Source organism: Anoplopoma fimbria, chromosome 24 (assembly GCF_027596085.1).
Source record: "Anoplopoma fimbria isolate UVic2021 breed Golden Eagle Sablefish chromosome 24, Afim_UVic_2022, whole genome shotgun sequence".
In the NCBI taxonomy this organism is placed as follows: Eukaryota; Metazoa; Chordata; class Actinopteri; order Perciformes; family Anoplopomatidae; genus Anoplopoma; species Anoplopoma fimbria.
In genome coordinates this window covers 15,379,484-15,502,250 of record NC_072472.1, presented here as the reverse complement: position 1 = coordinate 15,502,250, position 122,767 = coordinate 15,379,484, and the positions used below count along the sequence as shown (strand labels likewise).

General features: G+C 41.4%; 11 protein-coding genes and 1 non-coding gene across 20 annotated transcripts; 3 read left to right on the top strand and 9 right to left on the bottom strand.

The window, feature by feature from the left end:
- Positions 1 to 3,365: 3,365 nt before the first annotated feature.
- On the bottom strand, positions 3,366 to 11,137 carry rbm14a (RNA binding motif protein 14a). The gene is given in 9 exon segments (XM_054626397.1): positions 3,366 to 7,144; positions 7,405 to 7,631; positions 7,723 to 8,004; positions 8,490 to 8,599; positions 8,698 to 8,886; positions 9,212 to 9,396; positions 10,200 to 10,379; positions 11,009 to 11,044; positions 11,046 to 11,137. Coding segments are annotated over 9 exon segments (1,788 nt in total). The 3' UTR covers positions 3,366 to 6,657.
- A 417-nt stretch (positions 11,138 to 11,554) lies between these two features.
- Positions 11,555 to 16,464, top strand: LOC129113695 (ras and Rab interactor 2-like). The gene is made up of 7 exons (XM_054626134.1): positions 11,555 to 11,588; positions 11,704 to 11,881; positions 12,574 to 12,774; positions 12,905 to 13,025; positions 13,148 to 13,220; positions 13,395 to 13,486; positions 13,821 to 16,464. The coding sequence occupies exons 3-7, from the start codon at positions 12,574 to 12,576 to the stop codon at positions 15,176 to 15,178; spliced, it is 1,845 nt and encodes a 614-aa protein (XP_054482109.1). The 5' UTR covers positions 11,555 to 11,588; positions 11,704 to 11,881; the 3' UTR covers positions 15,179 to 16,464.
- dpp3 (dipeptidyl-peptidase 3) lies at positions 16,311 to 26,457 on the bottom strand. Its single transcript, XM_054626133.1, has 19 exons — positions 26,382 to 26,457; positions 24,750 to 24,908; positions 24,469 to 24,613; positions 24,238 to 24,327; positions 23,938 to 24,075; positions 23,511 to 23,585; positions 23,168 to 23,258; positions 22,771 to 22,901; positions 22,282 to 22,412; positions 21,944 to 22,002; positions 20,963 to 21,157; positions 20,752 to 20,864; positions 20,547 to 20,639; positions 20,361 to 20,423; positions 20,136 to 20,260; positions 18,634 to 18,754; positions 18,144 to 18,323; positions 17,690 to 17,852; positions 16,311 to 17,153 (listed from the first exon to the last, which is right to left on the bottom strand). The coding sequence occupies exons 2-19, from the start codon at positions 24,872 to 24,874 to the stop codon at positions 17,011 to 17,013; spliced, it is 2,181 nt and encodes a 726-aa protein (XP_054482108.1). The 5' UTR covers positions 24,875 to 24,908; positions 26,382 to 26,457; the 3' UTR covers positions 16,311 to 17,010.
- Positions 26,458 to 26,689: 232 nt separating this feature from the next.
- trnas-gcu (transfer RNA serine (anticodon GCU)) lies at positions 26,690 to 26,771 on the top strand. Its single transcript has one exon. It is a non-coding gene; the product is annotated as a tRNA-Ser (tRNA).
- A 365-nt stretch (positions 26,772 to 27,136) lies between these two features.
- LOC129113761 (endosialin-like) lies at positions 27,137 to 31,286 on the bottom strand. Its single transcript, XM_054626229.1, has 2 exons — positions 30,284 to 31,286; positions 27,137 to 29,045 (listed from the first exon to the last, which is right to left on the bottom strand). The coding sequence occupies exons 1-2, from the start codon at positions 30,699 to 30,701 to the stop codon at positions 27,304 to 27,306; spliced, it is 2,160 nt and encodes a 719-aa protein (XP_054482204.1). The 5' UTR covers positions 30,702 to 31,286; the 3' UTR covers positions 27,137 to 27,303.
- A 6,781-nt stretch (positions 31,287 to 38,067) lies between these two features.
- On the bottom strand, positions 38,068 to 41,158 carry LOC129113912 (CAAX prenyl protease 2-like). Its single transcript, XM_054626396.1, has 6 exons — positions 41,133 to 41,158; positions 40,205 to 40,307; positions 39,279 to 39,362; positions 38,631 to 38,709; positions 38,376 to 38,543; positions 38,068 to 38,247 (listed from the first exon to the last, which is right to left on the bottom strand). Exons 1-6 carry the CDS (start codon positions 41,156 to 41,158, stop codon positions 38,171 to 38,173), a joined length of 537 nt encoding a protein of 178 aa, XP_054482371.1. The 3' UTR covers positions 38,068 to 38,170.
- Positions 41,159 to 41,474: 316 nt separating this feature from the next.
- Positions 41,475 to 69,119, bottom strand: ehbp1l1b (EH domain binding protein 1-like 1b). 8 transcript variants are annotated; one of them, XM_054625871.1, is made up of 26 exons: positions 68,573 to 69,119; positions 63,548 to 63,605; positions 62,875 to 62,970; positions 62,044 to 62,097; positions 61,764 to 61,942; positions 61,387 to 61,505; positions 57,988 to 58,053; positions 57,735 to 57,869; positions 57,084 to 57,258; positions 55,468 to 55,815; positions 54,725 to 55,328; positions 53,721 to 54,691; positions 52,218 to 52,733; positions 47,294 to 48,127; positions 46,059 to 46,287; positions 45,807 to 45,955; positions 45,350 to 45,398; positions 44,901 to 45,225; positions 44,526 to 44,596; positions 44,299 to 44,335; positions 44,115 to 44,167; positions 43,650 to 43,770; positions 43,424 to 43,523; positions 43,253 to 43,326; positions 42,789 to 42,903; positions 41,475 to 42,523 (listed from the first exon to the last, which is right to left on the bottom strand). In XM_054625871.1, exons 1-26 carry the CDS (start codon positions 68,674 to 68,676, stop codon positions 42,436 to 42,438), a joined length of 5,670 nt encoding a protein of 1,889 aa, XP_054481846.1. In that variant the 5' UTR covers positions 68,677 to 69,119; the 3' UTR covers positions 41,475 to 42,435. The 8 variants fall into 8 exon arrangements, with proteins under 8 accessions (XP_054481846.1, XP_054481843.1, XP_054481844.1 ...); XM_054625868.1 differs by having other exon boundaries at positions 53,721 to 55,328; XM_054625869.1 differs by having other exon boundaries at positions 43,650 to 43,761; positions 53,721 to 55,328.
- Positions 69,120 to 70,726: 1,607 nt separating this feature from the next.
- fam89b (family with sequence similarity 89 member B) lies at positions 70,727 to 72,734 on the bottom strand. Its single transcript, XM_054626252.1, has 2 exons — positions 72,092 to 72,734; positions 70,727 to 71,794 (listed from the first exon to the last, which is right to left on the bottom strand). The coding sequence occupies exons 1-2, from the start codon at positions 72,344 to 72,346 to the stop codon at positions 71,528 to 71,530; spliced, it is 522 nt and encodes a 173-aa protein (XP_054482227.1). The 5' UTR covers positions 72,347 to 72,734; the 3' UTR covers positions 70,727 to 71,527.
- Positions 72,735 to 72,962: 228 nt separating this feature from the next.
- znrd2 (zinc ribbon domain containing 2) lies at positions 72,963 to 75,602 on the bottom strand. The gene is made up of 4 exons (XM_054626201.1): positions 75,494 to 75,602; positions 74,876 to 75,027; positions 74,679 to 74,763; positions 72,963 to 74,527 (listed from the first exon to the last, which is right to left on the bottom strand). The coding sequence occupies exons 1-4, from the start codon at positions 75,507 to 75,509 to the stop codon at positions 74,088 to 74,090; spliced, it is 693 nt and encodes a 230-aa protein (XP_054482176.1). The 5' UTR covers positions 75,510 to 75,602; the 3' UTR covers positions 72,963 to 74,087.
- Positions 75,603 to 77,619: 2,017 nt separating this feature from the next.
- On the bottom strand, positions 77,620 to 81,695 carry arr3a (arrestin 3a, retinal (X-arrestin)). The gene is made up of 15 exons (XM_054626395.1): positions 81,691 to 81,695; positions 81,335 to 81,365; positions 81,154 to 81,214; positions 80,879 to 80,923; positions 80,574 to 80,764; positions 80,068 to 80,127; positions 79,879 to 79,955; positions 79,621 to 79,756; positions 79,385 to 79,469; positions 79,215 to 79,287; positions 78,971 to 79,108; positions 78,722 to 78,805; positions 78,598 to 78,621; positions 78,455 to 78,504; positions 77,620 to 77,684 (listed from the first exon to the last, which is right to left on the bottom strand). Exons 1-15 carry the CDS (start codon positions 81,693 to 81,695, stop codon positions 77,620 to 77,622), a joined length of 1,125 nt encoding a protein of 374 aa, XP_054482370.1.
- An 8,797-nt stretch (positions 81,696 to 90,492) lies between these two features.
- On the top strand, positions 90,493 to 107,432 carry LOC129113166 (proto-oncogene DBL). The gene is made up of 26 exons (XM_054625345.1): positions 90,493 to 90,543; positions 92,197 to 92,331; positions 92,579 to 92,695; positions 93,053 to 93,202; positions 93,303 to 93,427; positions 93,541 to 93,655; positions 93,761 to 93,880; positions 94,778 to 94,969; positions 95,388 to 95,579; positions 95,655 to 95,835; positions 96,102 to 96,190; positions 96,562 to 96,662; positions 96,938 to 97,004; positions 97,129 to 97,244; positions 97,347 to 97,416; positions 97,523 to 97,615; positions 97,823 to 97,915; positions 98,626 to 98,751; positions 99,410 to 99,625; positions 99,833 to 99,925; positions 100,048 to 100,126; positions 100,259 to 100,304; positions 102,738 to 102,910; positions 103,499 to 103,614; positions 104,131 to 104,243; positions 104,395 to 107,432. Exons 1-26 carry the CDS (start codon positions 90,493 to 90,495, stop codon positions 104,474 to 104,476), a joined length of 3,051 nt encoding a protein of 1,016 aa, XP_054481320.1. The 3' UTR covers positions 104,477 to 107,432.
- Positions 107,433 to 107,528: 96 nt separating this feature from the next.
- On the bottom strand, positions 107,529 to 113,320 carry f9b (coagulation factor IXb). 2 transcript variants are annotated; one of them, XM_054625346.1, is made up of 8 exons: positions 113,191 to 113,320; positions 111,983 to 112,152; positions 111,848 to 111,872; positions 111,635 to 111,748; positions 111,235 to 111,366; positions 109,533 to 109,942; positions 108,652 to 108,796; positions 107,529 to 108,209 (listed from the first exon to the last, which is right to left on the bottom strand). In XM_054625346.1, exons 1-8 carry the CDS (start codon positions 113,276 to 113,278, stop codon positions 107,650 to 107,652), a joined length of 1,644 nt encoding a protein of 547 aa, XP_054481321.1. In that variant the 5' UTR covers positions 113,279 to 113,320; the 3' UTR covers positions 107,529 to 107,649. The 2 variants fall into 2 exon arrangements, with proteins under 2 accessions (XP_054481321.1, XP_054481322.1); XM_054625347.1 differs by having other exon boundaries at positions 113,140 to 113,200.
- Positions 113,321 to 122,767: the final 9,447 nt, after the last annotated feature.

Sequence of the window (122,767 nt, the reverse complement as noted above, 5' to 3'; positions counted from 1 at the left end):
AAGAGTAATTACTGCAGCAGACATCTCACCTCCGCTTGGAGGAATCAAAGACACTGCAACCACAGAGAGGGCTTTGCTAATGTAGTGTTAACATCTATGGACAGGACAGCTAAAGGTCAGTCAGAGGAGTCAAACGAGGACCAGACCGTCGTAAAGCGACTGAGGGTAATGTCTGTCGATCACGACCCTAGTAACGCAGTGACGAGATGCAGATTAATTCAGACAGCCAGAGACGGGAGGCTTTAATGAGACGTTAAATGTTAATGTGGCTTTTCTGGCAGACCCAAGGTCAAGTTAGCCCCACAGACAGTCGATATATACATATATAAATATATATATATAGCACAAACCTTCGATGAGGGGACAACGCTCTGCTGCACAAAAACCTAAAATCATTGCTGGGATGTACAGTTGAAAGGGGCAATAATCGATCTGGGATGAAGTCGTTTTCTATTGATTGTGTCTGTTCTGTGTACATGTACTGTATTGTGTGTTTGTGTGCACACGCCCTCCCTATAGAGATACACAGGGTTAAGTTCCTCGGTTAGAGATTAAAGGTCTCTACTGAGCTGGTAGTGTGTACAACATAGCAGTGAGTGTCATAGTGGCCATATGTCTCAGTCTGTACAACCCAACATCTAATTAATGTGGTTCCAGGGATCAGTCATCTGAGGAAAACAACGCAAAAAAAGCCCTGAAGTCATCGGCCCTGCAATCTCAAAGTGAATCAGTGAGCTGTAGCTCCAAACAAAATCATCAGAGAATTACAACTGTATGGTGGCGTATGGTTATGATTCAACCTTGAACTATAACTGCTGGCTACGCAAAAAACAATCTCCCTGCAGCTACGACTCTACGACCAGCAGAGACTTCAGTTAGAAATCGCCACCAAGCAGGCAGATATTCTCTGAGATTTCTCAACAAGAGGCCAGCTGACATTTGGAAAAAATTGTCGTTTCACTCTCTACCATTACTCCTCATCCCGGTTATTTGTCTTTCTCCGTCAGCTGAATGCTCTTTTTCATCTTGCACTTCACTCCCACAACGCAGCTACATCCATCCTGGGCCCAACCTCTGACTGTTACTGTGTCCTCTGTATATAGAAAATGCCGTTCATGTGTTTTTAGACGTGCTCTCTCTGTAAAGTGATCGAAGCCCCGTTGGATGACGTACTGTACGTGGGACAATTTATTGCTGTATCTGTGTTTGAATGGTTGTATTTTGAAGGTGTCATCATCCAGGGATGTGTGGGAGGGCGGGTTTGATGTTTGTGATGTTTGTGTCCATCTCGAGGAGGAAGTGGGTGGGGCCGAGGGGGGAGGTGGGAGGGTATGGGGGGGGTGGTCAAGGGTAAACTATCACAACTGGTCTATACCAAGAGTGTCTTCATCGAGGAAGTGGACAGGACAGGGTCTGTCCTCTTCGAAACAGGAACATTTTTTTGCACCAAAGTCATCATCAAAGCGCAGCTTCTTCTTATTCAAGGTCACTACGGATGGATGATATCAGAACTCAAAAGATTTTTTGTGTTCTTTTATTTTTAGAGACAAAGAAATTGTCTTTTTTTGCATGATTAAGTGTCGTCTTTTTATTGGCTTGTGTGCCCGGTAAAAGCATGACCATTGTGTGAACTCTCACTTACCGGTGTGTTTGGAAAACGTTAAGGAAATTTCTCCAGGAGATTTTTTACTTACCTCTTGAAATGAACGTTCATTGACATTCATAATCAACTGTTTTACAATGTAGGGTCCGTAACTGTTTGAAGGCTGCCTCGCATGCAGAAATGCAACTTGCAAGTAACCCATCGAACTTCAAACCCAGTTACCATAACTGCATCTTTGTAAAACACCATGGATGTCAATGCCAGTTATCACCTAGCTAGCTAGACATTACAGTCTTGTAAAATCGCTCTTTATTAAAGCGTTGCTATTTTCAATACGTGTTTGAATGCTCGCTCCTTTTTCATACTATGCCAGCAGCATCATTGGAGGTTGTGATTGAAAAGTCAGAGTACTGTAATATGTGTTTGGTCTGGTCTACATTGTGTTGTGTTTTTTAACGTGTTTGCCCAGTCTTGTCCTGTCTGTTGCCATCAACTGGACTTATTCTTTTCCAGTCATCCTCTTAAAGCATGGGCTGGTTTCCTAAAACCAGGCTTGGATTCACCGAAAGCTTCAACTTTATTTTTGAGACAAGTTCGTCAAACCAAGCCAAGAAAGTGTACAGATTTGGACAGGGGTTTAGAGATCTATAGCATCATTTTTTTTAACCTAACTGCAGATTTGTAAAAACTTCAGAAAAAATGAGTTTCCCCGTTTGTCAGCCATGTCTCTGTACACTTTATTTATTTTTTTACCACAGTTTAATTATCAATCATTTTAACCTACTAAAGTCAATGTAAAAGGACACAGCATAACATCTATAAAGCAAAACTTTTAGATTTAGTTTTGAAATCTGGGGTTGGATTTCCTAAAAACATTCTCTGACCCATTTCTCAGATTTTGAAAAAAACTGCTTCAACAGTTGAGTCTGTTCAGGAAATTATTTTTTCTCTTACATTGAAGTCTAATAAAAAGGACGTAAATTGTCAATGCACACAATATTTCTACCTGCACCCTAACCTTACAAAAAGGACATCGAAGGTGAGCTTCAATGGGTTGCTTCTAGTACTATCCATATTGGAAGACTCCCAAGACCATTATCTACCGTCGGTCTACAAAAACAGACCTTTGTTTTCATCACTGAAGCTACTTCACGGACTAATCTGGCGGCTGGAAACCAGACTTGCGTGTTTGAGTAGAAACTGCATTACCATGTAGTTTTTGCCAGCAAAAGGCGCATGATGTCTATGCAGTTTCACACTCAATCCCTCGTCCATTTAGGTGCATAGGCCTACTTACCACATTACCTCAGTATACCCTCAGTATTGTGTATACTGCATTCACTACACTCATCCCGTGCTCTAGTGTCCATCTGTAAACTGTTCATTGTTGTTGAGGGCATGAAACTCAGCAGTGTCCATGAAAACGTCTTGTAAGCAGGGAATGAGGTTCCATACCTTCAATTTCTTCTCATTTTATTTTTTTGTATAATCAACAGGTTTGGAAATGTTATCAAATTATTGTTTTTTATTTTAAAAGCATAGGTTGATGTTTTTGGAAGAAAATGGAATAAAACGTCATCTGATGCTTAACTTAAGTTATTTTGTGAATACTACACAAACACCTGGGGACCCCAGGAAGATTAGCTAATGTGGCAATACAATAGCAATGGTGATTATTAATAACAAACTTTAAAAGTAATAATACATTAACTAATCATTAACTGATTATTTAAATATTCACACAGAGAAGCTACAGTTCAATTCAAATTCATTTATTGATAATTAAACATTTCAAAGAACATAGGACAAAATGTAATTTAAAACAAAATGATAATATTTGTGTTCATTGTCATTCATACAAGTTGAATGTGGCATCAAAAATCGTTGTTTGGGGGGGGGGAGAAGGGGAGTCGAGTGTTGAACCAGCAACCGATCCTGAGCCAGGTTATTCAACTCTGAAATGAAGGGCCTATCGATGTGCTCTTACGCAAGGCACTTTATCCCGAAGTGGCCCCGAGGGCACATTTACAAAAACTAACACAACCCATCCTAGCGAAATGTCCCACGTCCAGCTCTGGCTGTGATTGCCTGGTGCTCTTGAATAGCAGGCTGTTAGATACGGGTAGACTAACAACAACATGCCTGCTTCAGAATTAGACTTAAAGATGGTATACGTGTCTCAATCAGGTATGTGTGTGTGTGTGTGTGTGTGTGTGTGTGTGCGTGTGTGTGAGCGGTCAGTATGTTGGGAGCAGGAATGTATGAGCAGAGGATGCTTGGGGTGAATATGCAGCGCTATGACCAGGAAAATCAAAAGCAGGAAAAAAGTTTATCTCCCCTCAAAAAAGGTTGGGAGATCCATTTCCAAAAATCTGAAATCCTGACAAATAAAACTCCCTGAAGACAGGAGAGAAATAGATGGATATAGGTGCGTGTATTATCGTGTTTGAGAGTGTGTGTACGGGTGTTTTCAGGGAGGGGCAGGAGTGTGTTGTCTGAGTGTTTACCTTAGTGGGGGGACCCCCCATCGTCCAGAGCAGTTTCAGGCCTAACGCTGCTGTTTTCCCCATCCCACGCTACAGCTGCGTGTGGCGTACGTCCAGGGCAAGGGCTCAGTTTGGCTCCCTCCCACTCTAGCTGCAATAATCAGCAAGAGGAAGAAGGTGGCTGGAGCAGCAGCAACAACAAGGCATGCAACTAACAGTTCAAATGGAGAAGGTGGAAAAATGTGGAAATTTAGAGTGGCTATGTGTCACTGAAACCTAACACAGCACTGACAACTCAGGTGGCGAATAAGAAATAAGATGAGTCACTTGGGTGTGGTACAATCACGAACGGTACTACTGCTGTAAGTCATAAAATACTGATGGAATTAAGTGTGCATTAGTATCATTTGCACATGTAGCCTGCTTTACATGAGTTAAATGCAATGAACCCAGTTAAAATACATCTAGATATAAGCGTGGAGATGTCTATGTGTGGTATGAATGCAGAGAAAGCCTGTAATCCTGGTGTCAAAATGAGGTGTGTGGTTCTGGAGAGATCAGAAGAGGGAAAACGAAAAGGTCATCAGCCCTTCTGACGGCTACTCGGAAAAATCTGCGGCCTGTACTTTATCCAACACAACCCTCAAATTCACCTGCAGCACCAAGACTGTCACTTCATATCCACTCAGTCAATATCCCTACGCTACACACATCAGCAACACGCCACTGCACTGCATTTAGAAAAAATATACACTTGTACCTGCTCTCAGCTCAAATGGTGAATCACCGCTAGGCCCCATTTTTTTAGAAATGCATTTCAAAATCGAATGCAACATCGGATTTTACAGCAGATTAAGTTCAAACACTCACATGCCACAGTGGTTTAATACCATTCATTGCATGGTACAAGTATGACCGTAATCGGATAACCACCCTGCTCGAGGTATGCCTCACAAACTGCTGTATCGCAATTCTACACAAAAATGAAATAAAATTAAAAAAGGAAATTTGAATGACTACAAAGTTACTTAATGATTCTGTTCTAGTGTTTTAGAGGCAAAAACTAACTTGACAGGATACATTAAACTCCTGAGTTTGTGTAGACCTCGAGAAATACAGAAAGCCCGGGCAAGAAAACTTAAGAAAGGTTAATTTAGGAAAACCACTCCAAGAGAATGTCACATACTTTAATTTAAATCGCTGGAAATATTTTATCCCAATGTATTGTTATCTTTTTATCTGAGTCATTTTCAAACCTGGCTACACCTTGCAACTATGAAACTGAACGTATGCATAATCAGACTGGTAGTAACCAGTTTAAAAGGCCTGTGTTGACTACAAATTTACTCTATAATAATTTTTCCCACCTTGAAAACAGTAAGCCTCAGGAAAACGTTTAATGCCAGCAGGCAAAATGTAATCTCAAAATCACTCAAGAGTTAATTGGGTTGTAACAGAACCTAAGTGACTTTCTAACCTTCAATTAAATCAGTTGCTTTTGCGATTATCTGTCTATTAATTTGCCATATCAACAGTTTAAATGACCCAAAATAGAGGACAAATGTGATACATAATCACTTTGAGTGGTAGTCATTTAGTGAAACCAGCCTGAAACATAAGACAAAGCCGGTCAATGAACAAACATTCTCGAGCTTTACAAAAAGAAGGTTATCCAGTAAAGGCAACAAAAACCTCGCCGAAGCACTGCTCCATTTCACTTCTTCTGCTTTCTCTTCTAGTTGACGTGTATTACCAATCAGGCAGTTAAATATCTGGACGAACAGACTGGCTGTTATAAAAGGGTCAATGCGGCTGAATTCAAAACACAGGCCTGTTACATACTCCACACAGGGTGGTCCTACGCCAACACTAGTGTGTGGGTTTGGATGTATATTTTAATTTTGTTATCATGGAGACATGTGGACCTCTGAAAAATGAGTTTTCATAAGAAGGTTGCAAGAATAATGCATATTTTAAAGAGACCAAAAGGGCAGATTGATCATTTTCTTTTTTTTAGCCAGTTAATCTGTTTTCTAGTTAATTAGTAAATTATCAGTGTTTTTCATTTTGGGCCCTATTTGAAAAGTGTGATGATGCAGGAATTTTGATTCGGACTGCTTATTTTTCCTGTACAGGTTTCCCAGGTAACCCCTATGTGGTGCACATGTTTATGTAGAGTATATAAAAGGCCTTGATTCAGTACAAACAAAAAGCTTCTCCTATGATATCCTACCCTGGCCTCTGAGTACAACTTTATCCCAAGAAACATTTAAGCCTCTTTAAACATCCAATGGGGAACGAGCTGTACCTCATTATCAAACAGAAACTGTGAACGCTTGACAATTTTACAAAATTAGCTGTCCCACTACGCCACACAGGTATCAACTCACAGGTAAGAATGATAAAGACTAGGTTAAGACGGAGAAAAAGGGAAAATGCGCCTGATTTGAATTACATTCAAATTACAACCTTGCTCCCTGTCTAGCTTTCCTCTTTGCACTGTCCCTTAAGTAAATACACATGCACACACACATCTGCAGTGTGGAAGGAGTGTGTGTGGGGGTGGGACTATCGATAAGGGGGTTCTGGCGTGTGGTAAGGGTAATCATGGCGCTGGGGCATGGGTTGCCCGTGTGCGGGTGTCTGCTCATACGGTGTGGATGCGGAGTAGCTTCCCGCTGCTGCGTAAGCTCCCGATGAATCATATGCTCCGGGTGCCCCATAGCCTCCAGATGCGCCATAGCTTCCTGACGAGCCATCGTAGTTCCCAGATGAAGCATTGTAGCTCCCTGATGAGGCATTGTAACTTCCCGAAGTGTCATATGTCCCCGGCGCTGCATAGGCTCCCGGTGCTGCGTACGTTGGGGGAGCAGAGTATGTCCCCGGTGGTGCAGTGGCTGTGATGGAGGCATGTGCCTGTGTGGTGGCTGGCGGAGGCGGAGGGGGAGGAGGAGGATTGGTGTAGGCATACTGGAGGTACTGGTACTGCTGTTGCTGCTGGTACTGTTGATACTGTTGGTATTGGTGCATTTGCTGGTAGTACTCTGTGTAAGACCTGGAGTGCAGGTTACATTTTGAGAGGTAAAGAGAAGAAAGGAAAGAAAAAAAATTAAATAAATGTTAGCTTCAAAATCACATCTCACATTAAATGGACACATGGATGTTTATTTTTGGTTTAATATTTAATAATGTAATGGTTTATTAATCAGTGCCATGTAAATAAATTATTATTATGCAGTATGTTCAACTGGAAGCAGGCTTAAAATGCTATTTTTTCTTCTGCCTCCATCTTTTATCAAAATGTATTATGTGTACCTAGCAACGGGATCTGACCCTTCAGGTGTGTTGGTGGCAGCCGGGGACTCTTCAGGACCTCCAGGTGGCGTCGGCAGCAGGGCGCGCCGCTTAGGCCGTATCTGAGCGAAGGAACCTGGAACGGGGTCGGGGAGGAGGGGGGCCCGGTTTCCTCTGATTGGGCTGCGGTCTCGCTCACTGTCTGCAGATGATGCTGCCTTTCTCCCTGCCTGCTGCTCTGCCAGAACCTTTAATTCAAAATATGTCAGTAAATAAATATACATAAAAATGTAGAAAACAAAATAAACACAGAGGAGAACACAGTATACACTTTACTACCTTCTGTCCCTCCTGAAAGAACTTTGCTCTTGCTGCCTCGAAAAGCGTTGTTGGATCTGGTCCAGATTGTGGCTCTACTTCTTCAACAGTGGTAACAGCTGCAGAATTGTGATTGGCCATATCTTGGTACACCTGGTCAGCAACGGAGCCATATACCTGGCTGGCTAGAGCACCGTATATTACCCCATCTGCACCTTTAGCGCTTGTAATGCCCTTCAAAGCAGCGTAGGTGGGGTCAAAGGACGTGGTGTTGTAGAATGAGTTGTGGACACTTTGTTGAACCTGCAAAGACAGATGAGAGATGCAATCATTTAAAATAACCCATTAGGCACCTTTTGGTTTCTTAGTAAGGCTCTAAAATGCGATATACTACTAAGCACAATGTCGAGGATGGAAAAATCTACTATTGCAAATTCCGGTGAAAATGGTCTAATGTGAATTTAGGACGTTAAATCAACGTCTTCACTTTTGAACGTCTTTTCACCGGTGGCCTGAAGTTACCTTTTAAACGTAATTTCAACAGAAAATTGCTCACTGGGAAATATTTAAAACATATATTTATACACTCGAACCTAATTTTTATATACACATCATTACGAGATTAAGGGTAAGGGAAGAGTGAGAGTTAGTTTTAACAAAGGATCAGGTTGAAATGATTCTACTAACAAGTGATTGTGACCGTTCATAAACTCATGAGCTCAGTTTTCAGGCATCATAAGTTTGATGTTTTCCAAGATAGCTGATGCCCTGCTAGAGCATTAACTTACTTGTATGGGTAGTCCAGCCGCAGCTGCTGCAGCTGCTGCTAGCACGGCTGCTTGACTCTGATGGTGCTCTAGTGATGGAGGTGGACGCGGAAGTAGACCCTCCCTGCCACCTACAAGGCAAAGGGAGAACAAAACAGGATGAGAACATGAGTTGTTTTCAGCTATTATGCAAAACACTTAAACACAAATCTATTAACTTCATCTTTACCTGCTGCTACACCACCCGGGTTGTTTCCAGCCATTGCAAGCTGGTTGATCAAAGGCTGGGCTTTGGACAACTCTACAGCCAACTGACGGCCCTTGTACATGGTCCCATTGAGTCCATCAATAGCTACCAGGGCCTCCTCCTTCCTCTCCATATGCACAAACGCATAGCCAACATTTGAGCATAATCTGGCTGTAGAGTATAAAAGAAGATCAGTATTAAAATGAGTAATAATATTTAATATTTAAAACGATTAAATATTAAATACATCTATTCCATGTCTTTCTTGTCACTTTCTGTTTAGCACTATTAATTTCAAATTTAACTATGAAAACTCTCTGGATGACACAAGAAAATGTGAGGATTATTGTTACATTTCAGGGTACTCACACAACCCAGCTCATTTTAGTACAAAACATATAAGGACTTCTACAAAATCTCTTCTCAGACTTTTCACGAATACCCTTGCCTATATTTACATTGCACAACCAGTATTGGTGATGAGATTTCTAATTACCTTTGACTTTGTCACAGTCTAAAACTCTTCCAAAGGTGGAGAACAGCCCGTGCAGGTCATCTGCTGAACACGTTGCGGCGAGGTTCCCCACAAACACTTTTGTGGAGTTGGGTGGGCGTGCACGTGACTCCTCGACCACCAAGGGCCTGCCCCTGTACTCTTTGCCATCAAGATGTCGTATGGCCCTGTAAGAGTAAGAATGAGAAATATCTTTGCATCATCATCATCATCTTCACCAGGTGTACTGCAACTGTACTTTTAGCTGAGGTTAAAATAAATAGATAGCTGATGCCCTGCTAGAGCATTAACTTACTTGTATGGGTAGTCCAGCCGCAGCGACTACCCATTAATGCTCATAAGCAAGGACGTGTTGCCTGGCAAGCTCCATTAGAATCTTATGAGCAAATATTTTGACTTTTAATAGTGCTTTAATAACCAAGTTTGATCTTAATTATTTTAACATATTGTAAAAACAAAAAAACATGTAAATATCAGTCATTAACTGGTACCCTTCATTTTCCATCATCATTGCATTGAGATTGTGCACCTTCTTGTGCTCTCTGAATTTGTTTCCATAATAATTTTATTCAACACAATATTTATATGTTTGTATGACAGTATAGGATTCACACAGCTTTATGTAAACATCCATTTTTCGATTCATACGGATCATCATTAGGACATACATTTTCTTCAGAATGTATTATCTTATATCTTTTGTTTAAAAACACACTTGCAGTATAAGCAACAAGTGTATTTCTGTTTTACGTGTTCAAAGCTCTGCATTAGCGGATTTTAGCAAACTTACTCCACTCATAATTTAACTACCTACCTGATGAGCAAAAGTGTCAAATCCCTTCTGTTTAAATGTGTTTGTGTACATGCACTTTCATAACCACGTTTGATTTTATCCCCAAGATAAGCAAGGCTTTTTATAAAATAGCAAATAATCCACTCCATCTAATAAAGGTAATGAACAGTTGGGTACCTGTCTGCTGCCCCCTCTCCCTTCAGGGTAACGAAGGCGTACTGTCTGAGCAGAGAGCAGGTGTTGATCTCTCCATATGGAGCAAATAGCTTCGTTAACTCGTCGTGAGTTGCATCTAAAGGAAGGTTCCCGACAAACAACTTGACGTTGTCACCGCTCATCTCTGTATCAAACAGGCATCTGGAGAAGAGAAAACATTGAGCTTGGGTTAAATATGTCGTTTGGATGTTGGTGTATCGCTACCTAGTCAATCCAAACAGAATAATCAGGTTTCACGTATAATCATAGTTTAGTTTAGTTTATCCTCCTCGGATGGGGTTATTTAAAATTAAAGTCATAAACCTCATTGTCATCTGCTAAGAAGCGCATTGACGTTAGCTAGCCGGGTGTTGTTAGCTCCCCTAAGCTAATGAAGCCGTCCGCTTGAGTGACCAACGTCTGTGTAGCTGACAGGTATATTATTTAACTACTGCCACACGAGGCATAGTCGGGTACATACATCTGGTTCAGGGCAAGCTGTACGACCAGTTATACGACCAACAGTTAGCTAAAAACTACGACACTACTGGCCATTTTGCTAAACGCAAACATTAGCGTTGTAGCTAGTTGTAGCTAAGCTAGCTAGCTAGCGCAGTGGTGGTTACTCGTAGTGTGTGAACACGTTTGCTTAAGCTAAAGAGCCATCCCCGGTGTAAGCTATCATAACGTATATTAACTATCGGCCATCGTGTTTTGCATTCAATTTTTGTTTTAAACGGGGGAAACCGACATCATTATGCTAGCGTAGTAGCGTTTCCCGGACTTCTTACCCAACGCGGTCCTGGAGCTGTATTTCAAACCTCACTTCCGGTTCCGGTTTCTAGAGGACCGCCGGCTGACTGGCAGCCATAGGCGCACATTTTCATCAGATTTTCATCAGATACCTGGCTAGTGTTCATGTTTAGGACATTCCTTCCTCTTTTTCAGTTTTATGGCCATGTCTAGGATCATCCCATTTTGAACAAATAAAATGCACAATCAGTGTTTTTGTGCACACCTTTCCCTAAAGCCAACAGAAACACACATCTGACCTGATGTTGTATTAAAGTTGATTGAGTTTCTTGTGGAGTACTGTTTCTCCTGAAATATCTACAGTGCCTCAGTGGATCTCATATTACCAAACTTAAATATAATGTATTTAATAGTTTCATATCAATGGGGAATAAGTAACAGTTATGCTACTCAGATCCTTTTACTTAATAATCTAATTTACATTTTTCTAAAATAGGCAACATTGCATACGACTACTATTAAATTCATGGTTTTTATAACAATGTGCTACATCGCTTTTTTTTTTTGCTTTTTTTTACTTCAGTAGATTTCTGAATACTTCTTCCAACACTATTACTAGTAAACTTCAACTATATTTATATCTTCATTGCCCTTAAAATATTTCTGTTTTGGACACGTGGTTTTTGCTGTGGCCCATGGCAAAGGCTATACAGTATCACATGTTTGTTTCCAGGTGAGGGAGAGGAGGAGGAGCCATAGACGGAGAAGTCTCCGGGTCTGAGACCACACGTCATGACAGGCCACAGGGAGCGCAGTTAAGTTTTCAACCTTGTGAAGTTGATGGAAAAAGTTGCGTCGTGTCAACGTAAAGTGGATCCGGAGGGGAGAAAACGAAGGATCGGGGCAAAGAGGTAAACAACCAGACTGGCAATGTTAAAATTATAATCGCGCAGGACACAGAAGTGGTGTGATTTGACAGCAGGAAGACTCTTAGTTTGAAGAGGAAATGTGCAACTTTTACAGGAATGCGTGCTGCGGATCCAGACAGATGTTGACATGTAGATTGCGGTGATACTTTAATAGGGGGACAGACCTATATGTTCAGAAATAATACCCAAACAAACAATATCATTTCTAACTAATGTTTAATTATTGATGTTAAATCTGTGGCGAGGGTGTGTCCTGTTTCTGTGTCTATATTTAAAATGAATGTTTCTCGTCCTATTTCATTTAAGCTCTGTCTGAGCTGATGCACTTAACCAAGTCTGGACTTGCTGTCCAAATCCAGGCAGATTTATTACGCAGGTGTGTGTGTGTGTGTGTGTGTGTGTGTGTGTGTGTGTGTGTGTGTGTGTGTGTGTGTGTGTGTGTGTGTGTGTGAATGAAGGCATCCCACCCATCTTTCTGTTGTTAATGTCAGCCACAGGGAGATATAATAACCACCTGTGGCCTGCACATTCTATGGGAGTGCATGGTCAGGACAACTAATAGCCATGGGTCTACTTTTTGTTGTGTGTGTGTGTGTGTGTGTGTGTGTGTGTGTGTGTGTGTGTGTGTGTGTGTGTGTGTGTGTGTGTGTGTGTGTGTGTGTGTGTGTGTGTAGATGGCACAAGAAGAGCCGCTGTATGATTTCCCGGAGCCAAGCCAGTCGTCAGGGCGCAAGTTGTTGGCTCATCAAAGGGGACGGGGCTCTCTGAGAAGCATCAGCGTACTGGACCGTCTCCTGCTCACAGTTCCTGTCTGGCTTCAGCTGTCCATCAACCCTGCCACCGCACTGCACATACTGCAGAGGGAGCCTCCTGGGGTCAGTTAATCTAAATACAATCACAAGCACACAGTATGTCCATATATGTGAAGGCTATACCTCTCGTCTTCTCTTCCCATGTCCTACGCACTCACCCATGCACTCAGTAATCACTTGTGTCCTCCCGCAGACCTTCCTGGTGCGCAAGTCTCGCACGTCCCAGAGGAATGTGCTGTGTGTCCGCTTGGCCGATGACAGCGTGCCATCCTTTGTTCAGCAGTTTGGCATCAGGGAGGATCAATCCAGTAAAAGTATGACAAATGTGATTTCTGTGTCTGACCCATCAAGACTGAATCGGCCCTCTTTGGTACACAAATATGTAGTCATATTTTTGTACAAAAAAATCTCTGCATCTTTGAATCCCCCCCTCCAGCTCTGTCTCTGGAGACTTCAGCCATCAGCTTTCCAGATCTCTCAAGACTAATTTCGTTCTACTGTGTCAGCAGGTACTATCCTGCCTTCGTCATTCCCATTTTCCTCAGCTGTTCACCATTTCTTTCACTTCCTATACAATATGATCTAAGCAGTTTTTCCTCTTTTCTTACATTTGTCACTGTCAATATTTATTGATCTGCAAGAGCAAATGTTGGTGTTGATATTGTATATTTTCTGTGTATCAGAGATGTATTACGCTTCCCTCTGGAGCTTCCTGAAGCCATTGCAAAGGCAACATCCCACAAAGAGCTCGAGTCCATCTCTCATATGGGAATAGGTTGGTGAACACAACTCCTTGTTGCGAGCATACTACATACATTGTCATTACATTCCAGCTGCAGGGTAATAAACTTATATTTGATATACATACTTTTGTCAATTGAAGAACAAATGAGTATAAAGAATAAAGTTGTTAAAATCAAGTTTCATTGATGAATTATAATATAATAAACAGTTTATAGCCTATGACATGAAATATACTCTGTGATACTTCAGGATGACATCATTCTTAGAGGGTGGTTTCAAATTCATCAAGAGGTTATGTTTTTGCACATCTTTGCACGTAGAAAATTGCTTTATAAACACTATAATGAAAACATCATATTTTATAGAATTCTGGAATTCCCACCTCAATGTCCGAGGGCCTCGGGAGGCACCAAAGCCCCGGAAAGACAAGGAGAAGAAGCCAGACACAGCAACCTCAGTCCCGTCCACTGCTGCCCCACAAACAAGCTCTGCCACTCAGCTGGATTCAGCTCCCCAGCCCGACTCAGACAACCAGCCCAAGACGGTAACCAATCCAGACACAGAAAACAAACAAGATGGTTCAAATCCCACCTTGTTCCATGAGTTCTGTCCAATCAAGACACGCAGCCCCCGAGAGCTGGACTATGGCTCCGGCCAGGGTGCTCTCTGTTTCATCAATCCCCTTTTCCTCCAATCCCAGAATTGTTTGTCCAGACGCCGCATGTTTACCCGCAGCCTCAAGATACGGATTTCCACAGAGACTTCAACCCTGCTTTCGCCCCCACTCGCTCCTCCACCTCCACCACCGATAATGCCCAAAACCAAAGGAAAATGTAATGCCCAGAAACGGGGACAAAGAACCGCCCATCCCTGTAAAGGCCTGTCACAAGGTGAGAACCCAAGTGAAGCCGCTCAGATTGATCCCACAGCTCAGATGCAGAACAACCCCAGTGAGGCCCAAGTTCAGCCTCCATCAGGAACTCCTCACTTCCAGTCTGAGCTGCAGGAGCAGGGCCAAATAAAGATGGAACCCGGCCAAGGTGAAGCTGGAGTTTCGGGCGAAGAGGTTACAGCTCAGCTACCAGCAGTAATGGAGAATCTTCCACTCGATTCAGACTACATGCATCCCTCTCCAATGATCAGTTTCTCCCATTCGCCCTCACTCTTTCCTTACCTATCCCCACATGCTTCTCCCATGCCACCTCCCCTTTTCCCCAAAGCAGCTCCGTCCTTCTCTCCTTACGACTCTCCCGGGGCTTCTCCCTCTCTCTCCCCTTATCAATCCCCATCTCTCTCTCCCAAGGCTCCCATTTCCCTCTCTCCATACGACTCACCCAGCGGCTCACCTTCCCTTTCACCATACCAGTCCCCGTCTCCTTCTCGAAAGGTCCCCTTCCCTCTCTCTCCCTTCACCGCTCCGTCCTTCATTCAGCCGGCAGAACAGGCCTATCACACACCTGCTACTCTTTCAGGACCAGATCAGCAAAGATCAGAGAGAGAGGCTGAGGAGGAGGGAGCAGGTTTGGAGGAAATTAAGGATGAAGATGACACAAAAGAGAACCTGCACAAAAAGAGGGAAGAGGAGGAGAGGGGTCTGGTTTTACAGATGGCTGCTGCTTCTCTAAATGACACAAACAGCTGCAGTTCCTTCAGTAGTCTTGAAAGAGAAGCAGAGACTCTGTCTCACTCACCCCACAAACAGGACAATGATACAAGCCTCTAGCAGACAAACATGTTAGACTGTAACTGATTTACATTATAAAGCACTGTGTAGAATTACTACATGTGGATGTGGTGGCAGCATCCAAGGGTCTCACCCTGAAATAATCTTTAGAATGGAGCAAAACTTTTAATTAAATATGTATTTCAAAACCAAACACTTTGCTAAGAATACTGGTTGTTTTGCATGTTTTAACTTTAACTTATGTGCACTATTTATTATGCTCTATTGCCAAGATTTCCTAAAGCATACCAAAACATTGTTGACTGTTTGGCTAACTGTCATGAAGCCATGTGTTTCCTTTGATTTCGGTATTTTCTGAAAATTGAATTAAGAAATTTCATACTCGAGACTGTCATGATTTAGGAAGTCTATCATAATTACCCTTTTAAGATTTCCCATCTATCCGTACGGAATGCCTGGAGGGAATTTCTTCAAATATGGCACTAAAGTCCACTTGGACTCAAGGATAAACTGATTAGAATTTGGTGGTCAAAAGACACTGTCACCTTACAAAAAACATTTTTTGGCCATAACTTAAGAATTAATATGCTATTTATGACAATTTCACACATTTGACTGAAAGTATTAAATTATGAAGAAATGAAATTTTGGACATACATGGATGTAAACTGCAGCTTGATTAGTCGGTGGAGGTATTGAACCGCAAGGCAGTTATTCTATTTTGCATCAAAGGTACAAATAAAAACTATATTGTAATTGCTGCAATACAGTTACAACTGCTTTTGAATTGGCTACCAAGAGTCATGACATTTTTTGGGGAAAAATCAACACTAGGAGTGGATCAACAGATAATATAGGAGGATGAGTCACTTACAGACACCCTTCATTTAAAGGTTCTTGTGGAAAAAACTTGAATTGTGGTTGTTGAGTCTTTCTACTGTGTTCAGTTTGACTGAATTTAACAACTCTCTGCAGACACGTCAACATACAGACGTTCAGACTTCAACTAAACATGTGCCATTTTGATTTCAGTCCTACTTCAAGCATGAGGGTGATTTCTAATGTTATTAAAATAAATTGAAAGTCAATCTCAAGATTGTGGGTGAATTTCATTAGAATGAAATTAGCGATTCTCTAATGGTTCTGGTAGAAAAAAAAACCAATTCACTAAGACATTACCAAACAAATTTAATTTGTGCAGATTCAATGGGGCAGTCGTACGTACAGTGCTTCCTTAGGCCTTCCAGACATCTCAATATTGTATACAGTCAAGTAATCAGTCACGACTTCATTATACCACACAGGGCAAAAAAAAAAAATAAAAATAGGGTTAAGTATTATTCTGTCTCTCCACCAAAATGAATGGCAGCTAATTAACGACCTTAACCTTTCAATTGATCAATACCAAGACTAGACAAACATGTCAAACTGTAAAGATGGAATCCTTTTTAGCCAAAAGTTGACTGTACAAATCAATTCATGGATCATCATTTTGAGTACAGACAATACATGTCATAACAGATATTTGAAGCCAAATTCTGACCTTGCAATGATGAGAAAGTGAAACTATCAACAGTCACTTACATACACTTTTATTGTCATTTATTTGTATTGATTGTGATATTAAAGACAGCACCTGACATTGGATCTGAGTCTTGACCAGAAAAACTGTGGCTTGCATCTTTGGCAGATCTGTTATGATGGCTTTACTGAATAGTATGAAACTTAAATGTAGTCACTTCAGAAGTGGATTTGTATCATTTAATAACCATTAGTATCAATTTGCTTTAGCTTTAACATACAAAATAAAAAATAAAAGAATCTGATCTTAGTTGGTATTTTTGAAGCCTATGGAGCACATCATCCATCCATCAACACCAGCAGGGAGCATCTCTTTTGCACAGCTCCAGAAGGTCGGCCTCCAGCTGCTCTGCATCGTCTTGGAAGCGCTCAGTGAAGGAGCGAATCAAACCTGCCGCGCTGCCTTCGTATTGCACCAGCTCTACGCTGTCTCCTGGAAACCACACAGAGTCAGGCACAAACTTAAAAAATAACTAATGTCTACAATTGCGTCGCCACATGCATGAATCGCAGTATACCTACAAACTTTGAACAGTAAAATGTATTATAATACTATTTTCAATGCCCATTTATTATTTTGATCTTGCTGTTATCAAGTATTGATGCAGCAGTGCTAATATAAACTTACTTCAGCGCTTACAATCAAGTATAATGAGACCATTGTTCTTTGAGCACTGTTAAGTGAGATTTATTTTGGTAAGCTTTGAATTAAAGCTTCAATAGACTAAAGTTCATATGACATGCGGAAAGGCAGTAGTGTCATAGCTGTTCCCAATGACTACAATCTAAAAAAGGTATCATTTATGATTACCAAATAGAATCAGGATAAATAGATTTCAACTGTTTCAGTCTAAACCACAATAATATAACCAAGGCAGTGAAATAAATGGCAGAATAAAGACTGATTTAAGAGTTTGTGTATGAGCATCCGTCTTAACCCCCTTAGAAGGTACAGATGCAGGTACATACCACTGACTCTGGTGTTGGCCTGGACAAACATCTTACGAGCTTCCTTCCTCAGCAGTACCGTCTCCCGGAGACGCAAAAAGTTGTGAGCGCCGCTGTCGCTGACGGTGGAGTAGCCGTCATAGAGAGCTCGGCCACCTTCCACATCTGCTGTTGCCTTCAAGACCTACAAAAACGGTGGAATCCGGTTATCATAGAGAGATATAAATAACCAGATAAACATTTTTTAACTTTACACTTGTACTTTTAGTAATCTGTGCTAGTGTATAAATTGGTTATGTAGATTGGATTTGTCATGTATGCTTAATTTTGAAATTTTTGCTATTAAAAATCTGAATTATTTTTTTTGGATTTGGATTTTATTTAATCCATCCAATATTATTTTATTCAGGATTTGTTGTACTTGTCTGCTCTCTGGGCAATTGCATTTCAAAACTCATCATGAACCAAAACATACCTGCAGTTTACAGAGGAACCTGTGGATGGCGTTCTTGCCCACAGTGTGGATCTTGCTTCTGTCTATTGTGATTCGAGCATCAGGCTTTCCGTCCTGTCCCGTCACTTCTTCCAGGCCCACCAGGCCCTCCCCAGCCTCCAGCAGAACCCGCAGGATCACGAAACGCGCCTGCATGTGGGCCTTTAAAAAAACACAGACATGCGACACCGTTTACACTCCTCTAAACAGAGACAGACTCAGTGTAAACTGAATTATAAAACAACAGACACGTTAAACTGAGACAGTCAGGTTGTAAGAAGCACAAGCTTAATGGTCTGCATGTTGAAATGTCCGGTAAACACGGTTCGCCTCTCTGAAGTTCTATATAAATGAAAGTAAATTATGCATGTATAAAGCTATGATTAATTATAACTGGTTGCAATTCAGTCCCAGTAGAGTGAGCGGGACAGCATGTTATGGAGAAAAGCAACTCCCCGAGCAGACAGATTACCTGTCTCCAGCTCTTGCTCTCAGTTGTGTAGAACTCCAGGCCCAACAGTCCAGCTCGGACCATGCTGAGCCAGTTGATGTACACCACGTCCTCTGCATCCTGGCCCTCGTGGCCAAAAATACTGGAAGAAACAAACAGATAAAGGCAATGTTTAACATGCTGGCTTCTTTCACAGCCATCAGGCACAAATCACCCGGGACCCATTTCAGAAAGCAGGTTGACCAAACTGTAAGTTGATTAAACCGGAGACGGGAAACTAGATCAGTTGATCAGAGTTAGTTCAATCAATTGGACTTATTTTATCTTTAAAAAAAAAAAAAAAAAAAAAAAAAAAAAAGTCAGAGCGATGAAAAGTGTCAATAAGTTATCACAATAAAGTTGTATTATGTGTTGTCCATTAACTCATTATTTACCAGATTTACATTTCCTTAATGGATGATAAAGTGGTGGAATCTGACCTTAACCAGAAACACATTTTAAATATATTTTTTTCAGCTTTAATCTAACGGGGACAAGAAATATAAAAAAAAAAAAAAAAGCAGCCAGCAACTAAAGATGAAAGATTAAGTTTAAGATTTAAGAAATACATAAATCAAAAAGAGAAAGACATGAATGTAAGCTCATAATCTGACCCACATCAAGTAATAATTGTTTTGGGATGTGAACTTGAAAAGGTGTCGAGGTTCAAAAAGTTTTTCAACTACTCATCCCTTTGGCTCTGGCTTTACAGCGTTCAGTGGCTTTATTTCAGTTACTTAAACAAATGTTGTAAATTTAAAACACTGTCACTGAAATTATATTAAAAACAAGTTCAGACTATACGCAGCCCGTTTAAAATAAAACTCACTTTCAAACTACCGTCTGCAGCTGCACCATGATCTCGCTCACTATGAAATATACACATAAAATTTTCAATATTATAAAAATGTTGTTCCATCAGAACGACCAATCACATAACGAGTGATAAAGATAATTCTTCTTTGATCCTTTGCGTCTTAAGCTCCATACCGATTTTTTTATATTTAAACTGAGATTACACATTAAGTGCAATAAACATGTTAGTGCAACTGATTTAACAAACAGAGAGCTGTCTTGTGTGCAATGAGTCACAGGGTTATGAAAGAAGGACACTCAGAGGTTTTATTCTGAGCTAAGGGTGACTTGAAGGTGTGGCATATTTGAATGAGGGGGCAAAATCCACTGTTTAAAAAAAAAAATAATTAGTGACGGCGCATAAAAGGGTAACGTTAGATAGTCCTGAGTGACAAACTAATATCCAACCAGGATTTTGATTCTGACATGTAATAAACTGGGAACACACTTTGATAAGGACTGACTGAAATAGGAAATAAAGACAGCGTGTCTGGCTCTGTAAGAGGGAGGAGACAGAGAGAAAGGAAAACATCCCAATGAGCAGGTTATGTTCTCAGAGTCATTCACTACTGTACATCTATGTCGAAATCACATAAAATAGGTGTCGGTTACATGCAAAAACATGATACCTGAGCACTTTCTTGATCAGACACAGATAGAGCCCGACACACTCAGCACGGCATTCTTCATAAGAGGAAGCAATTGTGGAGAATTTACTGTCCCACGTCTCGCTGCCCCGATACCAACTGGACACCTTAAAAAAAAATAACAATAATACATTCACACCTTCAATTACTTTTCCTTTTTTTGCCATCTGAACAGTTTAAAATTGGGGTCAACACAAACAAACTCACCAGCTCCCCAGTCTCTGGATTGGTCACCTTACTCTTGTCAAAATTGAATTTACCCTGGTCATCCTTTGGAGAAGACACAGAGCAATACAAACTCAAATCAGTTTTTATTTATTCACCGATGATTCTTCAATCCAATAGCAGAAAATTAAACATTTTAACAGTGGGCGCTCAATATGTTTGACTGACCTGGACTAACAGCTTGCCACTTCCATGGCCCAACAGCTCATGAAGTCCAACCTGCACATCAAACGATGGGCCTTTCCACTTGATAAACACATCCTAGCACACACACACACACAAATAGACATAGACAGGATAATGTATAATTACAGGAGTGTGTGAGGGAGAGAAGAGCTGCTGTGTAAGAGAATCAGGAAGCTGCATGAGTTACCTTGTCCTCCTCCTCCAGGAAGGTGAGTTTTTCCTTTTGTGTAGCATAGGCTACAGCCAGCACGTTGCCTAGTGACACGTTTTTAAAGCCCTCCGACTGTCTGATGTCATCATCTACACACAATAACACAGACATTGGTTTTTTTAAGTATAATACTGGGAGACTAAAGCCAACCCAACTGTGTTATTTTAAACTACATCAGCATACATACAGTTTGGGATGTTGATGCCGGCTGGTATTCCGCTGCCAGCGAAGGTGAGAACATCCAGGGAAGTGAAGTCGGGTTTAAGGAACGTGTCCTTCTCAAACTCCCTCGGCCAAGGCAGCTCAGGGAGCAGGACTTCTGCTGAGCTCACCAGTTTGGCAAAACGCTCACTCATCGCCTTGTTCACAACCGCAATGAAACCTAGAGGTGATATAACAAAGTGAATCGATGGAAAAAGGAAAAACAAAATATCTGACTAATTTTGAAGAAACTAATATTAACCCTCTTGTTATTGGAATTATTTATAAAACACACAGATACAAAGTCATTCAAACATGAGCCCCCTTTTTTTTAAGTTAGCAAAGTATATAAATAGTAGCATGTTGACTATGGACTTTAGGATCGATGGCAGAGTACTAACCTAATAAACAGTGTAATGTGTCATTCCAAGTATTGAACAGAACAACCTTCTTTATACTATGTCCCTTTAAAATGAATCATTGCTAGGATGAAACATTATTTACCTATTCCCTACTGGAGTTAAACGCTGCCCTGCTCTCTATTCTACTGTACACTAACTCAGTCTCACTCTGTCTGTCTTTTATTTTTATTTTTTTAAATGAGTTGGGAAGCAGAGAGCAAAGCTAAACTTTACTGTTAATGTTATCAAACAAAAAGAGAAATGCTTTCCCATCATCCCAGATCAACACCAGAGTACGGCCTTGTTTAATGAATGAAGCAGTAAGATAAGATTTACTGTCCTGTGGGGAAATTTGTCTGGGACACATACAGTACAGTATCTGCTTTGTGTGTGTTTGACCAATCAGCGACAGTCATCTTAAATTAGACTCTTGTCCCGGCGGTCGTAACACAATGAGCTCCTCAAAAAGTTTAGTCCCTGGGACGAGTTCCTTCGGCTAAAAAAGGGGCTGATGTTAATTCCCCCCAAATAGTCTGCACTACAGCACATATCACCATGCCAGTTACCTTCGAACTCTCCTCTGGAGCCGTATGGGTCTCTGTAGCTCTCTATGAAACCTATATAACTGAGAGAAGGAGGGCAAAAGAGGAGTGATGAGCAGAGAAAAAGGTTTTCAGAGATTACTACATGATGAGAGCAGTATTCAACAGCCACATTGGAAGCCTTTATCACAGCCAGAGTTTAAAGAAATATTCAATCAGTTTGGACCAGCCTAGAGTAAACACAGCAACAGATATGTTCTGCTACCTCTGTGTTTTATAGATCAAATTCAAGGTTAGCATGATTTGACATTACAAGTTAGGAGATAATTTTGTTCATTTTACATTATTGTGGTTGTGCTCACCTCTCAACAATTGGTCCCTTGTCTTTGATCCAGTAGCGCGAGCCCTCTTTGTGGGCTTCCATTGAGCCAAAGGTGAAGCTGCGACTGTACTCCTCAAGCATCTTTCTCTGGTTCTCATTGGCAGCGTAGGCCTGTGTTAATTATTTATAAACAGAGGAAGAATTAAGAAGTGTCACTGTGGCAGGAAGGTTATTTTTAGGCTGTCCACTCATTCAGTCACTCCTAAAGAAAATCTATAAAACACCTTTATTTCAAATAATCACATCCATGAAATTTGACCTTTGCATTTAACCCATCCTAAGCATTTTAGGAGCAGTGGGCTGCTTTGAAGCGCCCGAGTATCAACTTGGGGTTCAGTGTCTCACTCACGGACACTTCGCTGCCGTATCAACTTTCAACTATCAAGTTTCTTTCTGATGTGGTTCCAAACAGCAAAAAGAATACAGCCTTAAAACTGACTATAATTCACACCGTGCCCCTCGCTCTCACCTGTGCTTGTTTCAGGTAATAAGAGACTTTCTCCATGAGAGGAGCATAGTCCCCCCTCTTCACAGTGAACTCTTTGTCTTCAAAGTTGAAGCTGCCGCAGCATGACTCGCATTCCCCCTCCACGGCGCAGTCTGTGAAGCAGAAGTGTACAATTGATTGCTTTAACTGACTGTAGCATATACAACATTTATTGCATTAAAAAAAATCTCGCCACATGAATTTGTTGGCGATCACAATTCGTTTGAATTCACAAGCTGTGATTTTTCTAGCAGAGCATGCAGCGTCTACATGAACATGTGATATACATTACATTCTGTCACAAGAGCAATAAGGCGGATGATTGTTGTAAATGTTTATATTTCTTATTTTAGTTCTCATGTAAGAGCGTAGTTCTGACCTTTCTGCACAGCTGAGGCTAGGCGCACCTCATAGCAGGCTTTACCTCCATTTTCCCTCTTAAACAGGCGGGTGTTGTAAGCCAACAGTTTCTGGAAATAAAACACAAGAACACAGCTAAGAATAAGCCAAAACAGACTGAAAGTTACATTAGGAGTGAGACAAGACACAGAAACAAGATGAACCATTGGAATGGAGGGCAGAGGTGAAAGAAGATTAAGGAAAGTGTAAATGGAGTGTAATAAGGAAAGGAATGAGGAGTCAGAATGGAGTACATTAGAACAAAAGTGCAGGTTATTCCAAGAGATCGGGGATACAACAATGGAAATAAGAATATAACTTACTTTCGAGTCAAGAAACTTCTGAGCCAACTCAGCATCCTCCAGACTGCAGTTTCCTGAGAAGTAGGTGGTAATTCCCTGAAGAGTAGAGTAGCAAAAATATTTCATGAGCCATGCATTTTCTAAATCGGGGTCACAGTCACGGGTCACCTGAAGTCTCACTGGGAGTTTGGGTTCATTGGCTTCCTAAAGGGTGATTGGCGTTGTTGGAAAATAATCTAAACACACCGAACTGCAGATCAGCTGACTTGCCACTATCTACTTTTATATTAAATGTACCAGTGCTTATGATGCCGGATAAGAAAAGTAATCTTATATCAAATCTTTTAATTCCTGAAAACACAATTGATATTTCATTAAATATTTCTAGACAAAACAGTTTATGGTCATGGCTGACCTGAACTCTGTATTAAATGACACAAGATCCCACCTTGTCACCCAACCCCAGCTGTTTCTGTTTGTCTTCCAGAGAGTAGAGGAGACACGAGCAGCTGTCCCACAGAGCCTCCATCTCAGTGGGCTGGTCCTGAAACGCCTGGCTGGCCTTCACCAGAGCTTTCAGCTTGTCCTGGGTGGACAGACGCAGACAGCTTAAGATATGTCACAGCAGCTTGACAAGTGTTAAATCAACTCTGTGAAAATTGCATTGCATTGGAGCGTACAGGTGTTCACCTTATTGTGTAAAATGTCTAAAAAAACAGTTTACAAGTCATCTGATCTGGATTTTTACCTTGGGTAGATTTGGGATGAACTTGGTGTCTCCAAAAGACTTGTAGTTTCCCATGTTGGCATACAGACCAGCTGCATACACCAAGAATGCCTAAAATATAAATCAAGAACAAATACAATTAAATAAATAATCCTCCTATGTATAGCATAATGAATGTCTTTATGCAAGTGTGCATAAAGGGTGTGTGGGTAAAAAGGTGAGTCAAGGCAGCTATAGAAACAGACTGTGTACCTGGTACTCCTCAGAGCTGAGTCCAGTTGCTGTTGCGACCTGTTCCAGCTGTGCAGGCGTCTGCTTCCGGAAGATTCTCTGCAGCAAGACAAAGATATCTGCAGACTCTGGGGATGTCTGCAACAGCACTGCCAGACCACCGTACCTAACACCACAAAGGGTCGGCAGGCTTTCAGTTATTCAAGTCTTAAGTTGTTGTTCATTAAATAAAACGGGTGAGAAATTGCTCATTTCAATAGTGCTTGACTTGAGCCTGCAATATCCTGTGATTAGGAACGTACCAAGCGGCGCGGGACAGGTAGTGGGCGTACATCTTCTCCTGAGGTGAAAGCAAACGGAAGGCCTCGACGCAGTCAAGAGCAGCGACACCAATCTCATTTGGGAGGTAGTACTGGGAGTCCACCATCTTGAGTCTGAGATTTAACACTGACGATGAGGAACTGAATTAAGAGTGAGGAAGGGAAAGCGAGAAGAAGGAAGGAGAGAGAGAGAGAGAGAGAGAGAGAGAGAGAGAGAGAGAGAGAGATGCGGCAGGAAAAGTGAGTAAGGAAGTGCAAATGTGGTGAAAATAAATGTGGAAGAAAAAGAAATGAGAGGCAGATGAACGGAGGGTAGTAATGAGATAAATAGAGCGGGGATAAAAAGGGATAAAAGCAAAACTGCAAGTTAGAACATAACCATGAGCTCCAGGAAGAATTTGCACATCTGTCGAAGCTGTATACAGGTTAATCAGATTGTATCCTGTACAAACACACAAATGCATATTTATAATATGGGCGACTGTGGCTCAGTGGCCCATATTCTCCTACAGTCCTTCAAAGGATTGGCGGTTGGCTCCACTAGTCTATGTTCATGTATCCTTAGGCGAGACACTTAAACCCAAAATGCTCCCACAAGCTGTGCCTGCGCTGTATGAATGGGTATGGATGATTAGTCAGAGATCTGATGGGCAGGTGACACCTTGCATGGTAGCCCCTGTCATCAGACTAGAAAAAGCGCTGTACAAATACAAGTCCATTTATCATTTAACAGTTATACTGAATACAGTAAACTTGACTTTCAAGTTATAAAAATCGGCAGCTTGTTTTACTAGGAATGATTATTGTATGAAGGATATAAGCTAGAGTAAAGGCTACTTCTTATAAGTAAGTCTACTCAATGCTGTATAAGTTGACATATCAGATAGGGCTGCAGTGATTTAACTGTTGGTCATTTTTTCAAATTCTATGGTTCTATGAAATGTTGTGATAAACCATCACAGTTTACCCCCTTAACCTAGGTGAAATCCAACTCAAAGCCAAAAAAACAAATGCAATTGAATTAACAATAGACAAAAGTGTTAAGTGCAGTTAATACACCAGTGTGTAGTATAATGCAAGGTCCACATTTGTTACAGTATAATAAGGCAAGTTCAAAGTTAAAGCCTGGATATTAGCTACCCAAACTCTCCTTATACCAGAATGGGTCAAATGCAGAAGCAACATTTCCCTGTGAGCTGGGCTGTTCACATGAGTGGGAGTAAGTTCTGATTAGATTCCATTTTCTGTTTCACTTTAAATCAAAACCAATTAACTAAAGATAATAAACCGAGGTGCCAACAGGCCGAACCCCACACGTGTTTGAAACCAGCAACCTACTCACAGCTGGTCAACCCTCAGACCGCATGTTTAAGTGAGTAACGTGATGTTAGTGGAAACACGTTTAGTCTTCAGGCTACTTCAAGCTGCTAACTCAACGTCACCGCTAGCTTCTGGTGCGACAGCTAAGCCCGGGGCTGAGTAACAGAAACATTTAAACGCGCTGCTGCAGAGCAGTACGTCAACATATCACGTAAACCTCTTCTATGCATAACGAAATACTACACAGTTCATTTCGAGAGGTATAAAGGTGGGCACCAACTCAATAGCTTGTACCTTTCTTTCTTCAATGGCTCCGTCAAATTGCAGTCTCACGCTCGTGTGTACACTTCCTGTATTTATTCATTGTAAGACCCGCCCCCTGACCAATCACATGGTCTACATTGTGGTTGATGGGGAAACTAACCAATCATGAAGTACCGGACTTTTTGCACCGCTTCAAGTCTTTTGTCAAGGTTAAGCGTGAAAAACACATTATCTTTAACCAAAATAAGCATACGAGACTAAATCGCCATGAACTAAATAAATGGAATATTTTCGTAATCGCATAGAATTATTGGCGCTACCTCATGGCGGAGACACAGGACGAGGTGGCCGAGTGGTTAAGGCGATGGACTGCTAATCCATTGTGCTCTGCACGCGTGGGTTCGAATCCCATCCTCGTCGGTGATCTTTTCCATAGTCGAACACTTCTCAACAGCATTTGGCCCCGGTTAACGGTAAACATTGGTAAATGCATTAATGGTGGCTCACACGACCGGAACCAGGGTGAGACTCCGGGCAACTTGTTCCGGTATGTGGCAGACCTCGACCTGTCTCCCTCCCGTCTCCCTGTTGTCTTGTTGCAATTGCATCAATGAAGCCTTTTAATTTAAATTCAATTTTACCAACATTGTGGAGCCATAAAATCATAACCACACGTTCTTTTCAAACACACTTTCATTTGTTCATTCACTTGATTGAACATTATATCTGTTATATTCTAGATAGACTTAGAAACCACACAACATGTCATCAGTTTATTGGTTTTATTGAATTCTAAAAAACACAATGAGAAAGTGGATTATTTACATGGGGTGTGCAACAGAAAGTAGTTAGCTATTATATCCAAATGGTAGGTTTCGTGACCAGCCCTGCTTCACACAAGACAAATGTACAAGAAAAGACATCTGTGTGTGTGTTTGTTTATTTTCAGGGTTCATGCTTGGGTTTTGCCGTTCCTCCTGTCAGGAGACGTTGTAGGGAGTATCCAGCGATAGCAGTCTGAGAAGCTCAGGCTCTTGTCCACAGCACAGCTGGTGCAGTAAACGATCCCCAGAGCCAGCATCACTACGAGGAACACGCACAGAGGCACCAGCAGGGCCACCAGCAACCAGCTCTTGTCGTGCTTCCGTTTACCTGCAGCAGATCCCTCTGCGTCACCGTCATCCTCTGTGCCATCCGCTTTAGATCCCTCACCCTGCCTTGACCCAGTGGCTGACCCATTGGCAGTTTCAGCTCCACCCCCATCTCTAGCTTCTCTACCTTCAGTCTTAGCTTCAGCCTCGTTATCGATTTCATTGCCTGTGTTGCCTTTTTGCGTTGGGGACGGGATTGTCTGATATCGCTTCGGTGATAGGGCATCCCATTGGTTCAGATGATTGTCCGACCCATGAGCCATGTCAGGGGAGAGTACTTCAGGGGCTTCTGTCAGCCAGTCGACGTCGAAGTTAGTGTCGGCTTCAAAGTTTGGGTCTGGGGTGAACGAGGTGTCCCAGGGGATATCATGGTCAGGGTCCAAGTCAGGTATGTGAGCGGAGTCACTGGGGTCAGGGGTCAGAGTGGAATATTCTCCATCGTCAGGCGAAGGCAGGCAGGTGAGCCCGTCTGACTGCAGGTCATAGCCATTGTCACAGTAACACTGGTACCCTCCCATGTAGTTGAGACACTGCTGCTGGCAGGGCGACTCCCCCACACACTCATCCACATCCACACACTTTTCTCCGCTGCCGGACTCGTACCCGGGGTTACACAGGCACGTGAAGGACCCCGCTGTGTTTTCACAAGGGCCATTACAGCTGTCCTCGTAGACGCACTCATCGACGTCCACGCACTCGCCCTCTTCGTCTGGCTGGTAGCCGGAGTGGCAGGTGCAGTGGAAGGTGCCCGGGATGTTGACACACACCTGCGTGCATGGCTGCTGTTTACATTCGTCGACGTCAGAGCATTTGCGGCCATCTGGACCCATTTGGTAACCAGGGGGGCAGGTGCAGCGGATACCCCGCAGCGTCTCCACACAGTCGTACTCGCACCCCATGTCCACACAGACCTCTTTCATATGGGGCTGCTCAGTGGGACCGGCGGAGTCGGCGGATAACTCAGGTGGGTCGGTTAGGCTCAGGGGATCGGGCCTGCAGCTGTACCCGTCCTCGTCTACCGTAAAGCCCTCAGAGCAGTAACAGTAGTAGTCTGTGTCCGTGTTTTGACAGTGCTGCTCACAGCCGTGATCCTCGCTGCACCAGTCCCGATTCTGTGGAGCTGCACTGGACGAGCACAGCGGAGCATCCCTGGACCAGCCCACCGTCCCGTCGTCTCTCTCCATGCACATCACTGTCTGCGCATCACGGGCCTCTGGGTCTGAGCCGTCCGCGGGGCATGGTAGAGCAGCTACGGAGCCAAAGGGCACGTGGGTCAGCAGGGTGCTGATGAGGTGAAATGGGGCAGTGTAAACAGCCGGACCGCTGCCCTCGTCCTCCAGTGGTGAACACATTCCTTTGTAGTTGTACTGGCAAACGTATCCGTCCAACGGCAGAGCGCAGGAGCCGTCGAGCCACCGGAAGTTGTCACTGCTATCACGTCCGCTCTCGGAAGTGTGGACGGTCATGGCCACACAGCGAGGGGCCGCACAAGTCCCAGGTGTGTCTTCACGGAGCCAGTTGGTGAACTGGCCATCCTGGTCTCCTGTTGGAAGATAAAGACAAGGACCAAGTCAGTAAAAGTAGAAATGTCCTCTTTTAGTGTATGCACTCTCTCTTCTAGTATTTAATCTGCTATCAGATCTATACGAATCATAAACTTAAGTGTTAATCCTTAAGATTCTGATTAAAGCTGCCATGTTTAGTAAATTTCATGTGACTTTATTTAAAAAAAACCTGGTGCAGTCTATATGTTGATGTTACCCTATTCATTGTCATTTATTCTGGGATGGCTCAGTGAGGGGTGGGGGGTTATAGCAGCCTGCATTGTGGGCTGCCACAGTGTTTTATTCTTTTTTACCGCCACTAGGAGTCGCCAAAGTGAGATATATTCAAATTCCACAGATCATAGATATATGAACAGGAATACATTTCTATAACAAACCCTAGTTAAATGAATCCAAAGCTATCCCTGCATTGCTAATGCTAGATACTCCCAGGGATAAGTGAGAAACATGTTTTTTTAAATTGAGTTAAACAAACCCTTCAAATCATGGCAGATGAAAAAACAACTAAGCAGGCCACATTACTCTTTAAAATGTAGGGCAGACACTCTGAGTGATAAAAAAAAACAACAATCTGGCTTTAGTTGGGTGAGGTTTTTTGAGGAGTAGCAGTGAGGTCAAAAGGGGATTCAACTTCCCCTGTCGCGCCAGCTCCGTCTCTGTGAAACACAAGTAGCTAATGTAATAACCATCCAGTCGGAGCAGAGCTGGAGGCTGGCCCCAGTACCAGAGTCTGACAGAGAGGTTTGGGTCAGGGGCCAGCAAAATCTTTTCATACGCTATTGTTACAACCGATATGTCTGTCTGTGTCTGTCTGTATGTGTGTGTGTGTGTGTGTGTGTGTGTGAAAGTAGTATTATTGAAGTAAACCTAATGATTGTCAATGCAGATTCAAGTTTAGAAAAGTATATTGTTGTATCATCACAGGTCCATATTTCACTTAAAACTAAAATGTAAGGTAAAACAAATCCTAAATCCAGCATTGGTAAATGTAGTTTTGTACATACAGACACTGCTGAACCAACTTAATCAAGTAGGTGATTTTTGAACAAATTTAGGCTCAATTGAACTGAAACACATTTTTCCATCACATCATTAGAACCCTAGAACCATTATTTACCTTTCCCTATTTTAGGGCATTTTTTTCTGAGCTCAGATATAAAAATCCACTAAAATTTCTCTACTGAACTGACTAAAGGGTCAAGAGGTGAAACTTTGCCTGTGACCCAGACGAATCCTCTGAGCGCTCGGGTGGATGAACACTGGCGTGGTGGTCTGTGAAGCCCGATCCAGAGGCGAAGCCTTGACCTGGTTCCCTCGATGGCCGACAGCAGCTCGTGGACCACGCCCGCCGCCTCGTGGGTGTGCATCGTCGCCAGGGTCCCTCCTCGCTCGCGACAGCTCCGCCCAGCCTCCCTGAAGGTTCTCTTCTGGAGGAAGACGGCGTAGCATCCCTCCTGGTGGCAGAGCGCGTCTCTCTCCGCCAGCTGATTGCCGGCTGCCGGCTGCTCCCCGTCCTCCCTCAGCCTCTGGCCTTGGCTTCCAGGAGCCAGACAGACCATCAGCAGCCACAGGACACACAGGAGAGGCATGCTGCTGCTGCTCCTGATGGTCTTTTGCATCCTCCACCAATACATGAGGTTTATACTAGGCTAACATTCAAATTAGTACTCTGTCCTTACTGTCAAAACAAATAACCTAATGAAGGAAAAATAACTTTTTTTCTTACCTCCTGTTCAAACAAACCTGAACCAAATTCACCCACTTTAATCAATTTAACAAACTGCAACTAGCCAATTAAAACTTATTTTCTATCCTTATAATGTAGTTGATTAAATGCTCTGGTCTAAATGACCTTTTACTCAAAGTAATCTGAGGCAGATAAATTCAAAACTGCCCTAAGCCACTAGACTGATACCTACGGTGCAGAATCAGTCAATTCATCAGCAAACTTTCAGCACTGCTGCCACAATAAAGCAGATTATACCAGATTATATATACATCTAATAGAAACCAATGCAGTTCAGTACAGTCCAGTTCAGTCCAGTTCAGTCCAAAATAAAGTCCAGAGAAGTACCAGTATAGTCCGGGGGTTAAAAAAAAGTTGAATGGATCAATCTGCCTTTCAAATGAGTCCAAATGAGTTAAATAGACTCCATATATGAATGTGATGAATTTCAGTGACGGAAACCCTCTCCTGTATCTGATCCGGCCGGGGCTCTCTTGCCTCTGCAAAGTTGTCTCTCTGACTGAACCTCAGAAAGAGAGAAAGATGGGGGAGGGTGGAGGGGGGGGGGGGCTACGTAGAGGAAAAAGAATTGTGTGTGTTTTGGAAGAGGGGGCTGGTAAAATGTGTGAGTGTATAAGGGTCGGCAGGAGGGGTTGACGGATTGTGTGTGTGTGTGTGTGTATGTGTGCGTGTGCGTGTGTGTGTGGTGGTGGTGGTGGTGCAAAGAAACCTCAGAGAGTTATGAAAACCATACGGCACCATTCTGTCCCCCCCCCATCTTGCCTATGGCTTTAGACACACACACACACACACACACACACACACACACACACACACACACACACACACACACACACACACACACACACACACACACACACACACACATTCAACCTTCAAGCAGTGCACGCTGCACAGCATCCACGGGAGTGGAAAGTGCTTGTCAGCTCTGAGAGATGCAGAGATCGTCTCCCCTACTTCTCCTCCTCTCTTTTTCTCTCCTACCTTTTGTCATTCTGCCCGGCTCTCCTGTTCTCTGTCAGCATCTTGTTGTTTTTGTGTTCCTATATTTACATCACTTATTCTCATTCTTTCTTAATTTCCCCCTTTTTCTGCTCTATTGTCTCTTTTTCTGCCACCACCCTCTTATTCCCTCTTTCTACAGAGCACATACCAGCTGGAACCTTTAACAGTCCAATGGAAACATTTGACTATGGAACAGTAATACCTGTTGGACTATGCATGTGTGTGTGTGTGTGTGTGTGTGTGTGTGTGTGTGTGTGTGTGTGTGTGTGTGTGTGTGTGTGTGTGTGTGTGTGTGTGTGTGTGTGTGTGTGTGTGAGTGAGTTCATTTGTATGCTGTTATACAATAACTTCGTATTGGCACAGATGTCTAAGAGTATAGAGTTTTTCAGTATGTGTGTGTCTGTGTGTATATGTGTGTGTATATGTGTGTGTGTGGCTACCACTCAGGGCATATGGAGGAGAGGAAACAGGAAATGCCAGATGTGCATCAGCCTGACCTCTCAGTAACTGGGGAGCAGGAGAGTAGACTGGAGGGTACCTTCACTGCCGTCATGAATGATACGAAAAGTATATCATATGAAGCCAACAGCTGAGGGGAGTGCTGCAGATTTAAAGCTAAACATCTGGGCTCGAGGTTGTAAATTAAGGTCTACCACACACAAACACGCTGAACTCTTGAATAATACAGCACAATGGAAAGTGTGACCTGCCACAACACAATTTAGGCAGCTTGATGTCATTATCATATGCCGCTGCAGCTTCTAAACCGAGGATGATGAGATGGAAAATGTCATGCTATGTGTGTAGTTAAATCAGTTATTAGCTGTGGCGTTCTGTGGCCCGTTTTGTGTTCACCAGATGCGTCTGCTGGCTGTGGCGTGTTGGTTTTGGCAGACAGTATATATACGATGCATTCAAATAATTCGGTAGTCTTTTGTAGTTATGTAACAACCGTCGGAACTAGAGGCAAGCAAACATAAAACCTCAGGATCCCGGAGATCCCAAAGAGCCATTTGGTCTTGTTTCCCCACCTCTTTCCCCTCCTCCTCCTCCTCCACATCAGTCATCATCTGTCTGTTATCCTCTAATTTTCTTTTTCTTGGACTACCCCCATCCTCCTCCGCATCCTCTCTTCCTTTCCTTGTTATTCTTTCATCCCCCTTGTCTCTCCTTTCTTGTATCTCATCCTCCCCTTCCTTATCTTATCATTGCTACTCCTCTCCCCCTCTTCTCTTTCAGTCCTTTTATTTGGGCTCCCAAGTCAGCAATCTCTCCCCCAGACCTCCAGCTTTTGCCCCAAAAGCTCCCACTCTCGGTCTGTTTGTTCTATCCTTCAGCCTGGTTGACCCCTCCTCCCGCTCAGACTGCCACGCCCCCAGAGACACATTCCAGAAATGTAATTGATAGAGCAGACAAACCTCCTCCTTTCGATAGTCTTGCACTCCCAATTCCCCCCTTTAACATTAATCTACTTACAGTACCTCCAACTGCTCCTTCTCCCAACCCGAAGACCTTTAATGGAACATACAGATCTTCTGACTCTCTATTCCCCACCTCCTAGGTCATAGCCTACCGTCTAGCTCCTTGACTCCTAACCACTTGCCACATATCCTTACTGGCTCTGATATATTCTCAACTTCTAGCTCCCAAGCAGCTGAACTGTAACTTCCAGCTCCAAAGCCTCTTTCATTTCACTTCAACCACTAAGTCTATTTGTTATTGCTGAATAGCTCTTCTTGATTTGATGTTCTTTGGTGGCTGCTAAAGCTTCGCTGCCTGGATTGCTAACACTTGAATATACACTTAAGGCCATTTCACTCAAAGTACATTTGACATGTATTTAAGGAGAATAAAGCCTTGGTTATGCTAGAGAAAATCTAGCTTGTGCAATGTGTCGTCCAGTCACGTTGAAATGCAAAAGTATTTATTCAAAGACAGAGTGAAAAGCCGGCCATGGTGGAGGAATAATAGTGCACATTTTCAGGCAATACTTTGCTAAATCTACTGTATGTCAATCACAATTACCATAGCATATATAAGAAATATAATCCTGTTCTGTCATTATGTTTCTATATGTCGGTGGATGAAAACCGTCTGACTCGTTTCTAATTCAGAGTCGCAGTTTTTTATGCCTCTTCCTTTATACTTAAAAGAAAACTTTCTTGACTTTCAACTAAATAAAAGGGACTGCAGCTGGTCCTGAGTTCACCAAGCTTCGAAACTGATGTCAAGGAAACTGCATTTCCTTAGAGTTGTGGGTCAGTGGAGTTCAGAATCACACCAGTCAGGCCTATTGAACCGTTTGTACCATATCAAATACAGAAGGACACGTCAGTTGTTCATTTTTCCCAACCGCCGGTGTCTTATGTCATGCACACACACACACATGCACACACACACACACGCACGCACACACACACACACACACACGCACACACGCACACACACACACACACACACACACACACACACACACACACACACACACACACACACTCACGCACACACACTGAAGCAATTAGCTTGCGGCCTTGTGGTTAAATAATGGAGTGTAGGCATTCCTGGTGATTTCTGTGGAGTGGAGGAAAAAGACGATACTTTTATCCACTTCGTCTACAAGGTCCATATGTTTCATCTCTCATAGCAAACATCCATATGCTCTCCATCCACACCCAGACTGTCAACAAATCTTCACCACAAATATCCGAGCAGACCTGGGTCGCTGTCGAATGGATGGGTCCAGAAGGAATAATTCCCGGTCAGTTGATGTCGACAGTTACTTGGACCATCAGCAAAAGAGAGATTAGAGACACTTATAGAGGTAGCAGTAAGCTAGCTGGTAACTGTGCTCGTGGCTTCGCCTATATGCCAGGTGACCTTAATTAACCTTTATTCAACCTTGGAATAGTTGACTGAGCGTGCTTTTCTTCCATGTCCTCTTTCCTTCAGGCTCAGTCTCACTTATGTTCACACCTGAAGGCTGTCCAGTACAAACACAGATTCCTCCTGTTATTCAATGAGCAGCTCCAGTGAAACAATTTTAGATTTTCAGATTGTAAACTGGCAACCGACTGGGCATAGGGGAGGGTTTGGAAAATCTAATTTGTGCCTAAATTTATTATTCTCATCTACAAGTTTTCTTGCCTTGCATTCTTTAAACTGGGTAAAAAAAATTGAGAACGAAAAAAAAATGAATATCAATGAACAGCTGCCCCGGAATTTTCATTTAGGAGTCATTTGGCTATTTTAAAACAAACATGGTCGCTGATGGAAACTGCAGTGACCGAGCTGTATCGGTCCCAAAACATTTTTTAGCTTTGCAAAAGCAGCAAGGCTCAAGTGATACTAATGCATGATCGTCTGAACTGCAGTTGGAGTTATCTGCACTTAAAGAATCACAAATATATAAACAAACCTCAGACAAAAAGAAACTCTGCTAGAAAATCACCAGAAAACTGTTAAGGTTTAAAGAAGTGCTGAGAGGCAGAACCAGAGATGGAGAGAGCACTGGGAGAGCAGTATTACTGACCGATTATTCCTTTTCCAGATGATAGGCTCAGCTTTTCCATAGACATGCACACACACAGACACACACACACAGACATCTTACACTTCTTTGTAGTGTCTTTCATGATACAGTCATATTTCTCCAGAGACGGAGCCATTTGTGTGTGTGTGTGTTTTAGTGGTAAGTGGATTAACAGTGGGGAGAAAGGATGACGACGCCACAAGAAAGGAGCAGGACACAAAGGCTCAGAGAAACAGAAAGAGACAGACAGACGTCGGATGTGAAGGACCTTTGAGATAAACCACCACACGTCTGACTTCACTCTGCACCATTTCCTCCTATTCTCTCTAGACTTCTCCTGTTGAAACTACATTTGTACTAAACATCCACATCCCTCAAGCCACATGAGAGCTATTTTCAGCGTGTTCCTCACAAAAAAAAGCTATTATGAAAGAAATGGCAAAGAAACAGTAAACTGCCTGAATCAGCATCAGCAGAAGAAGGTTAATCATTCCCAAACCACAATGCTTAAATCCTCTGCGGACAAGCTCTGTGAGGGGAAGTCAAATAACAGCCTGTTTGTCTTTGCTCTCTATTATTTCTGCTGTCTTCATACCACATGGCTGCCAAATCGGAGGTTGTTACATTTAATCTCAGTGTAATTCTCCGGGACGTATGGGAAGGTAAATAGGTAATACAGTTGCTTCTGGCAAAAAAAACTGCTGTCAAGCTTGATCCTGAGCAGCAGAGTCCCCCAAATCCACAAACTCTCAGTGGCCAGCAGCTGAAGACTTTGTTGTTCTGGAAAGATCCCAAGTTATGACTGGGTTGAAATGTATGAAAGCGAAGTACGGAGTGAGCATGATGAGAAGTCAGCAGTATTTCCTTGGAAAAGTAAATATATGATAAAAAAAAACTTGTTCCCTTTTAACCTTCCAACATATCACAGCAATGAGGAGGATATAAACCTGATATTTTAACCAGCTGTTATTAGAAGTAAGGGGGAACTGGTGCTGTTAAACACTCCAGCTAGCTTAGCATAAAGATGGGAAACAGCTAGCCTGGCTCTGTTTAAAGGTAAACAAATCTGCATCCTACACTAATTAACACTTTATACCCAACTCCTGGAGTCGCCACTGGTTGCCTACCAATTGGTCCAGGCCAAGATATGGTTCGGCATATATGACCCTAAAAACTACAACATGTTATTTTCTGAGTTTTAGAGTTGCAGTGATTCTTTTTGCTTTTGTCCAGAACCGGGCTAGCTATTTCCCCCTATTTCCAGTCTTTATGCTAAGCTAAACTAAGCTAAGCTAACCCACTGCTGGCTCCATCTATAGAGGGGTTATTGATCTTCCCATCTAACTATCATTAAGAAAGCGAATAAAGATATTTCCCTAAATGTCCTACTATTATACAAAACACAGCTGAAATGAATAAAGCCTTAAACTGACCAAATTTAAAACAGACATGAAACTATGTGAAGTGTTTTTGGTGAGTCACATGCAGGGCAATTATGTATAATAAAATACATTCAGCATAGTCTAACTATAGTCTGGAGCTGTGTTCATATATGGGAAGGGCTTTGTCTTTCCTGGTGTGGGTTGTAAACAATTTTCTTTCTAATTATCTCATTAGTCTGTCTCATAAACCTTAATTGTCTAACACAACCTTTCACCTCTCAGTTGAACCCTCTCTTCCTCAACTCTGCTACTCCACATTCTAAATTTCCTTGGGGGCACACTAACGTTTCCCCCGTCCTCCCCCTCCATCTTTCCTCTTCTGTTCTTTATTTTTTCTCTTCTCTCCTCTTAATGTCTGTTGGCATTGCCCATATTGCTTCTGGCTGTAACAGTTATTTCTCACAAGCCTGTCTTTCATTGCCTTATTTGTCCTAACAATGTGACTTACAGAGCTGTTCCTCCCTATTTTGGTTCCTTTTGCGTGTCTTGGCCTCTTTGTCTGTGTTTCTGTCTGTCTGCCTCTCTCCAGATGTGTCTTTCTATACTGCTGTCTCCTCCACTACCTTCCCTATTCACTCATTCACTTTCACAGTTCATCTGTTTTTCTCTGCCACAAACACTGTCTCTCTCAGTCAGTGAAAGTTGTACTGGTGTTGTGTTTCAACACAGCAGAAAATATTTCCAACCATGCAGGAAATGTTTGACGTGCTAGAATCATTCCCTTCTCATGCACACATCCACCCACACACTAATAAATGTACACACACTCTTTATAAAAATATTTTTTTATTGGAAAACCCAACACCAAATGGAATCCCTTGTAATAAAAATATAAGTTTTAAGAGCGGGAGTATATTTAATTTAATTAAATCTAGCATGCAGACGCTGCAGGGGCAGCTAGACTGCAGACAGGAATGGCACCATAGAAGAAGGGGTCTGTCAGCGTGAAGAGTAGCACCAAGAAGAGCAGCAGCCCCGTCAGATACCAGAAAAGTAGAGCAGATCGCTGAGGGTGTTGCAGGGCAGAGCTGAAGTCAGGCAGCCCTTGACTGTTACAGAACGAATGGCACAAAACTGGACCCACAACATGACCTTCAGGAAGAGATTATAGATTTACTGTAATGAGGTGCGTACTGTAGGTGAGCATGTTAATGTGCTGTTCGTCTCTCACCAGTTCTCATGTAGATAAAGGAAGTGAAGGCACCGAATACGGTTGTGTACAAGAACTGAATCCCTAAAACAGAACAGCACAGAATTGAAGTTAAATAATTAATGTACTAAAAGGTGCTCATATATCAATCCCAAAATGACACAAATATTGTGATAGAATATCTAATTTAATTTTAATTCATGTGCTTTGAGTAGAGTTTTGTGAGCCAACTAACCTGAACCCAAGAGGATCTCACTCATACTGTCCTTGTGGAGGCGCCATTGCGCTATGATATGGTGCAAATGCGCTAGAATGACACGTAAAGTAGCTATGAATTAAGGGAAAAATCTATTTAAAATCCCCCAAAAATAAAATAAAGCCCTAGCTAACATGTAAATATGAATTGTCTACACCCTGAAAATTTGGTTGCCATACCAACACCGAAGAACAGCGGAGCCACGAAGATGGCAGCTGTTGGTCCTGTGCAGGGAACCAGCATGGGCAGCATGGCCCCTCTGAACACCAGCTCCTCCGTCAGCGGTGCCACCACCTGGTTCCTGAGCCACACTGCATCTCCCACACACAACATCCATGATTGAACATCTGGGAAAATAAAGTCTCGACTTACACATCCAATGCATGCAGGCACACATGTAAAAACTCCCCGTGGGGACATAATATATAACTCACCTAGAGCAGAGTGAAGTTCCCCAGTGAAGCCGTCAGGGTTGTCCATCGCAGAATGAACCAGGGGGCCGAGATAAAACACCTGATGTTTAAAATAAAATCAATTGTTTATTACATCCAGTGGAAATGTATAAAATAAGATTAAAGAAGACATTTTTTTAGACATGTGGTTTAAACATGCACATGGGAATTTAATGGAGGTTGTAAAGCCAAGCTGTATCGTATTGGGAATGGAAATGTAATCTCTGAAACATCAAAATTGCTTTAGTGCAGTATAAATAAAACATTCTAAGACGCAAATGGGATCAACAAGGTAAGAGGTTCTTGACTTTACATGTTAAGGAAATATGGTAGTAAAAGTTTAAAAAGTGTGTGTTGTTTCATGGGAACTCTGGATATTAAGCTTTTATTCTGGTCTTGGTTTTTCCTCAGACACTGAATTGCATCTAAGACTTCTCAATGTAATCAGCGTTCTTAGCCAAGCCCTGTGATACCTTAATAAAAAGTCACCTGCTGTGACAAGCAGGTGCTCAAGTTGCGTATCGTTTCATTCTTGTACATCGTACAGAGAAACTATTCTCTGTAAAAGGTATGAAAAGAGAAACATGTTTTTGGTCAAGGTTTAATCTGAGTTGAGACTCTCCGACATACCATGGTAAGTAGTAATGGCAGTACGGCTGCAGAAAGCAGACCTTCCAAACGAACTCCCATCAACTCCAGCACAGACGGATTGACCTGGAGGATCAGAAAGCAGCTTAATAAACAATGTTTATACCCTAAAGTGATTATAAAGTTAAGCCAGTGTGACCCCAGGCTTAACCTCACAAAACACCTTATGTGTATAGGGAATATGCCCCCAAGAGTGAGGACACTGTCTTTAACCTGGGCGGTCAGGGTTCAGCACCCTCTGTAAAGTGTTTTTGTGAAAGACTTGAATCCCTTTCAGCTTGGCTGACATTGGCCTTTGACCTCCTACCGGCATTGGTATAAATTGGGCACAGACAGCAAGCGTATAAACACTGAGTTGACAGTTTTTTTAGGTACACCTATATAAAAAGAATTTAGTCTAATACGGCAGTCCTGCAATAAATCCTACCTTCATTAAGGCCATAATGTTTAGATACATTTAATTTTATATCAAAATTTTTGTGTGAATTCTGCTTATAGATCAGTGGTGGGATAAATATCTGTTACTCAAGTAAAAGTAGCAATGTTGCAAAATAAAAACACTCCATTGTAAGTAACAGTCTTGCGTCTACAATGTCACAAGGTGCACCTATCTGCACCTGGAAAATGAAATTTGTGGTGATTCAACTGTTTGGTCATCTTGGAGGATGTAGTTTGTAGCTCTAATCTATATTTCCCTACGAATTATAGTAGAGTATAGAACAAAGTAGAATGAAACTGAAATATTCAAGTATAAGTGTTTCAAATTTGTGGCACCAGCCAGATCAGATTATTAGTGTTTAAATAGGTGGTTTGTTAAGACATTGTTTATTGCAGTAAACTAGTGCCAACTGTAAAATTGAAGAGAAGGGAGATGCAGAGAATAGTGTGTTTTGTTCATGTGTACTCACGTTGACATCAGCCCAGTGCATCCAAGCTTTCACCACTGCAGGTGACAGTGCAGTGACCAGCAGCACACTGGCACAGCGACGCTTAATCAGACTGGGATGGTCCCTACACGCACACACACACACACACACACACACACACACACACACACACACACACACACACACACACACACACACACACACACACACACACATAAAAACTGTTTAATAGTCCAGTCTAACGGCACAGTCACAGGTCTGCAGGTGAGTTGTATACCTGTCTAAGCTGCTTCTCCAGACGTATAAGCTGCCAACGTACAGGCAGGCAAGCAGAAGGCAGCTCAGCACACACACCCAACACCGTGTATGGGTGTGCTCCACCTTCATTATAGGGCCATGTTCTGGTTCCAGCATGACTGAACTGAGGGTTTTCTATCAGAGCTTCAGAAGGATCCTCCTCAGGAGGTGAGCTACAGCTAACGCATTGGTTCTGTCATTTAAGATTAGCATACCCCCATAAAGTGGAGATCTGAGCTGGAGAGTCAAGCTGATTAGCTCTAATACTCTGCTGGGAGGAGACACACACAGGCGTGCGGGTACACGCACACACACACAAACACACACTCACAGTAATGATTCACTCAACAGATATATGCTACAATAAAATGTTTCCACAGGGTAAGTTCGGCCTGAGCAGGTAACCTGCCTTCATTGCTTTGCTGTTCACAAACATTGTTAATTTAATATTAAATAAAAAATTGATTAAAGATTGGTTTGTTTTACATGATGTATATTGATGTTTTAAGTATTTTCCATAATTACAGGAACTTTTCACAGTATAATGCAATCGAGTGCAATAAGACTAAATTTAAGGATGAATTTATGGCCAAGGAGTTTGTAACAATTTTTAAAATTAGGGACACTCATTTTTCAGTCCCGATACCGATACCTGGCCTTTGAGTATCGGTCAAACATTGCTATCCTAACTTTTTAAAACAAAATAACAAATTAATGTTGATATGTATATATATTATATTACTTTAATTATATATATATTTTTTAATTTATTATATTTTTAACGTATATATGAAAACCTACGCATGTAATGTATAATGTATTCAGTATAAAACAAAGAAATTATTTGAATGGATCGGCCCGTGTGATAGTTACAAGATCCAGCGATATCGGTGCATCTATAATTAATTGTTGCAGAAACAGTCATTGTATCAAATTGTATTATATTTAACAGCTTCATGTTGTGAAAAAAAACCATACAACAAGCAACCAATAATTATGTTTCTTCACGTATTTATCAATATCATTCATCATATCTTCAACTCATAAATATAGACAGCATCAGGCATACAGTGTGTGGCAGGTATACAGTAGTAATGTGAAGCAGAGAACCACTTTATCAGTGCACCTCAAACAGCATGCATACAGTAGTACAAGGACACAGAAGTGAAGAAATATGTTCATTTCTGTAATTCAAGCAGGCATGAACATCACAACCATACACACGTTATTTATGGCATTCAGGGTCTGTGTGCATACAAGGTTGAATAACTCCTTAATATGAAGAACACTTTCAACATTTAAAAAAAGAAAATAATCAATATTGCAACAAGTGGAAATGCTTTTAGGGTTGATAAAAATATCATGTTGGGGATCATCCTTTAGTTTAAAATATGTACCCTGTACTCTCAATATTGTGAGAATGAGTCCAGCTCATGACTTATCACGTTTTATTTTTTATATCTGATATTTTTTGGCATGTTACAAAAGGAAAAGGCACATTTTGGTTATAATCCAGTAGATTCTGACAAGCTCTAGTCGTGTCAAGAAGGGTAATTTATCTTTATAAAATAAAAAAAAGAGGAAAAGCCAGTGTTCAAGTACTGAACAAACTCACACATGAATGCACACAAAACATTCATGTGTGAGTTTTTTCTCACATGTGCAGTAGATGTACACAATCTGACACATAATTTAAATAAATAAGAATATGTGAACTGAATCAAAATAATACTTAAGACAGATGGAAACTTTGACACAAACATGTTTTCATTTTAAAGAAAACACTTTCATAGAAGACACAGTTTGCAGCCCATATCTTGTCTTTACTCTTTATGGGTTTTAAACATTTTCTGGGAAAATAGAGGCTCTCAAAAGTTAAATATGGAGCCCCAAAAGTCCTGAAAATTCATATTTTGCTAATAAAAGCTGTGTGTGTTTGTGTGTGACCTCTCATCTCACTGTAGGACACATTTGTCTTTGTTGCTATATTTTTGCCTCCTCATCTCCAGACCGCGCTCTAGACGCTCATCCTCCTCCATTGCCCTGCAAACACAAACACATATATTAATACTGCGCAGACTGATCAATTAAATGTAGTAAATAAGGAATAAAAATAATTCATATCATTACAATTAAATACATTTCATGTTTTGCAGGTCAGTATTAAAAGCAATAACCTTCAACCTTTTTTAACTTTTCAATGCTTTCTCTGTAATCTCTTGTATTTTAGGGATTTACCATCTCCCGGTGACTTGTTTTGTCTTTTTCACATAACTATGCACACACACACACACACACACACACTCACACTCTCTCCTTGGCGTCGATGTCTCTGATGATCTCGTCCCGCTGATTGACCAAAGACACCAGCTCTTGGAGGAGCAGCTGCTCCCTCTGCTGCTGCGTGGACGACTTCTGCCAGTCTGCAGGAGAAACAGCAGAACTTTGCGTTACCGTTCCTATCATCATGTACAGTTCTACCCTTTTTCTGTTTTTTCTTGTATTAACTGAGGGTTTACATCATCATTCACCTTTACTGATAACAAAGTGCTGTTGAGCAAGAGACTTAACATCCAGCTGTTTTACTGGTGCTGGTAGCGAACAGCAGATAAGATGGCTAATTGGTGGAATGTAATAAAATGCATTTCTTTTTTAAATCTACATTATTGGTTTTAGTTATCAGCATGCCAGTCATCTATACATCCCTTTGAATTACTACTTTTACTTCAGTAAATGATTTGAATACTTCTTCCACCTCTGTTGGTTACTAACCTTCTATAGCCATCATGACCCGAAGTTCCCTGTTCAGGAGCTCAAACCTCCTCTCCAGATCCTGCTCCTCTTGTCTGTAGACACAGTCAATAATCAGCACAATAAAAGTAGTGTGTATACTGTTGGTGTGCATACATGTGTGTGTATTGTTTGTGTGTAGAGAGGTCTTACAGTAGCTCCAGATTGTCCTGTCTGCGTATTAAAGCGTTCTTCTTGTTCACCAGAGTGAACCACTCCTGGATCAGTCTTTCTTCTTCATCACGGTCGCTTCCTGTATAAACAAGAAAACAACAGACAGCTTGTTTATAACTGTATATGAGAAAACCTACTCCGTTCACTGTTGCTCCCTGAGTACTTCCTTTTTATTACTTAGTGATTATATATACATGTGACTCACCTGTTTCCATGAGGCTTCGCAGTCTTCTCTCCACCACAGCGGCTCTGCTGTCGACGTGCTTCTGCTCCGAATCCAAGGCTGCCAGCTCGCTACGCACATACTGACTGGTGTCCTGCAGACACTGACCACAAGCCGCATCACACACCCATACATACATGCAAACACACACACATCACACATTGACATACACAAGAGAGGACAAAGGGGAATGGAGATCAAAGGAAAGAGGGAGTTGGGGAAACAGGAAAACAAGTGGAAGAAGAGGGTCAAAAGATTAGAAGGCGGCCAAAAGGACAGAATTTATGTGAGAACTTTTTTTAAAGTAGAGGCAAATATGAGTTGTTCTTTCTGGCAACCATCAGTCATGTTATGATGTTTATTTGATTTGATGTGAGAAGGAGAGTCAAAGATAAAAAAAGAGTAGGTAGAGAAGAGAAAGGGTTAACTGAGGAACACATAACTGACCATTGTTTCCTCTTCTGGTTTGGGAGGCTGGGTATCAGCGGTACTCTGTAACTCTGTACTCAGGGACACACACAGGACAAATCAGAGTGTTTAAAAAAAAGAAGAGAGATAAATGAGGATGGGAAGTTGAATAAATCATTAAAATAAGTATTGTCTTTGAAAGGCTTGGGCTTTAAGTACTCACCTGTATTATTAGTGATTCCTGTCTTTGTGTCTTCATCCTGGACAAGAAAAACATGAAACTATCACAATGCTGTCACATACAGTTAATGAAAACCATGAGTTTGATTTTCTCTAAGTGAAAATACAAGTTAGAGGTTTCTTTTTTTTTTCCTGTTTTAGAAAATGACATTGCAGTTTAAACATGAAAGTCAGTTACAGTTAAAAAGAAAAAGACAGAGAAAGTGTCACCTGAGTCATTCCAGATTTGACTGCTTTGGTAATCGATCTTGGAGGTGGGATTGGGGTTATTGACTCGTCCACTAGAAACAGATATGAACAACTATTAGAAGTTGGATTCTTGAAGCAAATAATTCAACCCAATTTCCTTAGTAAGCTTTAAATAATTACTTTCCTGTTTGTTCTGGCATTTGCCTTTGTCCAATTGTTGAATTGATACCATCATGACTCCAACAGGAAATACCTTTCAATATGGACTGGAATCTTAAGTGATTTTGACTACACGATATGTTATGATGAACCCACTAAAAGCTCCATTAAAATAAATGAATGAATTGTGGTAAAGTATATGAAAGTTGACATGTTTACAGGTGACATAAAGGCTACCTTTAACCAGTCGTTTGGTCCTCGGTGGTGGGATGACCAAAGTGCTGCTCCTTCCTTCCTCTAAGCCCGCTCCTTCGTTCAGTCTGGCCATGCAGAAAGCAGCAGCATCCACATCAGTGGGTCCGGGACCAGAGAGAGCGAGGCCGTAGCTGGACTGGCTGCTGTTGTGCTCTATCTGCAGCACGCTCAGCTCCTGGTTGGTGAAGTGAGAGCGGATCTGGCTGAGGTAGGTCATGACTATGAGTCTGTCGGGGACAGACAGAAGAACCATGTCGGACGGCTCCAACAGGCGAGAGATGCCCAGCGCCTCGAAACCGTCAAACGCCTGATGTTGTCAGAAGAAAAATACAGAAACAAAGAGAAATATTTGTTACTAAGTGAACTATTGACACTTCTGAAGGCACTTAAGAGCTGAATATTTAATTGACCAGCATGAGAAACGTCTTTACCTTCTTGTTGTTGATCTTGATGTCATGAGAGTCCAACTTGTCAAAATCTCTAATGGGACAAAACAAGGGAGAATTTAATCATAATATAAGAACATACAGGTTTACATTTAAATTTATGTAGGGCTGACACTAACTATTACTTTCATTGTTGATTAATCTGCTTGTCTTTTTACGATGAATCAATTTATTGTTTGGTCTATAAAATGCCAGAAAATAGTGAAAAAAGCCCATTACAATTTCCCAGAACACATGACGAATGCATAGTTTTGTCATAACAACACCCACAAACCCCAAAACATTCAATTTACTATTATAAGATATGAAAAATGAAGCAGATCTTCACAGTTGCCATTGATTTTTTCAGCTCTAAAATATAAAAAAAACAATGCAAAACAAAGTATCAAACTAGAAAGAGGCATAACGCTGAGAAGCAGGTTATGTTTCTTGTAAGTCGTACATTTTGTCTGGATGGAAATTATGTAGGATGGCACAGAAGGCCAGACCGTTCCTCCAGGAAGTGCTGAAGTTGGTGACCTTTACCCCCCGGTACCCGTTGGTGATGTCCTGACACCACTGGAGCAGCGACTGGCTTGAGGTCACCAGGCCCTGCAAGAGGAGGACGAGAGAGGAAGAAGTTCAGTTTTTGATTGTGGGTGATTTAAAAAAGCATTTTAGAGTTTATATTCACATCAGTAATGTGCATGTTTACCTCAGCTGCATCGTCTTTCCCGTCAGCCTCCTCTCGGACCATTGGAGCAGTCTGAGGGGACTTGAGGTCAGAGGTTTCTTCTTCTGGTAACGTAGGAAGCCGAGATGCGGTTATCTCACAGTGATGGGGAGGAGCGATGTGTGTGTCAGTGCGCTTATCACTGGTGTTGTTCTGTGATGGCGGTTTCTTCTCTCCACCATCAGGGAGGTCAGCACATTGGCCTTTAAGCCTACAAGGAGACAAGACATAAACAACAGAGAAAGACGGGTCATGATTGTAAAGACACATGGAACAAAGGAGATCATTCAAACAGCGATGAGTGAGTGACATGCAAGCTTGCTGACACGGCAGATGGCAGCACAGCCTTGATGTTACGCGGCATTACAGCAGATCTTTTTGTATAGTTTCCTCAACACAGGCCTATGCTGTTTGGCCAATTTCAATCAACTCAGAACAAAGCAGATTCACCAAACACTTGTCTATGTTGTGTAATTTTCCATACTTTGTGTATTCAGTCAAAAAACACATAATCCACAGCCGCAATCCCATTCAGCCAGGTGGCAACACACACATATTGCCAGAGCGGTCTTTTGCGAGTCCAAAATAAAAACATTTTGCTTGATAAACTGTGTTACTAGTGCCTTTAGTAGCATTGCTTTATGGATGCCGGCCTGATCATTTGTGCACCACCACAGTCCAGAATGACATGATTAAAATGAAAAATACATCCATGTCCAAGATGATTAATCCATATAATTTTGGATTAGAGATTATCTGAGTTCACCTCTATATCCTCCAAAATTTTGACATTTTGTGGTATTGAGTGAAATGTCTAGACTACTACTGGATGGAATTTTCCTGAAATGTAATGCTTTGGTGTTAGCCTCAGCCGTACTGACTGTACTTCAGTATTGTCATTTAGCATGCTGATGTTAGCATTTAGCTTAATATGCCCAAGCTCAGCCTCACAAAACGGCTAGTTGCCAAAGACTCTTCTTAGTATTGTTTTGACACGTAGTGAAAACAAGGCTATATGCTTATTTATTATATTTAATAATAAAACTATATTTTTTTGTTACTTCACGTAAAATCTTTGGTGACTGTCAAGCCAATTTCTGTGTCTTAATTCCGCCTCCAGTCTGCATTTCTGTGTATCATATTCCCAAACAAACACAAGGCTTTGCTAGCATGTCATTTTCTGGAGCAGCACAGGTCGACAGCCCATGCTGACTTACACATCCTCCTCTCCTTCTTGATATTGCTCCAGCTCATTGGCCGGTGTGTCCTCTGCCTCAGTTAGTGATATTTCCTGCAGGTTATCACAGCAGTACTGACTGTGATCAACAAGCCCCGTGGTGTCACAGTCAATATCACAGGGGTCGGGGATGAGGAGCTTCATACTGCGAGGGCCGGAGACAGGGGACGAGTCACCTGTCATCAGCTTGATTTTAGCCAACAGCAGCCTCTCCTCCTCTTGGAGCTGTTGGTCTTTGGTTTGTTGGTGGAGATCAGGGGTGTGTGCTTGTGTGTGGGAGCTGGTAATTTGTGGACTTCCACTCTTTCTGGTGTGTGTGTCCTCGGTTTCTTTATCATCCCTCATTTCAAGACCCTTGTGTGCCTCTGTAGCTATTTTGTCCATGTTTGTGTCCTCGTTGATCTTACTGACGTTTGTTCCTGTGTGCATCGCGGTGTGTGAGAGCATGCTGCCAGTGTTTGTGCTCAGAGGAAGTGGCCAAGGCACCACAGACGATTGAACATGTTCTCCCTCCTCAATGGCTGCTACCTCCAGGCTGTGTCCAGATTTTGTGACATCATCATCTCTCTGTCCTTTCGTTGGCTGTTTTTGTGCACCACTACTTTGGGGAGCAGATTTGGCTCTAGTTTCCTGACTGTTTCCTTCCTCTTGATTAGACCCCGAAAGAGGTTTGCGATGAGGTTGGTCTGCTAGACTGGTTACAGATTGTTCAGGTTTATTTGGGTGACTGGCAGCAGAGCTGTTGTAAAAGCTTTGTCCACTGGAAGAGAGTAAGGGGGGCATCTGGGTGACAGCAGGGGATGGGTGGCCCTGGCTGAAGACAGAAAAGGAGATTTCAGAGCTGAACCTAAAGGCTGAGGTACTTTTTTAAAAACACTGACCAGCAACAGATCCTTATCATGCTCCATTCCCCTCTATCAACATAGGACCATTTATCTCATGCAGCCAGACATCCATATTGCTAATCTCACAGAGGTCAGAGGACCTCTGTGAGATTGATTGAGGCAAGTAAAAAAGACAGTTGGTTGTTGCAATACTTAAAACCAATGAAGAGTAAATTGAGGGTAGAGCAAGTTTTTTTAAAAGAAGGACACTCAAAATCCCCGACTGACTCAAGATTTCCAATGGTCTTTGACAGGAAGGAGTTGTGGCTATGCGAGATTATACCAAACTGTACAACGAAGGCAAAACACCAATTTAAAACATGCTTCAGACGCCACTGTTATGCAATATCCACCGATCAAACCAATCCACTTATACATGCTACTTGACGAGCTACAGCTGCAATGAGTACTGAAAAATATGCGAGAACCTGGCAATATTCATTGAGGACAGCTGTGTACACAGCAATATTCATGGGCAGGAACATACAGCAGATGCAGATGCAGATACATCCTTTATACAGCTTCACCTTTTTCATGCAGGCTGCACTGCTGCTGCATCTTTGACCAAATCCTTCTTTCTCAAAGTACAAATGACTCCAATAGCAATATAGGACTGACTAAGATTATCTACACTGGAAAAACTGGTAATCATTGGCAAATTGGTATCATTAAAAGTATGCTGAATTAGCTTTTAGCAGTTCCTGTTCACAGCTATTACTAGATTACTAGATTACTAAAAAAACTTAAAAATGTGATGATTCTCAGGCAAAGTCTGGAGTTTTATGGATGGATTTTTTAATATTTATTATTTCTAAAGGAGATTTGTGGAGATGATGTCTTCGGAAAGTGATAGTTACACGGAATATGAAAATATGTGTATCATGTCAGTGTGCTCAGATTGAGTCATAACCCTGAGAAGGAGTGAGATATTTCAAAATGTGCACTAAAGGGTTTAAAGTACCTTAACTGTGTGGATAGACAGGCTTCCAGTTGTTTTTATATCATCAGCAACATCCCTCTTTCACCTCACACAGCATCTTTGTCCTCTGCCATGCCCCCAAATTATCTATCTCTCAGTTTGAAAACCTCTTTTTAAAGTCCAAACCAAGGAAACATTTGAAGAGGAAATTCCAGTTTCCTTCACAAACAACAGGGTCATTATGTTGTTTGGGGTGGTGCACATATAGAACATGACTCACATCAACATGCCAACACACAACTTTCTTGAAAAAGAGCTGCAGGAAAAGGCCAAACCCTGAGTAAAGGAAGGATAATAGTGTTCAGTAATTATTATTTCCCTGCAGATATAGCGAGTGAAAGCCCTGATTGTTGGAGGAAACATACGCCACAAACACGGTCAGAGTTCTCTGATCCACAAGATGCAACAAGCAGATCTCTCTCATAAAGCCAATCTTTCCAGGTTACTCATTGCTCTCTCCCTGCAGCTATATATCTCTCTCTCTCCCTCCCACCCTTACTCACCCTGCTTCCCCTTCCATGTACAGCTCAGCCAGCCAGACGGAGCCAAGATCTTCCTGTCCCCTTTCATACTCCACCTCCTCATCCTCCTCCTCTCTCAACCACACTGGGATGGCACCAGATTTCAGGTTGGATTTGCCTTTTTTAACTGATCTCAGATCAGTATTATCCAGGGCTTTCTTAACAGCAGTTACAGAGCTCTCAAGTTTGACTGACTGGGGGTGGAACTTGCTTGTTGGTCTGGGTAAAGGAACAGAATCAGCAGGTTCGGTTGAAACCAGTTGGACAGTATTCGTTTTCGCTATTTTGGGATCAGACTTGTTTTCTGGCTGCTCTTCATCAACCTGTAACCTCTCATCATATGCAATGTCATCCAACTCCACTTCCCTCAGAGGAGGCCAATTTTTTGATTGGTTGTTCATGTCTTCCTGCAGTGACATAGAGCCAGAAATGATATGTTTCTGTTGTGGCTTCTCTCCTTTGCTATCCTCTTCCCTTTGCCTCACACCATCCTCCTCCATATATCTCTTCTTTTCCCTTTCCATCTCTCTCTTCCTTTTCTTATTTTCATCATCAATGTGCTTCCACCTTTCTTTCTCTGCCCTTTCCCTGTTTTCCCTTTGATTGTTCTCCAGCGCTTCCTTCTCTTTTTCCAGCCTCTTTGTCTCCTCCTCTCCTGCCCTCTCCATCTCTTCCCTCTCCTTTTCCAACCTCTCTGCCTCTTCTCTATCCTCCCTCTTCATGTTTTCTATCCTCTCCTCCTCCCTTCTCTCCCTCTCCTCCTCTCTCTCCTTCTCATGCTCACAAGCTGCCAGTCTCAGACTTGCCACCAGACTTAGCCCATGTGAAGGTTTCTGAGTCAATCCAGTCTGTTTCCTAATTGTCTGGTTTTCTGTCGTATCAGAGAAGGCTTTGGGTGGAGAAATGTCCAAACCAACGGGATTCAGTGGCTTCTCATCTGGCTCGGCATCTACTCCATGTAAAGGTGGCTGATCTTCACTACTTATAAGGATGCAGGGTTGGCCTGCAGGGCGGTGTGCATGACTTGCATCGGTGGGTCCGGTTGTCTGCAGGATGGAGGTCACTGTCTCATAGCTAGAGGGACGGAGACGAGGGAAAGGAAATCTCTGAGACAGTTCTCACCCTAAAATGACCTCAGCAGGCTCTGAACTGTGTGACAGAAAGCCAGTCAGCATGCTTGATTAAGTCGTTCCCTTTTCTCAGACTTTGTTTTGGTGCTTTTCCAAAACATACAGAGGAAACATTTATTGATGGTTGCACTGAGAACACCGACACTATATTTCTACCAAGTGCACAACACTGAAGCCCTCTGGCATGATTAAGAAAACCTGACCAGAAGGAATGAAAACTCTTTCTGGTGCCATGCAGCTCAGAGAAAGATAACACAGCTAGCTTATATATACTATATGCACAAGACAAATTCTCTATTACACACTGAAAGCACATTGTGTTCGACAGCTCACTGAACGGATAGTAACCAAAAAACAAAACAATGGTAGATCAACAACTTGGACCAACAGCATGGTGTATACTGGTAAATGGTGGCTAGTTATTAAACAAACTGTGTTATCCACAGCATTAAGCACTCATATACACTATATGTGCATTGACAGATGTAGCAAGCCCATACCAGAGTTACTGCCATGGAGATAGAGTAAGAACTCTTTAAAATGTAATAAAATGTCTCTTTATATCGATTAATAAAATGTATTAAACTGGGCTAAATTCTGTTTACATACTGCTATATTTTCTGGCCGTTATTAGAAAAGGGGTGCTATTATCTTTAAAACACTTTTTATAACCTCTGATAAAATTGTTATTTGTAAAATATATAATAATGCTTTTGAAGTCTTAACTCTTAATTATTATACTACCTCAGTCAATTATGTAAAATACTATCCCTCTTTTGAAGTTATACTTGTATTTTAAGTTATAATGCTGTGTTTTTACTGCACCAGTTGTGTGAAACATTTAGAAAGATATTTTATTGTATTTGACAAGTTATTCAATTATCCAAAAGTTGTCTAATTATTAGCGGTTATTGACAATAATGTTCTGACTATCTTTAAACTTGGTCTACAAAAACAGTTTTTTGTATAATGCCTCACACTTAAACAATTCATTTTATAAACGGGCAGGCAGAGAGACTCACCCTCTATACAACACCCCAACTACTGCTGACATGAAGCCAGCAGACGGCTCCAACTGCTGCTCTGCAACACACACATCTGCTTCTATGTGTGCACATTTCTGGGCACTACCACACACACACACACACACAACATGTACTCTTGTGAAAAGCTCTCATCAAATCATTTCCATTTAAACAGCCAGTGTAACAGCATAGACAATGGTTGAATTGAACAGAACAGCATCAGATGAGGTTCATTGCAAATAAGCTCTGGTTAGGCTGCAGCACCACAGAGGAATGTTAGTCAGTTCATGTAAAGGTGTGCGTGTGGTGGTTTGCAAACAAAAGCAGATGTATGCCATGCTGCAAAGGATCCGTCGCTGACTCACCCCCCTGTTACACCACCGTCCTCTTGCTCCTCATCCTTTTCTTCAGTGCTCTCACTACTTTCCAGCTGTCTGTCCGACCCTGTCTCCGGTGTGGTCTCTTCTACAGTTGCCCAAAGCTGCTTTTCTGCCTCGCACACTGGCTCCTCGTTGTTGGTGAAACTCTCCTGACCACCAGTCACGACCTCGGCTGGGTTCTCCTCATCTGCTCCCTCCTGTTGTGGTTTCCCTGATGGCTGGAGGACTTGTTCCGGCCGCAGTCCTGGTTCTGGTTTTGAGGGAAGCAGCGGCTCCAGCGCCAAAGCCGTTCTCTCAACAGTTGGTTTTGGGGAAACCTCTGGTGAGGTTTCTGGTTCAACGCTGGGTCCCTCTGGCTCTTTGGGCTCCTCTTTGACTGGTGGTGCGCTGGGTTCAGCAGGAGAGGGGAATATGTGATGTGTGTCTGAGTCTTTTGCTGGTATTTGTTGGTGCTCTTGTCTGACAGGGGTGTCCGCCTCAGCAGCATCTTCTCTTTGTGAGCTAGATGAAAGGGATAAAAACACATTAAGGATATTTAGTTTTACATTTTTTACCTACTACATCTTTGAGAAGCCAGAACAACAGCAATGCAGAGAGAGACGCTGATAGACAGAAAGAAGAATAAAGCAGACAGAAAGACTTCCCCTCATCCATTCTTACCCTCCGCACAAAGGTTTTGTACCCTCCCTGGCAGAGATTGTTTCAGATGTATCTTGCCCACTTCTCCATTCTAGCGCTTTCCATAAAGGAACTTCTTCATCAGACAGCCTCTGTAGAGGTGGCACCAGGGTCAAGACCTCTAATGTGAATGGTTTATCCTGAACAGTGGGGCCTGAAATGTTGCCAGGTGGAGTATGTGTGGCAGATATTTTCTTTTCTGGGATAACAATGTTTGCCAATGAACCTTCCTTTAACAGAGAGGGTTGCCCAAGACTGGAATGGGGAAAAAAAGAGGGAAAATAATAAGGGGGGCAGGTTGAAGATTTTCAAAAAGAGTTCAGCAATAGGAAATAGGAAATAGGAAAGGGAGAGGAGGAAAGCCAAAAAACAATGACAACACAAAAAACTAATAGTAGAGGTGAGCAATGCCACAAAATGTGATACCACAGCCAGTATTGCTACTCAAGACAATACTTAGAATTGTTGGTATCAATACTTTGGGGATTGATCTGTCCTCCCCTACAACATAGATCATCTTAGAAAAATGAGCAGAGAATCACAAAAAAGGTATCACAGAAGAACAGAGAAATAACCAAAATAGAAAGAGTGAATAATTCAGCTCGACTTGATACCACTTTAGGACAGAGTTGCAAAAACAAAGACTGGTGTTTGAATCAGTAGAAAGTGAATTTAAAGTGACTTTTGGTAAATTGATTTCATTTGCTGATTCAGAGAGCAGTTCACAGCCATTTGAGGAATAAGGAAAAAAAAAGAAACATCAACACCTACAGTGAAATAATTACTTTTTATTTCAGTGGTGTAACTCACCGCTCATTGGTGGCAGAGCTTGATATATCAACTGATTGAAGGGTCGTCTTTCTGTTTTGGGATTGGTTGAGAATTTGTGAAGGCAGCTGCTCGGATGCACTGCTGGTTTTGTCCGGAGGAGGGAGTCGGGGAGCAGGAAGTGGAGTTTGTGTTACATCTTTAAGAGCCGTGGGCGAGTGTGTGAAAATGGGAGGAGGGGTGTTGGTGTGTGTGTTTAGCTGAGCAACCGGCAAAGAAGAAGGAGAAACTAGAGTTTTCATCTTTTGCTTATCCTCATCTGACTTGTTGGCCTCCAGAATGCAGGTAGGAGCAGCTCGATCCTCCTTGCTCCTCTTGTTCTCCTCCTCTTTCTTTCGTCTTTCCATCTCTTCTTTCTCTTGCAGAAGCTTCTTCTTCTGTTCATCCTCTTTCTTTTTCCTGTCCTCTTCCTCCTTCATTTTCCATTCTGCTTTCTCCTCTAATTGTCTCTTCTCCTCCTCATCCATCTTTCTCTTTTCCTCCTCCTTTTTCTTCTTCTCTGCCTCCTGCCTTATTTGCTCCTCTTGTAAACGTCTCTCCTTTTCTTTCTGCTCCTTCAACAGTATCTCTTTCCTCCTCTCCTCCTCCTCTTGACGCTTTTTCTCCTCTGCTTTTTTCCACCTCTCCATCCTTTCCTTCTCCTTCTTTAAGAGTCTCTCATTCTCTTTCTCATCTCTCCTCATTTCCTCCTCCCTCTCTCTTTCTTCCACCTTTCTCCTCTCCTCTGCTTCTTTTACCCTCTTCTTCTCCTCCTCCTCCCTCCTCCTTTCCTCCTCCCTCTCTTTTTCTTCCCTTTTTCTCCTCTCCTCTGCTTCTTTTACCCTCTTCTTCTCCTCCTCCTCCCTTCTCTTCTTCTCCACTTCCTCCTCCCTGTTCTTTCTCTCGTCCTCATTCCTTCCCTGCTCCTCCTCCCTCTTCATCCTTCTCTCTTCCTCCTCTTTAATTTTCTGTTGCTCCATCTCTTTTTCCTCCTTTAAGCGTTTAACCTCCATCTTCTTCTGCTCTTCAACTTCCAGGAGTCTCTTTTTCTCCTCCTCCCTCCTTCTCCTTTGCTCCTCAAACACTCTCCCCTCCTCAATCCTTTTTTCCTCCTCCTCTTTCATTTTCCTCAAGAATCTCTCTCTCTCAAGTCTCTTCTCTTCCTCCCTCCTAAATGTTTCCTTTTCCTCCTCCACCTCCAGCAGTCTCCTCTGCTGCTCTATTTTCCTTCTCTCCTCTTCTTTCTGCTTCCTCTTCTCCTCCTCTTCTCTCAGCTTCTCCTGTTTGTCTCGTCTCTCCTTCAGGAGTATCTCCGCCTCAAATTTCTTCCTCTCCTTCTCCTTCTTGACCTCCTCCTCCTCCTGTAAGAGCCTCTTTTTCTCCTTCTCTAACAGTCTTTTCTTCTCTTCCTCATATTTCCTGCTCTGTTCCTGCTTCTGGAGCATTACTCTTTGCTCTTCCTCTTTCCTCCTCCTTTCCTCTTCTTGTTTTTTCTCCCTCTGCTTCTCTTGCTCTGCCTTGATCATCACCTCCTTTTTCATGGCTGCTCCCTCTAACTGCTCCGTCAGTGATGGCTTTTCTCCACCCACCTTTTCATTGTTTTTTTGCAGACTGCAGAACAGATAAACAATATGACTTAATCCTAATGTGTGTGTGTGTGTGTTTATTATCAGCACCATCAGTTCACATTTTGCACACTTATTTTTTAATGCTCTGGACCTTGATTTTATCTGTGGATATAAATACTCACCCTGGAGGACACCTTTTGATAGTATCTCGCTTAGAGTCATCCTCCTCCAGAAACAAGCCCCCTGATTGTTGTCGCTGTGACTCAAATGACTCAAAGATGATGTCGTCAAAGTCAGGCTCTGGCTCAGGCTTTGCCAGTGGCGGCTTTTCGGCCTTAAAGGCGTTAATAACAGCCATCTCATTAGTTGGTGTTTTCAAATCAGTTCCCCCCTGAGCAATTGGCTGTTTAGGAGTGATAAATGCTGCCACAACATTTGTGGAGGGCTGCTGAGGGGTGGAGCTCTCACAGCAGGAGAAGGGCCATGGAGGGGGCGGGGCTATTATCAGCTCTGAACTTGGCAGGGCAGGACTGGGGACAGAAATATTGGAGGTCAGGCTCAAGAGATGAGTGGGTGAGACTTCACGAGGCTGACCGTGCAGGAGGTGATTACGGGTGGAAACAAGCAGGCCACAGAGCAGTTACAGACCTGATAACTATTCCACTGCCGTGTACAGGAAGCTCAGTGCAACAGGAGGCAGGGTACAAAACACTCTGCAACTGTTAGCACACGTTAGCATCAAGGAAGCACAAGCACAAAGCAACCATGAGGCCTCGAGCAATAGTCTGACAAATTTCTTGATCAACAAACAAGGTTAAGCTGTTACTCAACCACACACGCAAGCTAAAGCAGGTTTGCCTCAGTCAGCACTAAGGTGGGTTAGCTTGGGGTCATTTAGACCATAATGAGTTTGCCATGATGCCGATCGATACATGTGATTAGATCAGAGAAATAACCATTGTCATCCCAATGATGCACTCTGAAGTGGCTACAGAGATTGATGTCCGAAAAGCCGTCTTGTCAATAGTATGGAGACTGCTGAATTAACTGTACATCAAAGCAACTAAGAGGAATATTTAGACATTATTGGAAAGCTTATTTGCTTTCATGCTGAGAATTAGAAGATCAATGGTAGAAGATTGATACTTCTCTCATGTCTGTACGGTAAATATGAAGCTATCTTTTTATTTGGTTGGCTTAGTTTTACATTAAGAGTGAGAAACTGCTACTCTTGCTCTGTCGAAAAGGGACGAAAATTTGCCTACCAGCATCTCTGAAGCTCACCAATTAACACGTTATATTTTGTTCCTTTAATCCTTACAAAAAGTGTTAAAATTAAGTCACATCCCTTGATGGGTTTATTTCCAGGAGTACCTTTGTACAGATTAAACAAACAATATATGACAAGTGAAATAATGAACTTTGAAAAGGTGCAGGTAGGTGGATTTTGTTACCTTTGGACGGAGACAGGCTAACTGTATTCCCTGTTACCAGTGTTTATGTTATGCAATGCCAACTTTTATCCTGGTTGTAGCTTCATATTTGAAAGACGGGCACAAGAACATTATTGATGCTCTCATCAAAAAAAGCTAATGAAAAATTTGCCAAAATGCTGAACTATACTTTGAAGCATTCATGCAATTTCAAGCAGGTATCCCATCTCAAAGTGTACAGATCTCTGTACTCTTGTTTTCATGAGTCTGTGTGTCTATGTTTCTCCCAAGAAACATATTTCTAAGGATCCAAACCAAGCGGTCTAAATTGAATCACTCATGTGATAATCATCCCATGACCTCACCTGATCTTTGCTTTGTTTTCTGTGATCGCCGCCTTTGAATCCTGGGCTGGTCTGATCGGCTGGTTGGATACTCTGATGTTGGCCACTGCCCGATTATTTTGAGGAGGACCCTTGTCTCGGCTCAGAGGACTCGGAGTTGTTTCCTCGTCCACTTCAGTGAGGGGGAAGATTGAGCCTATAAAGAGCAAAAAGCAAGGTCATTTTTTATGAAATCTGCTTCCAAATGAGACATTTTTTCACACAATTGTCTTGGCTGTAAATAAGACTGACAGGAGATTATTAGTTTACTGGTATACCTGTCGGACAGGAACTGATAGGAGCAGAAGGAGCAGAAGGAGATACAGCGAGCTGAGGGTGAGGAGAGGAGAATAAAACTGAGGTGGAAAGAGAAGAGGAGCGAGAGGGTGAGGAGAATGGAAGGGAGGCAGTAAGGGCTGGAGCTGCAGGGTCACAGAGGGCATCGAGGTCAGGACTACTCTGCAGGGGGACAGGGGTGATGTCGCTGCCAGATGTGGACCAGGTCCCCTGAGCACCTGAGGAAAGCAGAGAGGAAGGACAGGGAAGAGGAGGCAGAGACGAAAACAGAGGAGAATAGATGAAGCATGTGGAAGAAGTGAGAGGAGGATAAAACATGACACTGACATTGGTTACCTGACTCTAAGATACTGGGGTATGTTTTGGGGAGAGAAGTTGAATCTAGAGGAGGTGCATCAGTGGAGAAGGGAGATGGAGAAGAGGGGCGGGCGATTGATTTGACAAGGTGAGGTCTGAAAATGTGAGCATGGCCTAGTTGAGAGGACAGACAATGAAAGATATTAAAAGTAAAACAGAGATGGACAGAAGAGAAGAAAAAGAGATTTGGACAAGCATCTCTTTATTCTAGACAGTCACAGAAGAGACTGACCAGAGACTGAAGTAAGATCATCTGCAGTTTGATCCTCCGGGGGGCGACGTTGGTTTGAAACAGGAACTGGGAAGACAAGAGGGAGAAAGAGGAGTGATGAACAAAAGAGGAATAAAGACAAACCAATGTATAGTCAGCGAAAGGCAAAGGGAGAAAGGGGAACAGCTCAGCTAATTTCATATGTGCATTTTACTAATTGTATTACACAATCGCAGAAGGGATCTGTATCTGTCTGGAACAAACAAGGGTTTGCTGAAGTCTCAACAATGATTAGTGGTTTCAAAGTAATCTATATGCTATTACTGTCAAACAATATAAATAAAAAGGTTGGATATAATATTTATTTTCCTAATGTTCAAAACTTACTAATAAAAGTTTTGTAATTCGCATTTATCTCCTTATGGTGTACATGTCATTATTTAAATAATCTGTAGAACAAGAAAAAGGGTTTAATAAGAGCCAGTTAAGCACATATATTTGTATTAAGTTGTTATATCATGGAGGTTTGAATATAATTTAAATAGATAGAAGAGTTGTACGTTTATTTTGAATAGTGAATTATTGCTAGACAATGATCAAGTTATGCTTAGATTTTCCATTGCATGATATATATTCTAGTTATTTATAACAAGTGATAGTATCCAAGGGGAGTTTTAGTGTGCATTTTTAAAGAAGTTTAGGAATAACGGGGTGCTAGTGACAAGTCTAAAAGCGTGGATTGAAACAGAAAGATTCACCTCCCTGATGGTGTGATTGAAATCTTCATATAAACCTTCATTTTATGTTTTCCCTGCATCCTGAACTTGTGACTTCACTGTTCTTGTTTCTCAAGAAAGTTGGATTTATCAAAACGAGTCAAAACTAAGGCATAATATGAAAAAAAAGGTGCATAAAAACGAGCAGATACCAAATTTGCACATCTTCAACGGTTACAAAACGTTCCTCTGTTCTTGCCTGAGGTACTGCAGCACCGTCAAAACGTTCAGATGTTTAACTCTGATCTAAATTCTGATATTATGACAAACTGATCTTCCTCAAACCAAACATATTGTACATGAGGAGAATACGTTTGACTTGTTAAGTAACATGGCAATGACTCTTAATCATGTGGAAGCAAAGGTCAAACAAGACCAGCACACATAAGGACTCAGTTAGTGTAAAGCATGCAGCATGCCTGACTGCCAGCCAGCCACATTTATACCTTTTCCTGAGCATGACTGGAAGATTCTGGGCAGAGAGGGAGGCTGAGAGAGGGTCCGGGTGAGTGGAGGGTGAGCGGATGGAGGCTCAGAGGAAAGGGTGGGCTTAGAGGGAGAGGAGGATTTAGGTGGGAGAGGCTGGGAGGCAGTAGAGATGGGCTGATGGGTCATAGTGGTGGACACAATGAAAGAAGATATTTGGGGAGCCGTGGAGGAAGAAGTTATGATATTCTTGGGTGATGACAATGGAGGGGAGGGAAGTTTGGGAGTTAATGAGGTAATGCTGGCTTCAGAGGTAATGGGCGCCTTAAAAGGCACTTTAGAGGGGGTATCTGAAGAAGAATTTAGGGGAACAGGCGGCACGGCTAAAGAAGGCTCCACAGACGCAGATCCAGAGCATTTAGGAGATGGAGGATGAATGGAAGAGGAAATGTTTTGGGTTGAAGGTGTGATTATGGGTTCTTTGGAGGATTTGGGGGATGGAGGTTTTGCAGGAGACACATCAGAGGGAGGCAGGACAGAAGAGGCACTTTGGACTGAGGGAGTAGCCGCTGTGAGCTGTGAGCTTGAAGGATTGGGTAGTGGGTCAGAGGAAGCAAGAGCCTCAAGATGAAGAGGGTTTGATAAGCGTTTATGCTTGGATCTGGGCGAGGGCTGAGGGGAGGGGCCGGGGGAAGGTTGGATCTCTGACTGAACAGGGGTGGTGGTGAAGGGGTGTCGGCTGCGACGGGGCGAGGGCCGAGGAGCATTAGGTAGAGGAGGGCGGGAGTGGACTGCAGGACCGCCATCACGCCCACAGGCTGGATGAGTAGATGGAAGGATGGATGGATGGATGGAGCAGTTAAAGTAGATGTTGAAAAAATTATGAAAAAGACAGGAAGGAAAAGGTCATGAATCAAGAATGAAAATGAAATGAACTGGGAGTCAATGATAGTTGATGAGTTCACTAAAGGTGAGGACATCAGTGGTGGAATGTTACTTAGTACATTCACTTGAGTCTGTACTTCAGTGCAATTTTGAGGTACTTTACTTGAGTATTTCCAATATCTACTACTTCATTCTTCTACTCCACCACATTTCAGAGGGAAATATTGTATTATATGCTTTGATTTATTTATCTGACTGTTATAGTTACTAGTTACATAACCAGCAACTATTACATATTTTGCAAATTATCAAATTTTTGTTCCTTTCTCATAAAAAATGTAAGATAGTTCAATCTCTCTAAATGCAAATTAACTTATTTCACAATATTCTAAACTCCACTTTAATAATCCTGGTGCAGCAAGCAGCTTTTTAAAATAATTATTATTATTATTCTCGTTTTATAAAAAAAAAAAAGTATTGCATTCAGAAATATCTTTCTAAGAGTGGAGCTTTTTTGCAGATTAAACTGCCCAAATTTTATATTAGGTATTCAAAATCACCTTGACCAATGACAACAAAAATAATAGTAATAGTACTTTTGGTACTTTAAGTTTATTTGATAATGATTACTTCTGTACTTTTACTTAGGTAAGATTTTAAATGAATACAGCGGTTTTTACTTTTACAAGTTATTTTACATTGTTGCATTACTACGTCTACTTAAGTAGATGATGTACAAACTTTTTCCACCACTGGTGCCTATTCAGATAACAATGTAGGCCTTAAAGCCATGCAATTAGATTGGTGATTTGACAGTAATGCCTCTCTGGACACATTAACCTATAAATGCCAAGTTGCATGAAACTTTTCATGTCTCCAAACAAACTTCCAATACTTCAGTGGCATTGGTCATCACATGATTCTCAATAATGTCTGGATGAGAATTATGTGGTATGCAGAACCAATGGCATGAGAGTGTGAAATACTGATGTATAAACTAAGCCTCCGAATAACAGGCAGGGGAGAGAGAGTTCCTGTTCACACTTCCTCCTCTCTGGCAACAGAAACAAACAGCAGGCAATGAAAGAGCGGGCAAGAGGAAGCTACCTGAGACTGGAAAAGTGAGTCCGGTGGAGTGTCGCTTGTCAGGTGGAGGGGGAGCAGGGCGATTTGGGCGAGTTAGAGTGTGTGGAACAACTGCAGCGCCCAGAAAAGAGTAGAGCAGAAGAAGTGCCAGGAGGAAGAAGAAGGTAGAGGTGGAGGAAATGTCAGAAGAAATACCTCACAGTGAATATCAGAGAGAAGAAGCAGTGTTTGTGTTAAATCTGCCCACCTGTAGCAGTGACTGACTTCTTGTCCTCGTCTTCATCGCTCTCATTGAAGTCGTCCATGTTGCCGATATCTGTGGGTTTGACGCTCATCAGGCTGGCCAGACTCTGCATGTCTTCATCACTGAGGAACAAGAACATGAAACAAAACATATATCACATGGTCATTACTTAGGGAGGAAAAAATCCATTTGATTAATAATCTGGTCAGAATATCAAATGTGGTTGAGGCTTCGTTTCTCAACCTAAAAGGTACAATTTTATTACTCACCACAAGTATACATGAACACACATGAAAAGTCTTCTTGTTTTAAGTATGCTGTGTCTATTTTAAAGTACCTATTGTTGAAGCACTACTGTCTAAGATAGAACTACTACTCACGTGGCTTTACCCTCCCGAACGAAGACACATGACAGCGATAGCTTGAGCGTGGCCTCCACCACTTTCACAGACAGCGGCTTCAGCTTCAGCGTCAGGTCGGTCTGGGTCGGCGTCGGACTGGCAAACCGCTTCAGGTTGATGTCTGCTGATGCCAGCACCTTTCGATGTCCCTTGTTCTCCTATACATGGCCAACAAAAACAACCATGATCCGTTAAGGCTTTTGAATCATATCAATTTAAAGAATCATAAGCAGAGGTGGAGAAGTTAAGCGATACTTACACCCTCAATTACAAAGGTCCACTCTTTGTCCTCAAACTCGTCAGCATTGACCTCCTGAAGAGGTGAGAACAACAATAAAATCTTCAGTAGAACATCCTTCCCGACAATTATACATGCATACCCCTCTGTGTCTGCTGTTTCACACACGTTCTTGTAAATGTTGCCATTTAATGAGTTTTCTAGTTGTATAACACAGATTCTTTATGCAACAGGTATAAATGTGAGACATTTCATGTTATAATTATATAACTGTGATTTTTTTTATTTTATCCAATATCTTACTTAAATGTTAACCATCTACATACTACTACTACTACATTCTTCTACATGCTTTCCTATTTCTTTTTTAACTGTATAACTGTGTGTGTGTGTATATATATATATATATATACACACACACACACACACACACACACACACACACACACACACACACACACACACACACACACACACACAGTTATACAGTTAAAAATATAGATTCTGTGTATAGTTTTACTATATACTCATCTATGCAGTTCAAATGAAGCATCTTCCTCTATCAATACAAGACAATATACAGCATAGTATATTGTAACTCGTTTTTTTAGATTCATGTTAAGTTTTTGTTTTTATTAGTTGACCTTTGTTTGTTGTTGTGTGATTGATGTGTGACTTGGCTTCTTTAACGCTGGAATTTGCTTTTGTGATGAATAAAGTACTCTGGACCCCTCGTGCTCTTTATGGAAGCATCTGCATTGGATATATTTCACCACTCTCCATTTTTCCCTCTAATTTCTCCCTTGTTTGTATGTTTGTAGTTTAAGCAGTGTATGCTGTTGTTTTTGGTACCTTGAAGAGTGTAACAGAGATGTCGATGTTCTCTGGGACAGGCCACACCACCATGCCCCTGTAGGGGTTTTTGATTCCAGGCTGCCAACTGTGGAGCTGCAACAAAATACAACACTAGTGAGACTGTAAGTCATGGAAGAAGTACTCAGAATTTTTAATTGTATAAAAATAGCAATACTACAGTGTAAAAATAATCTGTTACAAATAAAGGTCCTAAACTTAAAAAGTAAATTTAAGTAAAAGTATGGGCATCGAAACATATTTAAAGTACTTAAAGTCACGCTAATCATAACGCAAAACAACTTCTGTCTAATTTCAGAATATTATATATTATGAAATTGATGAATCAATGTGTATATCTGTTTAATGCTGCACCTGATAGAGGTGGAGCTAATTTTACATACTGCCAGGTAGTTAAGTTACAAAAATACATTTGCTATTAATAAGATCTCGCTTTAATAATCAGAATCTGCTAAATAAGTGGTAATTAAACCGTTAAAATAAAAGTAGTGCATTTAAACATACAATATTTTCCTCTGGTAGAAATCTAAAGTAGCAGAAAATGGAAATTTAGTACAAGTACCTCAAACTGTACTGAAGTATAGTACTTGAGTCAATGTACTTAGTTACTACCTATGTGTGTGTATGTTTGTGCTGGTTTAGTGGTTTTTACCTTGGAGCACATGCGTCTGTTCCTCCTGGTCCACACCACCCTCAGCTTGTCGGGTTGCCTAGAGAAACATAAAAGAACATAGATCAACACACAGAAGTGACTTCTTGCCTGCATGCCTCTTATGCAAAAAGGACAAGACTTTTTAAAAAAGTTTGACGACCATTTGATCAACATTGGTAACTTTACAAAACCCTCAGTGAAAGACACAAGTGCAATAAATATTACTATGTTCTTACTTCATTGAATCATGTCTTCAAACAGAGTGGATATTATACAGAAAAAAGAAACGTAATTGAAGGTCTTGTGAGTCGCTGGAGGATAGTAATGCCTTGGAGTAAGTGTATGTGTATGTTTGTCTGTGTGTGAGTGTTTTTATGCAGATGGCTGTGATCTCATTGGTTAAATTGTGTATGTGTGGACAGCATGTGTGTGTATTTCATGCAGGTATTTATCTGTTTATAGGCAAAACAATGTATAATATGTGTTTGTGTTCCTGTCATTTTTTATATGGGTGTTGGTAACATGTGTATGTGTGTTTCTATTGTATTCGTCAGTCCTCTGTGGCACAGGAAGTGAGACATGTGATCTGAGTCTGAATGTGATACGTGCTTCTTGACAGGAAGTAGGAACCCCCTTTACAAGAGAACGCACACACAGCAAATAATATACCAATACATAATAATTTATAATACTTTCCAATATCACAGCCAACTCTAAATATATCATTTTAAAAACTCTTTCAACACCTACATTGTTCTTTAGAATGTTAGTTCATAGAATAGCTGAATATTGTCTCAAGTTGCAGTGTTTCAGTGCTCAAGTATAGGAAAGAGGGCATGTGTGTGTACATGTGTTTATGTGGAACAGTATGTGTGTGAGCGGGTCAGGAGTGGCATCAGAAATAGCCTGACAGTCATGGCGGGGGTAACGGAGGGGAGAAAGGAGGAACAGCACAAACAGGAGACAAGAAAGTACCATCCGAAACACAAAGACACAAAAACATCTTCTGGACCAGTGCGCTCAGTAACTAAAGGGTTTTACATGGGCAAGATGTGAAACATGTAATTACTGTTATTGTTGTTGGTGTTTTGTCATTCAGCAGACAATGGTTTAATCCACAGCTGACTAGAGGAGTTACAACCATTACCCGCATCCATGTTGAAATGTTTTGTTTTAAACAGCATGTGGTGTTTGTGATATCACTGTAATAAACAGACCATTTATACATTTACAAACAGTGAAATAAATCAACTTACTCACTAAGCCCATCTCATGTTTTGGTAAATTGGCAGTTCCTGTGTTACTGCAAAAATAGCCTGTTGCTAAGTCTTTAATTATATCTGTGGCTCTAAACTGTCTCTGTCGATATAACTTTATAATTTCCTGGCTGTTATGTACAAGCTGCCAGGCCTGCTTATCCTTGGCCCGTTTACTTTTGTTTCCTGTATTTCATTGAGTATGTGATGGAGAGTATCTACTCCTTCCAGTCATGGTATCTTGTAATGCTTCTTTTCAATTACAGTCAGCAGAAGCAGGATGTGAAGACAAAGCAATATTATAGAAATTAAATTTGAAATGGTGCACTACGTTGCATATTTACTGGAGCTGACAACGAATATTCTGAATGCACCGCTTGACGGGCGTTTCACATCACTTTCATTCATTTAAAATAAAATATAACATCAAGCTGAACAAGGTCTAATTTCAATACAGAGCAACATTATAAATCATTTAAAGTTTGTTTAACTCAAACTGTTTGAGGGAAACTGAGTGCTTTGTACCATTAAAGGCTATTACCTCAAACAACTTAAGCATTACATTTCCACTAAAATAAATGATTAAATTCTAACTACTCTAGTAGCTGGCTACTCTGTTAATTTGAGGAAACCAACCCTTTAAGTTGCATTAAAACAATATAAACACACACGTCTATCACAACTTAAACAATTTATTTAGTTGAATGCCAAACACTTACATAACATTTTAATTTTAAAACGTTTCAATGTTCACAGTTATCAAAAGAGCGAAATATGTACATGTTGGAAAACCTATGAAAATACTACTTGTATAAAAATAATAAACAAACCAGTCAAGTTGCAGTTTACATCCATGCCTGTCCAGGCTGCTGTTCTAGCTAGAGGGATGTTGTTCTTGTGCAGTTGCACAAACAGAGACAATCTATGCATGGGGAGGCTCCGTGTTCACAATAACCATCAAAACTTCCATCTTCTCACCAAAAAGTCCAGTCATAAAGTTATCTTCGTGTAGAGCTTCGGCTGCTGAGGTGTATATCTGTCAGAAAAAAATGTATGTTATATTTTGATAGAAGAGCTGCATGGAAAACAAAAGCAAATGTTATTTTTGATTTCCGTCCATGACTTAAATTAACTTTCCCCACTGACTTAATGAAGAGGTTATTTCCTAATAACGTTATTAGTGAAAGTGACTAAGAGCGCGAAGTGCAGCCCAGCCTAACTAACATTATAGCTAGCTAGCATTAGCTTAGCTACATGCACAGCTAATGTCTAAACATGTCTAACATATTTCCATTGGCATTTTCTCTCTAAATTTTGTTAAATTGCAACATCAGTTACCTTAACTTAGCTAACCGAAGGCAAAAAGGACACTAACACAAAGTGTCCGTAATGTTCATTTAAAACTAATTTAGGCATTAGCAAACTAGCTAGCAGGCTAAATAGGAACATTTAACATACACTTTCACATGTGACCGTAACTCTGCAGCTAACTTTAGCTACTTGACGAATGAGAATGACCGCTTCTCTCAGGTCATGAAAACGGTATTTTCTTCTGAACTACGACCATTAAAGCAGGAATTGGGCGTGTGTTCAAACTAACGCTAATGTTTGCACAACGTTATCAAATACAAACAGTATGCTTAGCAGTAATGTAATCAGAGAACAACGTTACCTTGCTTGGATGATAACACCGTATCGTGTGTCCTGAATCACCGTTATTCCAGTGCTGCGTCCAAACAGCCAGGACCGAAGGTCACGACCTCTCTGACGTCCAACGTCAAATAGTTACACTTTGGGTATACTCCGGCACATAATATAATGATTTATAATTTGAAATAAAAGCATAAAGTGTTATGATATAAAGTAATCTTTAAAAAATGAGTCAATGGGATACAGGAATTTTTGAAGTTACTGTCAGACCTTTTTAACTGGTTATGAAACAGTCTCAGATTGATACTGATACCTCTTTTTGAAAAGATTGGCTATTTATATATAGTTATTCTTTATTCTTGTCGTGGGTGCCATTGGGTCTGATTCTGTGCAAAATCAGATGAAATCATGGAGGTTCCCCAGAAAGTCCTTCAACTCAGACCCCAGCACGACTTCTGTCAGCGACCAGCCCGCTGCTGACCGCCCCGGATCCGGCCTCGCTGACGCTTTTGACCTGCAGTCGCAAGGCGAAGCAGTGAAAGCACCATACTGCTGAGACCCAGGCTGTATTGCTGGGCCTTCTGGAGGTAAGGAAGGTAGGGGAGAACCAGGACCTAGGAGGGCAGACTGTCAGACCCTGCTGCAGTAAAATTATAATTTTGGGGGGGATTATTGTGCTTGGAAACACTACGGCCTCTTTCACAGGGACTGCCAACATTGACCTAAAATGAAAGTTCCTTGCGGTAAGTTTAAATGCATCACGGTAACAAGTGCTTATAGGGACGACAGTCTTTAAGAAAGCCAATGGTGTCAAGTCATAGCACTTAATAAGAACAACCCCCCAAACACACAAACAGACACACAGACATGTGATGTGTGAGACATTTTCAACCCCCTTGTAACCAAGGATTCATTACCCGCCTCTGATGTTTATTGTGATTTTAAGTATCAGTAACTTTGACCACTAGATTTATTCCACACTAGAACTTTGGGTTGATTTCCTTTTGAAAAGCAACTTTATGCCTAAAGTAACAGGACTTTGGATGAATCTTCAGTCTTTCCTCACTTCCTCCTGTCTTCTCTTCTCCTTCTCTCTTTCATTTCTAACACTGGAAAATGCTTATCAGTTCTGATTTCATCATGTGTGGGAGTTGTCACTCTTTCTAAAACACTCTATCACTTCCCTTCTTTTTGTCCACACAACAGCTCTCTGCTGTTGATCAACCTCTGACACTTTATAGACAAGACCCTTCAATCATTGCAAGATAAAACAAACAAACAGTGTTTCTTATCGTGCTGATGACAGGCCGCTTACACAATTATTACATACTTCAAAGAAATCTGGACAGATAAGAAGGTGGCTCCAGAAAAAGGTGGTGACACTATTCCCAGTTGTTGCTTTTCAACGTGACCCTAGCACCCTTTACTGCAAAGTTTGTTTTCTGTTCGATGCTGTGTCAGTGTATGTCAGAGCAGAAAATTGCTCCATGCTGCATCACCTGGCCACCTCCCAAAAGTTTTGTACAACAGGAAATTGCACAAGAGGGGAAAGCCCTACAGAGCTTCAGCTCTACAAAGTGATTTGATTGCAGCCTAAAAGTGAGACTACTGGTTTTGCTTCTAATTACAATGATACATGATTGAATATTGATATTGATATTGAATGTAAACCTAAATCTTGCTCACAAACAATATACCACAGACACTTGGCCTGATCGCCTGCATTTGTATACATTTTCAAAATAAATAGGGAATGAAAGTGATTTTAATAAGCAAGTAAACACTTATATACTTTGCGATGTATCCTTAACAATGGAGTGTTACTGATAGCTGTCTGTAGGTTAAAACAAACCTTGTCTATAGGCGCGGCTGGGAATCGAACCCGCTATCAGTGTGGAACTGCTTATTACATGGAGGCTATACGTACATAGAGGGACGCCCTCATCCTCCTCAATGTAGCGGAAACCCCGACAACGTGATAAATGTCATAATGGAGTCTTATTGGAGCTAATAACATACAAAACCTGTGAGAGGACTTATTAAGATGTCAAACAATCAAAAACGTTCATACGGGTCATGGCAGAAAACTCTGAAAGTAACTGTAACGATCCAAACTCACCATTTCTTTGTACACTCCAACACGAGTTCCTGGTAAGAGGCGACAAACTGAAACTTTGAAGCCTTTTTACCAACGCGCTGTAATCTTTTCCATACCGAAGTCATAACTTCACTGGTGAGATATAAAACTTAACCAACAGGAAAAAGAAAGAAAAAGTATCGCTCTCCTCCGCGCAACGATAATCCAAATCCCTTAAAAGGACTTCTTCTACTTCTACTTCTTCTTCAGCTGCTGCTGCTGCTGATGATGATGATGAGGATAATGATGATGGACTTCACACAAGCTGCGACTTGCGCTCATTGGCAATAAGTTGAATCACGCTCATAAATGTCGCCATGTACTGAGCAGAAAGAGCCGTACAAGACTGGCAATTAAGCCAGAAGCAAAGAGGAACCGAGTCCGCCCTGCTCGCTGTCATTCAAACAGCCTGTAAGACGCCTGATATGAAGCTAACGTTTCAATCAAACAACTGCAGCAGCTCCCATTGACAACTTTCTGGCAATAATCCACATGGAGCCACGCTTAGTCAAGGCTTGTTGTCAACGTCTGCTGCCTGCCCTCCTTCCTTCAGTGACAACAGCCTGCAACAGACAGACAGACAGGCAGACAGGGAGAGAGAGACATGCAGGATATGCAAAAGGCTGTGAGGTGATGCAGCAGTATGCAAAGGTTCTTTATCTGGGCTGCTTCACTGTATGTGAAAAAGCACTGAGAAGACAATCTGCAGTCATACCTGTAGACTTTGATCCTGACTGTCTGTGTCACTGGAATAGGCTTATCTGACTATTTCACATAACCAGCTCTGCACATTTAGATCTCCTGCAGGTATATGACCATGTAAGCTGTCATGCAAACCACAGTCCTTAAGCATGAAATGCATTTTTATTGAGCTCATACTAAAGGCACTTCCTGAGTTTTCAGTTGCGTCATCCAGTGCGTTGATGAAACGTGTGTTTCATCAAGTTAATTACAGAGTAATAGTTTCCATGTAGAGGGCCAGTCAGTGTGTGTGTGTGTGTGTGTGTGTGTGTGTGTGTGTGTGTGTGTGTGTGTGTGTTCAAGCTAGGTCAGAGCACAGGGATTTTCCTCAGTGAGAGCAGGAGTGTATTTTTAGGTGGGGGAACAGGGATGGATGGATGGACAGAGGCAGCTGGGGTGGAGGGCAGCAGCAGCGGGAACAACTCTCTCATGACTCAGAGTTGGTTTAATATTACACCGTGGGTCAATTATTTCAATATTGCCTCTCAGTACCAACACCTTTTACCACAAACCTCCCTGTAAATAGATTCGAACAATGTGCTACTACTTATTTTCTGCTTTTCATGTAGACTTTTGTATTGTAACACCGTAACACATAATAGTCATTTCCAGCTCTCCCTGCCGATAGCCACTACACTGACCTCCAGCTCTGGGGTCTATTTATTCAAATAATCCCTCGTTATAGTGCACTAAAAGCACTTGCAGTAACTATGTGGAGTGATGAAAAAAACAGCAATTACTTATAGATGGTAAAAAAAGACAAAGAGAGGCAGAGAAAGAAAGAGGTAAAACTTCAGAGAGACTAACAGGTGAGAACACATGCATCGTGATGACGAGACGGACCCACGCAGTTAAACTGTGTAGGCTGTCAGAGAGACAGACGGTTTCTAACAATAACCACAACATATGTTGATTATAAATAGAGAACAGCATAAGGCTGCGTAGCTGAAACTTCTCTCCCCCTTCATTCCGGCCCTCCACACAGCAAATGGTTTTTCCCCACTCTGCTGCTTTCAACATGACCTCAGAGGAGGGAGGCCTGCAGGAGTGAAGGAGCTCTCTTGAATATGGACAGTGTGTCCCCTGTTGGTCATATTGTGCAATATCACCCTCTGATTAGCTTTAATTCAAATACAGGAATACTGTGCATCTCTGTGGTGTACACTGTAATTTACTGGCTTTTCTGAAACATTAGCGAGACTATTTAACTGTTTCCACTGGCCAGACTGTGCCACTCTACTTCTTAAAACACAGGTGAATAGCTATATGCTCTGTACCGTTCTATATGTTTGAGCTTCAAAAATGTTTTGCTTTCATTTGAACACTACCTACAGATAATACTGAAAATACTAGATTATTTATGAGAATTAAATTACAGTTTTATATGCCAGCATCAAAGCAGAATCCCACCAGAATGAGCCTTTAGTTTAATAATTAGCACATACAACATGAACCAAGGTTACAAAAACTTCAATGGTGTTAACATTTTATAGGCAGCCAAGATACTACTTCTAAAGAATTTACGTATTTTTTTTTAGCTTGTAATTCAAAAGGAAATGTTTAGGTTGGGGACATTTATTACTGTCTGGTTTAATTGAACAACAAGCTATACGTGATTTTAAAATGAATTCCTCCTTATATTTGGGTCAGATGAAGGACGACATTTCTTTACTTAAGTCAAGACACTAAATGGCAGAAAATTCTGTGCGATTCGAAAGTTTGTCCTGCTTGATTTACAGAACAGGGAGTTTAAAAAGTCTGAAATGATCAGGAAACCACAAACAGGCGTGTGTCACAAGTGGAATGAGACCTACAGTAATTCTTAGAAATATTTCACCTGGCTCAATTTCACTGACAAGCAAGCAGCATGTAGTAGCATGAATATTATGCAATGAAGAGCAATAGGGTGGTAACATTTGGTCTCACTTGTCCATCTTGATTTTATTTTCTCTTTTAGGTGGCCTTAATTTCTGCTGAGATATACAATTGATGGGAAATATAACACCCAGGCAGTGCAATATTAGAATAAAAAGCCGGTCAACACCCAGAACTATTGATTTGATGTCTTTTGATTGGCCCCCAGCCTTCTAGTCAGAAGTTTCATGCTATAAAAACTAGTGTAAATGGTGCCTAAAGGTCAGGGACATGACCTTTGAGGAAGCAATACAGTTCATGGTGCGTGTGTGAGTATCTTCATCAGGGAATATGAAAGGAGTCTTTGATCCATTGGTCTCTGGAGTTGCTGCTAGGTAGAGGCAAGGACAAGGAGGAGGAGGAGGAGGAGGACAGAGGCTGTGAGACAACCCCTGTCTCCTCATCATCTTCATCCTCCTCCTCAGATGATCCATTATCAGCAGTGAGGGAGGCCTGAGACAGAAGCGAATAGCCCTTATATTCCTGGATGGCCTCGTTGAGAGACCACAGCTGGCACAGCAGAGACATGTCGAGCTGACGCAGGCCCACCTGTTACACAAAAACACAAAATATGTCCCGGCAGTCAAATATTGTACAAAAAATGAGGAACTTTCATTTTCACCTTTTTACCACATAAATAGTTTTAAAATATATTCTTCTTTATCTCCATTACTTTTGAGTGTTTTACATCCTTGGGAAAAGCCAGAGAGTTAAGCTTTAGTTAAGATTATTTTGTCAAAATTATTTATAATCATAAGTGTCAGTTTGTGTGAAGCAAAACAGGTCAATTGCACAGGAGGTTTTCTTTGCACAGAACACTGAATGTGTGTGCTATTAACACCTTACCATCTCTTTCCGCAGCAGAGCCAGAGCAGCGTCCAGTCCACCCGCTTTGGCGTGACCGCGCGGCACGTCTCCGCCGCCCCGGCTGATGTCGGCCTGGATGCGCGCTCTCTTGCTGTGCACCTTCTCGATGTCCCGCCACGAGCCGCCGCTGGAGTTAAGGATCCCGCTCAGGCCTTTGGGCAGCGGCGGCAGACCCTCCACCGAGCCGACCGAGTCCGCCGCCGCCGCCGCCGCGCCGCACCGACTCCCGTTCATCGCGACGCCGCACAGCTGACTCTGCAGGAGGCGCAACGCCACCGTTTCCGCATTCAGGACAGAGCGCTCTCAGATGCGCATACAGTCCAATGCGGTCTCACCATCACCTAAAGGTGCTATCTTCCTCTCTCCGAGGTCTTGGAAACAGGCTTTTTTAAAAGCAAATCAAGTCAATGCATCCCTGTTTTTTTGGCGGCTACGGTAAAAGGCACCGCATGAGAAGTTAATGTCAGGCTTCCAGTTCCTGGCTTTGTTTTGTTTCCTCTCCTTTGTGTGGGAGAGTTCACCGACACAGTCAGCCCCCCAAAAAGGCTCCTCCCGGCCGTGGACGCGCCACGCCCCGCTGTAGTGTGTTTTTTGGGGAAAAGGGAGACTGACTGTGGGTGTATTGTTTGATTCCTATCGTTTAGACACAACACAACAAGTACACTAAAGCTGTTTAACACTTCAATCACGAACAAGACCATGATTGGTCAGACAGGTCAATTATTTTTTTTTTTTTTTTAAATAAATGTGTCAATCACTTAATTTCTAGTGTCATAGTTGCAACTTCTGTTGGAACAAAGGTGCATACCGTTAAATATGTCTGCAGATGTAACTGTAATTCACGCGACACATTTTTAAACAGCAATGCAATTTACATGTTTATTGGTACTTAAATGCTACTTGTTTAAATACAGCGTTTTCCAATTAAACTTTGCAGCATCGTGGTTTGCATTTAGCGCCCTCTTGTGGAAAGAAACAAACTGCAGAATTAGAAAAACTCTTGAACAACACTGAAGCTGGCTTTTATCTACTATGAAGTGCTTTCTATTGATGAACAGTGCACAGTTTATTTGCTCTAGATGGTTTTAATGAATGAAGAACTATGACTTTGACTCCTGAATGTCGCCAATTTCATCCGAGCATCACATGACCATCATCATCATCATCATCACCATCATGTATCAAATATATTTACAATAAAAACCTCAGAACTGCCCGCACACATTGACAATCTTTGCATCACCAGAGCTTCAGAGACTCTCCTTCTGAATCCAGAACAAACAGTAAATAGAGAAATGCATCTCTTATCAGAGGACTGGTGTTTTTAACAATACACTAACAGTCTTTACATTTTAATTGATGACTTTCAGTCTAGTATTATGTTGTACATCAGCACAGACACTGTTGCATGTGCTGATAAACAATTATACAGACATTCTGGCACTGGAGTTTTAGCTTTTGTTTGAATTTGCAACCCAACACCATTTTTGAAACTACTGAACAACCAATCAGAAAACTGATGTTGTAATATGGATTAATCAAAGCCAGTAGACTATGGAAATAAGTTAGCAGTGTTTTACTGTATACTGTTTTTTTTTTTATGTTTTAATGGCCAGATGGTTTTAAATTCATACCAATGACTAATGTGCATTTAGACATGTTCGGTTCCTGCATTATATCATAACTTACAAATTGACAAAAACAGTCAAATGTTCAAACCTTTGTACTTAAACATTTTAGGAAACAATGTAACATGATATTTCTGCCAGCCATATAGTTTTGCTAACTCAAGAGCATCTTGTGAACTTATGACATTTAATCTTATTTCAAGTGCTTTTGCTGACCAATTATAAATTCAGTTCTATGCAAGGAGTCAGTAAGGGAGAGATGCTGCGAAGCAGCAAACCAGAGTCAGTATTCAAGGACAGAGGCAAGAACAAACAACGCTCCAGGGTTTCAACCTTTTCCATGACGGTTACTGGCTGAGCTCCTTGAGGCTGCGCAGCGAGTTGGCACAGCTGGTGATAAGGCTGCAGAGCTGGATACTTGATTCCAGGGAGGCCGAACTCTGTAGCTGGTTAGTGGCCCACCGAAGTTTGATTAGAACAGCCTCCTCAGCTTCTTGCAACATAGGTTGGATGGTGGCGCTCTGTGGAATAACTGGGGGGCGAGTAGGTGCCAGGACCGGGGCGGGGGCAGGAGCTGAAGGAGAAGGGACAGCAGGCAGAGGCAGGAGAGCTCTTCCCCCTGCGGCAGCCCCCTCACAGTGCTCCGGTCTGGGCAGAGCAACTGACACACTTGCCTGACTGCTGCTGCTGGGGCCTCCGTTGAGTTCTGGGGCCTGGGACGGCGCAGTGGACTGGGCTGCAAGCTGTCTCTCTCTCACTTGGGACAACGCTGCCTGTGCATTCAGAGCTGAGGGGAGTAGAGAAAAGGGAGACAGGGAGAGATGGGAAGAAGCACAAATAGTATTTACAAAAGGGCTCAGAGCAAGAAGAGCAGCCATGTAGGAATGAGACAGTGGGTTTACTTATTACTCATGTGCATTCAATATGAGTGTGTGTACCAGGATTGTCCTTGTCAACATCCGAGTCCAGCTCCTGACATGAGACACAGTAGTTTTTATGCTGTTTGTCCTGGAGAAGAATTGTCTGGAAACACAAAACAAACGTATTTCAACAATCATGATAGACAACTCCATCTTTTCTACATTACTGAAACTACCACAATCACTAACGCAGCATACAGGTTCACTTCACTCACCCCACACACGTCACAGCACTCTCCCAGCATCCTGTATCCTTTGAGCAGGTAGTCTCCCATCAGCTTGCTGATTTTGTCTTGTCGCTCCCTTCGAGCCTGTATCACCTTCATCTCTGCCTCTGTTGGAGGCTCCCACTCAAAGTCCTTGTCGTCTGGTGTCAGTGACAAAGTGTTGAATAATTCAACTGTACTCACACAATTCAGAGATTTGAGCTGTAATAACACACATATATATATAGATAGAAGCAGTCCTTTGCACTGCTGTAACAAGGGTGTGTATAAGTTGTCTGTCTGTGTTAGCCCTTTGCTAAATTAATTCATTTGACTTAACTAGACTTTTGCACTTATTAGAATATGTAGATGTATGGTTGTGTTGTTTTAAACATGACTAGCATTGCCGCAGTGCTCTGCTAGGAAATGATGATAAGCTAGCTAGCAAACCAGCCCGGCTAACGTCAGCTAACGGTTATCTACACGGTGCTGACGCTTTTAGGACAAATACAATTATACACGGCAATCAATGACGACACACGCGACTACATGCTTATTTGTCAATAACACGGGTTGATGAGATAAATGTCAAAGTTCGCTTGCTTATAAGATCATAACTTCACAAACCTCCATTCAGAGCCATGTTGCTTCAGTGCTACACGTTCTACGTGATGACGTCAGAGTCACCGAGTTTCTTCTTCTCTTTCGAGGTTTTACGTCAGTTAGCCCACTTAACGTTGCACTACTGCCCCCTCCTGGAGTCTCCCTCAGGATGCATTTTTTTTAATTTTTCTTGGTCTCTAATTGCGTTTACTTAATTGAATGTCTTTAATAATCATTTATAATGTCTTAGCCGAAGTGATACTTAATTCAATCCCAGCTTTTATTACTATTATGACAGCCAAAGAGATGTATGTTTATAGAAACACATGCTTGTAAATATCACAAACTAACTACGTATTATTAAATATATTTTTAATTAGTTTTTGGGGAGTTGGACTACAGTATTTCCTTTCCAAATATCTGCTTTATTTTCAAAATAAAACCTATGAAGTCATAGCTCATACATGTAAAAATAAGCTGACGACAACAAAGTCTGGGTTCATTAATGAAAAATCTTTCATAACCATGTTTTTCTCATTCTGGATGTTTTTGATTATGAGTAATTTATAGAATATAAATTCTGAATACATCTTATTTCTGGACTTAAAAAACATCTGATATGACAGAAGATGTATACATTACAATATATTGGTTATGAATAAGTAGTTTAACAGTACTGTATATTTTAACTTTAAAAAGTTAGAATTTAACTTAATTGTGCTTTAAATTGCACAATTAATTACGATTTATATATTTTGGAGGCAGAAATTGTAGATATTCTATTGAAATATTATACAACCCTTAAAAGATTAATGCGTATGATAAATAATTGACTATTAGCTAACACATGGACACACTCAGAAAATCCTATTTCTACTGCTATATTAATAGTGCACCTTATGTCTAAGGCTTGTGATTTGTATTAGTATAGATTCACAATAGACAGTTGATATAAGGCAAAAAGTGTCCTTTAATAAAGAGGTTGGGGTAATAGGAATGCAGTCAAACCACTAGTTCATCCTTAATCTCTCCGCATGAAGTCACATGTAGCTGAGCGCTTTAAGGTAAACTGTTAGATGCACTTGCCATGGAGGAAAGCTGAAAACAGAATAAGATAAAAATAGAAGTTGACAGTAGGCAGAGTGTTCCCTACCCAGTGAGCACACCAAGTCTCTGCAAATAGCCTATACACAAATACAAAGAATAAGAAAAGAGCTTGATTTTAAGATATGCCATATCTATATAAATAACAAGGTTAAGTACCCAAAAATATACTGGGACAATTTATAGACTGTAATGTAGTGGAAAACTAAATAAACTGTATAAATAATTGTGTGTGTGTGTGTGTGTGTGTGTGTGTGTGTGTGTGTGTGTGTGTGTGTGTGTGTGTGTGTGTGTGTGTGTGTGTGTGTGTGTGTGTGTGTGTGTGTGTGTGTGTGTGTGTGTGAGACTCACTGTACCCTATAATTTATCTATAGGTTTCTCAAATTGCCTATGCTTCCTATTTTGTGTCACCATAACAACTTATACACTTGACAAGTGTAACATATTATAACAAATTGCACCATAATTATAAAATGTTATACTGCATTTTGTGGGTCAAGTGGATGAGACACTGACATCCTACTAGATAAATGTGTTGTAATTTGACCTCCAAACAAAAAAAATCAAATCACCCTTAAATCAGCAGAGGCAGAAACATAAACAAAACCTACACTCGTTTTTACAATCATTTTATTGTAACATGGGTTATTTGATTTGACATCAAAATCATTATTTGATACATTTCACACAAAGAAAAGTGCCATTCAAAATAACATGTGAGTTAACCACTGTAGTCCAGAGCACAGTGGCTTCTACAAGTTCCCATTTTCCTCCACTTCTCCTCTGAAGTAAGGTGAAAGGATTTAAATTTGTTTGCGTTCTAAAGAAGTCTTTGGTCTCTAAATATTGGATACTATTTTACATAATACTTCTTCTAAAACTAACTGACATAACTTAAACAAGAAAAACAAGAAAAACAAAATCTGTGAGGGGATTGTTACATCTGTACGTTTGGTGTTTCGAAAAAGGGAATTCTATTCAGTTGCTTGATTATTGTTATATGAGTTAATATCACCAGTTGCAACCTTCTTCCTCTTTGTTTTGTGTCACTTCCCCTTGTTGCCTTCCTGTCTTTCTGTGGGTTTCTTCTCAACCTCCAGGGTAACATCCTCTCTGGGAAGAAGTAATCACAAAGAGAAGTTCAAAACACATATACTATGTGGGCAAAAATAACACAATCAATACCTGAACACTTACCATAACATAAAACATTACATATTAAATTACCATATGGATGATCACTGAACTGCATTTATTGTGGCCTGCTATAAAATGAAATTTACTTTTTAAATAAAATAAAATAAATCTCAATCATTTATTTTTAATGCCTTGGGATTTTTAATATAATTGCTGCTTTTTATTGTGTTAGTTTGACAGACAATTACAACTACTGATAAAAACTGATCCTAATGTATAAACATGCATAAACACACATGTGCACACACAGAAAATAGAGCAGGGAAAAATATATATTCAGGGTTGTGTAAATATGCACTTAAATTGAACTGTACTGTATATTATCCTCACCTTGACTATGGGGGAGTTTTCTTTAAAGACACTGTAATAGAAAAAAATATTAAAAGAACAATTTAATAAAATAATTCCTGAAAGAAATGTCAAATGTCACCTCAATTGTTCTCCTTTCTTGGGAATTTAAATCTCAGCAATATGATTTCTAGGCGATATCACCCAAAAATATGATTGAAAATGGATTTGGTACTTACGCTGATGTTCAGCCTTTACTCTGCTCAGTTTGAAAATCAGGTTGATGTGAAAGGAAGAAAATAGTAGGATGAGAAGATGAAAAAAAGAAAAGTCAGCAAATGCACTGGTATCAACAGGATGATATTTGTTTTTCTGTGTGAGTTAATAAAAAAATACCTTCAGGTTTGGGGTGCATCAGCTGCAACGCAAGCTCCACTGTGACATCACTGCAGAGAAAACCAACCAATCAGAAGAATGCAGGTGATTCACGATCACTTGCTGCATGGGCTTTCATATTACTTTAAATAAACCTTACTCACCTAGAAGTGAGGCCGCCCAGCAGGCTACATAAAGACAAGAGAGAGTTAATTCTAGTTCATTTCATTCTTTTTTCCCCAGACATTTCTATGCACTAAAAATATTTAAACAGGATTAGACACTCACCCTCCTCCGGCCACCATGAGGTTAATTTTAATCTTGTAGGAAACCAGGATCCCCAACACGTCTTTTTCAACACCTGGCCGCAGCCTACGGAGAATTAAAACAAGGATTTGTGGGATTAGAAGGTTTGATTCAGTTAAGTGTTTTTTTAAAAACTATTATAAGTCAGGGCACGGAGTGACATGCCAGAAAAGTTACATGAAGCACATGTAAATCCTGCTGTAGTCCCATCTGCTCCATTTGTGCACTTACACGGTGGTGGAGGCCAAGTTGGTGTCCTCATCCTTCAGCCGTCCGTCCAGTGACAGCCCCCGTTTTTCCTTGTTTTCAGACAGCACGGGGGTGATGCTCAGGGTGTTCTCGTAGGTGCCGTTGGGCTCCACTGTCTCTCTGTGGAGGATTTAAACACAAACAAACTCATACATAAAGACACCAAACTGCCAGCTTCTGTAAAACTTGATGTCTGCAGTGGTTCCATGTTTTTCTGTCCACCTACCCAAACTCTTTGTTGAAAACAGACTTGCTGTATTTGTCTGCAGAGTAGAGGACGATGTCTGTGGTTTGTTCCACTGAAGAAGGAGAAAGGAAACGGATTATTATGTCGTGCTCTCAGTAGCAGTCATATTAAATCTGTATAAATAGGCTTCTGTTAGCAGAGGTACTCACCAGAGATGTTGAATTTCTTCACTGTTTTGTTAGACTCGTTGTTGATTTTGATTTTGATTGGGATTGCTTCACCGTGGAAGTAGAGCTGTGGTCGAAACCAGAAAAACAACCAGTTAATAGTGGGGAATGGTGGTATAGTGGGGAAAACATAGTCTGCATTCAAACTCACACTGAAAGCATTAACAAACATTTGAAGAGCCGACAACACTTTAAACAATAGTTTTTTGGTACTGTACATCTTTCTCCAAAGAAGCCTCCAGGTGAACAGGCTTGTCGGACATCATGAAGCCCTTGCAGATATCAGCCTTGGGCCCGGCGCCCACCTGAGAGGGGGCATACTGGATTTTACGAATGATAAGGCGAGCGGTGTCCCTGTGGGGCAGAACAGGACAGAAGGAGAGAAAATGTTAATCAGGCAGAATAGTACCGCAAACAGTTGGAAGATGATTCAATACAAACAGATGGTGACAATGACAGAATGAAAGCATACTCACTTCTTGTCAATCGTCTCATCAGCGTTGCATCTGTCCATGGCGAGGAACGTCTTGACCTCAAAGTCTACTCCACAAGCCTGCAAAGCAAATGTAAAACGTTAGTAACCATGACAACCAGCATGACTGATACATACTGGACATCTATCTATGGAGAGGTGAATGGTGTTTGCAGATTAGCATGAGGTTTACCTTCCCCTTGTCATCGGGTCCAGGCTGCAGAGAGACGGAGCACGGCAGGTTGGTGGGAATCTAGAGAGACAAAGAAGAAGAGTTCTCTTTATCTGTTTATACAAAGAATGAAGAAAATATTCAGAGATTGCAGCCAGAAAAGTTAAAACGTATCATTTATAGGAGTTCCGACTCATTCGTCAACCTTTTCTGGCCAATTCCAAAATTGTCAAGGGAAATTTAGGATGGCATAATGTTTTATTTGATTTATTATGCTCTAATATTATTATATAGAAACAAATTGAATTCCCTATTGGACTAATAATTCATCAAATAAGCAGTTTAAGTTATCTGCCACAACTCTTTTTGCGCATTAAGCAACTCAACAAGTTTGAGCATTCATAAAATGAAATTACTTTCTTAACAGTCAGTGTTCATAATAAGATGTGTCCATGAATCATTTTGTAAAATATACATTTAATTTCATCAGGCTGCGGTCACACTTATATCTTGGCTACATGTTATACCTCAAAACTGAAAGGGTATGAGTTGTCTCCAGTCTTCTTTATCAGGGTGTTGTGCATTTCGGTCAGAGTGGGCTTGTGGCTCTCTGGGTAGATTTGGACATGCTGGATCCAGATGTCTTTCCTGAAGCACAGGCCCATCACATCCAGGTCGTCACTACCGTACCGGAATGCACATGCCAGCTGCACAAACACTGTTGACACATAATTCATTATTTCATTCGATCACTTGCATCTCCATGACTCAATTCTCCAAGTTTTTGTCTTTAAAGACTTTGAAAATTGAACTTTTTTTTTTATGATGTTACCTTTCCTCTCTCCAAAATCAGCTGTGTCCAGCTTTACAACACCATCTGTGAAGTTGAGAGTACAGATGATATTATATTTATCAGCCTATCTACGAAGCGGTACACACACACACACACACACACACACACACACACACACACACACACACACACACACACACACACACACACACACACACACACACACACACACACACACACACACACACACACACACACACACACACACACACACACACACAAACACACACACAGGCATTGAAGACAGAACTTACCAACTTGGTCCACTTTAGTCACGTGGTCCACATAGTCTCTCTTCCCCAGGCACAGGGTCAGCTGTCAGACAGAAGGAAGGGAAACAGTTGAGTGTTTCATTTTTCATTAGGGAAATTTTTTTTTAAGTCACAACATAAATGAAAACGGGTGAAGAACTCCAACTTAACAAGTTTCACTTACCCCTCCACCTTTGCTGGTCTTCTTAAAAACCCTGTGAAAGAAATGAAGAGAAACACCACTTTAACATCTTGTTTGTTTGCCATTATTGTCATTATTATTATTATTATTATTATTTGACTATTTCTTATTCCTGAAATGTTGACTGTAGTCTAAGAACTTTAGACTTGTAATAGAATAGTCAACATAGTAAGCAGCTTGTGATTGTAACAGAGTTATTTTCTTGATTGACCAGATAATAAATTAATTAGTTTGAGACTCTGAAGGAAACGTAGGTTCCTTTGCGAGCAGCAGAAGGGCCAGTAATCCCTTATTCCCTTTTATCCAGTTAGGAACAGCTAAGTGTGGAGCAGCTTTACCTCATCGTGCCCTGATTGAAAGGCTGGCCCAGGTGAGGGAGTTACCAATGGTGTAGCAGGGTTCCTAAATAGCTGATTACCTGTGTTGCTGTCTGGGACCACATTTGAACCAACGCATCAACTGACTAATCCTTTACAAACCTTAGATAAATCCTTTAAAATGATTTGCCAATTCTATAGGGGTTACCTGACCCGGGTCAAAGTCTGCAACTCAGGTTTTAATGTCAGGGTTTCAGGTCTTTTAGCCAAAAGGACCCATCTCTCCAAAAATAATAATTTTAAGTACTGTTTTTTGGAATTTATAATGTGAATATCTAGTATAACATTATGAAGAGGTCTTTATCTTTTCTTTAGCTTTGATTTTTCAGTTTCTTTAAGCAGGTAAAGTTGAAGTGATACGATTACCTCAGGGGGGCAGAAAGCAAATAACAAAAGGAAAACAACACTTACTTTGCCATCTCTGCAAGTGTTCTGTTGGAAGGAAAGAAAAAAAAAGGGACTTTAGGTTATGAAGAGGTCACAGTATGACTGAGAGGTCAGATGATAATGTCATTAAGACATTGATCCTTCATCGACTGTCTGTACTGACAAGATTTAATGTTTTGTTTTGAGGGTACAGAAGGTTAATCCTTTGCGATAAGATTACACCATCAGTGTAAGGGCTACGACGGCACATGATTATGTCACAACGTGTTCCCCTCAAACGTACCAGCGGTGCCAAAGCTGTCGCTTGTTTGGACTATTCAAGGACAGTCAAATGGATAAAACCCCTTTCAGTACCTTGCTGAAGTATTCCTGGACTTAATTGGACGCTAATTTTAGCTTTCTATAGCCTTGTAATAAGGATTATGACAGAATCATCTACTGTTTGGAGGCTGTCTTATATCCTTGCAAGTTTTACTTAATGTTTACTGTTACTATCATGAAAAACTTGGTAACTTGGAACTTGGTAAGGAGAAGCATAATTGGTTATTTTCCAGTACATTTGCTTGTCCTGCCTCATCAATAAGCCTAATAGACTTTTGAAAACTGTGCAGGACAAACACAGAGATTGCTGTGTTGTGTACAGTCATTGTATGGAGACTGAAGAGACTGGACGGAGTAATTTCCAATCCAAACCAACCAAGTGGATTCAGGAAAAAAAGGCCTCATGTGCATTTCAACAACATGAAGAGGTAGAGCACAGGGTGCATCGCTCATTTCTAACTGTTGTGAAATGTCCAGAAAATTCTCACCTGTGACTGCTGCAGCCAGCTCAAATGAACTAAATAATTTCTTTGTTAAAATACACTTTTAAAAAATATTTCACTTAAAACTTAACCCTTCATTTCAATGGTCATATACATACAGATACATGCAATTTGACTCATGCATTTAACCCATCCTAAGCATTTAGGATGGGTTAAAAGTGCCCGAGGAGTAACTTGTGGTTCAGTGTTTCGCTCTAGGATACTTCCACATGCAGACAGTAGGAAGCTTGATCGACTGCCGATCTTCTGATTACCTGGCCACCACTTTAATCACTGAGCTACCACTGCTACAGCCGCCTTACAGCTGGTTGTTAACTACAGATAATCTAAGCGTCTTGTATCCGTATTTCAAATAGTGATTTTATATCACTCCAATTGACATCAGGAGACACTAGGTGCTCAGCTTCAGGGTTTCAGTGCTGTACTGTCTAGAAGAATTCTGGGAGATCGGCATATTAACACGCAAACCAACCATCAACCATTTAGGCTGCTTTAATACTCCATTTGCCGTACTATGAAACCCTATGGCAGCCTGCTATGTGACACTAACATTTAGCAAAACAACCTATCTTTCTCATCAACATTTATCTGTTGTAGAAACTCTGCCCAACTCCCATTTAGAGAAACTGTACGCTGTCAAATGGCCTATAAAAGACAGTGGGATACAATTAGGATGAGTAAAACAACATTTTCAAAGAGGTAAATATAACTCAGTCTTAAGTGGGTTGAGTTTCTTGCACAACCACACGTTATCTTTCAAGAATGAGCCCATGTCATTTTTTTCTTATAAGTGTATTCTATGAAAAGTGTAAATTTATGCTGCAAATAGACTAAATGCAACACCTGTATGTCATAAGTATCACCGTTATATTCATCCATCAGCCCATCCATCCATCCATCCATTAAGATAAAGTCTTACCTCTTCTCAGTTGCCTGGGAGCTTGGTAAAGTGTGTCAGGGTAAGTGGAGAGTGTTGTCTGCAACAGTTGATCTGCCTTTTTATACGTGCAGCCTCTCACTGAGCATCATTTGGGCTTAACTTGTCCATTATTGCTGTCGATGCTTGCTTCATAATCCAGTTAAGCAATCAGCGGATAGCTTTTTTTTGGATTACAAAGGGTTTGATAAAACAGCCAGTTAAATCACAGGGACAAACATAAAAAGACATATTCGCCACGTGGCCGAGGTAGTAGTTAGGCTGATAATCCCATCTGCACCTCCACAAACAAAGCAATCGGGGCTCCTTTAATTTGGAATAAATCAGGGTCACAAAGTTTAAGGCCTGTTCAAATCAGGGTTAACGTCTGTCAGAGTGATTATGGACGTGTCAGGGCGTGAGGTTTGCTGCTGGATACGTTGTTACTTGTATTTAATAATAACCTTTAGAGCATCTACTGCAAGCTCAATCTATCAGTGAGCTGCACCTGTTTTAAACAATGGGCCATGCAATGGGTCAACCATCGAAAGAAACTGCCCTTATTGATTTTGCTTATTATATATATTTTTTTATGAAAGCTCACAGACAAAAAGGTTAAACTACATTAGCAGACTAACAACACAATTCTCCATCCAATTAATGAGAATAGAATGTGTATTTGACCAAAAATGTCAATAGTAAACAAAAGCTTTTGCTTTAACTCTTAATTCCAATTAAAATTGTTTTATATTGTAAAACAAAGGGTAAAGAGTACAAATAAAAGGTTTTTGATATTTTTAGGTCTTTGTGGAGCAGTGTGGAGATTATCAGTATTCCCGTCTGATCTCAGCAGATTAACGGCTCCTAGTCTTATTATGGTGTGGATGATGGAAGCATCGACGGCAACGTCACAGTAAGCTGTCTTATTCAACAGTGTCTCATGAACGTGTCAGAGATTATCCACAATCACCAGAAAAGTTCCCCCTTGACCTTTGAAACTCCACGGATTCTTCGACGGGTCCATTTTAACAAGCTCATGATCAATGTTCAAAGTTCAAACTGAATATTTTATTCAACTTTGATGATGTGAAAGATGAGGGCCAGTTTAAGGGGCCTGTTGACAATATAACGGTTCAGATTGGTGAATACCTTTGTAACACTGGCTCACACTGATTTTCGAGGTAATGCAGGTTCACTGATTGAATCCTTGTTTGGGTTATGGTAAAATGATTTTAAACACAGAACCAGCAGTGTGTCCTTTCTTTACTATGTTATTCAACATTCAACAAGAATGAATGACGAGTAAACACATCTTTACTACCATTATTTGAAGGCTTGTGGGCTCAGCGAGGACCATTAACAATATTTAAAAAAGATTATTTAATAAAATGTTGCATTTATTATTAAAATAGGAGTAAAGGGGGACAATGGGACAAAAGGTTTTAGTTGGAATCCAGCCAGCAGAGTGAACTCCAGGACCTCTAAGACACCCGTAAGGCAAGGGTCACAGTGTTGTAATGAACTGAGGTGTGAGTTCGCTCAAATGTGAGTTCGCTCTAAGTGTGATGTGGAAGCTATATAACCTGGTGGTGGACTTCCGCCGGGGAAAACACTGTCCTCCGGAACCAGTGAACATCCAGGGACAGGACATTGAGATTGTGCAATCTTATAAGTACCTGGGTGTTCACTTGAACAATAAACTGGACTGGACTAATCATTCAAAGGCACTCTATAAAAAGGGTCAGAGCAGACTGTATCTGCTGAGGAGACTGAGGTCTTTTGGAGTGCAGGGAGCACTCCTGAAGACCTTTTTCAACTCTGTGGTGGCATCAGCCATCTTTTATGCAGTGGTCTGCTGGAGCAGCAGCATCTCAGCAGCAGACAAGAAGAGACTCAACAAGCTTGTCAGGAAGGCCAGCAGTGTGCTGGGGTGTCCATTGGATACGGTGGAGGTGGTGGGAGACAGGAGGGTGATGGCCAAGCTGTCATCCCTGATGAACAACACCTCCCACCCCATGCAGGACACCCTGGCAGCTCTGTGCAGCTCCTTCAGCCACCGGCTGCTTCACCCCCGGTGTGTGAAGGAGAGGTACCGCAGGTCCTTCCTTCCTGCTGCTGTCAGGTTGCACAACCAACTCTGCTCCCAGCAGACCACATGACCACAGGACAATAATAACATAATAACATGACAATAGAAACCTGTGCAATACATTGCACATTGCACTGTGCAATAATGGTTAAAAAAGTTAAAAGTAGTTGAAATAGTTGTTGTTTTTTTCTCTGTCTGTAAATATAGTATTTCAGTTATTGTTGTTTTTTCTACTGTTTTTTTTATTGCTTATTTATAATACTTGTTTTTATTTATTTTTATTTTTCATTTTTTATTTTATTATTTTTTATTTTATTTTATTTTTATTTTTAGCTTGTCTTCTTCTGCTATGTCTCTTGTGTGCACTTTACTCTGCGCTGTTGTAAATCTGCAAATTTCCCCGCTGCGGGACTAATAAAGGATTATCTTATCTTATCTTATCTTATCTTATTCATTGCTCAGGTGGCTTTATTTATTTGGCAATTTCTTGCCTTAGGAAACATCATGCATAACCCCACCTATTCATGATCTGGTCAAGTTAAGACAAAACATTTATAATAGGCTCAGGTTTTATTGGAACGGGTCACATTCTTCCATACTAAGCACTGTTTTGTCTGCAGTGCGATTAGTTTCCTGGAAATAATGTGGCTTCCCTGGATGTCAGCCTTTTGGTCACCAAGCCAAACACATTGTGACAGTGTGATTCCCTCTGGGGAGGATCTCCCTGATGAACCCATGACCGACTGATGAACGCAAAAATTCAAAGAGACAAAGGTTGCAAATACTTTGGACTTTTGAATCCCTCATATCTAGAGTTGATTGTGATTGAAAATATTGTTGACATATCTACATCTTATTCAAAACATTTGTTTCAAATATACAGAATGAAATCAAAATAGTGGAAATACTGATAAAACTTGCTGTATTAGTTTGGATTGACTGAAACTGATATTAGGGGAGAGAATATGACCGAGAAAAAGAGGTGAATTGAGGAAGGATAACTAACTTGTACCTTAATGAAGAAACAGGCAGAGAGTCAGAGTGTGAGACTCTTTATACTTAATGTCTACTTAATGCAACTTACTTTATTCATTATCTTACTGAAAGAGCACACAGATATTGTGGTTCATTCAGAACAAAGGCCACCAGGTTGAATGCAGTGTGTGAACATGAATTCATTCTGATGTATGTCTTCATTCTTTGACAAAAGTTCTCCACTACTCTTTTTAAAAGTATACTATTTGGGAATTTCCTAAAAACTGTATGGACATTGTTAAAAATAATACTTCTCAATCATCTTGTATGACCCACAAGAAGTGTGTGTTGGTGTCTGTATCTACAGAGGCCCTGCTCTCTGCCTGTATTTTCTTATTTCTTATTTTGGTGTGTTCGGGACATTTCTAGTCATCAACCTTTGACTTTACTGCAGTATGTGATGCTGCATGTGTGGTACACATGGCTGTGTTCTGGCAACCGCGGTCAAGGGACGTGTCTTTGAGTCGAGGAGAGGAGGGGCCAACCTTGAACGTTGTGTATACCAACAATAAGAGACAATTCGTGCCTAGTACACTTAACACACTGATAAAGCCCCAGATTACTCCAATAGCTGTTATTCTAGGTTCATTATACCAAGTCAGGTTCTTTGTTTCTGCAGATCCACTTTAACCCAGAGTTACTTGTGTTTGTCTCGTACAAAGTTTGACATTTTAGTTCTCATATGGAATTAAAATGACATTTTAATATATTAATTTTAACCTAAACAAAGCATTATCAATCCAAAATGACACCGTCTTTTAACAACATTAACAGAATTTAATAAAAATAGATAACAAGTAGATATACATAGGCTACAGAGTGAAAGAAATGTCACTGTAGCATGTGACCAGAAAAGCCCAAATTGGCATTGCTCCCATGAGAGGTTTTATTAAGGACCAGCTTGGTGAACTCACATTAGGAGGCTGAGCCTTTTTTAAGACCACACACTAATATGTGTCTCATGCGGAGCGTCAGCCAAAGGGCACAGCCAGCATAAACAATAATTTAGGACTGAAAGAGATGAAATGATGCACACCAATAAGATGAGGTGCATTACATAAAGCTACAGTATAATATGAGATAATGTTCTGATGAAATGAGCCCATACATTCATAGCTGGTGAACAGAAACAAGATCAAGTCTACAGCCACTCTAGCAGCTCTGTGAAGCTATACTTGGGCTAAATGGTAACATTAGCCTGCTAACACACTCACTGCTGAATAGGAATCATAGACTGCAGATAGGAATGCACTGGACTTGACTTAATGGATTTGAGCATTGAGGGAGCAGCAGTCAGCAGGTCCACTCATGCAGAGCAGTTTACTTTAGATCTGCAAAGGGAAAGCAGATTCATAATAAACCAAAACATATTGTGGGATAATAAGGTAAATCAAGCATTAAAGAAGTAAAGAACTCAAAGGTATGTCACATAATGAGTGAAGTCAATGAAAGGAGAACACACACAGAAAGAGAGCATATAGCATCTTATTAAGTGAAAGTGATTTGCACCTGAGGGGTGTGGTTTCTTTGTGTTTGTTTTATTCTCCCTGCCTCGGGTTTGGTCATGTGATCTCTTTCTGGGGACTCAATCACAATGCAAAAATGTTGAGGCTAGAAAGGTAAATGTCTTACCACGTTCACCGTTTTAGTTTAGCATGTTGCCATACAAACATTGTTTAATCAACACTAAACACAAAGTACAGGTGAGGCTGACGGTTATATCATTAGTTCAGAGGATATTTGGTTATAAATAAAAATGGTGGTGTAAGAAGAAAAGTCAGGGAATCAACAAAGTAAACATGGTTCATCCTCTGGGGACATTACATTACATTACATTACATTACAGTCATTTAGCAGACGCTTTTATCCAAAGCGACTTACAGGAAGTGTATTCAACATAGGTATTCAAGAGAACTACTAGTCACCAGAAGTCATAAGTGCATCTCCTTTCTTAAACAAGCATCTTAAAGCATAAGCCAGAGCAAAAGTATAGTGGAGAGTCAAATTACTACGAAAACAATAATTGCAACAGACTAATACGAATATAATAAGTGCTACAAACTACTACGAATAGGATAAGTGCAGTAAACAAATACGAATTCAATAAGTGCAGCGAACTGATACGAATACAGTAAGTGCAACAACTAATACGAATGCAATAAGTGCTACGAGGAAGGCTCAGGGTAGTACTTCTTGAAGAGGTGAGTTTTCAGCCTGCGCCGAAAGATGGGCAGCGACTCTGCTGTCCTGACGTCAGTGGGGAGTTCATTCCACGTTCAGACCATGTTGGTAAAACATCAGTCTGGACCAAAATCAATTTATTGTTTTTTAATGCACTTTTATGCATCCATTTAAAATAAGATAGAAAACAGGTTCTGTCCTTGTAACATGTTTTTGGGTAATTTCATTTGGGCAAATTTGTTGCAAATTTACAGCACTTGTCTTGGTCTTGTAGTGGGCCCCTGTGTCTGTACCTTAATTATTTCAGTGTGTTCATATTCCCAATGTTGTTCTTAAAGGCCCTAAAAACATATTTTCTCAATCAGCATTTGAATCTGATGTAGTTGTTGTCCATCATATCAAACACAAAAGCAACAAACATCAAAAGCGTTTGACACTCTTAATAAACAAAATCTTAATAATGATTTAAAAGTTGATCTTAATGTGATTGCAGCTTATATAGTCATGTTTATTTAACGATATGCAGGGTTTGAAAATAAGATTTCAGGGGCTTTAATACCCCAAGCTGGATCACACAGAGTTGTTCTGGTCTCTAAGCACAATGATGAAGCTGTTTCATACTCTGCTGGGTCTGTGTTTGCTGGAAAGCTGGAGGAGACAGGTTATAAAGCACGGAGGGTGGGAGGTGGGTGTGGGCTTCTCAAAGGGGGACTTACAGTAAATCTTTGCTCCGAGGCCCCCTAACTGCACCATGATTGCTGTTTATGTCACTGGGTGATCTAGAGGTGGTGGCTTACAATAAAATGAGTGTATTGCGCCATCTAGTGGATCCAGTGAAATGAACCAATAGCTACTCTCATCTATCTTTCTCTTCTGGTCCGACCAGGGCTTCATACTGACTGTCTCTCTGTTTAGCAGTTACACATAACAAAAAGTCATCTTCAAGTTGACAAAACGGCAAGACAACTTATCCTACAGTAGTGTGAGGTGAGGCAGGGCAGTTATCCTCCTTAAATTTGAAAATTATAATATCATAATGAAAATGGAATGATATCCTCGTTTATATGGCTATTGCATTGCTGATAATAACAAGAGGGACATCTGTGCAGCTGTGGAGGGACTAACTTATTTCGGCTTTGACGTCAGGTGGGTGAAACACACCCCATCTTCCTGCTCCAGAGGAGGAGTGCGTCTGCTGAGGTGCGCACCGGACACTGCAGTGTAGGTTACCTTGCCATCGCTGCGGCTGCTCGCTCCCGACACCACGTCCCGCTGCAGACTTCTCGGTACCCAAAGGGGAGATCCAGGGGAACAGGGAAGCAACGGAAGCCATGGCCGACTCCAACCCGCTGCGGGGGTTCCCCCGTCTGCGCCGGGCCGCGGTAAGATCCGCCTGGAGGTGGGGAGGGAGGTGGGCGGCTTCAGACTGGGCGGCGAGGACACAGCAGCAGCAGAGAGAGAGAGAGAGAGAGAGAGAGAGAGAGAGAGAGAGAGAGAGAGAGACGAGATGCTCTTAAGACAGTTCAGTACTGCGACATAGAGGTTGGGATGTGCTCTTAGTACAGCGCAAACTGCATTAGATATTAAAAATGCCTCTCGGCTAAGAGATTCAGATGGCAGTTAAATGTTAAGAGGCTGTGTGTGCAGGACAGGACAATGACAAATGTGTTTTGTGTGTGTGTGTGTGTGTGTGTGTGTGTGTGTGTGTGTGTGTGTGTGTGTGTGTGTGTGTGTGTGTGTGTGTGTGCGCGCAACTGCAGATATACAGTACAGCATGTGTCTGTATTCGCTTTGGCTCTGCAGTCTGTAGCCTGCAGTTACTGTGGAGGGTTTTCAAGTTGTGCACATTTATGTAACAGATTTGGGAATAAGTGTGAAATATTTGATGCCCACATTCAAAATGCAGTTGAGGAATGCAGTCATCCAATAACATCGAGCATGGCTGCTTTAGGAGTGGGTTCATATTGATGGCTTGGATGACTTTGGTACAAAAGGCTACTGTATAAAGTTAGGCTTAGGTGAGTTGGAGGAAAAAGCTGTGTGTATTTGTTGTTCGGTCAGTAGTAAAAGTCTAGTTATGATTATTACAACAGACATGAAGGCAGCTAGATATATAGATTGCACTTTCCCTGCCAGGTCTACCAGTTCACATAGAGTGGAATAGGCTTATATGAAGTGTAAAAGTCTTCCTTGTGATTAATAACTCCTCAGGCTATTGGATCTGTGGAAACACTGGTGGGTCAATGTGTGTGGGACAGCAGGTATTTTGGGGGAGAGGAGAGGAGATGAGGATGAAAGACAGCAAGCAGGTGAATAAAGAGTCATCACAGTTGGTACACTTGATTAGTGCTCTGCTCAGTGGTCATCAATCTTATTGTACTTTCAACTGGACACAACTAGAAGTAATAAGACAACACCCCTGGCTTTTGATCCTTGTGCCGCTGTGCTCAATACAGAGATATATATACGTCTCTATAAAGAGACATAAAGACAGGCACAAAAATGTGATATTCTGTTAATAGAAATAACAATAGGAGTACGACAGCTCAATGTTTGTTGCAAGGCACTTTATCACAAAGTAGTGACGAAGAAGCAGATTCAGTGGGAAGAGCTGACTGTCAGAGCTGCTGAAGTGCAAGAGAGCGACTCCCTGATTGACTCAGAGAGATGCTGATGCTGTGTTGAGCTTTGCTAGACTGCACGACTGTCAACACTTCTGACTGACTGTCCGACTCCTCTCATCCTGAGCTGCTCCGTCCAAAGCCGGGGATGTGGTGGAAGATAAAGCCACGGAAGTCAGTTTAGTACAATGCTAGGCTGACATGAATCATTTCCCACTAAATAAATTCATGGTGTTTAACATTGGCCCTCTGTCCTTAATCTTCAGTAGTCTAAAAGTGATTTACAATTGTGACATGGGTTTTTAATTACTATGACCTTTTATCCTTTGTCCTTTTTTTTTAAGTCCACTATTAACGTAAGTCTAATTATCTAATAATACAAAGCTGAATACCATTATACACTTTCTTTTTCAGACCTCGTTTCCAGGAAATCTGCATCTGGTGTTGGTGCTCCACCCCACCGGCTTGTTTAGCTCAGCCCCCAGTCCGTCTTCAAGCACTGACCTGGGCTTCCGCTTCAGCCAAGATGACTTCCTGTTAAAGATGCCGGTGAGGAGGGGTTAAAACTGAGAACTGAGAGACGGGAGAAAATGATTTATTTCTTCATGTAAACATATTTATTTTATTTATCCGACGCAGCACTATCCTGTCTCTGCTCTACTCTACACTACACACAATCTTCCTGTCAATTTGAGAAACAGTAGATTTTCTTCTCTTCTTTACTCCAACTAGATTCTGCCAAACGCACAAGTTGAAACATGATGTTGTTTTACTGGATGCCTTGTGGTTCTTTTAGGTGGTGATGCTGCGTTCAGTTGGTGATCTTCTGCGATACATCGATGAAAACCACCTGACATCTGACTTCACTGCAAAAGTGGAGTACTGCCAAAGTGACTGGATCGTCCTCCGCACGGTAAACACTTCTGATACCAGTCAATTCACCAGAGCCTGCAATGCTGTTGAATATAAAGAAGTTAAAGATAGATTAAAGTCATGTTTGCACAAGTTGAAAACTTCCCTAATGGGTTTTGCAGCTAAAATTAAAACAAGACAGATGAACCCTTCTTACAGGCCTTATTTTTGTTCTTGTATTTGTGCTTGTATAATTTGGCTGAAACTTCTTAATTTAACAAACCCATCTGAAGTAGAAATGTGTGTGTGTGTGTGTGTGTGTGTGTGTGTGTGTGTGTGTGTGTGTGTGTGTGTGTGTGTGTGTGTGTGTGTGTGTGTGTGTGTGTGTGTGTGTGTGTGTGTGTGTGTGTGTCTGCAGGCCATCGAGACCTTTGCGGTGTCAGTGAAGGAGATCGCCCAGCTGCTGCAGGGCTTTGGATCAGAGCTATCGGAGACCGAACTTCCGGATGAAGCCAATGCCATCGAGTTCCTGCTGCACTCCCAAACAAACCGATACAGACAGATGAAGGTTTCCCCTGGATCTCCTCTTTCACTCTGTATCTGTATCACACAGTTTTATGTTTTTTATTTCATTTGTCTTTTCTTGTTGTTTGCCATGTTGTTTTCAGGACAATATCCGGAGCGTGCAGAAAGAAGGTAGGCTGCTGCTGTCGAACCTGGAGACTGTGAAGGCCTCTAAGAGAGATGTAGAGGAGGAGAGAGAGCTGCAATCAGACATGGACACTGTTCAAAGGTACAGACATCTTATGTAGAGAAATTACTTTGGCACAAGACACATAGCTTGACACTAACATCCCATTTAACCAGACAGCTTGTGTGAACGTCTGTGTGTCATGTGTGTTTCAGACTCCTGGCTCAGCTCAGAGACATGGAGGAAGCATTTGATGGCTTCTTTGAGAAACACCACCTGAAGATGCAGCAGTACCTGCAGTTGCTGCACTACGAAATGAGTTTTCAGCAGGTGTGATGATTGATGTCTGTTTTTATAAGCCCTGACTGTATTTTGCACTTCTGTTAAGATTGACTCTCTGTGGGTGTGTGTGTGTGTGTGTGTGTGTTTGTTCAGATGGAGGAGGCACTGGAGAGGATCACTGACCAGGTGACGGAAAACGGCTCTGTGGGAACCACCGTGGTTCAGACAGAACAGCTACTGACGGACCTGGAGATGCTGGACACACACGCTCAGGTCACAAACAATGTCACACAACAAGCACACAATCACAGTTTTAGGTTTAGTTTGAAGGAAGGGACCGAGCAGAGCAAAATGCTCGAATAACATGTTTTGTCTCTGATGTCAGACTGTTTGAATGTGGTTCGTGTAACAATGAAAGAACATCTAAACTAAAGGTGTTACAGCCTTTTAACATGAGTATATCAAAACATCATTATAGAAATATTATTTAAATGCCTTAATCTGGTGCTTTAGAGTGCTGCAATAATAACTCCCAAACCCTAGAAATGAGTCAGCATTTCTTGCACTTCTGGTTCACTGGTCTTAAATTCCACTTTTTTTTAATGGATTTTTTGGTTAGGAGTCTGAAATAAGGTCTGTGGATAACATAAAAAAATATGTCAGTAAAAACAATTCTCAGGAATTTTGAAGCTTTTACGCGTGTTAAAAAGGCGTTTACTAACAGGAGACTAAATGAGACTACTAAATGTCATCACCTGGTCCGCCTTCACAGCCTGAAAAAATCCCATTGGCTTTTTGTTGAGGGTATCAATACGTTTTTGACTTCTGGGTTGGCCTACAAAAAAATGTCAATTCTGCAGCACTCTTTTGGTCCTGATACTTCGTCTCAGAATTAAGGATTCATGAAGATTGTTGCTTCCTAGCTTTGATTCTTGTGTTTTTCTTGATACATTTTCACTTTTTACTAAGGAAGAGAGCTTGGAGGGTTTTTATATAGACATGGTCCTTATTTCCACCCTCTATCACTGCTAGTAACTCTGGAAGCTGTAGGTCTGTTTGCAGTAGAGGAACAGCTTCTTGCATCAGAAAACAACAACTTTTGGATGTGTGGGAACATTAAACCCTGATGAAAATCTGTTTAAACCTTTATATGTGTTTTTTGTGGCTCAGGATGAGATGGCCCGTGCCCAGGTGCAGATCCTGCATGGCCACCAGTTGGCCGCCAACCACCATTACGCCATGGCGCTCATCGTCCAGCGCTGCAACGAGCTGCGACATCACTGTGACGTCATCACCACTGCCATACGCACCAAGCGGGCCTCGCTTACCCGAGCCAGAGACCTGCTGCTCCGCCTTGAAGGGGTGAAGATGCTGTCACGACACACACCCTAAAGAACATGCAAACTCAATATTTTTGCAGCAAAAAAAATCATTAAAGAATAATTAATTGTTGTGTATTTTTGTTTTACTGCTCATTTTTTGACCGTGCATGCTCTGCTCCCCTCTAGATTCTGCAAAAACAACATTTAGTGTAGGTTGCATATTTGTTTAAGAGAAAAAAATAATTCTCACAAATGCAGGTGTGCAATTACACCAAATCTGTATCCATCTTTTTCCTCGATCTTAGATCTGTGCTCCTGAAAGACAGCTATTTTGTTGTTTGTGTGTCACGTATGACATAAGGGGGGCAAAAATCTCAAAATGACAATTGTTCAATATCCTCATATGAACGATTAAAATGTGTTTTCTTGTGTTGTGTCCCATGTTTGTATGTGTGCAGGCCCTTCAGTGGTGTGATGATGGCGCCTATCTCCTGGCCAGCCAGATGGTGGACAAGTTCCAAACCAAAGAGGGAGCTCAGCAGGCACTGCAGTACCTGAGCTGTCACCAGGAGAGGGCGCCGTCTGCACTGAAAAACGACCAGGACATTCTGAGCCTGGAGTTTGAAGCCATCCTCACCCCACAGCTGCAGGTAGTCCACCGGTACTGAACACAAACACACAACATGATCCGCCACTCCTACAACCTACACCTCTTTTCTCTCTAGTCCCAAATTTCCATGGTAACGGAGAAGCTGAATGTGGTGCAGTCCATGATCAGAAACAGAGAGCAGTGTCTGAAGAAGTTGGCGGATATACAAGTCAGACCGATTCAGCTGGTGGCCCCCAGGCCTGACCTCGACCAGGCCTCGCAGCGCTGCAAGTCACCCCTCTTCTCCCCCAAACATGGTACGACCCCCCTCAACAGCACCCTTTCTCATCTCAAAGCTGTTTTCCTGCAATTATTTTTGTAGTGTGGATTTGTTTTAATGGTTAAGATTCTGTCCACTATCTGCCATTGACTAGGATGTTATAATGATACAGTTATCTCAACTTTATAAGCCCTACATCTCCTCTCACTTAACATTTAGCCACGTTTTGTTTTCTCTTTAGACTGCATTTCCACTGTGCTTTTCACCAGTTGAATTTGTGTGTATCTGTGATTCTTCCCACAGGTGTGGACTTTAACGTCCTGAACTCTAAGTTCTCCTTTGACCTGCTACCTGGCAAAAGAGCCGCGAGGAAGAACAACAACCAACGCAAGGTGTGTGTGTGTGTGTATGTGTGTTTTTAGCCAACTGTAAGATGGATTGCTATTCAATTTTGTACAGACATTCATGGTCCTCAGAGGATGAATCCTAATGACTTTTGTGATCTACTGATATTTCCCTGCAGCACCACCATGAAGTTCATTTGTGGTTTAGAATGAAATGTCTCAATAACTACAGTACACACATGCATGCCCCTGTTTGGATAAATTGGAATCATGTTAGCTATTCCTTGTCATCAATAATGTAGTACTTTGGCTTATAGCTGCGTACCTGCAAAAATAAGGGCATTGATTAATATAGGCCATTTTACAAATGTGCAACAAGGCTCTAAACTGAGAAACTTGTTTCATGTATGTTTTGTCAGATTGAGGTAATGCACGACTTCCAAGGCAACCACAGCTGTCTGTATGTCTCCACCACTGAGACAGATTCAGAGGCAGAAGACAATCCAGAGCAGCTCACACGGTACGCAATCTTTCACCTGTCACACATGATCCATCACCTACAGCTTGACCTTTCACTGTAATCTTCCACTGTTTTTGTATTAGCCTACTGTGTGTGTGTGTGTGTGTTGTGTGTGTGTGTGTGTGTGTGTGTGTGTGTGTGTGTGTGTGTGTGTGTGTGTGTGAGAGTGTGTGTGTGACCCACATAGGAGCCTTTCTGACTTCTCTTTTTGCCAAGGTCACAGTGTACATAGTGCTTTAGGATGGCTAATTGTCTGTCATTCTCCCTCTTACTAGCCATATTATGAAGGAACTGATAGCTACAGAGAGGATCTATGTGGACGAGCTGCTCTCTGTCCTTCTGGTGAGTTGATTTTAGATTGTGTTTATGGCATTTTTTGTTTCCTGTTTTCTCCTATTAAGTTTTCTGGTCCTGTTATTGTTTTTTCTCTCCTCTCCTCTCCTCTGCTCTCCTTTCTTCTCCTCAGGGCTACAGGGCAGAAATGGAGGACCCATCCATGTCTAATCTTCTTCCCCCAGCTCTACGCTGCCAGAAGGATGTTCTATTTGGCAACATGCCTGAGATTTACCAGTTCCACAGCAGGCAACTCACGCACACACATTCACACAAGCTGTCACAGAGTTGTCCTTGTCTCCCCGTCTTTTCATGCAAATCCAATTTCCTTTCATTTTCCTCTCCATTTAGGATCTTCCTCCAAGATCTGCAGGGTTGCCTAGAGACACCAGAGAGGGTGGGGACTTGCTTCCTTCAACGGGTAAAGGAAAAATTAGAAGAAACATTTGAACTTTATGTGCAGTGATATGACACAACATAGCTAATGGTATGAGTGTGTGTGTGTGTGTGTGTGTGTGTGAGAGCAGAAAGCAAAGTTCCAGGTGTATGAGCGTTACTGCCAGAACAAGCCTGGCTCTGAGTTGCTATGGAGACAGTGCTCTGATTCGCCCTTCTTCAAGGTAATTACAGACCATATATGTATGATTCATAATTCCACTCATTGTCACATGTTGATGGAATGAAAGTAATTTGGATATGTGTTAATAAAAGACTTAATCTTGAGATGTTTGCCTACAAACTGTGATGTTTCTTGTTTTCAGAGCCCAATAATATTTTCCAATTATGCCCTGTTCATTCATCAAAAATATCACCCTCTCACTCTGCAGGAGTGCCAGAAGAAGCTGGACCACAAGCTGGGTCTGGACTCTTACCTCCTAAAACCAGTCCAACGCCTCACCAAGTACCAGCTGCTCCTCAAGGTTTGGTACATCTGAGTCAGTCATTGCTGGAGCGTCCTGTAGAAACTCAGCTCACACAATGGCATGCATGTTTAAGAGATTTAGTTTTTAGGTGCAATCATGAAGGCAAATTGTTTTGAGTTGACATGCCCATCATTTGAGGAAATCCTGAATTCATTGAGTGACTCTTGATTAGCAGCATTAGTCATAATCAGACAAAGCCTTAATTTGACACATTTACTCTACATCTTTGTTGCAAAGTTTATTTTAATGTTAAAATACTGGTATACTTCTTTAATAAACACAAACATTTAGCTACAAAAGGAGTCTGCAGTGCTTATATGTTTACCATATTCACCATCTTACTAAAGCGTTTTTTACCTGTTCGACCTTAGTTTGGGCCGATGGTGGCACTAGAGAAAAAGTTAAGGGATCAACTAAGTTTTTGCAGTTCATCCTCGCAGGGAAATGAATGTCCAAACCAAATTTCATGGCAATACATCCAATAATTGGGATATTTCACTCTTGATCAAATTGGTGGACTGCATTCAGCTGGACAAAGGGCCGATGGCACAGAGAGCCAAGCAAAATACATTTATACCAACAGCAAACTTTTAAAGACTCATCTTAAAAGGGCACAGAGACATATCGACAACATCCATGCATGAAGACTAGATCAGTTAAACTGAGAATACACTGACCTGTCATCCTGTGTCTCTGTCCTGGGTCAGGAGCTGTTGAAGCACTGTACGGAGGAGCGATACCGCTGTGAACTCCAGCAGGCTCTGGACTCCATGCTGGAGCTGCTGAAGTCTGTCAACGACTCCATGCATCAGATAGCCATCACTGGATACCAGGTACCAACCAGTCAGACCAAAAGATAAGACAGGGGACTATTTATGAAACATCTTTATGCTTTAATATAAATCCTCATTTAATTTGCGTTATCTTATTTCCCATTGACTGGGGTTTATTTTATTAACTATTGAATTAAACTCAAAAATGTTCTGTTCTTGGAAAATTCCAAATAACTGGCTTTATGTGCTGTACTGAAGGACGTCATTTAATTTTGTGGTTCAATCTGCTCAGACATTTCAATTTCCTCTGCCACAATATATTACTGTAAGAATTAAAATTATAATATGTTACCTTTTTTCCCCCCAACTTGGAGATATTTGCAAAACTTTGTACAATTATAGCCTTGGTTTTTTGTTAATTTATTGTAGAACTGTTCAAAACAATTTTTTCCATCAGTAAGAATAAATGATATCTTACCTTTAGCACTGTTTTTGCCTGATGTGATTTATATGAGTTTGCGTAAACACCTTAAAATTAAAAAAAAAAGAATCATATCATCTGATTTGAAGTATAGCTTTGAATCACATTGCTAATTTTTTGTTTAAACCAACATATTCATGTTGATAAATAAAATCCATGTAATGTGTTTTGTGTGATGAACTTCTTACTTTTTGGTGCAGTTCATCTATGTCTTTCCTGTCCACCGGTCTGTCCCAGGGTGACCTCAGCCAGCTGGGCCGAGTGGTGATGCAGGGAGGCTTCAGCGTGTGGATCAGCCATAAGAGAACAGCGGTGCGAATGAAGGAGCTGGCCAGGTTCAAACCCATGCAGAGGCATCTCTTCCTCTATGACCTCGCCCTGCTCTTCTGCAAGCGCAGAGACGAGGACACTCACGAGAGGACACCCTTCTACAGCTTCAAATCCTGCCTCAGAGTAACAATATATAATACACTCACTTTATTAGGTACCCCTAGCTGCATCCAATGCAGTAGCCCTTCAATAAATCCTCCTTTTATGAAGCTTATCATGTCTTTTTGTTGAATTGTACTGCATATTATTGGTGAACATTGTATATAAATTTAGAGTCAGTCAGGATGACTGGTGATCCTGAAATGTAATAACGTTTCTATCTCTCTGTAGATGAGTGCAGTGGGAATCACAGAAAATGTGAAAGGAGATGTGAAGAAATTTGAAATCTGGTACAGTGGCAGAGAAGTAGTGTACATAATTCAGGTATTTAATATTTTGATTTATTTTTTCTATCTCTGTTTTTAGTGTTTTGGTGTGTGTAGCTTTAGTCTATTCACTGAAAGCTCTCTTGTGGTCATGGTCTGTGTTTGTGTGTGTTTGTCTAGGCTCCCACACTGGAGGTCAAAGTTGCCTGGCTGACAGAGATTCGAAAAATTCTCAGCAACCAGCAGAGGCTGCGTCAAGGTTTCCATCATAATTCATTCACTGACATGTTTCCTTTTGTCTTTGAAATGCCTGATTTTATTTTAGGTTACTTGTATTCAGCTCTGGCAATATATCTTCACATATGTATGTGACCTCTGTCCCTTTTCCCAGATGAGGCTCCTTCTCTTCCACTTTCAGACAACCCCCTCTCTGACAGGTGATTTTCTCTGCATGGCCTCCCATTTGTCCTCTGTGTCAGTTTTGACCTCCTGGTGTGTGGTGGTGGGGCTAGGTCAACTCTCTTTTAATCCAGTTTCAATCCAGAAATTGATTTAAAACATGATACATTAAGGAAGAGGATTATCTCGCCTATAGTGTTGTTGATGGAATTTAAATTTCTGAATACACCCTCAATTTCCCCCACATGCCATAATGTCTGTTAATAACAAAGCATCATGATCATATGCATGCAGTGTGTTAAAGTTATTGAATGGGTTTGTATGTGTGCAGTGTGCATCTATGTGATGTATTAGCATCTTTGTCATTACTCTTGAGAATTGGTTTTCATGACTACGTTGCCAAGTCCTGCAGATGGCTTAAACGCTGTCCATGGTGCTGAAATGCCACTGGATGATTTTCAGCACCATGGAGAGCGCTATACACTGTATCAACTGCAAGGACCGCAAATCTACACCAGTGCAATCAACACCCTACCAGGCTGCTTGTGTGTGTGTCAGTCACAGCGTGAGTAAAGGAGCAAAAATATGTTTTGAGTGTACCTGTTAGATGTTTTTTAAGAGATAACTGTCAAAGTTAAAGTCAGAGGCAATTGTTGGAACACTACCAAAGGTTTTCCAAGATCCTACAGTTGTTGCTCTGATACTTGTTAGTCATTGAAAGCGCTGGTTCTCAAGGAAAGTGTCAAAGTGGAGCTTTACAGGGTGTTGGTGGGGATTCATGTGTGTCTGTGGAGTTTTTGTAGGAGAAACTAATGTTCTGTTTAATGATAGCATGCTAGAATGTCATCAATTTGAAAAAAAGTCTTCTCTTCACAGTTATCATTGCAAAGGGAAATTATCAACAGGTTACATTTTTTGGGGGTGAAATGAAAAGATCAAAACCAACACTCCATTCATCATTCTAACAAGTATTGTTTGTGTAGCAAAAGCCTGAATAAGCTCATTCCTTTTTGTTATAGACCTTCATTGTCCAAAAACAATTGAAAATACATAAATAAGTTGTACTGTTGCTCTGGCTGACATGTCCCTTCATCACCATGAACAAGGCCACACTACTTCTATTTAGTCAATCCCACATACACAATCCTGCTGCAGTGAATACTAGCACATCAATTTTGAATTAATCCGCATCTGAAAAATAGTCCCAAACAAATGCACTCTTTCCTACTTATTGAGAAACTTTTGTCAAGAACTACAGGGCCCGGCTGTTTAAGGCAATTACAGAACCTTATGGAATATTAAAATGCATCTTTGTGACCCATTTTTAAAGATTTGCATCTTCTGTAGCTTGGGACAAGGGAAGTTAGAAAGCACGGTTGCACGTTAGTTTTGGTATTTTCCTGAGATTTGTTGACAATATGAAATCCTGCCAGCCATATCCTGAAAGTGGACACTCACAAAGACTCAAAGTTCAGTTTTTAAAGTATATGAGCATGGGATAATCCTATTCAGAGAATGTTTTGTGGGATTTTTGATCTTGCTCACGCATCATAAGATGCTATAGATGTCACTTTTTGCATGATTTGTTTACATGATCTTGGTGCGATCACATAGCATTTGTAAGTAATTTAAGTTTTGTAACCATAGAAATACAATAGGATTAGAATATCTGTGGTAATTTCAATAATACAAAAGAAAAGGCCGATGATTGTGGTTAGTTGATATGTTAACAATACGTGGCCATAAAGCGTTATAGCAGCTCCCTACTAAGAGCTCTGGGAGACAGATAAGTGGCTAATAAGCTAGTTAACTTGTCCTTCTCCAGAGTGGCGGGGAGTGAGGCGTTAGACCCTGAATCAGTGGGTCCACGACTTGTAGTACGACTGTTTAGTTTATACTGAATTAAGCCAGCTACAAAGGTTGCAATGGCAAGAGCACATATAAAAATGGCCGCCGCTCTAACCATCCTGCTACGTTGATTTGAATGGGAATATCATTTCCAGTCCTATTTTATTTCAATGGTTTCTACTTAAAGTAGCAGATGGGTAGGCTTTAACATATTCAGACAAAATGACTCAAATATTTTTCTGTGTCTTCATTTTCTTTCCATAAATTGAACTACATTGTACGAACTCCACCCATCTACTACTAAAAGCCACACTGTGCATTATTTGCAAATGCTATTTAATCAAGGCCTTGTATGTGTGCGGAATACTGTGTACTCAAAGTAATGTTTCCATGTATTGCAGCGATCTCTGATATTATTGATTAATTGAGTTGTGTTATAACATCAAACATGCTTTCAAATCAGACGCTGAAATATATGTGATTGTGAACTTAATGGAATGCTGTTTTAATTTACCGAATGCGAATGAGCCCGTTTTGTGACACCGTGGATGTTGTTGTTGTTGTTTGTTTGTTTGTTTTTGTTCGTTGTGGTCGTGTCTTGTTCCCATGGTGATGCGGTATAGTGCATCAGAGATGTGTGTGTCGTGGGGCGGAGCGTCGGTGGGAGGCTGCTCAGCGTGTCTCCCTGTTCCTCACAGCTCCTCCACAACAAGTTACTCCCACAGGCTACGGGGGGAGGAGTCAATAGACACAAGCCCCGCCCACACGGAACCCGTAGTTCAATCACCTCGACGCAGTGAGTCACTGAGACAGATTATCCACAAAGTAGAACACCCAGCAAATCACTTCATGGCATTTTTGTACTTACAGTTATTACTATTCTTTTGAAAACCTTTTGCTCTTCTAAAGACTTCTGGTCCGTCTTTCTTTGGACAGATGTTAAGTGATGTCTCTCACACTCCAAGTTAAATATAAGATACATAAAACATGATAAAATGCTGAAAACCTACATCAGAGAATCATGAACATTCAACCCCTTGGTGGCATTGATTTTTTTTCTTCATTTTTACAGATTGTGGTTGTGTTAATTTAAATGTCAACAATATTTGTAGCCCTGAACCTGTTCAATGGCCGGACCGTTAATAGTCGTTCCATTGGGAGTGCAGGGCTTCACTTTAAAGTAAACACACATTTCTTTACATTTCCTGAAGTAGAAGGTTTGTTTGGAATAAAACAGAAGAATTTGTATTAGTGTTCATGAACGTGTTGGAAAACTGAAATACATCTTTGTTTTACTTTTCACAGTGGATACATCATTGAATGTTAATGATTAAAATTGTAGCGCTACCGTTTTCAGTCATTGCTGCCGTCTTGTCACCTGCAGCTTGGCCTGTTCCTGCCCACTCAGTGGCCATCTGTGAGGGTCTGGAGGACTGGGGTGCAGCTACAGACCTCTCCAACCTATCGGACTCAGACGAGGAGGATCAGCCTTCTCCCCTGGTGAGAGTTTATGTCATGGCACAAATAGTACTGGAGAAACGATTTATTGTTTAGTCTACAGGGGGGAATGTATGAACAATTAGCCTTGCAGCTATAACAGCTAATACAGACCAGGACGAGTGCTATTGGTTAGCAACACCAAGAATACAGGTCCTGCTTGAACACCGGAGAGCACGACTCATCTACAGATGTGTCGCTTCCCTCAACCTGGTGGGGGGAGGCTTCTTGCATCGCCAACCCTACACTGATGACCAACGGCTTGGTGGGCAAATGCCAAAATACAAAAGCCAAACTACTTCTGGGATGTGGGCTATGAGTCTAAAATTTAGACTCATAGCCCACTGGGAATTTTTTACCAATTTAGGATTTAGACTCTAAATCCTAAAATTCCCAGTTGGATGGCAAAGGTCCTGTATTATTTCTATTTATAGATATGGATTTAGGACTGGTGTGCATGCGGAAAAGCATCATAAAGCACCATTCTCCAGCGTTGTTCTTGTCTTTCTTCTGTTCCAGGTGGCCGGCAGGTACAGGGTCATGGTAGAGAGCAGCATGGCCAGCACTGATGACATCATCTTTAACTGTGGCGATGTCATCCAGCTGCTGCACGAGGAATTGTCAGGGATGTGGTAAAAAAAAGGCTATTTGTTTCAGAAATGTTTATTACACACAATCTTGAATTGAGTTGCAAACAAAGTTGGAGGTGAAATTACAAAATGTATTTATATTAAAATGGTCACTTTATATGCGCCTCTGTTGTGTTTATGTGTGTGATCGCAGGATGGTGAGGAATGTAAGTCGTGGGGAAGAAGGGCGTGTTCTACCTGAGGACCTGCACAGGATTCTGGGAGAGACTTGCTAAGAGCCAATCAGAACAGAGGAAATATGACACACACAGACTCACAGACTCCATCAACTACCTGATCAAAAAAGGGACCTGTGACACTATAGAGATGTTCATCAGATCATCAGATTGAAGCACATCAACTGCACATTTTACTCTTCAAACTACTGTGACATTTTCTCCTCAGAGGGCTGTAAAATTCAGAATGGACCTCAGAAGACTGTAACAATGCAAAGCACATATGTGGGACCTTGTTTTCTTCATGTATTTTTTCCAACAGTAGATTGTTTGGACTTGGGGTAATAGCTGAAGACGTTAAATTTATTGGACAAGATTTATCATTTCTATTTTCTTATGAAATATGATCCAAATCATGCGTATGCCTATTAACATATCATGAATGTTCATGTGCCAAACAGCTCAGAAAATTATTGTGGCTTCTTTTTGTATAACGCAGTCAGTTATGTAAAATAGCTTTACTTTGTGGTGTCATTGTTTTCAATGAATTCGAACCTTTCTTACAGCAGCCAGCTCCGTCGCTATGCATGTCGCAAATCGCCATGGTTATTCCACCTTTTCTTGGGGAATGTACATGACTGGAAAAAAACAAGGGAAATTGAAATACTCTATATTCAGTCAAGCTCTCCCCCATTCACATCAGCCATAGGTGGTTTGTTTTGCCAGTTAATGGTGTTGGTGAGGGATGTGTATATGAAAATGTCATTGCATACCCTCTATAGATAATCTCGCCTTATCATAGCAGGAAAAGTACAGGTGTTATTAGTAATATTAGCAATGGCTGCAATCTATTTAGCCTTGGTCTGGTGCACGATGCCTCAGTGGGACATTTAAATGGAGGACAGCCTTTGTTAATGTTCCAACTGTTCTTCTCCTGCTACGACAAGTGAAAGTGTTCTTATTTTAGATTGGTGATAATTCTGCAACCCTTCCATCAAATGAATCTCTTCCTCCTCTGCTGCAGCTGTTATTGCCACTTAGATGAGACATGCTTTATGTTTCTGTTTGTTTGCTGCTCTGCATGGACAAATCACTGCACATGCCTTGTTGCTTTATTTCTGTCTGTACTGCTATTTTACACCAACATGGGAATTATGCTCAGTGTTAGGTAGTAACAATAAATAGATTAGTGTAGAATTATAATTGCCAGCTGAACTGTAACAGTAATATTGTGGATTACTACATGTATATGGACTTTAAATTTGGTGAGCTGATTTAATTAGAAAAAAAAACATTCACTGGAGACTATTTTAACTTCTGTAAAACTGCCCAGTCAGATCTTTCTTCTTTATGAAAAGACTTTATCATCATACGTGCTGAAGCGTAATCTCTGAAGGTCAGACAAATACAGTGTATAATTATTTAAGTTACTGAAAGCTTTTCAGTTAACTGTGAATATGTAAATGGTGAAAATCTAAAAAAATTGATGTTAAACACAACTTTGACAACAGTCATCTACATGGTGAAACTTTTAGACAGTCAGATGTTGGCACTCATCTGTCAAGTGACCAAAGTTACATTCCAGTAACTTTACATTCCTGCAGTATGTGCTGAATCTCTGTATTTTATTGATCGAACCCCACTGGTAACAGTAAAGTAAACTATAGATTAACTTTAACAATGAATAAGATTAATTTTCACCCACAAGGGGACATTATAGTCACTTGATAGTGAGTGCCAGACTGTCTTAATAAGGTGTGACCATAAAACTCACTAATGAGTAACATTTCATCATGTTTAATTAGTTTGATGTCCACCCAACGCAGCCTATACTGTAACATCAGATGTGTTACTGATCAGGCTACAATACGTTTTTTTCCACAGTACCTTTAACTGGTGATTGCTGCTTTTGCTCATTTTGCACTTTTTTGATATTTTATGAATCATGTGAAAGCTTGTATTATAATGCCTATTTTCCAAAATATAAGCACAGGATTATTTGTTTTGATTCATGCTGTGATTTCTTCCCTATATAACATAATGTGGTCTTATTGACAGAGCCTCATAAAGTGAACGCATTAACACAGGAGGTTGCACTTATCTTGCTGGATTAGATCTCCTTCCAGGGGTACATCCCAAGTCTCTTATTTGTAATTTCCTCGTTTCCTCTCTCCTCGATTGGTTTCCTTGCATCTCTCCATCCATCCCTGGTAGGAGGGACTAAGACGCAAGGAAAAGTGAGGGAAACGGGGATGCAATTAAGAGACTTGGGATGTACCCCAGGACTCTGTTGGCGTGTACAGACTGTGCTTGATTGTCATCTCCTTAACTCTGCTGTTAGTTTCGTTGCACCTATTGAAGCAGGACAGCTCCCATCTTTGTGATCCATATTACATGGTCACACCAAAACTCACTGCCAATTTATTTCAGTGTTCAACTAAAATGCCTTTTTCACAGCAGAGATTTTGACACAAGATAGCCAAAAAACACCAGTGTAATTAATAATATTAACCACGTCAAAATATCTGTTGTGAAAAAGGCCTATTGAACTTTGAACTGAAGGCGCAATGTACCAATTTAACAAGGAGGGTGAAATTGAACTATTGTATATTTTTGCCTTTGTAATTCTGATCTGAATGCAGCTTTATGGAGTCTGGTGGTGAATTGTCAGCATATCTCTGTCCAACATCCACCTGAACAGAGGTCTAATTGGCAAGTGAGTGAAAACACCTGCGTGGTGAGCAGTTCAGGCCTCTGAACACCCACGCAGGTGTTTTCAGTTGACCTGGCTGATTAGAACGCTGCTCACGACTGTGTTGGTCTCTGTAGACTCATTGAGTGACATCTTTCCAAATTTGATTCAGCTTTGTTGACCCTGTTGGGGTGGGACAGATTACACTGTTTTTATTGGTAGATAAAGATTTGTGACCCAAGTTAAACCTGAGCAGACGTTTAATCAGACAGAGTAACTGAAAAACACCGGTTTAAGATTCAGGAACATAAAATAAAATTTTACACTGGTATATTACGAATGCACTTAGTGGCAAATCAAACATTGTATGAAGGGCTTAAAGGTATTAGTGAGCAGTATTTCAAATTTCAAATACTCAGATTTTGATTACGTTTTATTGAAGAATCCAAAATACCATCATTCAGTAGAAGAACATCTTTCACTTCCTCTGTATGTTTTGTTGTCTGACAGCTGGGTTATTTCATTTACATTTCTCTATTTGTCAGTTTTCAATTAGGATCCCTGTTGTCTTCTTGATCCACGCGTAGTACCGTGATACTCGAGTGTAGACGCCATACTTCCCCTCCGCGGCACAAAACTCCCCCCAGCTGACGATACCTGTCAGGAACCAAGTGCCTTTGTAATTAGTCGCATGCGGCCCCCCGCTGTCCCCCTGGCATGAATCCTTCTTTTCACTTGCGAAGCCAGCACAGAACATATAGCGTGTGATATGGTCCCGGCTGCTCTGTTTACAATCGGCGCGATCCACGTGGGGGACCTCCAGCTTCTTAAGCGTGGTGGGCTGTCGGCCATCGAACTTAAGCTTTCCCCAGCCGCTCACCAGAGAGCTGCTGGAGTCCCTCAATATGGTCTCTATAAAGTCTTTGGGGCCCAGGCAGATGGGACGCCGTTGTTTGGACAGTTCCACTGGACTGGCAAGCTTCAGTAGTGCAATATCATGGTTATACTGGGACTTCTGGGCATCATACATGAAGTGGTTATGCTGCTCTGCCACCTCATGGTCTCGCTCTGGACCCTCATCGCTGCTTGTATCATGTTCACCTAGAAGCATGAATGAATGTATATATGCAACAATGTTACTCTCTGAAACCAGGCAATGTGAAGGGTCTATAGCATCTTTTGATCTTAAATCTCAAACGTCAGAGCGCCACTGAATGCACCGACAATGATGAGGCAACTTCATTACCGCACAATGATAAAATGCATTGATAACTTTTAGATTATTTATCTCAAGAAAGTGTCAAGTATGGATTTTTTTCGTACATGAACTGTAACCAATGGCTGCTTGGAGGATAGAAAAGTTATGCTTTGGGGCATGGTCAGCAGGAATTTGTACTTATTGGACTAAAATGTGCAAATAACCGACGTGATCCTAAAACAAACATGACTTGACATCAATTGTAATGATCAAGACCAGTTTGTCTTTACTTTAGAGTTAGTGATCATATATTATGCTATGAATGTAACATTTTTTTTTACTTACCCACTCTGACAAAATATCCCTCTTCAGGGATATGGACATCTAGCAGACAATGGGCAGCGGTCATGACCCATAATTCACTGAGCAGAGATCCTCCACAGAAAGGCTTTGCTCTTTGAAGGACTGTTCCGCGAAACATCAGGGTCACCTGTATACACACACACACACATACACACAAATACATTCACATGCACAAAATGGCAGCGCAACATCACAGCACATGCTTTCCCTCTTTAACCTCTGTGCCTCTTAAAGAGAAATCCAGCAGTTTTTACTTCATTATAATATGTTGAAGTATGACATTGTTGTGTGAGATGCAATGTTGCACAAATTGATCTCTGCTTTATTCAGCTGATATTTGGCTTAAATTTGGACCTCAAAAATCCAGAATCAACTAGCAAACAGCCCACTATTCTTCTCCCCCTTTTGGAGGATGGAGAAGAAACATACAATCCAAAACAAAGAAGAATGAAGCAACCATCACATAATACTGCTGACCATTTGCAGGTGATGTCATAAAACGTGCTATCTCGCGAATGAACGAAACAAGGATGTCCATGAAATTTGGCAGACCACAACCTGGTCAATCTAAGACAAATGCAAGTTGATTTCTTAAATTTTACTTTTTTCATTTCCTTTTCTACTCAGTCCACTGTTTATGTTATATTTTCTGCCTAAGAGACCTGGAAATGTTGGAGTGTAGAGATTGTTAAGTTCACATTTGCACTGTCACTATGACTTTCAAATGAAGCATTGTATTGTTTCGTTTTTTTCCCTTGTATAGAAGTAAGCAAAAACCACCTAACCAAGTCCCATCTGTGAATATAACCAATTTGCCTTCAGCTTATCCCCATCTCTTCATTCTGCACCCCACACTACAGTACCTGCCAAGGTATCTCTCCAGGAATTGCATCATTGCCTCCCACAATCCTCTCGTCAGTGTTTTCTTTTGCTGTTATGGTGGATATTGTGGGGAAGAAAGCCCAGGAAGGCAGCGGCTTTCCCTCAGTTTCAGTGACACTGCTTGCCTCCGCTGCATTTACAGAGGAGCTTGAATCCGACCTCGCTAATCGTGATTTTGGTACAGAGGCTGCAGCGATGCTGAACGGGCCTGTATCCTTTGTATGGTTGTCCAAATTATCATAAAACTGTGTAATATCCTCGTCATAGAAATACTCCTCCAGGGTGTAGCTGGAATTGAAGTCTCTTTCAAGGAAGTGTGCCGTGTTTGATGACCGCGGGGTTAAGGACCTGGTGGAGGAGGATATGTTCACACGGCCGCAGCTGAATTGTTCTGAGTGGGGAATAAATGAAGAGAAATATGTTCTAGTTGTGTCTCTTTTTTGTCACATGTGGAGGTTGCAGCTTTAGCTTTAAACTATGGGCAGATTCAAACATTTCACTGTGATTTTACTCATATTATCACGCAGTTGTTATTTTGATCACATTTGATCCCTCCATTTTTATTGTGGTTAAGGTCAGTGTAATCACAGGTTGGTTCTGTCTATGTTGAAGCAGCTGCTACAGTACCATTGGTTTAAAAAGCTGGTTTTCCGTGCAGCTCTATAAACACTAATGTTCATGCTTTCAACAAAACACATACATTATGTTCGTTATTTGACAGCTATAAACTGTAACACACAGTTTATGAGCAAGTCTGTGAGAAGTGGGACATGATGAGTCCAGCTTTCTGATTTATTGAGGTTTATGAGACAGCTCGTATATCACTCTTGAGTTCTGGTTGGTATCTATCTGTGAGGAAGTTTTATGTAAAGCAACTGATACCAGGATTTCATGAAACAGGTATAATTTGGAAGTAAAAAGTTTCTGTATATAATGAGGTTCCAGTGTTGTAGGATTGTTTTCATTCGTGCATGTGTGACATACACGGTTACCTTTTTGCTTTAGCATTAAACTTCAGGCAAAGTTACTGTGCAGAGGTTTAAAGTAACTATGTACATTTATTCAAGTAATGTACTTATAGCTTAATTTTTTGCTACTTTTCTTCTACTCAATTGTATTTCAAAGGCAAATGTTGTACTTTTTACTCCTACATTGTTTTACAGCTTTAGTCTAATTCTGATTATCAATCAAATAATAAATAATGATATAGACAGCAGTCTATACCAGGGGCCTCATTAGTGATGTTTACACATTCATGATTGACTGATAAATCAATAATTATAATCCAATGATGAGATCAACTATTCTGAAATAAGCCATTCTGCCTTATGAGTACTTTTACTCTCGATACTTTGAGTATACTTTGACGTTAGTACTTTTGCACATTTACTTGAGTAAAATTTAGAATGCAGGACTTTTACTTCCTACTTTACTTTACTTTAGAGAAAACTTTGAGCATTTCTTCCACCACTGAAAATATATATGCACTCCTAGTCCAGTCTGCATTCACTGTAATGTGTGTAGTATAGTAATTAGAGCTTTAAATAGGCCACAGTGATTAGGGCTGTGATGAGGGATTGACACAGACAAAATTTATAAAAATTGACTTCTGAAATATACAGTAGCCTATAACCAACCCCCTAACAACCACGTTGCTGAATATATGGTTTACCAATTTTTTACCTGTTGGTTCACATTTGATCTTGTCTGGCCCGAGTCTGTAACCAACTGCACACTGACACACGGGTCTCTCTGCCCTCATCACACAGAAATGGGAACATCCACCGTTGTTGACCATACACTGCTTGTTCACCTCTGAAAACAGGCGGGAAAGCAGATGGAATCACTTTATGTGTTATTCTTAATCATTTTAGCACCCACACTGTCTGACTGCATGCAATTATGTATGTATGTATGTATGTATGTATGTATGTATGTATGTATGTATGTATGTATGTATGTATGTATGTATGTATGTATGTATGTATGTATGTATATACCAGATTGGGCTATTGTCAATGATATCTGTTTTGGTGCATTTCTTATACATTACACTATATGTGTGTCAAAAGAAAGAACTCACCGATCTCACAGTTTTTGCCGCTGTAGTTTGGTTTGCAATAACAGACGTATGCGCTGTTTCCATCTTCACACAGACCTTCATTTTGGCAGGGTTGTGGTTTACACTGGTCACCATCTACACACAAGTATAAAACATATACACACACAGGTTCAGAGGTGACGGTGTGCTTTAAATTCAAAGTAAATGCGAGAACTTGTCTTAAACTTGTCTTACCAACGTTGACGGCCCAGAATGCCATCTGAAATAACATAAAAAACAGACATTAGTGTGAAACCTGAGAGTTAAGGCAATTTTATTACAGTGGGAGATTGGATTATAACTGCATGTGTGTGTGTGTGTTAAACCCACAGTTTTGTCATCGTCCTCAAACACCTCCCTGGCCTCCTCAAACGAGCAGGTTTCTTCTTTACACTCCCGCTCAAGGTTGGCCTTCTGAATTATTTCTTCAAGGCCGCTGTTGTGTCTGCGCAGGCGACGCAGCACCATGTCTGCTGTCTGCTGAGACACAAACACAGCTCCTGAAAAGGTAACAGAACACAGAGAAGGAATTATTGAAAACGCTCTGACATTATTCTCCAGCAGTACCCCTTCAAAACAATTTTAACTGGAGTTACATGGAGTTTCTTTTTAAATGTTTTCTAAGTAAATTTGGAGACATTTATTTGCTATGGATCATGTAAGATATGTATATCAAAAAGTGTAAGTCCCACTGAAGCTAAAATGATGTGCATCACATCTGACTTCAGATTTGACAGAGTTGCGACTCTGAGGGGAGACGGTCAATGATTTTACACAAATTGTCGGGTGTCAATAAGTGTTTTAAAGCAACTTAATTGCTCCCATGTGTGACACGGCCACTGCTGCAGATCCAACTGCTGACACTAAATGATATGGCAAAACTACATTAATTAACTCCCTGTACTTATTAGAACACCAGCATGCACCTGTCCCTTTCACCCTTAGTTGTATTACTGTAAGAGAGAAGTCCTGTACTCTTTGCCTTTCGCCTTCTCTCTTCGTATAAAATATAAACATAACTACTAAGCCTTGAATCAGTATACCTCCGTCACAATGCATTAACCACCTGTTAGACCATCACAACCCATCCTCAGCGGTGTCAAGCTCTCTAATGAGTTTGTAATGAAAAAAACTAAACCAGGCTTACATTTGCTTTTTTGGGAGAAAGACTTATTTTACTGAGTATCAAACACTCACTTCTAGTAGACAATATGGCTGTAAAGGCTTGTGGTTTCCTTCACTGTGAGTACAACAGCTAGAGTAATTTTAAATTCTCAGTGTTTTCAAATAATTCAACTGCAATTCAGTCTTTACAATTACAAGAAATCATGTAAAGTGCCTTTACACAAAGATATTTTTTCCAAAACACAGCTATTCCCACTCCTTCCACGTCCTTCTATCCACATCCACAAATCTCCAACGCTCTGCTAAAAGTAACACACTTAAATATTTTGAAAAAACAACAACCTCCTCTGAACGATTCTGACCTTTGGCTGCCTCCCGCCTCTTCAATCCATACCTGCTCCTCTGTCATTTACCTGTGTTCTCCTCTTTGATTTCAGCGGCCAGTCCATACACCTCCAGCAGTAAGCCAGCTATACAAGCCAGTAAACAAACTCTGGCCATCTTGTCCAACTGCTTTTGACTGTGGAACCAAAGCCTGAACTGAGTGCCGTAGAGACAGATCCACCACTCCAAAGTACAACAACATACTGTTTACTCACCTGCGAGGCCGCAGAGTATGTGTGTGTGTGTGTGTGTGTGTGTGTGTGTGTGTGTGTGTGTGTGTGTGTGTGTGTGTGTGTGTGTGTGTGTGTGTGTGTGTGTGTGTGTGTGTGGGAGTAAGGACAGGCAAGAAAATGTGTATGGGAGAGATTTGAGAGAGGGTATACAGAGACAAAGTTCAACTAGCAGATTCATTTATTCCATCACGTCAGATTGAAATTGAGCAACGTCAAATATTGACCACAGATGATAAAGAAGGCCAGTTCTGGACATTGCTGTGTGTTTGTGTGTGTTGACATTATCAGCTGTTATTCATGTTGTTTGTAATGATGAAACTTCATGGATAAGCAGCTTTTCCAGCATGGCTTACTTGAAAAGTCGGGTAATTGTGCACACACAAACACACACACACACACACTTTCTGTTACAGCCTTATTTGGTCTGTATGAACAGTAGCTTATGATGTCTAATGTTAACAAACTAGATAGATATTGCTGTGAAATGACATTGAGTCAATTCACTGAATTTTTGACTGATTCTAGTCAAGTCCAAGCTTGATCTTGAGTATTGAAGGCTGTTTGATTAGACTCTGGGCTATACAGGGTGTGGCTGCGGACAAATCACTGTGACTGACAGCCCGGTCAGCTGGCCTTGATCCAGCAGCTTCTTGGCAACAGTTTTCTTGTGGTGACTTATTGGCTGAGAATGATTTAAATGGTAGGGTGGCGTGCATCCCTCTTTCAATGTCTTATGCAAGCGCCATTGAATGAACAACCCTTTGCAAACTACAGATTTTACAGCAGAAAAAAAATGTGTGGGAATATAACAATTTACAGGTTCATCGGCCATTTGGTAATACTTATGATTAAATCAATCCGTGCTGGTAGTGTCCTGGGACCAGATCTCTCGGGGCTGTGAACAGTAGCTCAGCGGTGGAGGAGGGGGCCGCCGAAGTCAAGCATCACACATGGAAACACACAGAAAGAGGCACGGCAATTAAACCAGGAAAAAGCATGCTGGTGGGAAAGCTTGTCCCCAGTGAGCATCCTCTCCAGACTGTGTACTGTGACTGCTTATCAAATTAAAATAATTGTATCAGCATTTCTATAATTTGATTGTCTTCATTGTGGACAGACTGTAAACTGGTAAAGAAAAAATAATTTGAAGTAAAAAGAGGCAATAAAAAAAATTGGAATCTAGTTAGTTTACAAGAAACACAAGTTAAATTAGGGCTCTAATGTTGGCCAACAATTAAGTTGTTTTATCACAGACACTTTATTTGATTTCTATTCATTTTCAGTCATTTTTGTGCATCTGTTTTGTCTCATTGTTGCAGGCAACATTCAACATCTCTTCTTCTTGCATTTTGTCTTTATTGTGTTTGCATTGCTGTTGACATTAATGCTTTTCTGAGACTTTTTCTCGACAATTTAAGTATCATGGAGTATTAATCCTTTGGATCTCCAATTTTTTGAGCTTAGTCAGTGTACAGTGGGTACGGAAAGTATTCAGACCCCTTTAAATTTTTCACTCTTTGTTTCATTGAAGCCATTTGCTAAAATCGAAAAAGTTCATTTTTTTTCGCATTAATGTACACTCAGCAACCCATGTTGACAGAAAAAAACAGAAATGTAGAAATTTTTGCAAATTTATTAAAAAAGAAAAACTGAAATATCACATGGTCATAAGTATTCAGACCCTTTGCTGTGACACTCATATTTAACTCACATGCTGTCCATTTCTTCTGATCCTCCTTGAGATGGTTCTACTCCTTCATTGGAGTCCAGCTGTGTTTAATTAAACTGATTGGACTTGATTAGGAAAGGCACACACCTGTCTATATAAGACCTTACAGCTCACAGTGCATGTCAGAACAAATGAGAATCATGAGGTCGAAGGAACTGCCCAAGGAGCTCAGAGACAGAATTGTGGCAAGGCACAGATCTGGCCAAGGTTACAAAAGAATTTCTGCAGCACTCAAGGTTCCTAAGAGCACAGTGGCCTCCATAATCCTTAAATGGAAGAAGTATGGGATGACCAGAACTCTTCCTAGACCTGGCCGTCCAGCCAAACTGAGCAATCGTGGGAGAAGAGCCTTGGTGAGAGAGGTAAAGAAGAACCCAAAGATCACTGTGGCTGAGCTCCAGAGATGCAGTAGGGAGATGGGAGAAAGTTCCACAAAGTCAACTATCGCTGCAGCCCTCCACCAGTCGGGGCTTTATGGCAGAGTGGCCCGACGGAAGCCTCTCCTCAGTGCAAGACATATGAAAGCCCGCATAGAGTTTGCCAAAAAACACATGGAGGACTCCCAAACTATGAGAAATAAGATTCTCTGGTCTGATGAGACCAAGATTGAACTTTTTGGCGTTAATTCTAAGCGGTATGTGTGGAGAAAACCAGGCACTGCTCATCACCTGCCCAATACAATCCCAACAGTGAAACATGGTGGTGGCAGCATCATGCTATGGGGGTGTTTTTCAGCTGCAGGGACAGGACGACTGGTTGCAATTGAAGGAAAGATGAATGCGGCCAAGTACAGAGATATCCTGGAAGAAAACCTCCTCCAGAGTGCTCAGGACCTCAGACTGGGCCGAAGGTTCACCTTCCAACAAGACAATGACCCGAAGCACACAGCTAAAATAACAAAGGAGTGGCTTCAAAAAGCTGATAGTTACCCATTTGACAACTATAACCGAGTGAAAAATGATCACTTTATATGTAAGTTGCCAGTGAGGACTCTGTCGGTTTGCATTGATTTTACTCTTCCCGGAGCATTTTATTAAGAGAGGGTTCTACTGATGGTAACAGGAGCGGCTGTATGTGGCACTTTTTGTTCCGATAGAGCAGCTGGTTTCAGAACAGTAATCCTCCGGGGGGAGGCTCTAGCAGAGGGCCGGCTGTGCTTTGGTCTGATAGTTCATCTAGTAGCAAGAGTAAAAAAAAGACACAAAAAACTCTAGTCATACCAGACAATGTATACTGTGAGTCAGGAGCGGGGAGGAGAGGAGTCAGAAGAGGAGAGGAGAGTAGAGGAGTCAGAAGAGGAGAGGAGAGGAGTCAGAAAAGGAGAGGAGTCAGGAGAGGAGAGGAGGGGAGTCAGGAGAGGAGAGAAGAGGAGTCAAGAGAGGAGAGGAGGGGAGTCAGGGGAGGAGTCAGGAGAGGAGAGAAGAGGAGTCAAGAGAGGAGAGGAGGGGAGTCAGGGAGGAGAGGAGAGGAGAGAAGAGGAGTCAGGAGAGGGGAGTCAGGAGAGGAGTCAGGAGAGAAGAGAAGAGGAGTCAAGAGAGGAGAGGAGGGGAGTCAGGGGAGGAGTCAGGAGAGGAGAGAAGAGGAGAGGAGAGGAGGAGTCAGGAGAGGAGTCAGGAGGAGAGAAGAGGAGTCAAGAGAGGAGAGGAGGGGAGTCAGGAGAGGAGTCAGGAGAGAGAGAAGAGAGTCAAGAGGAGAGAGAGAGGAGAGGAGTCAAGAGAGGGGGAGGGAAGAGAGGAGAGAAGAGAAGATACAGAGTTGCAGGAAATGATTCTTCCTTGGGATACTTGCTGTCATTGTCAGTTTCAGACATTGTTACTGTTTCACTAGTGAATAACTGTGACTGAGTAAATAAATACATTTGGTCCTGTGACTGTATACAACCCCGCTTTAACCTCAAAATACACAATTCCCAATAATAGGCATGAAGCTGCCTTCTATTCAGTAAACGTTGAAATGGACTGGGGATAAAGAAACACACTGACATACTGGGGGAAGCAGCATTCGCCAGGCAAGATAAGTGTATCCCACTTCTGCCTCGGTAAAAAAGACATTTTCTAACACAAATTGATTAAATGATCAATGAACTCACTAATTTGCATAGTGCTACTGCTGAGTTTGCAGGTTGCTCTGCATTAATCGGTTGGGAGACAAACTCGTGAATATGGTGACCTTCTTTAAGATGTCCGTCCTACAAATTCATCCCCCAGGAAAATCAGTTTAATTCTACCTCAGTATTTCGATAGAGACTTAAAGTGTGTCTGTAATTGTATGAGTTAATGATTATAATTGTTTGTATTAAATTCAGTACCACTTTCTAACAAGGCACCCAAAAGGTTTATGATGCTGTAACTAACGGCTTTATTTATTGTCAGCTTACTAATGCTAATTAGTTATAATCCATTAATAAGAACAATGTCCTACTAGTCTTTACAATTGCAGACAAGGAGATATGTTTCACTTTCTAATAACCTGTCAAGTCTTAGTAAGACTCACTAAGTCATTAATGAGTTACAAGCTTATTATCCATCAGTAGATTACTAATAAACAGCCAGGGGTGTCTCACTTTCCAATAACCCATCATATAAATGTCATTATTAAACACTTTCCTGCATTCTACACTTGCTAATAAACCATCAGAAAACATTGCAGTCAGAAATTATAAGAACAAATATAACAACAAGCCATTAAGCCTGCAGTTGTTAACAGTAATAACTTTTTAATAGCCGTTTAAGATTCCCCATAACCTGGCAACGTTATTAAGTTATTCTTATTATTGGCATATAGCTGATCTATAAATGATTGATCAATTACATTACATTACATTACAGTCATTTAGCAGACGCTTTTATCCAAAGCGACTTACAGGAAGTGTATTCAACATAGGTCAATCATTAAAAAGCCATCAGTCACAGCTTTAAGTGCTTAAAGTGAGCCTTATTAGTACCCGTTATTGTTTAAATAGCTCCCATCTGATTGCATTGCCTTTGCTGTGTGCACATATGTGACATCTTTCTTTGTCTCTCAGTGTGCGCGTGCGAGTGCAGTTTCTGCGCGCGCACGTTTGGGAGCGCTCCTGCTGGTGAATGGAGGCTTATAAAGACGCAGAGAGAGAGAGAGAGAGAGAGAGAGAGAGAGAGAGAGAGAGGGAGAGGGAGAGGGAGAGAGAGAGAGAGGGAGGGGCGGTGAGAGTTGGACTGTAACCGGCGTGTGTGTGGAAAGAAGCCTCACGAGGATGAAAAAGTAAAAAACCGGGAGCAGACATCTCTCACCTGAAGTTTGATTCAACAACCAGCAGCAGCAGCAGCAGCAGCAGCGGAGCTTCATGAGCGGAAAAACGAAAAGCAAAGAGGATAAAGACCATGCCTCCAAAGGTGAGTGATTAAGAACCAACATCAGTCAGGATGAGGGATGAAATCTAAGGCGGGGTTGTTTTTTCCCCCTTTCTTTATTGTGAGGAGAAAAGAGGGAATATCTGGTTTTGTGATGGTGCTAAAAAAAATAAAATAAAAAAAAATATCGTTGGACACGTGCACATTTCAAAATAGGCTGTACAAAACCTCCAGAAAATACATTTGTGTTTAGAAATGTCATTGATTGAAGCACGTTTTTCCTCTGTGAAGATCTTGCATCTTAACGCTTTTTTTCCTTGGTGTTAAAACAGGAGGAGACATAAACCCTGCCGTGTGTTTACCATCCGATATACAGCGTGGATTATAAAATCGCTGACATGGGCTTTTCCCCACTGAAGGGTTCGTGGGTCTCAGATGTAATTTCAGCAGAGCGCACACACGCACACACACACACACACACACACACACACACACACACACACACACACACACACACACACACACACACACACACACACACACACACACACACACACACAGAATAATTCCCTTCCCTCTGGACAGCAATATCATTGCCATGGAAACATAAAAGGGAGTTGCCCGTATAATTGATGGATACCTGCTCATTCACAAAAAAAAGAAAGCAGGAAAATGCAGCGTGCATGGATTTTTTTGTCATATAATGTAGCCTAGAATTAACCACACAATAGAAGGCCAATCAATCAATTTGGCTATTAAGAGTATTGTTTATTATTTATTTAAACAATACTTGTGTTTTTGCCAAAAGTTTAAAATCGTTATTGTCGTTTCTGTCGTTCCAATAGTTAATCCAGTAAACCATATACCATATCTCTACAGGAGGAGTTTGATTCATTGTAAATCTTCTGCCCTCACTTTGTGAATAAGTGCACAGTTCATGCAATGAGCTAAACACACTTACAACTACGTTTGAATACTGCTGTTTGTCTTTGAGATTTTTACGGGACTGAAAATGTGAAAACCTTGAAATGAAATAACTTTGTGAGATCAAATTGATCAGTCAATCAACATCCATATTGTTGTGTGATGTATATGAACAGAACATTAATGTCAGAGATAATAGATTGATCACTTGAGCAACAGTCATTATTTTATTGGTTAGCTTGTTTTTTTTTTATCTGTATCTGTATTTGGTAGAAATCTAAACAGCTGCAGGTAAAAAAACAAAATCTGCACTGAGATATAGGACCATTTCTGATTCGGTATAGGCTCATAGAGATGGATTCATAATTTTTCATGCGTTCTCCTTCGAGGAAAGACAGGTCTATTCTGCTTGTTAAATGCAGAAGGTCTTTTCAAAATAAAATTCTGTTTTCACAGAATGAAAACCAGTTAGGTTGAAGCAACAAAACTACTTAGGTTTAGGAAATTTCATCGTTTGGGTTAAAATTACTACGGGATAGCCGTTACTGGAATATGTGACTAATAAATCAACATTGACTTCTCTTTTCACATGGGGAACGATCAGACGGCCTCTTGGCCTAAAAGATGAGATTGGATCCATCCGCCCGCCCGACCAGAACAAATCAGCATCACACAGCTACATCCTTGTTTCTATGGGATCTGCAGAGACAGTGCCAACTTGTCAGTATATAAAAAAAATAATAAAGTTAACAAACATAACACAAACATGTTCCAATGTCAGTTAAACTTCAGCTGCTATGGTACTGTGCCATTAGGGGTTGCTATAGCAACAAAGTGTTGAACTGAAAATAATGACTACTGACAGAATAGTAATAAACCTTATTTATGGTAGCGGTTACTCATAAAGCACCTTTGAAAGATACAAAACCAACACACCAATAAAAAGAAAAAAGCAATAAAGGCAAGCCAATCAGTAAATAGGGTGCTTCAAAGATGAGTTATCCACCGAGAGTCCAGATCCATAATAAGCGCTGTACGCTTGAATGGATTCCAATACACCAGTCCTATAATAAATTCTGCCTCTGTGACCATAAATGATGTGGAATTAAATATTAGACCTACCAGTATAATGCTACCCAGTACAACTTCACCACATACCATAGCAGTCTCAATAAAACTGAACGTCTAAACCAGTGTTTGCTGAAGCGCTAAAGCTTTTCATTCATCACCCCCAAAGGGCTGGAATAGATTATGACTTTTAATATATATTTTATCAATGAAAGTAACAAAAAAAAAAACCACATTAAAACTAAAGATTCTTTAAGCGTTTCATTGAAGAAGAAAAATTAGGAGACGTCATGGAGTAGTTAAAAAAAATGTTGAGCAATTACTGAGGCCACATTCGATACAATGAATAGTTTTAAGCAGCACAGCGAAAAAGAGTCAAAACACAGCAGCAATGTTTGCTCTTACAATCACAGAAATTCGTCACGTCGGATGTACTTTTTCCCTAAAATATCTTCATCAATAACCCCGTCCACCTCGGTGGACTGACATGCAGCATTGTATGACACCTTGTACTGTTCTTTATATAATAATAGAGGCGTTGAGGATTAAGTTTAGCTAGAACAAGAACTCATTAACATCTTGTTCTTAAAGAGATTAGACTTATAAATGCGGATTAAAACTACATGTGCCTGTGTGTGTGTGTGTGTGTGTGTGTGTGTGTGTGTGTGTGTGTGTGTGTGTGTGTGGACTCATAAATAGGCAGCAGGAGAGGATTCACCATAGAGACACTATTGTTAATTAACCCAGATTGTGACCCAGCAGAGGTAGCAGAGGTCAACATTACACAGCAATTAAGACCCATCCAATACATCACAGAACCACATCTGACTGTGATGCAGTGATGTCTGCATGTATTTCAGAAATTCTATTTGTTTTTAGTTACTTTTGTTTATGTCCAATAACCTGCAAAGCAAATGACATTCCCATCAGCCTCAACTTTACTTTGTCCATCCATCCATTTCCTTCCGCTTATCCGGGGCCGGGTCGCGGGGGCAGCAAGCTAAGGAGGGTCCTCCAGACGTCCTTCTCCCCAGCAACACTTTCCAGCTCCTCCTGGGGAACCCCGAGGCGTTCCCAGGCCAGACGAGATATATAATCTCTCCAGCGTGTTCTGGGTCTACCCCGGGGCCTCTTACCAGTTGGACGTGCCTGGAAAACCTCTAAAGGGAGGCGTCCAGGAGGCATCCTGATCAGATGCCCGAACCACCTCAGCTGGCCCCTTTCGACGCGAAGGAGCAGCGGCTCTACTCCGAGCTCCCTCCGGATGTCTGAGCTCCTCACCCTATCTCTAAGGCTGAGCCCAGCCACCCTACGAAGGAAGCTCATTTCGGCCGCTTGTATTCGCGATCTTATTCTTTCGGTCACTACCCAAAGCTCATGACCATAGGTGAGGGTTGGAACATAGATGGACTGGTAAACCTTACGGCTCAGCTCCTTCTTCACCAAAACGGTCCGGTACAACACCCGCATCACTGCTGACGCTACACCGAACCGCCTGTCCATCTCCCGCTCCATTTTACCCTCACTCGTGAATAAGATCCCGAGATACTTGAACTCCTTCGCTTGGGGCAGTGACTCACTCCTAACCCAGAGGGTGCAATCCACCGTTTTCCAGAAGAGAACCATGGCCTCAGACTTGGAGGTACTGACTCTCATCCCGACCGCTTCACACTCGGCTGTGAACCGCCCCAGTGCGTGCTGAAGGTCACGTTCTGAAGAAGCCAACAGAACCACATCATCTGCAAAAAGCAGGGATGCGATTCTGAGGTCCCCAAACCAGAAACTCTCCTCCCCCCGGCTGCACCTTGAAATCCTGTCCATGAAAATCACAAACAGGATTGGTGACAATGGGCAGCCCTGGCAGAGGCCAACACGCATTGGGAACAAGCTCGACTTTGTGCCGAGTATCCGGACACAGCTCTCACTTTGGTCATACAAGGACCGAATGGCTCGTAGTAACGAACCAGGTACCCCATATTCCCGCAGTACCCCCCACAGGACTCCCCGAGGGACACGGTCGAAGGCCTTCTCCAAGTCCACAAAACACATGTAGACTGGATGAGCAAACTCCCATGCACCCTCCAACAGACCTGCAAGGGTAAAGAATTCGAAAGTCCTTCTCCATGGCCTCGCCGATCTCCTGCCACACCCGGGTTTTTGCCTCAGCAACCGCCGCAACTGCAGCCCTTCTGGCCAACCGGTACCTGCCTGCTGATTCAGGAGACCCCTCGGCCAACCAAGCCCGAAAGGCCTCCTTCTTCAGCTTGACGGCCTCCTTCACCACTGGTGTCCACCAGCGGGTTCTCGGATTGCCGCCACGACA

What these genes read in the sequence shown, in the direction of transcription:
- LOC129113695 (XM_054626134.1), top strand. Translation starts at nt 12,574, where the DNA reads ATGGCACAAGAAGAGCCGCTGTATGATTTCCCGGAGCCAAGCCAGTCG. An exon ending in TCGTTCTACTGTGTCAGCAG is followed by an intron (nt 13,221 to 13,394) that starts GTACTATCCTGC and finishes TCTGTGTATCAG; the next exon opens with AGATGTATTACGCTTCCCTC. An exon ending in CATCTCTCATATGGGAATAG is followed by an intron (nt 13,487 to 13,820) that starts GTTGGTGAACAC and finishes CATATTTTATAG; the next exon opens with AATTCTGGAATTCCCACCTC.
- dpp3 (XM_054626133.1), bottom strand. Translation starts at nt 24,874, where the DNA reads ATGGTGGACTCCCAGTACTACCTCCCAAATGAGATTGGTGTCGCTGCT. An exon ending in TCAGCTCTGAGGAGTACCAG is followed by an intron (nt 24,328 to 24,468) that starts GTACACAGTCTG and finishes TTTATATTTTAG; the next exon opens with GCATTCTTGGTGTATGCAGC. An exon ending in ATTACCTGAAACAAGCACAG is followed by an intron (nt 22,413 to 22,770) that starts GTGAGAGCGAGG and finishes TAATTAACACAG; the next exon opens with GCCTACGCTGCCAATGAGAA.
- LOC129113761 (XM_054626229.1), bottom strand. Translation starts at nt 30,701, where the DNA reads ATGTATTGGTGGAGGATGCAAAAGACCATCAGGAGCAGCAGCAGCATG. An exon ending in AGGATTCGTCTGGGTCACAG is followed by an intron (nt 29,046 to 30,283) that starts GCAAAGTTTCAC and finishes ATCTTCCAACAG; the next exon opens with GAGACCAGGATGGCCAGTTC.
- LOC129113912 (XM_054626396.1), bottom strand. Translation starts at nt 41,158, where the DNA reads ATGTTTGACCGATACTCAAAGGCCAG. An exon ending in GACCGATACTCAAAGGCCAG is followed by an intron (nt 40,308 to 41,132) that starts GTATCGGTATCG and finishes GTGTGCGTGTAG; the next exon opens with GGACCATCCCAGTCTGATTA. An exon ending in GGAACTTCACTCTGCTCTAG is followed by an intron (nt 38,544 to 38,630) that starts GTGAGTTATATA and finishes TTATTTTCCCAG; the next exon opens with ATGTTCAATCATGGATGTTG.
- ehbp1l1b (XM_054625868.1), bottom strand. Translation starts at nt 68,676, where the DNA reads ATGACTTCGGTATGGAAAAGATTACAGCGCGTTGGTAAAAAGGCTTCA. An exon ending in CAAGAAGGAGAGGAGGATGT is followed by an intron (nt 46,288 to 47,293) that starts GTAAGTCAGCAT and finishes GTCTCCTTGTAG; the next exon opens with GCTTAAAGGCCAATGTGCTG. An exon ending in ATCGACGCCAAGGAGAGAGT is followed by an intron (nt 42,524 to 42,788) that starts GTGAGTGTGTGT and finishes TTGTGTTTGCAG; the next exon opens with GGCAATGGAGGAGGATGAGC.
- fam89b (XM_054626252.1), bottom strand. Translation starts at nt 72,346, where the DNA reads ATGAACGGGAGTCGGTGCGGCGCGGCGGCGGCGGCGGCGGACTCGGTC. An exon ending in CTCTGCTGCGGAAAGAGATG is followed by an intron (nt 71,795 to 72,091) that starts GTAAGGTGTTAA and finishes TTTGTGTAACAG; the next exon opens with GTGGGCCTGCGTCAGCTCGA.
- znrd2 (XM_054626201.1), bottom strand. An exon ending in AGTGCTGTGACGTGTGTGGG is followed by an intron (nt 74,764 to 74,875) that starts GTGAGTGAAGTG and finishes TTGTGTTTCCAG; the next exon opens with ACAATTCTTCTCCAGGACAA. An exon ending in TGTTGACAAGGACAATCCTG is followed by an intron (nt 74,528 to 74,678) that starts GTACACACACTC and finishes TACTCCCCTCAG; the next exon opens with CTCTGAATGCACAGGCAGCG.
- arr3a (XM_054626395.1), bottom strand. An exon ending in TGATTTTGGAGAGAGGAAAG is followed by an intron (nt 80,765 to 80,878) that starts GTAACATCATAA and finishes ATGTGTCAACAG; the next exon opens with TGTTTGTGCAGCTGGCATGT. An exon ending in AACTTGGCCTCCACCACCGT is followed by an intron (nt 78,806 to 78,970) that starts GTAAGTGCACAA and finishes AATTCTCCGTAG; the next exon opens with GCTGCGGCCAGGTGTTGAAA.
- LOC129113166 (XM_054625345.1), top strand. Translation starts at nt 90,493, where the DNA reads ATGGCCGACTCCAACCCGCTGCGGGGGTTCCCCCGTCTGCGCCGGGCC. An exon ending in CCCGTCTGCGCCGGGCCGCG is followed by an intron (nt 90,544 to 92,196) that starts GTAAGATCCGCC and finishes TTTCTTTTTCAG; the next exon opens with ACCTCGTTTCCAGGAAATCT. An exon ending in ACGAAATGAGTTTTCAGCAG is followed by an intron (nt 93,656 to 93,760) that starts GTGTGATGATTG and finishes GTGTTTGTTCAG; the next exon opens with ATGGAGGAGGCACTGGAGAG.
- f9b (XM_054625346.1), bottom strand. Translation starts at nt 113,278, where the DNA reads ATGGCCAGAGTTTGTTTACTGGCTTGTATAGCTGGCTTACTGCTGGAG. An exon ending in AATCAAAGAGGAGAACACAG is followed by an intron (nt 112,153 to 113,190) that starts GTAAATGACAGA and finishes TTACCTTTTCAG; the next exon opens with GAGCTGTGTTTGTGTCTCAG. An exon ending in GATCAAATGTGAACCAACAG is followed by an intron (nt 109,943 to 111,234) that starts GTAAAAAATTGG and finishes TTCCCCACTCAG; the next exon opens with AACAATTCAGCTGCGGCCGT.